At 44.9% G+C, this 144,179-nt stretch overlaps 2 protein-coding genes across 5 annotated transcripts; both read right to left on the minus strand.

Annotated features, from left to right (window-relative positions):
* Nucleotides 1-31,555: 31,555 nt before the first annotated feature.
* PHYH (phytanoyl-CoA 2-hydroxylase) lies at nt 31,556-53,809 on the minus strand. Its single transcript, XM_045069121.1, has 9 exons — nt 53,495-53,809; nt 50,292-50,350; nt 48,223-48,333; nt 47,427-47,595; nt 43,866-43,947; nt 42,290-42,471; nt 39,569-39,718; nt 36,152-36,286; nt 31,556-31,867 (listed from the first exon to the last, which is right to left on the minus strand). Exons 1-9 carry the CDS (start codon nt 53,567-53,569, stop codon nt 31,814-31,816), a joined length of 1,017 nt encoding a protein of 338 aa, XP_044925056.1. The 5' UTR covers nt 53,570-53,809; the 3' UTR covers nt 31,556-31,813.
* Nucleotides 53,810-64,222: 10,413 nt separating this feature from the next.
* On the minus strand, nt 64,223-94,516 carry SEPHS1 (selenophosphate synthetase 1). 4 transcript variants are annotated; one of them, XM_045069109.1, is made up of 10 exons: nt 94,193-94,516; nt 91,016-91,285; nt 85,678-85,781; nt 82,969-83,076; nt 81,935-82,089; nt 78,182-78,272; nt 76,136-76,235; nt 67,776-67,988; nt 65,999-66,168; nt 64,223-64,650 (listed from the first exon to the last, which is right to left on the minus strand). In XM_045069109.1, exons 2-10 carry the CDS (start codon nt 91,206-91,208, stop codon nt 64,624-64,626), a joined length of 1,161 nt encoding a protein of 386 aa, XP_044925044.1. In that variant the 5' UTR covers nt 91,209-91,285; nt 94,193-94,516; the 3' UTR covers nt 64,223-64,623. The 4 variants fall into 4 exon arrangements, with proteins under 4 accessions (XP_044925044.1, XP_044925043.1, XP_004774936.1 ...); XM_045069108.1 differs by having other exon boundaries at nt 64,223-66,168; nt 94,193-94,515; XM_004774879.3 differs by lacking the exon at nt 94,193-94,516 and adding an exon at nt 93,337-93,755 and having other exon boundaries at nt 64,223-66,168.
* Nucleotides 94,517-144,179: the final 49,663 nt, after the last annotated feature.

The following is a 144,179-nucleotide window of genomic DNA, read 5'->3' on the forward strand; positions in this document are numbered from 1 at the left end:
CAGAGGGTTCTTGGGGCTTATAAGGAGGAGGAATAGCATCAGAGTCAGTGTCTTCCTTTTGGGGACTGTCTGGCAGTTCCTTCAACATTCCGGGTTTGTTGAGAGGAATCGGCCTGTTTAGACAGTCATCGTCCCTGCGAAGGAAGGGGCCCGTGAACACATGCTGAGGGTTAAACACATTCTAAAGAGGCCCACAGCTTTGGATCCTGATTTAGGGCCATAAAGGCTTGGGCATACAGAACTTCAGTCCATTTGCCCTTTTCCCTGCAGAAGAGGTCTAACTGATAAATTGACCTAAAATTTAGAGTCCCATTTACGGGCCACATTTTCTCCATCTCCTCAGGAGTACTAAGGCCTTTTAGTACTACAGAAGAAGATCATCTTTTTCTTTCTTAAAACTTGCAGTCTAAATTGATTCCAGTGGGTTAAGAGGCATCCCAAGGGAGAGTCCTTGGACACAGAAGAGGAGAATCCCATGTTCCTAAAAAACAAATCCGCCCCAACTCCTTGGTGGTGTCCCACGCAGGATAAGTCAGAGGTTCCCATGTGTCAAAAGCGACCGGAGGCGTCCCTCAACAAAAATCATTATTGATCACCATCCTGCCTTCCCCGAGAAGGCATTCCTGCCATAAAAGGCCCCAGAGGGGTGCCAGCATCCCTCCCTTCCCCATCACATCCTAGGCTGCTGACGGGTGCCTGGTGAACGGACTAGGATCCTGTGCCATCCTTCACTCACTCTGCACTGCCCTGCCATTTTAACCTGCACAAATACTAGAAAAGTTTGGCAAGGGGAAATTACCCAATTTCCTAGCTTTAAGTAGTCTGTAAGAGACACTGACAAGAAACAGTAAAGACTGAAATCCATCATGGTCTAAGTGACATTCCAACACATGTGGTCTTTGCAGCCAATTTCCCTAGGAAATAGTCCCCGGGTGTGTTTTATTTCAATTGAGTACTGGTTTCGGCCGGCTCCCAGGGGAGGTCCCTCTGCCGGAAGTGGCTAGACCCGGGATGTGAAGGGGATCACATTAGATCAATCAGGAGGAAACCTCACACGGGAGTCTTAAGACTGGCAGCCATCCTTGTGACTTAGGTGGCTGTCCGGTGCCCAAGAGAGACAACTTCCTATAAGAACAGGAATAAAGAGAGGGTATCAAGTTTCTGGGTCTTATTTCCATTCCAGCCAGGGTACTAACTTACAGCTAAAAGGCAGGCACTCTCCTCCTCGTAGAGTAGCCACGGGCTAGAGGATTACAGCCTGAGCAACTGACATGCAAGTGTTCCAATAAGACCATACTCCTTGAAAAGCCCCTGAAATGAGAGTAAAGAAAGAAAAGAGAAAGTGCTCACCAATTTTGCACCAAAGCTTAGGGTCCAAATGTAAAGACTCACAGTCCCTTTGTGGTCGCCAAAATGATGAAGTTCATGACCTAGGTGAGGTTCAATGGGGAGAGGTTCGGAGCCGAAGGCTAAGAAAGAATTCTTAAGACGTCTTTGGTGCAAAAAGGTGGTTTATTAGAGAACGAGGACAGGACCTGTGGGCAGACCAGATGGAGATGCTGTCCTGGGGATGTGAGGAGTGACTGGTTATATACACAGGAGTTGGGTAGGTGAGGACAAAGGGGTGTTCAGAAGGGCCATTGGGGTAATGAAGACTGTCAGGATATTGAAGGCCAAGTTACTGTCAAGCCAAGGCCACTTTCCCTCTAATGAGGCACTAACATAAAGACAATGGGGAGGCTCCTGGTGGAATGTTACATTCCTGCTATCAAGCGTCCTTGTTAGTGAGATTTAGGTTTAGAAGAAATGTAACTTTATTTACTTTTCCTTCTGCCTCAGCCTTCTCAGTTTTTATGGAGGGAAGGGTGACATTAGGGCTTGAGGAACAGAGTTATGTGCCTTTGGAAATTGGGCTATTGATAAGGTAACTTCCTTGTTGTAAATCTCAAGGACATTTGCAAACCAAGGGAGAATCCTGTGTTGCAGGATTGTGACTTCTGCAAGTTAACCGTTTGTTTTTCTTTTAGGGCAGCCAGAGGTGCCTGAGGAATGTCATATGCATTACGGAGGCGAGTGGGTGGAGAGGAGGTGCAAGGTGCCAGCTTTTGCTTTGTCCTCAGCCAGCCTCCTGCTCCCTCATCACTCTGGCCTTCATCTTTGGGTTCTCTATCCTTTATCCATGATTCCTCCCCACCCAGACTCTCAGATTTTTTTAGGTTGACAGAAATATCCTGGGCCTTCCCCCTTAGTTCTTCACCTCATCGCCCACAAATTGATCATCCCAGGGCTGGAGCCTGATCCTGAACTCGGTGACTGGGTTGCCCGGGGTCTTCAGAAGAGGCGCTTATGTTTATCATAGTTTAAAGTGAAGTATCTGGCCTTTGGTAGGTAAAGCAAGAGATTCTCCATCTTTCTGCTCCTGAGAAAAAGGGCTCCTTGACCGGGCATGGGTGATTTCATGGGTCCTTACCGCCCTCGCCTGGTGGATAGTGGGCACTGCAAATGTAAATTCAATTCAGGCCAACCCAGATTATTTCAAGGTCAAGGCATTTACCCACACAGGCCCTGAAAGTTTTTGACTTCCCTGACCAATGGGAAAGACAGTGAGATGAGACTACCTACACCTGTAGTTTTAATGTTCCCCCCAAATACCTCGTTTTACAAGTGTGTGAAAATCCCAGCCACTCTACTGTGAGCTGGTTTAAGTGGATGGTTGTTCAGAGAGATGAAGGAAATCTTTGAACGCTTCCAATTATTGTCTGCCTCTTTTAAATTAAAGGATGATGGGTTTAAAATGTCTCATTGAAGATCCCATGGGGGAATTAGAACAATAATTTCTCCGTAGGTAATTTGATGAATGTTCCCAGTTTTAAAAACAGTGATTTGGATTATTTGGAAATTCCTTAAGTACACGTCTTTAATAATTGTGCTATTAAAATAGAAATATCTGAGAACATTTGAAATGGAACAGTAAAGGAAACCAACATTATCACAAGAATGATCATTTCTTTCTCCTTCAGCATTTGGTATTTATTCTTATTGCAGTTGGACTTTTGAAGATCACTTCAAAATCACCTTCAAGCAAAATCCTCTTCAAGCAATGTGCTTGGTTTCCCCAAACACTGAAAGTAACCTTGAAGACAAATACTGAAACACAACGATTTTCAAAACCATCTGAGGGATACTTCTCCCCAGATGTGTAAGAAGTTAAAGAAAATGATTTTTTAACAATAGCCATATTTGAGCAGCTAAAAACAAATGAGCGTGACCAAAGAAACTTGAATTAAATTGTTTAAGAGTGTGCACACCTATGACCATTTTTAAAAGATTTTATTTTTAAGTAACCTCTACACCCAGCTCAGGCCGAGCTCACATCCTGGAGACCATGCGTTTCATGCTCCACCAACTGAGCCAGCCAGGTGCCCCAAAACTCTTTCATTATATGAAGGAAAAATTGCAATCAATCCCAGATTCAAACGTGCCATTCTTTCCTGAGAAGAAGAGATGATCGTATCCCAGTAATTAGCAGCAAGGTTTAAAGCTGGTCAGATTCATTCGTGCATCAAACAGATAGCCATTACCTTGGCCATTCCCTGCAGCTCTCCTCATACTGGACTGTCTCAGCTACGGGGGCAGTTCAGCGCTCCCAGCGAAGGCCAGCCCACCCCTTGGGCAGTGACCCCTATCTCCTGTCTTGACTATTCCAGAACTTGTTCAAGCGATTCTCCTTTCTTTTCAACCCTATTGGATCCCCTCTTCCACCATTAGCATAGAAGCCTACTGCTAGCACTGCATCTCTTGGAGGCTCCCTGGTGATACCATTGTAGAAAAATTGAAACTAGAGAAAGAATTTTTCAAAATTAAAATTCACTCATGCTCCTGCTCTCCAGGAGGAAACTTGTTTTAAAATCCCATGTATTTTTCTCCATTCATATATAGTTGGAACAAGAAGCCTGATGAGGGACTGGATCCCAAGACACTGGGATCAAGCGCTGGGCTGAAGGTAGATGTTTAACTGCCTGAGCCACCCATGCATCCTAAATAGCTACTTTTAAAACCCTCAGATCTTGGGGCACTGGCCTGGCTCAGTCTAAGCAGCATGTGACTCTTTTTCTCAGGGTCATGAGTTCAAGCCCCACATAGAGATTACTTACATAAACTTCAAAAAAAAAAAAATCCTCAAATCTTACTAGCTAGGGTATGGATGTACAATATCGAGGTTTTCAACATTCCAAGGATTAGCACTGAACACAACTTAAGGTGAAGGGACTGGAGACATTTGGGAATATCTTCAGTATTTATCTATATTTTAGCAACTGAGTATCCTGCAGCCATACAATGGAAAACTAGAGGGGTGCCAGGGTGGCTGAGTGGGTTAAAGCCTCTGCCTTGGCTCAGGATGTGATCCTAGGGTGCTGGATCGAGCCCCGCATGGGGTTCTCTGCTCAGCGTGGAGCCTGCTTTCCTTCCTCTTGTAAGGGACTAATTGGCCAGAGGGAGCCATTTTGTTGCAGTAAACTTAGATTGACCCTATGCAGTGAACTTAGATTGACCCTGCCTCTCCCACAGGAACTTACTTGCAAAGCCTAGATACAAGGACGGGTCACACCAGATGAAGACATCCAATCAGTGGGGCGTGCATATATTTACTGAGGTGAGTTTAAATTCCATTGGCCGCCTGTGTGTGGGCCAGGCTCAACCACCCCTATAAAAGTTAGTTTGCGAGGCTGAGGAGTAGGAGGAGTAGGAGAGTCGTCAGAGTTGTTAGAGTCGTCAGAGCTGTCAGAGACATCAGAGCTGTCAGAGCTGTCAGAGCTGTCAGAGTCGTGGGAGCCGTCAGAGCCAAGGCCCTCGGCAGCGGCGCCCCGGGGGAACGGCCTAGCTGCCAGCAGCCTCGCCACCACCGAGCTGCAGCCCCGCCATGTATGGCCTCACCACCCCCAGTGGCCTTGCCACCCCAAGCCGCGAGCGGCCTCGCCACTCTGAGCCACAGGCAGCCTTGTCGCCCCGAGCTGCAGCCCCGCCCCGAGGGGCCTTGCCACCCAGCGCCTCAGCCCCGCGGTGAGCAGCCTCGCCGCCCGGAACCCCAGCCCTGCCATGAGGGGCCTCGCCAGAGTGGTGTCTTTCCAGGGAGCGGCCTTGTTGGCCAGCGGCCTCATTGTCGAGTGGCCTCGTCTGGAGCAGCCTCATCCGGAGTGGCCTCATCTGGGGAGTGGCCTTGTTGGCGAGCGGCCACGTCCAGAGTGGTGGCCTCCTCTGGGGAGCAGCCTTGTCAGAGTGGCATCATGGGGAGCAGAGTCATCGGGGTTGTTGTCCTCCTTGTCATAGTCGTTGTCATCGTCACCTCTTCATGGTTGGGAGCAGCCTCGTCCAGGGAGCAGCCTCGTCCAGAGTGGCCTCTTCTTGGGAGGCCCTCCGACCGGGGAGTGGCCTCATCTGCAGAGTGGCCTCGTCCAGAGCACCCCATCCGGAGTGGCCTTCTTGGGAGTGACCTTGCCGGGGTAATTGTCGTCGTCTCTTCATAAGAGATGGCCCCTTTTTGATGCTTGGGGCAAATAAAGCTTTGTTTGATTTTTGCTTTGTGTTAGTCTCGTTCTTTTGATCACGGACCCTAACATTGGGGGCTTGTCCGGGATCAAACAACGAGAATTGAGCCAGCATCGGAATTTTGGGGGAAAGCCTCCGGAGGTATTGGGATCTTGGGTATTTGGATCCTATCTGTCTGTCTGGTTGGAGCTCTAGGGTATGGCCCACTGGGGAGAAGCTGAATGCAGCCATGCTCCCCAGGGCTAGAGTGGATGAGGGGACACCCCTTCCCTTCACTGGTAGATTGCCAGGGGGTTCGAGTCCTCCTAGGCGGTCGCTGGGGGGTTCGAGTCCCCCTGGGCAGTTAGGGGCCTGCCGGGGGGTTCAAGTCCCCCTGGGTGGTGGCCGGAGGGTTCGAGTTTCCCTGGGTGGTGGCCGGCGGACTTGAGTCCCTCTGGGCGCCTGAGGGGTTAGAGTCCCCTAGGTGGTCACTGGGGACCGAGAAAATCCCCACCAGCAGCAGGACAGCTGGGTCTGCGGTTGTCTTTGTGTTGCCTTTTTGTTGTCTGTTGTGTTGTTTGTTGTGATTGAAGGAATGGGGCAAGCAGAGAGTAAGGGGATGCTGACTTTCGTCTCTCCGTTCCTCATAGTAGATGTGGGGCCTCTCCCTCATTTATTTCGTGTGTTAAGGGCTATAACTAGAGCCAACTGGGGTTAGTCTAATGCCAGGTTAAAGTGCCCAATGCTGATGCTCATTGGAGCTGGGTGTGGAATATGAGTGCCTAGTGGGCCACTTTTGGTAAGCAGAACTGGTGCTGTGGGATGAATCGACCTCGAGACAGAGACTTTAAGGAATATTCCCAAGCAGCTGCCAAAACTCCCTTTGTTTCAGGGGAATTTCTTGCCTTCTCTGGCCTGACGTGGACTGCCTAGCCCCTCCCCCTTGCTGGTGGGAAAAGCATGGCATCTGAAGTGGAATGGGCCCAGATGGAGCATGAGGTCTGTTGGCAGAGGGATGGCTGGGCTGATGGTTAACTGTCTGTCTCAGGGTTTTAATGGGTAATTGTTAAAGTAGCTTTCTGAGTCTTCGGTAACTTGAAGCTTTTAAGTTATGCTTGGATGACAAATGGGATGAAGTGCTAGGGCGCTGGTTGCTGGAACTAGGTTTGTGCTTTTGAAATCTATTGGTAAACATGTCTTGTGCTTAACTTCTATTGCAACAGTTCACAACTGGTTAATATTTAGTCTTCACTAGAGATTGAGATGTTTCTAAGAAAATGTAAATGGTTTTCTTTGTCAACCCAGAACTGTAAATGAGATCTCTTTGACTCATAAGGCATTTTCCTGATATGCAAAGTTACTCAGGAAGTACTGCTAAATCAATTATAAACCTTGGGTAAATGCTGTAACTACTCCAGAGGTTCTATACATTTCCTAAAGTTTTAATGTTTAGATAAGGGTCATTGTTTGATATTTAACCATATCTATTCTGAGTTTTTTGTCATTTGTAATTGTTTTAATTCTCTCGTAAGATGAATTCCACCTTAAAGGAAATTCATATGGGAGACTTTCAGAACAAATACAGGTCTTTGATATGTTGAAATCCTGGAACTGAATTTCCAGAGGTAAAAGTTGCACTCGTACTAAACCAGAATTAGTACAGTGACTCAAGGTAAGAATGAGTCTCCAAGCGCTTTCCTAGAAAGGCTAATTGAAGCCTATAAAATGTATAGCCCGATCGATCCTGAGGCACCCGAAAATCAGAGGGCAATGAATCTTGCTTTGCCAGTCAGTCAGCGCCAGAAATAAGGAGGAAACTTCAGAAAATCGAAGGATTTAAAGGGAAGAATCTGACTGAGTTAGTGGGAATAGCAGAAAAAGTGTTTAACAACAGGGATGCACAAGAGGATGAAAAACAGACCAAAAAACTGGTTAAGGTTTTGGCATTACATGAGGCGGGGAGGAGACGGGAGGGGATAGCAAATGGAAGGAAAAGCCTAAGCACAGAGAAGGCAGGCGGGAAGACTTAAATTCAGATCAGTGTGCTTACTGTAAGGAAAAAGGACATTGGGCCAGGGAGTGCCCCAAAAGGAAGACAGCAATGCTTGACACCAGAGACTGAAGGGGCCATGGTTCGGAGCCCCTCCCCGAACCTTGGGTAAAAATTGAAGTGGAGGGGAAATCAGTTGATTTTTTTGGTGGACACAGGAGCCCAATTTTCATCATTACTTAAACCTATGGGAAAACTATCTGGAGAGGAAGTTTGGGTACAAGGAGCAAATGGCACAGAGAGACATAAATGGGCAACAGAAAGGACTTTAAATTTGGCCTTGGGAATAATTAAAGATTGATTTTTGGTCCTCCCTAATGCTCCTAATAACTTGATGGGAGGAGATCGCCTCCACAAGTTAAGAGCGGGTATTCAGTTCCCGGAAAGAGGCATGACTGTAACCTTGAGACTGTAACCTTATGGCGGCAGTAGATGAATACCTCCTTTACAAGCCGGTCTCAAAACCAGAGGAGACAAAGAGGGGGAGCCTTCTCCAAATCCTACAGGATGAGTTTCCTGAGGTCTGGGCAGAAGGAAAGTCCCCTGGCTTGGCCAAGGAACAACCCGCAGTGGTGGTACAATTAAAGGCGACAGCTACGGCTGTTCATGTTCGGCAGTACCCCCTTCTCTGGGAAGCAAAGGAAGGGATCAGAAAACACATTAACCGCCTCCGAGGAGACAGGATCCTAATTCCTTGAAAATCTCCATGGAACACACCTTTGCTGCCCGTCAAAAAGGCCGAGACTGGGGAGTACCGACCCGTCCAGGACTTGTGGGAAGTTAATAAACGGGTTGAAGATATCCACCCGACGGTGCCTAACCCCTATACCCTACTCTTCCTCCTGGGCCCCAAAAGAACTGTGTATACCGTCTTAGATCTCAAGGATGCATTTTTTCTGCATGTCTTTAGCAAAGGAATTCTCAGTACCTTTTTGCTTTTGAGTGGTCTGACCCATAGGAAGGATTCCAAGGCCAGCTCAACTGGACAAGACTTCCCCAAGGGTTCAAGAATTTGACCACTATCTTCAATGAGGCCTTACATGAGGATTTGCGTGAGTACAGAACCTCCAACCCAGGAGTCACTCTGTTACAGTACGTTGATGACTTGCTAGTAGCCACTGAGGACTATGAGTCATGTTTGCGGAAGAAGAGAGCTCTCTTACAGACTCGGCAGGAAAAAGGGTATTGGGTGTCAGCAAGGAAAGCACAGCTCTGTCAGAGCATGCCACTTATCTAGGCTTTGATCTCCACGAGGGAGTGCATTCACTGTCTGAGTCCAGGAAACAGGTGATCACCCAATACCCCCGCCCCACCACGTCCCAACAAGTGAAGGAGTTTCTTGGGACGGTGGGCTACTGTAGGCTGTGGATACCGTGGATTTTGGAAATTGCCCGACCTCTCTATGAACTGGCAAAAGGAGGGCTCACTATGATAGAGTGGACAGCTGAGGCAGGAGGAGGATTTCGGGAATTACAAACAGCCTTACTGAGTGCCCCAGCATTGGCCATCCCAGATATTACCAAGCCCTTCCACTTGTATATGGATGAAAAGGCAGTTTTAACTCAGACTCTGGGGCCTTGGCAAAGGCCAGTAGCCTATCTTAGCAAGAAACTAGATCTAATAGCAGCTGGATTCCCCCTGTGCCTTTGCATAATTGCTGCCACGGCCCTCCTGGTCAAGGATGCAAGTAAATTGACTTTGGATCAAAATCTCATCTTGACCACCACCCATGCTATTGAGGGCCTTCTCTGGACTTCACCCAACTGATGGATGATGAATACCTGAGTGACAGGGTCTCAGGCCCTCCTCCTCAACAAATCAAGAGTGACCTTCCAGCCCTCCAGTGGTGCTAAATCCAGCCACACTACTGCCAGAGGAGCTGGCTGACCATCCACACGACTACGGGGAGGTTCTAACCCAAGTCACAGGAATAAGGCCGAATCTCAGAGACATTCCCCTCCTGGATGTCGAGATGACTCTGTTCACAGATGGGAGTAGCTACATGTTCGATGGAAAGAGGTATGTGGGGGCTGCAGTGATTTCTCCTGAGCAGGAACTCTGGACAGCAGCCCTGCCACGTGGAACTTCGGCACAAAAAGCCGAACTGATTGCATTCACTAAGGCACTGCTGATGGCCAAAGGTAAAACCACCAACATCTATACGGACAGCAGGTATGCCTTTGCTACTCTCCATATACATGAGGCTTTTTATAAAGAAAGGGGCCTATTAACAGCAGAAGGAAAAGGAATTAAAAACAGAGGAGAAATATTGGTTCTCCTCCAGGCTATTTGGGACCCAAAAGAGGTGACTGTTATGCATTGCTTGGGACACCAAAAGGGGACTGATCTGATTTCAAAAGAAAGCCAATTAGCAGATCGAGCTGCAAAGCAAGTAGCCCAAGAAACAGTGCAAGAGCTGGTTACACTCCTGGCTCTAGCCCTACCAGAAAAACCGGACTATTCAGAGGAAGATTTAAAGTATTTACAAAAATGGGCTAAATTAGACTACGAAGGGGACTGGGCTAAGACTAAAGCAGGAAAAATAATTCTTCTTCATCGAAGACTAGGTAAGAAGTTAGTAGACCAGACACATCAGGGTACTCATTTGGGGATACGCAAACTCAAGGACCTTATAGGCAAGTGATTCCAGGTTTCTAAATTAGGGTGTGTGGTTCAGGATGTAGTTGATAGATGTGCTCAATGCCAGGCAGTTATTGTTGGAGGAACTAGAATGGGAAGAGGGAAAAGAGAAAGAGATAAAGAACCAGGAATTTATTGGGAAATAGATTTTACAGAAATGAAACCCAGAAAATATGGGCACAAGTATATGTTGGTTTTTGTAGATACCTTTTCAGGCTGGGTGGAGGCTTTTTCCACCAAACATGAGATGGCAGGAGTGGTGGCCAAAAAGCTACTAGAAATAATTCCTAGGTTTGGGCTGCCTCTTGCAATCGGGTCAGACAATGGCCCTGCATTTGTGAGTTCAGTCTCACAGCATTGGCCAAGGCTGTGGGCACTAATTGGAAACTACATTGTGCCTATCGGCCCCAGAGTTCTGGGCAAGTAGAGAGAATGAACCAGACTTTTAAAGAGACCTTGACAAAACTAATTCTGGAGACTAGCGGTGGATGAGTGGATCTCCTTCCTTTCGCCCTCCTCAGGGTATGATGTACACCCTATTTAAACAAGGTGACCCCATTTGAAATAATGTTTGGGAAACCCCCCACGCTCTGTCCTCGGCTACAGGAGGTTGCCCTAGCAAAAATGACTGATCAGTCTGGACTCCAGTCACTGCAGGCATTACAGTCTGTCTTTAAAAAAGCCCACGCAGGAATCCGAACTGCCCACACTGAGACAGAGACAGAGGTGGAACCACATCCTTACCAACCCAGGGATTTGGTTTGGATACGTCACTGTCAATTGGGGAACTGGGAGCCTCGCTGGAAGGAAAAACCGGACTATTCTGTTATCTTGACCACCCCCCACGGCAGTAAAAGTAGAAGGCATTAGGGCCTGGGTTCATGCGGGTCACGTCAACCGAGCGGAGAGTAAGGACGCCGCCCAGAGATGGAAGCTGCAGCCGACAGGCCCTGCTGACCATGGACTAAAGCTAAGACTAAAAAAACTGTGAGTTTATTGTTGCTCCTATCTTTACCTGTTTATGTAAAGTACAGGTGGGAAATTAGATGAACGGAATTAGGAAAAATGAGCTGACTGTGCACTAATGTCATTTGTATAAGAGAAAATTAGAGCGATAAAATGTTAGTCTTACATGCTCAATATAACATAGAACTGGCTGAAAAGTCAAGGGTTTGACTAATCTCTAAAGAAAAGGGGGGAATGTAAGGGCCCAATTGGCCAGAGGGAGCCATTTTGTTGCAGTAAACTTAGATTGACACTATGCAGTGAACTTAGATTGACCCTGCCCCTCCCACAGGAACTTACTTGCAAAACCTAGATACAAGGGCGGGTCACGCCAGGTGAAGACATCCAATCAGTGGGGCGTGCATATATTTACTGAGGTGAGTTTAAATCCCATTGGTCACCTGTGTGTGCGCCAGGGTCAACCACCCCTATAAAGGTTAGTTTGCAAGGCTGAGGAGTAGGAGAGTCATCAGAGCTGTTAGAGCCATCAGAGCTGTCAGAGCCATCAGAGCTGTCAGAGCCGTGAGAGCCTCGGCCCTGGGCAGCAGCGCCAGGAGAAATGGCCTAGCTGCCAGCAGCCTTGCCACCGCGGAGCCGCAGCCCTGCTGTGAACGGCCTCGCTGCCCCCAGCAGCCTTACCACCCCGAGCCATGAGCGGCCTTGTCGCCCCAAGCCTCAGCCCCGCTGCAAGGGACCTCGCCGGAGCGGCATCATTCCAGGGAGCGGCCTCGTTGGCGTGCGACCTTGTTGTTGAGCGGCCTAGTCCGGAGCGACCTCATCTGGGAAGCGGCCTCATTGGCGAGCAGCCACATCCGGAGCGGTGGCCTCCCCAGAGGGGAGCAGCCTTGTCAGAGTGGAGTCATGGGGAGCAGAGTCTGTGTCGTTGGGGTTGTTGTCCTCCTTGTCATCGTCACTGTCATCGTCGCCTCTTCATCGTTGGGAGCGGCCTGGTCTGGGGAGCAGCCCTATACAGCCCTATACAGAGTAGCCTTTTCTTGGGAGCGGCCCTGACTGGGGAGTGGCCTCGCTGGAGCAGCCCCTGTCTGGGGAGCGACCTCATCAGCAGCGGCCTCGTCCTGGGAGCGGCCTCATCCAAAGTGGCTACATCTTGGGAGCGGCTCCGACCAGGGAGTGGCCTAATGTGCAGAGCGGCCTCATCCGGAGTGGCATGTCTGCAGAGCAGCCTCGCCCAGAGCGGCCTCGTCCAGAGCAGCCTCATCTGGAGCGGCCTTCTTGGGAGTGACCTTGTTGGGGTCATCATCGTCGTTTCTTTGTAAGAGATGGCCCCTACCAGTTAGTTTGATTTTTGATGCTTGGCACAAAACAAAGCTTTGTTTGATTTTCGCTTTGTGTCATTCCCGTTCCGTTGATCACAGACCCTAACACCTCTCACTCTGCCTGCCTCTCTGACTACCTGTGATCTCTGTCTGTCAAATAAATAAATAAATAAAATCTTTAAAAAAAAAAACAACACTACATTAGGGTTAACATGAATGGGGATATTTCTGTGATCTATGATTGGGAATTATGATAGAAAATGATAGGATGTTATGCCTAGGATATAGTAACTGAGAAGAGACACTTTGCACAACTATATACATGTATATATTATGTAAAACTAACTATATATGTGACTATATATATATGTATATGCCAATTTTTTAGAAAGATTATTTTAGAAAGACAACACGAGTCAGGAGTGGAAGAGGGAGAGAGAGGAGAAAAGCAGACTTCCTGCTGAGCGCAGACCAGACTCATGGCTCCATCTTATGACCCTGAGATCAGGAGGTTAGCCGAAATCTTAGATGCCCAACTGACTGAGCCACCCAGGTGTCCCTATGCCAATTTTTTGAAAGCTGCACCTCTCATTTGGTATTTCTCTTAGTTTTGCTCACCTCAGTGATTTTTTCCAAAGTTTTTATTTATTTATTTCACAGACAGAGATCACAAGTAGGCAGAGAAGCAGGCAGAGAAGAGGAAGCAGGCGCCCCACCGAGCAGAGAGCCTGACATGTGGCTCAATCCCAGGACCCTGGTATCATGACCTGAGCTGAAGGCAGAGGCTTTAACCCACTGAGCCACCTAGGCGCTCCTTACTTCAGTGATTTTATATCCGGAAGTTCTCACATACTATAAAATCTGCCATGGAAATGGTGTGGCTAGATTCATAGCACTCTGATCACCTGAAATCATCTGATCGTCTGGGGATGTCCCTCACCCGCCACTTGACAGTGTCACAATGTCTGCAGTTTATTTATGACAGTGACTCTACCAAAACAACAAAGGAATGTTTATGTGTATGTCTATATGTGTGCATGTCTGTGTGCATATGTTCTACATAGGTAGGATGTCAGCACCTTAACATTTCTAGAGGTGTCTGTTGTACTATTTTGTTAGTTTTTGCTTAAATTTGCTCAAAATAAAAAGTTGGGAAACAGAAATAAATGTCATCTGGATTTTAAGCACCCCACAAACTTACTGTAAGTGATTTACTAGACTGATTTGACTGGCTAAGGTGGATGATGGCTATTTAATTTTACTTTTAATTTTTTTAAGATTTATTCATTTATTAAAGAGAGACTCTCATCACCTGTGCAGGGAAGTAGGGGAGGGGGAGAAGGAGAGAATCCAAATAGACTTCCCGCTAAGTGCTGAGCCCAATGTAGGACTTGATCCCATGACCGTGAGGTCACAACCTAAATGGAAACAAAGAGTCAGATGCCCAACCAACAGAGCCACCAGGGTGCCCGTTTATTGGTAATTTTTTAAAGTCCTGGTTAACAGTCTCATATTAATACGTGAGAAATCCTTTATAGATGTATCTGATTCCTTTGTGTTATTTTTTTTTTTAGATTTTATTTATGTATTTGACAGACAGAGGTCACAAGAAGGCAGAGAGGTAGGCAGAGAGAGAGAAGGAAGCAGGCTCCCCGCTGAGCAGAGAGCCTGATGTGGGGCTGGATCCCAGGACCTTGGGATCATGACCTGAGTCGAATGCAGAGGCTTAACCCACTGAGCCACCCAGGCACCCCTTCTTTGTGTTATTTCTTAATGTTCTAGAAACAGAATCTAGCTTTTTACTTAAAACTTAAAAACAGGGGTTCATGGTGTAAGGGCCTGGTTGGCCAGAGGGAGTTATTTTGTGTTTAGGTAGTGAACCTAGATTGACCCTGCCCCTCCCAGAGGAACTTACTTGCAAAGCCTAGATACAAGGGCTGGTCAGGCCAGATAAAGACATCCAATCAGTGGGGCGCTCATATATCTACTAGGGTAAATTGAGATTCAATTGGCCACCCATGTGTTACCTAGCAGTTTTTTTCTGTGTGTGGCAGACCTAGCATGACTGCAGTTTTCTCTGTGTATTGCAATCTCATTGGCCACCTGTGTATAGCCCGGCTAAACTAATCTATAAAAGTACATCTGTGAGGCTGGGAGGGGTCGCCTCTTTGCAAGAGACGGCGCTGACTGGTCAGTTTGATTCCTGATGCTTGGCATGAAATAGAGCCATGCTTGACCTTCACTTTGTATCAGTCTCGCTCCTTTGATTACGGACCCTAACACATGGATGGACCTAGAGGACATTCTGCTAAGTCAGAGAAAGCTCTACCATATGATTTCACTTATATGTATAATCTATTTTTTTTAATATGTGGTATCTTAAAAATAAACAAAAAGCAGAAATAGACCCATAAAGACAGCAACATGAGTAACATGATGAGGTCAGAATAGGAAACAGGTGAGAATAACCTGGGCCTTGATGACACTGAGCATATCGTGCCCTTACTCTGGGCTTCCAGTTATATGAGTTAATCCGTTTTGTTACTGGTTGCCTCCAGAATCAACTTTTCTTGTTCCTTGCCACCGAAAGCACCCTTTGTGACTCACCACTGAACACTGAGTAAATTCCAGGTTCCTTTGCAAACCAAAAAAGTATTTTCATCATCTGCCCTGTTTTACCTCCCAGTCCCCCCGCCCCCACCCTGTCTTCCCCTCTTTGCTCTGGCATATCACACCCTGGCCGTGCCATGCGGATTCTCCCATTTTTCACAACCTCTCTGGTGAGCAACTTCTCCTTCCCCACCTGGCAAAATCTTTTTAACTTTTCAAGATTATTCTCAAGCACTCCTGTCTCACCAACACCTGCCTTTCCTGACCTCTCCAGGTTAAAGACACTTTCTCTTCCTTGTGGCCTCACTTCCCCCCTGCCCTTCGCCGTCCTTTTTCCTTATCCTTACCTCAGTTTCAGGACCAGCCTCACCCCAAATATTTCGATTTTTACACTGTTCCCCCTTGCCCGCCCCCCACCGCCATCCCCCTTCTCCAGTAGACTCTGAATTCCCTGAGAGCAAAGATCACCTCTTCCTCAGTTCTGTTGCTCCCAGGGGTCATGACAGTGCCCAACAGGGCATGGTCATCAGGTACATACTTGCTGCAGGGGATTTATGTGGAGACCTTGGCAGAAAGCCGAAGAAGCAGCAACAGCGTTCAGACTAACCTGAGGGAAGGAGGCCTGAACGCCAGGATGTGGCTTAAGCATGCAGGTAACACAGGCGCCCGTGCTGGTGGGCATCTGGGTTTCTGTGTTGGAGTAGCATGAAAAGGTGTCTGTGTGGACAGTACCAGAGTCAACAAGTGGGTGAATGCGGGCTTGTGTGAGGGAAGTCTTCTGTGTACGGGCATGTGAAAGGGAGTTTGTTCGTGTGACTGGGAGAGACTGTGAGACTGTTTGGAGTGCAGTTCTGAACGCTGAGTCAGAAGTGTGGCAGGAACATATGTAAATTTTTCACATCACTCAAAAGTGTGGTCAGCCTAAGATCTTCTAAAGCTGTCTTTGCCACGTTGTAAGCCCTAGTGTCCAATTCTCTAATTATTGCATTTCCACACACCCTGCCCAAATTTCCCACATCCCTTCCAAGTTACCTGAATTTAATGAGGCAAAATGTCTTAATAAAAGCAGATCATCACCTGTTTTATATATATGTGTAGGACCCCAGTGTATAAAGAAAATAATGAGGAATGAATGGAGACAATCTGAGGGTCTACCAAGCCCTGGATGATGCAGGTGTTTTTGCTTTTGTGGTTTTTGTTCTGAGGAAGATTTCTGGTCCCATCAGAGCAAAGAGGAACCAACAAATAATAGAGGCCTATGGGTCACCCTAACTTAAGCTGGCCTGGGGCATCCCTCTTCCCTGCCCAGTTCTAACAACATCCTAGTCACAGTTGTTCTGATCTGAGGGTGGTTTTCTTTGTTTTTAGTGGTAAAATGGACCTCATTTTTTTTTTTTTTTTAGATTTTACTTATTTATTTGACGCAGAGAGAAATCACAATAAGGCAGAGAGGCAGGCAGAGAGATAGGATGAAGCAGGCTCCCTGCAAAGCAGAGAGCCCCATGCGGGACTCAATCCCAGGACCCCGAGATCATGACCTGAGCTGAAGGCAGAGGCTTAACCCACTGCGCTATCCAGACGCCCCTGGACCTCATTTTTTAAGATCTTTGCTAAAGTGAAGTCTGAGTAGATGTCTCAACAAACAATAAGAACAGAAAAAATGTAGCCAATGCGCTTATTTCATTCCCTAACTACCCCCATAAAGCTCCATCTTGTAAATGAAGAAACTGAAGTCTAAGATGTGGAGGGACAAGCACAGCGAGTAAGTAACGGAGCCGGGATATCACCTCTGGCCTGTCTGAGGAGGATTCCTAAGGGAACCTCCAAGGAAAGCTGAGGACTGTTCTGGTTTTGTTGTGGCTTTTCTGGCGCTGTTGTTGGTCTGGGACACGGCCAGGAAATGCAGGTTTTAGACCATGAGGAGAGACTCCAAGGCACCTGGTGAGGAGAAAAGTGTTTCTTCAGAGGGTGAGTCACCCCTGCAGGACTGAATCACAAAGCTCCCGGAATCTGTGGTGGATGGTGTGCAGAATGGATTGGATTGCCTCTGCTCGGGCCGGACTGGCACCATTATGGCCCTGAAGGCAGGCGCACCCATCTGTGGTTGGACTTCATGGGTGGCCCCTTTTGAAATCTTCCCAAGTGGGGAGAAGCTTTTGGCATCAGATTATTAGGGCGGGGAGTTTCAACTGCCCCTCAGAACAGTGTATTACTTAAAATATAACCCACGGGAAATTTAACTAGTTACCAAGCATGTTTAGATATCGCCTTAAGAAAAACACATACTGGCAACAGGCCTTTGGGGCAGATGATGGTATATGGCCTTGAAGCTGAGCAGCGGGGGACGCTTCTTTTTTCCGTTATCTCCCCTTTCTCCCCCGGAGAGCACCTGTGGCTAGTTAGACAAGTCCTTTGAATGTGCTTGTTCAACTATAAACTTTATAGTGCTTGACCAGACATATTTTGCCTTCCCTCTTGTTTATCTACAAGGCATATGACTAACGTTTGGCCTTCTTCAGCTCTGCTGTGGGTTAGTGTTTCTATCTAATTAAAGCGGGACTGAGGAGTTGTTCGGGGCAACAGTCTTTTCTACTGCTGTCCCCTGCTCCCTTTCTCTTGCGGCTGACTTGTTCCTGCCTCATTCTTCTCCCTTGCACCGCCAGGAAGCGGCAGGGTGTATACTCCTTTCTAGTATCTTAGGAAATTTGAGTGCGTTTTCTTTTTTCTGTATTGTATTTTTTTATTTTGTTTTTTAGGATTTTGGTAAAAGATACACATAACGGAGGAGTTACCATTACATTACCATTAAGGTTGTGAGCGCCTCAACCATTAGACTTAGCCCTTTCTACACCCATCACCCCATTCATGTAGGCCTCTCTCCAGTTTCCCAAACTGAAACTCTGCCCCTATGAAACACTAACGCCCCATCCTCTCTGCCTCCAGCCCCTGGCCATTCTGCTGTCTCTATGAATGTGACTGCTCTAGCTACCTCATAGAGTTGGATCATGCAGTGTTTTTCCTTGTGAATGGCATTTTTTCTTTGGCAGAACGTCCTCATGGTGCATCCATGCAGTCGCATGACTCAGAATTTCCTCCCCCCCCCTTTTTTATAAATCTTTTTTTTAAAGATTTTATTTATTTATTTGTCAGTGTGAGCACAGGCAGACAGAGTGGCAGGCAGAGGCAGATGGAGAAGCAGGCTTCCGCTGAGCAAGAAGCCCAATGCGGGACTCGATTCCAGAACGCTGGCATCATGACCTGAGCCAAAGGCAGCAGCTTAACCAACTGAGCCACCCAGGCATCCCGAATTTTCTCCCTTTTTAAGGCTGAATAATATTCCACTCTGTGTGTACCCATTGGGATTATCTGCTCATCTCTTGATGTACAGTTGCTTCTGGCTTTTAGTTACTTTAAGTAATGCTGCTGTGACACAGGTATACAGACATCTCTTGGAGACTTTGTTTTCAATTCTTTTAGGTATCCACCCAGAAATGGAGCTGCTAGATCAATTCAGTGCTCTTTTTTTTTTTTTTTTAAGATTCTATTTATTGATTTGAACATGAGAGAGAGAACACAAATGCAAGCATGAGCGGAGCGAGGGGCAGAGGCAGAGGGAGAAGCAGGCTCCCCGCTGACCAGGGAGTGTGTTGTGGGACTCGATCCCAGGACCCCAGGATCATGACCTTAGCCAAAGGCAGAAACTTAACTGACTAAGCCACCCAGGTACACCCAGTGCATTTTTGTTTTATGATTTTTTTTTAACATGTTATTTACTTGAGAGAGATCACAAGTAGTCAGAGACGCAGGCAGAGAGGGGGGGAAAGCAAGCTCCCCGCTGAGCTCCAGAGCTTCTCTGGAGCTCAACTCCAGGACCCTGAGACCTGGGCCAAAGACAAAGGCTTAACCCACAGAGACACCCAGGCATCCCGAATTTTTTAATGCAAGTATCTTTCTTTCTTTCCTTTTTTTTTTTGTTTTTGTTTTTGTTTTTTTTTTTTAGTTAGTTTGCTTGTTTTTAGTAGTCTCTAAACCCAATATCCCAACCCCAATGAATGCTCTTCCGACTGAGCAAGCCAGGTACACCTGGATCAGTGCATTTTTAATAGAGATGTGTTTCCTAGTAAACAGACTGTCCTGGCCACAGCTACATCATCTGGTCAGCTTTTTCCCCTGTCTTTGCTTCACCTAATCCATACCTCTTGTTCCTCAACCTTCATCCCCCACACCTTGACACGCTTCATTGGGACTACTAGCTACTGCTAACATTATTTAAGGGAGAAGCTGATAATGCTAAGAAATCATTGGATCAGGGCAGGGCACCTGATCTAAAATGAGCCAGTGAGCTTCTTTCCTAGGAATCTGGAATTTATTTTATCTTATTTTAGTTTATGTTCTTTTTAGTTTATTTTACTTTATTTTCATTCCAGTAGAATTAATATACAGTGTGTTAGTTTCAGGTGCACAATATAGGGATTCAGCTATTCTGTACATCACTGGTGATGATCACAACAAGCACATTACTCAATCCCCTTCACCTATTTTACCCACCCCACCCCACCCCCCAGCAAGCAGCAGTTTGTTTTCTATAGTTAAGAATCTGTTTCTTGGTTTGTCTCTCTTTCTTTTCCTTTGAGCATTTGTTTCACTTCTTAAATTCCACATTTGAGTGAGAACATAGGGTATTTGTCTTTCCCTGACTGACTTATTTTGCTTCGCATTATACTCTCTAGCTCCACGCATATCATTGCAAATGGCAAGATTTCATTCTTTTTTATGGTTGGTTAATATTCCATTGTGTATATATATCGCCTCTTCTTTATCCCTTAATCAAGTGATGGACACTTGGGCTCTTTCCATCATTTGGCTGCTATAAATAATGCTGCTATAAACAGAGGTGCATGTAACCCTTTTGAATTCGTGGCTTTGTATTTGGGGGGTAATTGCCCCAGTAGTGTGATTGCAGGATCATAGGGTAGTTCTATTTTTAAATTTTTGAGAAACTTTCATACTGTTTTCCAGAGTGGCTGTACCAGTTTTCATTCTCGCCAATACTTATTTTTCCATGCATATTTTTATGTTAGTCATTATGAAAGGTGTGAGGTGATGTCTCATTGTAGTTTTGTTTTGCATATCCCTGATGATTAGTGATGTCAAGCATATTTTTTAAAACGATTTTATTTTTATTTATTTGACAGGCAGAGATAACAAATAGGCAGAGATGTAGGCGGGGGGGGCAGGCTCCCTGGTGAGCAGAGAGCCCGATGTGGGGCTCGATCCCAGGAACCTGGGCAAGGAACCTGCTTGATTCTCTTTCCTTGTTGCTCCCCTCCCTATGCTTTCTTTCCCTCTCAAAGGAAAGAAAAACAAACAAACAAAAAAACCAGGGGTGTGACCTACTGAAGTATTGGCAGTGACCCCATAATGATTCATCACCCCAGCCCTAAGAATGCTGCACCAGGCCAGAGTTCCCAGGGACCATGGTGTGCTTCCCAGATGATCAAGAATGAGCCTGTATCACTCGAGGACTGAGACAGGCACCTAGGACAGGCCTGAGAGAGCAAGCAGAGACACAGCCCTTCCCTTCATCAAGTTCACAGGGAGTTTTACCGTTCCCCGGCAGGCAGACTATGAAATCCAGATGTGTGGCTATTGTAGCAGATGAAAACATTTTGTCCATCTTCTTTCTTGTTGCTACCTGATCTTGCTTTGAGGCAATCCCACCCCACCATGAAGTGTGGTCTTAGGGCAGGTGGCAAACAGAACCAGGAAGGCCCCTCCTCTGTTTCTACCTCTGTGGCAGCCAGGCATGGCATGTGGCTCACACTCTGTGCCCAAGGGCTTTGACTCCAAAGCACGGGCCCTGAGGACAGGGCGGTGGGTGGGGGTGGTGGGGGACATCCATCACCATGGCCACTGTGCTGTGCTCCTGTCAAAGGCACACCTGGACACATAGCATTTCCCTAAGTCCTGGAGAGCCTGCTAACACGGTCTGATTTCTGTTTCCCATGCTTAGGGTCAGTTTCTGTCCTTTGCAACCAAGATTTCTGGTGGATACCAATGTGCATATTTAAGCAGTGTCCTTGAGTGCTGTGTATCACCCACTCCATCTCAGAGCATCCTCCTTCTGGGTTACATTTACACCAGAGGACTTGGGATAAGTCTTCACAGGCTGTCCCAAAGTTAATCTACATTAACACTTGGCCACATCAAGGAAGAAAAAACAAACAGTTGCACATCACATAAGGAAGCAAGCTGTGCCTGGCATGGGGCAGGGCCAGGCTCACAACATCTTCCTCTTCATCTCAAAGAAACAGGGAAGTGCTCTGAAGCATTGTTCCCACACTGCCAGGCAGAGCTTTTTGTCAAGGTGCACAGCAATAGTTTGCTTTCCTAAATACAGAGAGTCATCCAGTGCAGGGTTGGCAAAGAAGAACCCCAGGGTCAAGTCTGGCAGATGTCCTGTTTTTTGTGAGTAGAGTTTTATTGGATCATAGCCACACCTCTTTACTTAGCTGTTGCCCCTGACTGCCCTCCTGCTGTAACAGCAGAGCTGAGTCCTTGGGAGTATAGCTTGTGAAGCAGAAAATATTTACTATCTGGCTCTTGATAGTAAAGAGCCAGATCCTTCACAGAAAAGGATCACCAGCTCCCAACCAAGGGCAGAAATCCCTAAAATAACCAAGAGAAAGGTTGTATTTCTGAGTGTCCAGTTTCTAGGTTGTTCACAATTTCTTCCTGTTCATTTTTTTTTAAGATTTTATTTATTTATTGAGAGAGAGAGAGACAGAGAGAGAGAGAACAAGCTGTAGGAGGGGCAGAGAGAGAGGGAGAAGCAGACTCCCCACTGAGCAGGGAGTACGAGGTAGGGACTTGATCCCAGGACCTGAGATCATGACCTGAGCTGAAGGGTGGATGCTTCGTGGAATATTACTCAGCCACAGAAAAGAATGAAATCTTACCATTTGCGACAACATGGGTGGAATATGAGTATTATGTTAAGTAAAATATGCTGGAGAAAGACAAATACTATATTTCACTCCTATCTGAAGTCTAAATAAATAAATAAATAAATAAAACCAAATAAAAACCCAAGAAACCCAAACCAACAAAATTAATCTCAAAGATACAGAGAATCGATTAGTGGTTACCAGAGGAGAAGGGGGCATGGTGTGAAGGAAGCCAACTGTATGTTGATGTTTGGTAACTAGACTTGTAAAGGTGATCACACTGTAGTGTATACAGATGTTGAATTATAGAGATGCATGTCTGGACCTTACACACACACAGATATCTATATACATAGATTATATGTATATATGTATATAAGTGAACAGGTGGACGTCTTAGGGATGTCAAACATTGTTTCTAGTCCCTTTGGCCATCTGTCTCCTTTGGAGAAATGTCACATTACCTACACATTTAAAAAAAAATTTTTATTTAATTGCAGGTATTTATTTAAAATATCTGAGCTAGAAGATTCTATACTTTTCAGAATGTTCTCCATCTGCTCATAAATTTTAGTCTGTTCATCCAAGTGAAAAAGAATTCTAGAATATAACAAAAAAGATTTTCCTAAGAAGATATTCAAACAAAAACTTACAGTTTGGCCTTGGTTCCTTGACCAATAATAAATTGCATTGTTGTTTTTTTTAATTTTTAAAAAAACGTATAATATATTTTTATCCCCAAGGGTACAGGTCTGCGAATCACCAGGTTTACACACTTCACAGCACTCACCATAGCACATATCCTCCCCAATGTCCATAACACCACCCTCCTTCTTCCAACGCCTCTCCCCCCAGCAACCCTCAGTTTGTTTTGGAAGAGTCACTTATGGTTTGTCTCCCTCCGAATCCCAACTTGTTTCGTTTATTCTTTGCCTACCCCCTTAACTCTCCATGTTGCATCTCCACTTCCTCATATCAGGGAGATCATATGATAATTGTCTTTCTCCGAATGACTTATTTCGCTAAGCATAATACCCTCTAGTTCCATCCACATTGTCACAAATGGCAAGATTTCATTTCTTTTGATGGCTGCATAGTATTCCATTGTAGATATACACCACATCTTCTTTATCCATTCATCTGTTGATGCACATCTAGGTTCTTTCCATAGTTTGGCTATTGTGGACATTGCTACTATAAACATTCGGCTGCACGTGCCCCTCCGGATCACTACATTTGTATTTTTAGGGTAAATACCCAGTAGTGCAATTGCTGGGTTATAGGGTAGTTCTATTTTCAACTTTTTGAGGAACCTCCATGCTGTTTTCCAGAGTGGTTACACCAGCTTGCATTCCCACCAACAGTGTAGGAGGGTTCCCCTCTCTCCGCATCCTCACCAGCATCTGTCATTTCCTGACTTGTTACTTTTAGCCATTCTGACTGGTGTGAGGTGACATCTCTTTGTGGTTTTGATTTGTATTTCCCTGATGCCCAGTGATGTGGAGCACTTTTTCATGTGTCTGTTGGCCATCTAGATGTCTTCTTTGCAGAAATGTCTGTTCATGTCTTCTTCCCATTTCTTATTGGATTATTTGTTCTTTGGGTGTTGAGTTTGCTAAGTTCTTTATAAATTTTGGACACTAGACCTTCATCTGATATGTTGTTTGCGAATATCTTCTCCCATTCTGTCTGTTGTCTTTTGGTTTTGTTAACTGTTTCCTTTGCTGTGCAAAAGCTTTTGATCTTGATGAAATCCCAATAGTTCATTTTTGCCCTTGCCCTTGCTTCCCTTGCCCTTGGCGATGTTCCTAGGAAGATGTAGCTGGGGCTGAGGCCGAAGAGGTTGCCGCCTGTGTTCTCCTCAAGGATTTTGATGGATTCCTTTCTCACATTGAGGTCCTTCATCCATTTTGAGTCTATTTTCGTGTGTGGTGTAAGAAAATGGTCCAATTTCATTTTTCTGCATGTGGCTGTCCAATTTTCCCAACACCAGTTATTAAAGAGGCTGTCTTTTTATCCATTGGACATTCTTTCCTGCTTTGTCAAAGATTAGTTGACCATAGAGTTGAGGGCTTTTTTATTTCTGGGCTCTCTATTCTATTCCATTGATCTATGTGTCTGTTTTTGTGCCAGTACCATGCTGTCTTGATGATGACAGCTTTGTAATAGAGCTTGAAGTCCGGAATAGTGATGCCACCAACTTTGGCTTTCTTTTTCAACATTCCTCTGTCTATTCAAGGTATTTTCTGGTTCCATATAAATGTTAGGATTATTTGTTCCATTTCTTGGAAAAAATGAGTGGGATTTTGATAGGAATTGCATTAAATGTGTAGATTGCTTTAGGTAGCATAGACATTTTCACAATATTTGTTCTTCCAATCCAGGAGCATGGAACATGTTTCCATTCCTTTGTGTCTTCCTCAAGTTCTTTCATGAGTACTTTATAGTTTTCTGAGTATAGATTCTTAGCCTCTTTGGTTAGGTTTATTCCTAGGTATCTTATAGTTTGGGGTGCAATTGTAAATGGGATTGACTCTTTAATTTCTTTTTTCTGTCTTGCTGGTGTAGAGAAAGGCAACTGATTTTTGTGCAATGATTTTATATCCTGACACTTTACTGAATTCCTGTACAAGTTCTAGCAGTTTTGGAGTGAGTCTTTTGGGTTTTCCACATATAGTATCATATCATCTGCGAAGAGTGATAGTTTGACTTCTTCTTTGCCAATTTGGATGCCTTTAATTTCCTTTTGTTGTCTGATTTCTGAGGCTAGGACTTCTAGTACTATGTTGAATAGCAGTGTTGATAATGGACATCCCTGCTGTGCTCCTGACCTTAGCGGAAAGGCTTTCAGATTTTCTCCACTGAGAATGATATTTGCGGTGGGGTTTTCATAAATGGCTTTGATAATATTGAGGTATGTGCCCTCTATCCCTACACTTTGAAGAGTTTTGATCAGGGAGGGATGCTGTACTTTGTCGAATGCTTTTTCAGCATCTATTGAGAGTATCATATGGTTCTTGTTCTTTCTTTTTTTTTTTAAGATTTTATTTATTTATTTGACAGAGAGAGAGATCACAAGTAGGCAGAGAAGCAGACAGAGAGAGAGGGGGAAGCAGGCTCCCCGCCGAGCAGAGAGCCTGATGCGGGCCTCGATCGCAGGACCCTGAGATCATGGCCTGAGCCGAAGGCAGAGGCCTAACCCACTGAGCCACCCAGGCACCCTGTTCTTTCTTTTATTAATGTGTTGTATCACATTGATTAATGTACTGTTGAATCCTAGTTGAATTCGCTAGTATTTTGGTGAGAATTTTTGCATCTGTGTTCATCAAGGATATTGGTCTATAGTTCTCTTTTGGTGGGATCCTTGTCTGGTTTTAAGATCAAGGTGATGCTGGCCTCATAAAATGAGTTTGGAAGTTTTCCTTCCATTTCTATTTTTTGGAACAGTTTCAGGAGAATAGGAATTAGTTCTTCTTTAAATATTTAGTAGAATTCCCCCGGGAAGCCGTCTGGCCCTGGGCTTTTGTTTGTTTGGAGATTTTTGATGACTGTTTCAATCTCCTTACTGGTTATGGGTCTGTTTAGGTTTTCTATTTCTTCCTGGTTCAGTTGTGGTAGTTTATATGTCTCTAGGAATGCATCTATTTCTTCCAGATTGTCAAATTTGTTTGCGTAGACTTGCTCATAGTATGTTCTTATCATTGTTTGTATTTCTTTGGTGTTAGTTGTGATCTCTCCTCTCTCATTCATGATTTTATTTATTTGGGTCCTTTCTCCTTTCTTTTTGCTATGTCTGGCCAGGGGTTTATCAATCTTATTAATTCTTTCAAGGAACGAGCTCTTAGTTTCACTGATTTGCTCTATTGATTTTTTGGTTTCTCTTTCATTGATTTCTGCTCTGATCTTTATGATTTCTCTTCTCCTGCTGGGTTTAGGGTTTCTTTCTTGTTCTTTCTCCAGCTCCTTTAGGTTTAGGGTTAGGTTGTGTACTTGAGATCTTCCTTGTTTCTTGAGAAAGGCTTGTACCGCTATATATTTTCCTCTCAGGACTGCCTTTGCTGTGTCCCACAGATTTTGAACATTGTGTTTTCATTATAATTTGTTTCCATGAATTTTTTCAATTCTTCTTTAATTTCCTGGTTGACCCATTCATTCTTTAAAAGGATGCTGTTTAGTCTCCATGTGTTTGGGTTCTCTCCAAATTTCCTCTTGTGATTGAGTTCTAGCTTCAGAGCATTGTGGTCTGAAAATATGCAGTGAATGATCCCAATCTTTTGATACCAGTTGAGACCTGATTTAGGACCCAGGATGTGATCTATTCTGGAGAATGTGCCATGTGCAGTAGAGAAAAATGTGTATTCTGTTGCTTTGGGATGAAATGTTGTGAATATATCTGTGATGTCCATCTGGTCCAGTGTGTCATATAAGGCCTTTATTTCCTTGTTGATCTGTCCATTTCAGGGAAGGGAGTATTAAAGTCTCCTACTATTATTATATTATTATTGATGTGTTTCTTTGATTTTGTTATTAATTGGTTTATATAGTTGGTTGCTCCCACGTTAGGGGCATAGATATTTTAAATTGTTAGATCTTCTTGTTGGACAGATCCTTTGAGTATGATATAGTGTCCTTCCTCATCTCTTATTATAGACTTTGGCTTAAAATCTAATTGATCTGATATAACAATTGCTACTCCAGCTTTCTTCTGATGTCCATTAGCATGGTACATTGTTTTTCACCCCCTCACTTTAAATCTGGAGGTGTCTTCGGGTCTAAAATGAGTTTCCTGTAGGCAACATATAAATGGGTTTTGTTTTTTATCCATTCTGATACCCTGTGTCTTTTGATGGAGGCATTTAGCCCATTAATATTCAGGGTAACTATTGAGAGATACGAATTTAGTGCCATTGTATTGCCTGTAAGGTGACTGTTACTGTACATTGTCTCTGTTCCTTTCTGATCTACTACTTTTAGGCTCTCTCTTTGCTTAGAAGACCCCTTTCAATATTTCCTGTAGAGCTGGTTTGGTGTTTGCAAATTCTTTCAGTTTTTGTTTGTCACGGAAGCTTTTTATCTCTCCTATTTTCAATGATAGCCTAGCTGGATATTCTTGGCTGCATGTTTTCCTCATTTAGTGCTCTGAATATATCATGCCAGCTCTTTCTGGCCTGCCAGGTCTCTGTGGATAAGTCTGCTGCCAATTTAATATTTTTGCCACTGTATGTTGCAGACTCCTTTTCCCAGGCTGCTTTCAGAATTTTCTCTTTGTCACTAAGACTTGTAAATTTTACTATTAGGTGATGGGGTGTGGACCTATTCTTGTTGATTTTGAGGGGGGTTCTCTGTACCTCCTGGATTTTGATGCTTGTTCCCTTTGCCATTTTAGGGAAATTCTCTCCAATAATTCTCTCCAATATACCTTCTGCTCCCCTCTCTCTTTCTTCTTCTTCTGGAATCCCAATTATTCTAATGTTGTTTCGTCTTATGGTGTCACTTATCTCTCAAATTCTCCCCTCGTGGTCCAGTAGCTTTTTGTCCCTCTTTTGCTCAGCTTCTTTATTCTATGTCATTTGGTCTTCTATATCGCTAATTCTTTCTTCTGCCTCACTTATCCTAGCAGTGAGAGCCTCCATTTTTTTATTGCACCTCATTAATAGCTTTTTGATTTCAACTTGGTTAGATTTTAGTTCTTTAATTTCTCCAGAAAGGGCTTTATATCTCCAAGAGGGTTTCTCCAATATCTTCCATGCCTTTTTTGAGCCCCGCTAGAACCTTGAGAATCGTCATTCTGAACTTAGATCTGACATATTACCAATGTCTGTATTGATCAGGTCCCTAACCTTCGGTATTGCCTCTTGTTTTTTTGTTGTTGTTGTTGTGAATTTTTCCGCCTTGTCATTTTGTCCAGATAAGAGTATATGATATGAAGGAGCAAGTAAAATACTAAAAGGGTGGCAAAGACCCCAGGAAAATACTCTTTAACGAAATCAGAAGAGATCCCAAATCATGAGGGGGGGTGATAAAGGGGATAAAAAGAGGTTCAGAAAAAAAAAAAGAAACAATTAAAAAAAGAAAACTAATAAAGAGAAATATAAAAAATAAAAAAATATATATGTTAGATAAACTAGTTTTAAAATGTTAAAAAAGAAAAGGGTAAAAGTTAAAAAAAATTAGCAGAAGAAGAAAAAAGAAATTGAAAAAAAATTAAATTAACTGCAAGACTAAAGAACCATGGGGAGAAAGCCATGAGTTCTGTGCTTTGCTTTCACCTCTGGAATTCTGCTGCTCTCCTTGGTATTGAACCTGCACTCCTTGGTAGGTGAACTTGGTCATGGCTGGATTTCTTGTTAATCTTCTGGGAGAGGGGCCTGTTGTAATGATTCTCAAGTATCTTTGCCCCAGGCGGAATTGCATTGCCCTTACCAGGGGCTGGGCTGAGTAATCTGCTCAGGTTTGCTTTCAAGAGCTTTTGTTCCCTGAATGCTTTCCATAGAGTTCTGGAGGACGGGAATGAAAATGGCGGCCTTCCAGTCTCCGGCCCAGAGGAGCCAAGAGCTTGAGGCCCCACTCCTCAGTGTGCCCTCAGAGAATAACGCCCAATTACTCCCTTCTCCCTGGCCTCTGGCCGCGCTCCGAGATCACCAAGCCTGCGACCGGTTCAAGGTAACCCCAAGCTGAGAGCTCACTCCTCGGCTCTGTCTCTGTAGCCTGCTTCCCTGTTCTAATACCTGCAAGCTCTGCGACACTCAGACACCCCCAATCATTCTGTGACCTTGCGGGACCTGAGGCCACACTGACCCCACGTGGGCTTCACCCCAGTTTAGCCTCTGGAGTGATGTCCCTCAGCAGAACAGACTTTTGAAAGTCCTGATTTAGTGCTCCATTGCCCCGCAGCTTGCCGGAGCCGGCCCCTCCTTCCGCGGTGTATCTTCCTGTCGCTTTGGATTCACTTCTCCGCCAGTCCGACCTTTCAGAAAGTGGTTAATTTTCTGTTTCTAGAATTGCTGTTCTTCTCTTGAATCTCCTGTCGGATTTGTAGGTGTTTGCAATCTTTATATGAGCTATCTAGCTGATCTCCTGCTACCTGATATGGTCCCAGCCTGCTACTTCTCCACCATCTTGACTCCTCCCCCTCCCTACACATTTTTTAATCAGGTTGTTTGTCTTTTTGTTGTTGAGTTGTATGAGTTCCTTACGTATTTTGGATATTAACCCATTATCAGATATACAGTTTGCAAATGTTGCCTCCCATTTGGTAGGTTGCCTTTTCTTTTTGATGGCTGATGGTTTTCTTTGATGGGCAGAAGGCTTTTGGTTTGATGGAGTCCCATTTGTTTACTTTTGCTTTTGTTTCCCTTGCCTTTAGAGTCATACCCACAAAGATGTCAGTAAAGCACATGTCAAGGAGTTTACTGCCTGGGTTTTCTCCTGGGAATTTTATGGTTTCAGGTCTTACATTCAAGTCTTGATTCATTTTGAGTTCATTTGTGTGTGTGGTGTAAGACAGTGTTCCAGTTTCATTCTTTTGCATGCGGCTCTCCAGTTTTCCCAGCACCAGTTGTTGAAGAAACTATCTTTTTTCCATTCTACGTTCTTGGTTCTTTCGTCATCGTAGATGAATTGTTTATACATGTGTGGGTTTTTTCTGGGCTCTCAATCTGTTCCATTCATCTGTGTGTTTGTGTTAGTACCAATAACATACTCTTTGACTATAGCTTTGTGATGTAGTTTGAAATCAGGGAGGGTGATACCTTCCCTTTTTATCCTTAAGATTGCTCTGGCGGTTTGGGGGATCTTTTGTGATTCCATACAAATTTTAGAATTATTTCTTCAACTCTGTGAAATATGCCATTGGAATTTTGATAAGCATTGCACTGAATCAGTAGATTACTTTGGGTAGTGTGGACATTTTAACAATATTCATTATTCTCATCCATGAGCACAAAGTATCTATCCCTTTATTTGTGTGTTCACAAATAGAAGAGGATCCTTTCTATTCGCTTGGTGTGCACTTTGAGTACCTCCTATAGTCCTTTGAGGTTAGTCTCCAGGCAAATAAAACACTCTCCCAGGGTAAATCCCCGTTCCACCCACTGTGAAACCAGCTGTTCCTCATTCTGCCCAGATGCCCCATAGTCCCCTTCCAGCTCTTCATTTTGCTGCTGACCTTCACTCCCTCCTTTTCCAGGTGGGTCCACACAGACAAAACGATCCATCCTAACTCATCCCAGTGCTGTCTTTGTTCCACATCTAGTCCTATGACACGGAACGGATGGTTAGGTGTTTGTCAAATGAATGAATGGACCAGAGAGACACAGATAAAATGGGCGATGAATTGTTTCCTGATTGATACATTGGCATGAGCTCAAAAATGCATTAAGGGAAGGAACAAATTGTGCTATCTGGTTTTCCTATTGAAGTTTATTTTTTCTAATTTATTTTATATTTGAAATTAATTTGAAAAGGCTTTTTGGTGGAACTGGGCTCCATACATGCTATTTTCACAGGCTTTCCTCATGTACATTTTATGTCCAATTATTCTGTAATGCAGTTTCCTTAAGCCCTGTCAGGGATAGTCTTGCCTTCTTCCATTTCTAGCTGGACCTGAGCTTAAATAGGCTGCCCTTACAAAGAAACTGACAAAAATAGTGAAACTCGATTTAGGAAAACCTGTGCTTAGCAGATTAACAAGAAAGGGACTCTTGTTATTTCTTAGCAAATTGTTGTTTTTAAAAATCAAGACTATGTCTCTTTGCTGCCCCAACTTGTGTACAAATCTGGCACTGAATAAAATAAAACTCCCCTCCATGAGACTCCAAGGTGGCTCAGTGGATTAAGCCTGTGCCTTAGACTCAGGTCTTGATCACAGGGTCCTGGGATTGAGCCCTTTGTCGGGATCCCTGCTCATGGAGCTGTCTGCCTCTCCCTCCACCCCTCCCTACTGCTTATGCATGTGTGTGTGTGTCTGTGTGCGTGTGTAGGTCTCTCTCTCAAAAAAAAAATCAAATCTTCAGAATAAAATAAATTCTCCCAGTTCATGCCCATTAGAAACCTTAACTATCTAAAATTGTCCCTGTAGTTTGAAAGAGTTTAGGTTTTGTTCATAACTGTGGAGGATTTTCAGCTGCCTTACCCAATAAAAAATAGCAGATGAAGCCACCTTAGTCTTCCTTCTTCAGGAACAGAGAAAAACAACTTGGAAAGATCTGGTCTTTTTTTTTTTTTTTTAAGGAGGCTGCCTGGGTTGGAGAAGTCATGCAAGGAATCCTGTGTCAGAGCACAAGCATCTCCCTTATTTCTACTCCACAATGCCCTTCATTACATGTGCCTGTGTTAGATGGTGTTCTAGATCTGAGAAATCTCTCGTGCCATGAAGTCAGGGGATGGTGGGTTTTCCAGAAGAGGGATGCAAGAGTCCACGTACCCGGAGTTTTAAAGGATACCTTTCTGCTTGGGTAAAGAGCTAACTGAATCAAAGAAACTGATTGAACACACTTAAATTAGATAGGAAACACATTTATTAGCTGAAACCCTCAGTTTTCCTGAAACCAGTAATCAGCCACTGTTACATATCTTCCTCCATGAAAGCAACAGGTCTGCATGCAGAACTAACCACATACCAGCAAGTACCTTATCCTCGTGTCATGATTTGGAGAACAAGCGATAGAAAAGATTAGGATAGCTTGTTAAGAAAACATTTTCCCCAGGCACCTTGATTTGTTCTGTTTTCTCTCAAAGAGCTCAAGCCGACGGCTACTTCATAGGTTGATCCTCTTTCCTTTCACCAGCCGCACTCGAAATCTAAGCACATCCTGGAAATAAAACCAAGCACAGTCAGTTGATGGAACACAGGGATCTGTTCAACATGAGACGAAGTAGATTTCTAGCATCTACCAACAGTTGAATGGAAAAACTCTGCACAGTAGTCCTATCAACTGGTAAATAAACCATATTCTAAGACTTTAAATAATGTACTTGCCCACATCTAGAATAGTGTTGACCAAACTAAGAGAGCAAGTCCCCAGAAGGTCAGCCTGTGTTATTTGGCACTGCTGTTGACCACAGGTGTCTTCAACTGGCTGACCACAGTGTTTGGTCACAACAGTCCACACTGCCCCTTCTCCTGCGTTCCTTTAGACACTGCTCCATTTACAGTGATCTGATCCTACTTGCAAATGATGTCATGAGTTACGGCTTGATTTTTCTTTTTCCTTTGTCTTTTTTTCTTATAATTTTTTTATTTTTTTAATAAACATATAATGTGGGGCACCTGGGTGGCTCAGTGGGTTAAGCCGCTGCCTTCAGCTCAGGTCATGATCTCAGGGTCCTGGGATCAAGCCCAGCATCGGGCTCTCTGCTCAGCAGGGAGCCTGCTTCCTCCTCTCTCTCTGCCTGCCTCTCTGCCTGCTTGTCATCTCTCTCTGCAAATAAATAAATAAAAACTTAAAAAATAATAATAAATAAACAAACATATAATGTATTTTTATCCCCAGGGGTACAATTCTGTGAATCGCCAGGTTTACACACTTCACAGCACTCACCATAGCACATATCCTCCCCAATGTCCGTAACCCCACCCCCCTCTCCTTCCCCCATTCCCCCCAGCAACCCTCTGTTTCTTTTGTGAGATTAAGAGTCACTTATAGGGGCGCCTAGGTGGCTCAGTGGGTTAAGCCTCTGCCTTCAGCACAGGTCATGATCTCAGGTCATGGGATCGAGCCCAGCATTGGGCTCTCTGCTCAGTGGGGAGCCTGCCTCTCCCTCTCTCTCTGCCTGCCTCTCTGCCTACTTGTGATCTCTCTCTGTCAAATAAATAAATAAAATCTTTAAAAAAAAAAAAAAAGAGTCACGTATAGTTTGTCTCCCTCCCGATCCCTTTTTTTTTTTCATTTCTTCTTTTCCTACCCCACCAAACCCCCCACGTTGCATCTCCACTTCCTCATATCAGGGAGATCATATGATAATTGTCTTTCTCCGAATGACTTATTTCGCTAAGCATAATACCCTCTAGTTCCATCCACATTGTCACAAATGGCAAGATTTCATTTCTTTTGATGGCTGCATAGTATTCCATTGTAGATATACACCACATCTTCTTTATCCATTCATCTGTTGATGCACATCTAGGTTCTTTCCATAGTTTGGCTATTGTGGACATTGCTACTATAAACATTCGGCTGCACGTGCCCCTCCGGATCACTACATTTGTATTTTTAGGGTAAATACCCAGTAGTGCAATTGCTGGGTTATAGGGTAGTTCTATTTTCAACTTTTTGAGGAACCTCCATGCTGTTTTCCAGAGTGGTTACACCAGCTTGCATTCCCACCAACAGTGTAGGAGGGTTCCCCTCTCTCCGCATCCTCACCAGCATCTGTCATTTCCTGACTTGTTACTTTTAGCCATTCTGACTGGTGTGAGGTGACATCTCTTTGTGGTTTTGATTTGTATTTCCCTGATGCCCAGTGATGTGGAGCACTTTTTCATGTGTCTGTTGGCCATCTGGATGTCTTCTTTGCAGAAATGTCTGTTCATGTCTTCTTCCCATTTCTTATTGGATTATTTGTTCTTTGGGTGTTGAGTTTGCTAAGTTCTTTATAAATTTTGGACACTAGACCTTCATCTGATATGTTGTTTGCGAATATCTTCTCCCATTCTGTCTGTTGTCTTTTGGTTTTGTTAACTGTTTCCTTTGCTGTGCAAAAGCTTTTGATCTTGATGAAATCCCAATAGTTCATTTTTGCCCTTGCCCTTGCTTCCCTTGCCCTTGGCGATGTTCCTAGGAAGATGTAGCTGGGGCTGAGGCCGAAGAGGTTGCCGCCTGTGTTCTCCTCAAGGATTTTGATGGATTCCTTTATCACATTGAGATCCTTCATCCATTTTGAGTCTATTTTCGTGTGTGGTGTAAGAAAATGGTCCAATTTCATTTTTCTGCATGTGGCTGTCCAATTTTCCCAACACCAGTTATTAAAGAGGCTGTCTTTTTATCCATTGGACATTCTTTCCTGCTTTGTCAAAGATTAGTTGACCATAGAGTTGAGGGCTTTTTTATTTCTGGGCTCTCTATTCTATTCCATTGATCTATGTGTCTGTTTTTGTGCCAGTACCATGCTGTCTTGATGATGACAGCTTTGTAAAAGAGCTTGAAGTCCGGAATAGTGATGCCACCAACTTTGGCTTTCTTTTTCAACATTCCTCTGTCTATTCAAGGTCTTCTCTGGTTCCATATAAATGTTAGGATTATTTGTTCCATTTCTCGGAAAAAAATGGGTGGGATTTTGACATTCCTTTGTTCTTAATAAAACAATTCAGACTTTTTTGTTTCTTGTTTATTTTTGAGCCAACAACTAGGTCAGGTGGAAAAAATGGTTTTGGAATTGGACCTTATCCAAAATGTACCTCTGTCACTTACATCACTCAGGCCAACCTCTTGGACTTTTCACTTTCTCCCTAAGAGCGCGTAGTGAGGGATTTCTGGGTGGCTCAGTCAGTTAAGTGTCTGATGCAGGTCATGATCTCAAGGCGCTGGGCTCGCTGAGGGAGGAGTCTGCTGGAGATTCCCTGCCTTTCCCTCCTCTCTCCCCCTGCTTGTATGCACTCTCTCTCACTCAAATAAATAAAGAGATCTTTTTTAAAAAAAAGTGAGAATGACTTATCCACAGGGATTTGGTGAAGAAAGGAAGACTAGAGATATGAAAGAGCTCTTATAACTCACAAAGAACTATGTAGCAGAAATTAATATCATTATTCTAAGTAAAGCTAGGAACTATATCTGCAAGACTAACATTTTCAAATAAATACAGGTGGGTCACTTGGGTGGCTTAGTCCGTTAAGCATCGGTCTTTGGCTCAGGTCATGATCTCAAGGTTCTGGGATCCAGCCCCTCAGTAAGCTCCCCACTCAGCAGGGAGTCTGCTTCTCCCTCTCCCTTTGCCTGCCTGCCGCCCTTCCTGCTCTCTCTCTCTCTCTCTCTCAGATAAATGAAATAAATACACAAGGCAATGACTCACCACAACCTGACAGACCACAAACACAATATATGCATTTTTTTCTGCTTTAAAATTCAGAGTGTTGCATGGAAGCCCCACTTGACAAAAAGTGATGCATTTTAAGCACTGGCCCAAGGGAGGAGCACAGAGGGTCTACCATCTACGGTGTGAAATGAGAGCCTTTGCAGATGTGGGATAGAGTCATAGATGCTATGGGAAGGGGCAAGGGAGAAGTCAGATTCTTAAGCTGAGAAGGAGTTTCAGAAGATGACTCCTAATGGCATGGTAGCTTAGTGCTGGTGTATGGTACTCTTCAGAGTACTGGAAGACCCAGAGTTATCATGACGCTCGGTCTCCTTGGGGTTCTCCCCCATAGGAAATGCATGCATTTATAATGAATGCAAATAAAAACATAGGATCAGCCTTTTGGTTCAGTGGCTAAAATGGACTTCATTTACAAAGTAAATATGTTTATTTTAGCTTTGACTACAGTTTGTCTGGTGACCATCATCATCAGCTTTGAATGTTCTAGTTACAAAGAATTTACAAGTGATATGTATTAAGTAGAAAGGCTACGAAATAATGTCTCTATCCCCCACAGATAAGCATCAGTGGTTTCTGAAGTCTGCTCCATGAAACTCCAGATGCCAACTGACCCAAACAAAACCTGCTTAGGAATGGCTTTCTGGGAGTCTCCCTGGATTTGTAGATACGTCAATACTCTGCCCTATACAAATAAAGGAGGCCTATGGGTGAGAGCCCAAGCCTCTAACTTTCCTTCTGTGCGTTCAAGAAGGTAGCCTTCGTCCTTCACTTGCTCTCCTCCAGATCTGTTTTCTGTTTCCACCTGTCCATCCTGGAACAGAATAGCCTGCGTACCACAGGGTGGCCAAAGACATAAAAAAGCACAGCGTGCTCAGATGCCCCAGCCGGGGACGCGTGTACAAGCTGAAATTCCACTATAATTCTTAGTGGGTCTCAGCAATGCTTGTGCAAGGCGCTCTAAACAAAGCATGTTATACTCAAATTACAAGAGGTATGAGAGTTGTTAAGCATCTGAAGAAAAGAAGACAAAAAAGTCTTAACCTGTCATCTCAAAAAAAATATACCTGCAGCCTGGTGTCATCTGGAATTCCATATAATTTTTTTCCTATCCGTGAAATATCCCTCTCAGCGACTTCTTGACTGGTGCCTTTCACATCAATGTAGTGGCAGTCCGCCCCGGCGAAATGGCAGGAAATTGCCTGTGTAGAGTGACATGGTTAATACTGGGAAAAAAAAAACCATTCCATTAACACCAGCAACCGAACAGGGAGACTTCTTTTAGGAAATCAGCAATTTCACTCAGCGTTTGATTTCTAGAATGTTCCATGCTGTCCTGTATTAGTCTCTTCGGGGTTCAGTATCTCTTTTCCCCCAGGTACAGTTTAAGTCTGACTGAGAAATACAAGAGGTTTTTAGCTTCCTGCGATCCTTGTTTTGAAAAAGGGTGGGGAACATAATGATATGAGTAAGAGGACTTTTAACTTTTCAACATGTCAATTTTCTAGTGTGTGGATGTCCTCAAGTCCTAAACAGGAATGTGTTCCAGGGTTCTTCACCATTTTCTTAGTCATGAAAGTTAGTTACTCAGTTGAGTTTGGGGTGATTTGTCATTTCAATGGCTACGGATCATGAAAACAAACAAACAACAACCCACAAAAATACCTTGCAAAGGACAATAATATACACACCACCCCTCTGAAATAAAATGGACACTTTGAGTCCAATAGCATCACATACGATCCCCATCTTCTTTCTGTCTGAAGGTAAGATGGAGGTTACTTGGTTCTCCCCATTCTTGAAAAACTTACAAGCTAATCTAAACTTAAAACTCACTTTCCTAGTTTCAGGTTAGTTCTCTTGAGGCAACTGCCTACTGAAGGGACTGCCTGCTTTGCCCAGAACACTGAATTTCTATGCAGTGGAGTCACAAACTCCATTTCCCACAGAAGCCCCCAGACCATGCCAAGGAGGAGCGACACCTGAGGCCAAAGAGGAAAAGGGCACACTCATATACACATGTGTTTTTGGTTTATTTTTAAGGGTTCATACTTTCCCAAACATTTTACTAGCTGAAACACTATTGAAAAATTGCAAAGTTGGGGAATTAGCTTTCATAATACTTAGGGTGTTTTACATTATATAACTTTTATTTTCATACAATAATCATGTCATATACAACTTGTTAACATGGAATCTTGCAATATGTAGTTATCCTATCTCAGTTTATGATCCTGATCATGTAGCACGTGTTATAACTTTCTGATTCATGTAAACTCTCAGATTATTGTCTTGGCTTCGCTTTTTTATATACACACATAGACATAAATTTCCATTTTTCATTCCAAGCTGAATTTGGGGCTTAGGATGCATGATAAAAGGCCCAAATTAGGAGCACCTGGGCGGCTCAGTTGGTTAAGTGTCTATGTTCAGCTCGGGTCATGATCCCAGGGTCCTGGGATTGAGCCCCATATCAGGCTCCCTGCTCAGTGGGGAGCATGCTTCTCCCTCTCCAGTTCCCCCTTTGCTGTGTCCCCTCTCTTGTTATCTCTCTCTGTCATAAATAAATAAAATCTTTTTTTAAAAAACGCCCAAATTAGTGAAACTCAGGAACACTCATATTATTTATGTCACTGTGCCTATACCCCCTGCTTGCACACTTCTGAGGGCCATGCTGGTGGAGAGTCCAATCTAGTCTTTATTTGAAATGCTGGCATTGTGCACATCATGGATATTTTTTTCTTTTCTTATTTTTTTTTTATTGTTATGTTAGTCACCATAGAGTACATCATTAGTTTTTGATGTAGTGTTCCATGATTCATTGTTTGCATATAATACCCAGTGCTCCAGGCAATCTGTGCCCTCCTTATTACCCATCACCAGGCTCACCCATCCCCCCACCACGCCCCCCTGCCCTTTTAAAACCTTCATTTGGTTTTCTGGAGTCCCTAGTCTCTCATGGTTCATCTCCCTCTCTGATTTCTCTCCCTTCATTTTTCCCTTCCTTCTCCTAATGTCTCCATGCTATCCCTTATGTTCCATAAATAAGTGAAACCATATGATAATTGACTTTCTCTGTTTGACTTATTTCACTCCACATAATCTCCTCCAGTCCCATCCATGTTGATGCAAATGGTGGGTATTCATCCTTTCTGATAGCTGAGTAATATTCCATTGTGTATATGGACCACATCTTCTTTTTCCATTCATCTGTTGGAGGCCATCTTGGCCCTTTCTACATTTTGTCAATTGTGGAAATTGCTGCTATGAACATTGGGGTGCATGTGGCCCTTCTTTTCACTGCATCTGTATCTTTGGGGTAAATATGGAGTAGTGCAATTGCTGAGTCATAGGGTAGCTCTATTTTTAATTTTTTGGGGAACCTCCACACTGTTTTCCAAAGAGGTTGCACACGTCTGCATTCCCACTAGCAGTGTAAGAGTGTTCCCCTTTCTCCACAACTTCTCCAACATTTGTTGCTTCTTGCTTTGTTGATTTTTGCCATTCTAACTGGTGTAAGGTTCTGGAGGATTCAGAGATACCGCCTTACATCATGGATATTTTTTCAATTAGTTTTGATTATCTAAATACTTCCCTAAAATTTCATTGAACTTGAATGCTGAGGGGTTAGGTTTTTTCCTTTCCTTTTTTTTTTTTTTACACCTTTCCCCCACCCCCATTAAATTTTGATCCAGAAGAGTGTCTTCTTGCCTCACCTTCATCATGGCCCTGTCAACCTGATAGAAATATTAATGAATAGAAGATGAAACCAGGAAACTAACCCTTGACCTCAGGGAGACAGTGGTAGTTGGTGTGAAAAACTGGAAGGTTTCACTCAGCCCCCCACAATCCCCAACATTTAGTATGGACAGCCATGTTATATGGAGAAATGGACGTCCACAGTATTATCAGATCTATTGAATTTTTGAGAAGTGAGAAATCTGGGACTATGAGAAATTTTGTCAGTTTTAAATCATTAGGTGTTTAAAACATTCTGAATCGAAAAACAAATTGTGGGACTCAGGGATGGAAAATACGGCTGCCTGTGAAATCTGAGGTCTGGGCAGCCAATTCAAAACGTTTGCATAGAGTAGATAATGATTTTCCAAATAACAAAGCTCTTATAAACCTTCCTCTTATGTGGCTACTATGAACTATATACATTCCAAATTTTATGATTTTTATATGCCAGCCATTGTTTCTGCCTCCAAAAGCACAGGCTATGGGCTCCCAAGTATGATGTTCTTCTGAAGCAATTCTATGAATGCTCATAATTCATTATCAGCAGGATTATGATCCTGAGCTCACCTGGCTTCTTACTGATATGAACCTAACAGCAAGAGGTAGCAAATAGATTTCCTGGTAAATAAACCAGACTAAACGCCAGTTTAGTTCAATGTCATAAATCTCATAGTTTCACATATCTTGACATTTTTGTTTCTAATGTATTCATCTTTGGAAAGTCCAGTGATGGGAATGCATACCTTCCGGTATCCTTGAGTTCTGTTCCAACCAGATCCATGGATAAGCAAAGGATGAAAGAAAACAGTGTCTCCCTTCTCCATCACAAGATGCACTCGGGGGCAGTTTTCATCATAGTCCTGAATCCCGTAGAACATTATGTTAACTCCGCCCTAGATCACATAAGAGAACCAAGACTATATTTGAGGAATCCAATGATTAAGAATTTTGTCAATGACTCATTAGAAAAAGCAAAGGTTTCCTAAGTTCTGCCAAGAAAAAGACATAAAAAGATTCTTCAAAGCAACTGTAAATATACAAAAACTTCTCAGACATCTGGTTGTAAAAATCATGGATTTGGGGGCCCAAATGAAGAATATGAAATTTCCACTTATCCTTCATTACCAAATTATAAATGAAGATCCAGACCAACTTTGCATTTTGCAGTTAACATGGGAGATCCCCTTTCCAGCATGAATCTGTAATCACACTTTCCCAACATGATATTCTTCTCCCCCATAACTTTGCCTAAATCATTCTTCTATTATTCAGGAGTACCTCTGGGAAGCAAACTGTATTCTCAGGCCAGAAGAGAGAAAATGTTCAAGTCTCCTCAGCTCAGAAAGCACTCATGTCACAACCAGAGTAAAGAAAGAATAGTAAATTACAACACTGTGCTTTTTTAGAACTACTTCCAATGTTAGCTATTGCTTTAAGTAATGGTTATGGGGGGAGCACAGTACCCCAGTCCCCTTCATAGGACTGTCCCACATTCTTCTGGGGGAAGGATTCTTTCCTGCTGGACTGTGTTGGGCCTTTCATCCAGTGCCCTTCTCTCCTGGCTAGGTGGACATGTAACCTATGCAAAGTCAATCTGAACTCCCACTGTCATCACTTTGTATCTGAACAGAGGATTGATCAAAGGCATTGGTTATGGTCAAGGTTCAACTGCCCCCACCAAGTGCCCCATCCTGACTTCCCACTGACACACTCCTACTTTCCTGCTTACCAGAGCCAGCCAGCCTTTCCATGGACTCAGCATGTGCCTGCAACCCTCCAAGACACACACTCTTTGGATTAAGTCAGCCACAGCCCACTTCTGTTGCCTGCAACAAACTTTGTTGCCTGCAACTGCAATAAACCTCAACTCAGTTTTTCCATAAACCTCAACAGTTTATGAATCTCACAATTTCAGATTTTGTATCAGAATCCAGACTCAAAAGTTTTCACTTGGCACTAATTCTCAGTGTAAGAATTCCAACTAATTGAGACAAGTCCTGAAAGCCATATTCTTTACTTGCTACAAAAAACCCACATGCATTCTTCCCACCTGAACAACATGTGCTCTTCTGGGGTTTTCAGACTTCATTGTCTGAGGCCTACAACACGCATAATCTCCTCTCTGGTTTCTCTGCCTCTGGACTCCACACCGCAGTATCTCCTGCTCTAGATTTCAAGATTATCACTCTTGAAGAGACGATTTGATCTTACCATTTGTGGGCTCAAAACCGTTCAATAGTTCAATCAATAAACCATACAACAGGCAGGCAGTGGAATACTACTCATCCTTCCCCAGAGCCTTCGCTGGTCTCTCTAACAGGAAGGAAATGATTCCTCCCTCGTCTTTATCCTGAGATCTAGCGATCAGTGGATAAGAATTACTTAGCAGCTGATACATGCATCTGGTGTTGTGGGTGTTTAATCTGACCTCTGCAATGAGCTTGATGATTTTAGATCCTATACAGTGCCTACCAGAGTTTCCCACACTGGACAGCTTTCCAAAACTTCTTGAAAGAAAAATTATTATTCTACCTGAAATCTTTGAATTTTCCCTGATCCTGGTTGTAAAATCTAAAACAATGTTTTGGTAAGAAAGGAAATTCCATCTCATTGTTAAAGTTCTGTATGGAATCTGATTTAAAATTAAAACGATAGGGCACGTGGGTGGCTCAGTGGTTTAAGCCTCTGACTTTGGCTCAGGTCATGGTCTCAGGGTCCTGGGATCAAGCCCCACATTGGGCTCTCTGCACAGTGGGTAGCCAGCTTCCCCCTCTCTCTCTGCATGCCTCTGCCTACTTGTGACCTCTTTCTCTTTCTGTCAAATAAATAAATAAAATCTTTAAAAATAAATAAAAATAAAATCAAAACAATAAATATTCTGGTTAAGATTTATCTTCTAGGGGCACGTTGGTGGCTCAGAGAGTCAGGTATCAGACTCTGGATTTTGGGATCAGGTTATGATCTCAGGGTCACAAAATCAAGCTGCATGTTGAGTTAGTGCTCACCAGAGTCTACATGTCTGTGTTCCTCCCCCTCTGCCTCTCTCGGCCCAAGCCACCTCTCACAAGTATCACGAGCAAATATCACGAGTTGTCTCCCTTTATCCCTGTCTCTCTCTGTGTTTGACTCAAATAAATAAATGAATAGGGACGCCTGGGTGGTTCAGTTAGTTAAGCAGATGCCTTCGACTCAGGTCATGATCCCAGGGTCCTGGGATCGAGTCCCACATCGGGCTCCTTGATCGGCAGAGAGCCTGCTTCTTCCTCTGCCTCTGCCTGCCTCTCTGTCTGCCTGTGCTCGCTCGCTCTCTCTCCCTCTTCTCTGACAAATAAATAAATAAAATATTTTTCTAAAAAATAAATAAATAAATAAATAAAATCCTAAGAAAGAAAAGGAGGGAGGAAGGAAGTGACGGAAGGAAGGAAGGAAGGAAAAAGAAAAGGAAGGAAGGAAGGGATTTTTACCTCCCACTTGGGATAAGCATGTGGCTTCAGGTCGCCTTTGTGACTGCCCGGGAGCACACACAGGCAGCCATTGTTCCGGTCGATGTGCTCCATGGCTGTCCAAGCACCAACTATGTTATTGCTGGGTCTGATGGGGAAATAGTGCAGATCCTGGTGCAAGGGGTGGCGGGATGTCTTCTTGCCTGAAACAGAACCTGCTGTTAAACCACACTTGAACCTCAGAATTCATCTCCTCTGCCTGAAAACCAGATCGGTGTCTATCCCTCCAAAACCCAAAGAAGTGAAACCACACTACAGACAATCAGCCTAGAGAGATAAGCACCAAATTGGAATATCAAATCGACAGGGTGACTCCAGATCCTACACTTTTTTCCTGGGTTTCTGACAGCCAGGGATTCCCACCATTCTCTGGCAACTCATAACATGCTATGATCTCTATTGTGTTTCATTCCACTGTAACTCTGGTTTGGGCACGGAGCCTAGTACTCAAAGAAAAGTTTGGTCAACTGAAGAGAGTAACCAAATTTGAAGTTCCCTATTAGTCCTCTAAGTGGCTGATACAAACACTATCGAGTAACTAAATTAATAAAAGGCTTCCAAGAAGTTCTTCACAGAACTAAGAGCACTTGGTGAACAGTCACTATGTAGAATCAGAGATCACAGAACCACATTTACATGGTTCCCTGTTTTGCACTCTGAACTTGGTACTGTTCCCCTATGCCCAACCCCAATGTCTCTAAGCAAGACATCCAGGGTAGGAGAGATTTCATGGTGCTACACTACAGGCTAGTCACATAAAACTCTCCTGGCCTCAAAAGTGGAAAACAATAAAGAATTCTGAAGGACCAATTTATTACTGCTAGTAGAGTAGAATTTCTCAGCACGGAGCAAGCACTATTGGCTAAAAAAAATGCAGATTCTTGGGGGTGTCTGGGTAGCTCAGTCAGTTAAGCATCTCTTAATTTCAACTCAGATCTTGATCTCAGGATTATGAGTTCAAGTCCCTGGTTGGGCTCCATGCTGGGCATGTAGCCTACTTACAAAAAAAAATTTTTTTTAGTGCAATTTCCTGGGTTTTCGCTTCAGAATCAGTTTCTCTGGGAGTGAGATATTAGGAGCTACATTTTAGGAATCACAAGACATTTTACGTCAAGTGATGTATGTGATTTATAAGAAAGCTTTAATTTTGATAATAATAATATCTTCAATCAGGAAAAAAGAATTTACACCATCATTGGTAACAATAGTTAACAAAGCTTAGGGATGAGAATTATAATAATAGGAGCCTATAGTATATGAACAGTCATGTTTATTAAACCAAACTTTTGAGCAGCAAGCCAGTCAGTCTTCCAGAAATCCGATAATAACCCTATAGTTAACATCTGAAATCGCTCTTCTACCTCACTATTGTTATGATGTATGCTATTTTAAGACAAATAAAAGAACATATATATTTAGTTATCCAAATTTAGCAGTTACACACAGAGCTAGAGTTAGAACACCTTAAACTCTCTCTTTTCCTTTTTTTTTTGGGGGGGGGGGGGCGGCTTCTCCGTAACAAATAAGAGCTCTTTACCAGAATCTGGAGGTTTGTTTATCAGCATTGTATGCAGGGCCATAATATCAGGTCCAGTGAAGCACTCCACATATTTCAGAATCTAAGGGAAAAGAACAAAGAATTTGGCGATAAATATTATGCACAAAAGTGGCACAAAAGTACAACTATCTGTACAAGAGCCAAGATGCCTTCATTCAACACTTGGTAGGAGCGCCTGGGTCGCTCAGTCAGTGAAGCTTCCAACTCTTCATTTCTGCTCAGGTCATGATTGCACAGTCACAGGATCAAGCCCTGCACTGGGCCCTCTGTTCAGTGGGGAGTCGACTTGAGATTCTCTCCCTCTGCCCCTCCCCTAAAAATAAACAAACAAACAAATATATATATCTTTTAAAACCGCTTAGTATTTCACAACATTGCAAACAAAGCTTGAAGGCAGGAAAAAGTTGTAACAGCAAGTCTGCAACACTCTGAATTAAATAGGCTTTTCCAAGCTAGTTGGAACCCTAACCACTTTTTCTACATGGGAGGCATGTGGGGGCGCCTGTGTGGCTCAGTGTGTTAAAGCCTCTGCCGTTGGTTCAGGTCATGATCCCAGGGTCGTGGGATCAAGCCCCGCATCGGGCTCTCTGCTCAGCGGAAAGCCTGCTTCTCTTCCTCTCTCTGCCTGCCTCTCTGCCTACTTGTCATCTCTGTCTGTTAAATAAATAAATAAATAAATAAATAAGATTCTAAAAAAAAAGAGAGAGGCATGTGTTTCTCTGAGGTAAACTCAGAGAAGGGCAGAGATAAACCTTCTTTCAACTGGAACTGTCCATAGTTGCCCAGCGAGCAGGCAGCTTCCTCTTCACCCCCACCAAGACTCTTCATAAGGAGGGACCATGAGGGGGGCCTGGCTGACTCAGTAGGTAGAGCATGCAACTCTTGAGCTGGGGTTTGTGAGTTCAAGCCCCACGGCGAGCATAGAGCCTACTTAAGAAAAAAACAAGGGACCATGAGAGGCCCCAACATGCGCAACGGCCATGCGTAGCCCAGAGGAAAAGAGAAGGGCAGCTGGGGTGCTACCTCTTTACCTCTAAGCCACCGAGGGAGGGGACATGCAGAAAGGAGTCGGCGGTGTGTGTCGACTACCTGCAGGGGGCTTTATGCATCAGCCCACCTAAACCACACAGCGATTCCTGAAAAGTAATGCCTCCATGGATGAATAATCCTTTAAAGTGAACACCCCATGCAGATAAGCCCAAAGCTAATAAACTGCCCTAGTTTGCAGAGCCAATTCAATGAAAAACATGGTATTGAATCTCCAATTCTGTCTGACTCGAAAAAAATGAAGCATGTTCTACTGCTTTCTCATTGTTTGATCCTGTGTAGAAGGAATACTGGCAACTTGAGCAGGAAATGCTTGAAATGAAACCAAAATCCTAGAAGTCAGGCCTCCGACTTGTTTGTTTATAAAGCGTGTCAACTTTTGCAATTTCCTTAGGCCAGTATTTTCTTTCTTTCCTTTTTAAATAATCCCTAATCCCACGATGGGGCTCAAACTCAGGACCTTGAGATCAAGGATCTCATGGTCCCACAACTAAGCCAGCCAGGTGCCTCTGACCAGTATTTTCCAAACCTCAGTGACCCTCAAGAGCCATTTTACCATTTCCATCATACTTTACAGAGGTGCCCAATATAGTTAGCCAACAATTTTTCCAAACTAACTTACGTCTTATCCTGATTAATAATATTCCTGAGGTCCTAGGTTGGATGTGCTGGGTATTTTTTCCAATACACATTAAAATAAATACCTAATTACTAAAAGCAGGACCCACCTCCTAAAAATCATTGCATGAACCAGCAATTGCGTGGTTCAGATTTTAGAGCAGTGGGAAACCTGGATGTCCCGGTCGTGCTAACTCTACCCTGTGCTGCCACTAACGTCAAGATTTTCCTCCTTGGTGGATGCACACAACTTCCATTTCCATAGCAGGACTTGAGGCTGGGAAGTCATATCCCCTCCTGTCCCCCACCCAAGGGGCTGGACTTCATAGCTGGCTTACCTGTACACAGAGTTTTTTATGCGGCAAATTTTCTTTATTTTTAAAATTATTTTAAATGTGGTTTTTTAAAGATTTTATTTCTTTGTCAGAGAGAGCAAGAAAGAAAGCAGTAGGTAGAGGGAGAAGAGGGCTCCCTACTGAGCAAGGAGCCTGATGTAGGACTCCATCCCAGGACACAGGGATCCTGACCTGAGTCCAAGGTAAATGCTTAACCAACTAAGCAACCCAGGTTCCCATTTAAAAAAAAAATTTTTTTAAGTTATAATTAACCTCCACAACCAGCCTGTTCAAACTCACAACCCAGAGATCAAGAGCCACATGCTTGGGCCACTTGGGTGGCTCAGTCGGTTAAGCAATTGAGCCTTGGTTTCAGCTCAGGCCATGAAGCCAGGGTCCAGAGATCCACCTTATGTCAGGTTCTGTGCTCAGCAGGAAGTATGCTTGAGATTTTCTCTCTCCCTCTCACCCTCCCCCTCTCTCTAAAGTAAACACATAAATCTTAAAGGAAAAAAAAGGTAGCATGCTCTACCAATGGAGCCAGCCAGGTGCCCCCATTGGGCAAATTCTCTAATAGCACTTGCGGTTATAATTTCTAGCATGTACTATATGCAATGTGTCCTTTAAAGCCATTCTAAATAAATTGTTCAATAACTGTGCTACATTTATGCAATGGGATGTTACACAATAATTTAAAAGCATGATATAGATTAATCTATAAGTCATATAAAGGATGTGTAAGATCTACTATAAGTGTAGAAACTACACTTGTAAAGTGGACAACCAGTATGTTCCCATGTGACACAAAAGGTGGGGGTAGACAGATGCACCTGCAGAGCCATGAGAGACTTCTACTTGAAGACACCAGAAAGCTCGGTGGTGAGTGGGGCTGGAGGATGGGAGACTTTCCTTTTCATCTTATGCCCTTCTGTACCATGAGGATGCCTTTGTAAATCTGAACTACTCAAAGAATATTGATTTTTTAAAAAATGAGTTTAAATCTGAACACAAACTTAAACCTCTACTGACCAGTTCATTAGACAAAAAGAAACAATAAATGGATGTCCAGTGAATAGGATCTGCAGTGTACCTCCTGTTGGTATGCCCATATCCACAGTGAGAGAGGCTCCTTCTCTAAGGCAGAATTCCTGCCCTTCGCAACCAAGAATGATGACCAGACTCCAGAAGAGGGTTCTCCATCTGCCCCCGACTAACATTTGGAGCTCGATAAGTCATCATTTGGGGAGGCGACTATTCTGCACTGGAACTATTCTGTAGTTCTGGGACTATTCTGTAGGATCTCTGGGCTCCATTAGCAGCTCACCCACCCACCATGCCCACCTCTACCCTGACAGAAGCACACAGTCCCCACCGTGTGCCAACCCAACACGCTCCAGGCACCGCCAAATGTCCGCCTCCATTTGAGAACCACTGATCACCAGCCACAAAACAGAGGGGCCAGATAAAGTGTAAGCAATTCTAGAGGCAAGCACGCAGGTGCGTTATTCACTTAAAAAGAAAACGCAGAAAGTTCTCGAACCTCAGGGAGAGTGCAGTATCTGAAGAGTTCCTCATCTTCTTGGAAATCTTGGATCTTTGAAATCATCTTTTCACCTGGAGTAAATTCTGATTTTGCAATGCTTACATCTCTCATTATCATCATTCCCTGTGGTTTCACCTCCCCTTTGCAGATTCTTTCAAACTCGTTCCTAGAAAATTAAATTGGCAGATGATGTCATGACTGCAGGCTCCAGGCACCTGTCTGGCCAGTTCTGTGGAAAGAGTCTCAGAGATAGAGCAGGGGGTGTCCCTGCACCAGACTGACCTCCAGGTCAGGCTGAGTAGTTCTGAGGATGGAGAGAGAAAATGACCAGCGCAGCAGCCCCTGTCTCCTCACTGTGAGGCCGGAGCTCACTGCGGGGACTCCCCTATTCCTTAGCCTAACAGAACAGTGAGGAACCGTCTGTGATGTGGTGTACCTGAGTAATAACGGCAAATAACTTCTCTCACGCTTACCATGGGCCAGGCCCCGTTCAAAGGCATCTGTGTGTACTTCACCTTATCCAGACCTCACAACAACACTGGGGCATAAATACGATTAACATCCCCATTGTACAGGTGTGAAAACAGGAGTAGAAAGTACGTTGCTCCAGAACACACAACAGGAAGTAGTCTGGCTAAGATGAAAGGCAGCCAGTCTGGCTCCAGAGCTCATGTCCCTAACCACTTCCCGATGAGCCAATCACCGAAAAATACCTGAACACACATGCTAATTGTACTCACATTCCCACTGTAAACACAACATAGTTTTGTACAACAACGAAGGGTTACTGTACCGAAAGCGTTCAATATCAGCATCAGACACCAAATTTCTAATGACGAGAAACCCATTTTCTTCATAAAACTTTCTCTGTTCTAGGCTTAGAACATTATTATCCCGAGTATACCTAAAGGAGAAAAAGGAATTACAAATAAGTATAAGTGAAAAATCACCATCCAACAACATGTATCAAGAGCCTGAGAAATGTTCATACTCTTCCACCAAGCATCTCTACTTTTTATTTACTCTAAGAAAATAATCTGAATTTTTTTAAACAAGTCTAGAGGGGATGGTTTATCTATTTTTTTTTTGAAGTAATCTCTATACCCAATGTGGGGCTCGAACCCACAAACCAGAGATCAAGAGTCACATGCTCTTCCCACTGAGCCAGGCAGGCCCCTAATCTGAACATTTTTAAAACGTTTAAATCTAAAATGTTAAGTACTACTGTTACCAAAAAATAGAAGAATAATGAATTATATCTGCTCAATGGGTTAGGACTCAGGCCTTAGAAATGAAGAGCTTGGGGCCCCTGGGGAGCTCAGTCAGTTAAGCGTGGACTGGTTATTTCAGCTCAGGTCATGATCTCATAGGTCTGAGATCGAGCCCCCAAATGGTCTATGAGCTCCGTGGGGAGACTGCTTGAGAGTCTCTCCCTCAGCCTCTCCCCCAACTTGCAACGTGTGCACTTTCTCTCTTAAATAAATAAATCTTCTAAGAAAATGAAAAACATAAAATGGCATGTACAGACTTACTATAATAAAATACACTGAGATTTGTGTAAAACCAAGACACAGGGTACCTGGGTGGCTCGAGCATATACCTTTGGCTCAGGTCATGATCCCAGGGTCTTGGGATCGAGTCCCACATCAGACTCCCCGCTCTTCAGTGAATCTGCTTTTCCCTCTGCCCCTCCCCCATGCTCCTGATCACTCATGCAGGCCCGGTCTCTCTCTCTCTCTCTCTCTCTCAAATAAATAAATAAGATCCTAAAAAGGGTACTTGAAAAAAATGCAAATAAAATTTTAAAACACAGTTTTTAAGTGATTGCTTCTATGTAATGGAATTGTGAATGATTTTTCTTAATTCCTTTTCTTCTCTTTCAAATTTGTTCAATAATGACTACGTATGGTTGTTCGGGTAGGAGACAAATTCAATACATTTTATACTTTAAATTGTCTAGATCATATCTTCTCAGAAGAAATCAAAGTGACAAAATCCAAGTAAGTGCATAGCATATGCGCAAACTCAGATCACCCAGTCCATTCTTCCAGATTAGAAATGTGGCTCTATGAGAATACTCCATGGAGATCGATGTCTTCCCCTACAAAGGTAATTTAAGATAAACCAAAGACGCTAGCTAATACAGCAACAGGACCACAAGCCATAGGCTAACTTAAATGAGGTATAACATGTCTGAATTTGAACAAAATCAGATTATACACCTCTGATATTTTTCCTCTTTCTGAACTTTAAAATACATATAAAATTACAGTCATCTTCAAATTTTCATAATTTGAGTTCTCATTAGAACTTGTCCTGGCAACAAATGATTTGTATAATGAATTTTTTTAAAGAATTTATTTATTCGGGACGCCTGGGTGGCTCAGTTATTAAGCGTCTCCCTCGGCTCAGGTCACGATACCAGAGTCCTGGGATCGATCCCCGCATCTGGTTCCCTGCTTGGTGGGAAGCCTGCTTCTCCCTCTCCCACTGCTTGTGTTCCCTATCTGGCTCTGTCTCTCTCTGTCAAATTAAAAAAAAAAATCTTTAAAAAAAAAGAATTTATTTATTCTCTGTAGAGATAGGAGAGAGAAGAGGGGGCAGGGGCAGGGGCAGAAGGAGAGGGTGAAGCAGATTTCCTGCTGAGCACAGAGCCTGACCCATGACTGATCGATCCCACAGCCCATGAGATCATGACCTAAGCCAAAATCAAGAGTTGGATGCTTAACCCAGTAGCCACCCAGGTGCCCCTGTGTAATGAATTTTCACCAGACAACATGAGATGTGTTTTATATCTTAATTACCACTAGGAAATGCTTTATGCACATTGTATAGTTACTAATGACAATTCGATCTACTTACTGGAATTGTGGAGGATGGAAACTGTTAGGAGAAACAGCTCCTGAAGTGGAGTGAGCTACCTAGGTAGGGAATTAAGGCAAATAAAATGAAATTGAGGAGTCAACTTTTTCTCGAAACAACAGTCTGCCCTGAATTAGCTCTCACCAGGGAAGACTGGGTTACACACATAGCTGCGGACAGGCACGCACGGTTGCTTACATCGTCTCATTTCACAGAGCCCAGAGGAGGGACTGGAAGTCCCAAGACCTTTATCACCATCCCTGCTGCCCAGAGCAGGAGAATGAGACTCACAGGGCTCAGTAACTGGGTCCCAGATCATCCAGCAGAAAATGCCTCAGGCCAGACTCGACCCATACTCTTGATTTCATAGCTTCCACTGATTTCTTCCACTTACTATTCCCTCCACTAAACTGCCAAACAAATAAAAATTGTAAGGTTCAAATCTAGCAGTAAGAAGAAATGTGCTCTTCCAAAGAGAAATTGAATTTAGTGGGAATCCATTCTGAAATTCAAGAAACCGTTTGGCTTGTTACTCTTCAAAAAAAAAAAAAAATCGATTAAATAACAGTGGCTAGGCTCTAGGGAACATATGATCCACATAGTTTAGTATAATTCTAACTATCTTAAAGAGCTAGAAATTCTTTCTAGTTTTCTATCCAGAGAACTACAGCAAATTTACTTAGCCACTTCTAATTTTTTCATTGTTTCTTTAGCTTAAAGAGTGAGTATAAGAATGTCATTACTCATAAACATGTTATTTTTGTCTTGTCCTTATGTAACTGGGGACAGTATAATCCTTTGTTTTCCTAGACAAAGACTTAATGTCCTTTGTCAGCTGCTAGCAAGATGTGGTGGCCAGAAGGCAATATTTCAGTCCACAATTCTTCTCCTTCCGTTGTGGGTTCTGGTGGTGGTGACTGCTTTCCTCGGAGAGTTTTTTCAATGATGTGGAAATGTTTCATGTCCTTACCATATAATGTTAGTAAACATGAAAAAATGGGTCCAAAAAGCTATTTATACAGGATGGCTGTAATTATGTAAATGCACAGGAAAGGAACACACCAAAACATTGACTGATAATGATCCGTGAGAGTTGGAATTATAGGTCATATTTCTTTTCTTCTCGATGCATCTCTGCATTTTAAAAATGCATTGTGTTTTATGTTTTAAAACCCCTGCCTTATGCCAGAACCCACATCTCTCTAGAACCAGTTAAGGCTGGGAAGAGATGGCCACGTGATTTGCAGGATTGTTTTTAAGCCCCAACCACACGCAGGTTCACTGACTGTTTCGGCAGAGTTGTCCAATACCAGAGCCCCTGACCTCGTCTGTCTATTTAAATTGAAGAGAATGAAGGGGCGCCTGGGTGGCTCAGTGGGTTAAAGTCTCTGCCTTCATCTCAGGTCGTGATCCCAGGGTCCTGGGATCGAGACCCGAGTTGGGGCTCTATGTTCAGCATGGAGCCTACTTTCCCCTCTCTCTCTCTCTCTCTCCCTGCTTGCCTACCTGCCTACTTGTGATTTCTGTCTGTCAAATAAATAAATGAAATCTTTAAAAAGAAAAAGGAGAATGAAAAGGAAAACTGCCCCTAGCCATATTTCAAATGCTCAATAGCCACATGGGATTCCTAGTGCTGGATAGTGCTGGTGTAGAACATCTCCACCATGGCAGAAGGTTGACAGGATAGTGCTCTTCTAGTCAACACAGATGAAAAAGAAGCTCTAACCTCAACACTATTAGAGAAGCACCAGCAGGATCTGAATATTTTTTTTTAATTATTGTTATTTTTAAAGTAGGCTCACTGCCCAGCATGGAGTCCAATGCTGGGCTTGAACTCACAACCCGAGATCAAGAGCTGAGCCAGAATCAAGAGAGGTCTCAGGGACTGAGCTACCCAGGCACCCCAGAATTTTCATAGTAGTCACAGACTGGACCTGGAAACCTTCATTCTGGTTCCAGTTATCTCCAGTTCCCACACGTTGGTGGTTCTCACCGGTGGGCATGTATCAGAAACAAGTGAGAACAGATTGCTGGGCCCCACTCCGAAGTATGGGGAGTCCACATGAGCCTGGGAATCCGCATGTCTAACAAGTTTCCAGGGAAGTTGTTGCTGGTCCTGGGAGCACACTTTGTCAACCCCTGGTTTCGGTAATTAAATGTCTTTGGTCAAAAGTTTTAATGTCTCCTGGCCTCGGTTTCTGTGTTTTCACTGGTCAAATGAGATTACATAATCGCCTTGATCTGCGACGGGATTTTAGGTGGGCAGTGGTTCTGCTACATCGTGGCTGGAAGTAAAAGTAAAATAAAAGTAAAAAGAGACATTCGTAGAAGCATTTTTAGGAAGGAGTTCAGGATCCTGCACACAGCAAAACACAGCCTAATCCCATCACTTACGGGGAAATCCCACGCAGTGTCCTCTTTGCCCCCAAAATACCCCCTGAAAGAGAACACTTAATCGGAGCAGGAGAAACAATTCCATAAAGCATCTGACGTCCGTGTCCCGTAGTGACATTTTCCGGGAACCGACACGGGTGGCGCACACATCGCGGCCGCGAGTAACTCCGAAAGAACAACCGGGAGACATTGTATCCACTCCTGCGGGGCTCAGGGACACCCTGGCGGAGCAGCTCGCACAGCTCTCCTCAAGGAAAGAAGAGCCCGAGGGTGCGGGCCGGTGCCTCCCTCCCTCCCCGCGCCCCAGTGCGCTGCTGCCTGAGTGTCCACCGGCCCGCCCACCCCGGTGCTCCAGGCAGCCCTGCGCTCCAGTTCAGGAGCGACTGGGACTGTGCGTCGCGCGCCTCGGACTCTGGGCGGTCGGGTGACGCGCGGCCAAGTGCAGAAAACGCCACACTAGCTGAGAGCAGGCCCTCAGGAAGAACTTCCATCTCCCGGGAAGGCAGGGAAACAGGCCCCAGGAGGGCCGCGAAGCCTGGGGCGGCGCCACAGCAAGCCCCTGAGGCCGGCACTGTCACGCGGCCGCCCAGCGAGCAGGCCGGGCCCCCGGCTGGGAGCTTGGGGCTATCCGCACTGGGAACCCTCCTGCCCCGGCTCCGCTGCCTCCCCGCCCTTGGGCGCCCGGAACAGCTGACACCAACGCCGGGACGCGGGCGCGCAGGAAGGGGCAGAGTCCGCTGGGCGGCTGTGCCAAGAGCCCTGGAGGCCACCACACTTGCAGCCCGAGCCGCGCGCACCGCAAAGGATACACCGACGCCTGCCAAGCGCTGGCTGAGGTGTCCCAGCACGACGCGCAGGCGGGTGCCTGCATGGGACTGGTTCATGGCTCCCTCGAGGAGACGAGTCAGCCGGGCCTCAGTCTTCACTCGGGGCGGCGGGCGGGGCGCCGAGCCGAAGGGCCTGGCCGAGCGCTCGGAACTCCGGGGATTCCGCCTTGTGCGGGGGTGCACGTGGCCTCAGAGTCCACGCACTGGGCCACCGAGCGGAGCGGACCTCCTCTCCGCGCGCCCAGCCCCTCCGGGATCACAGAGATCCTGCCGCACAAATCAGGGAAACTGGTATTGAAGGGTTTAGCAACCGGGTCACGGTCGGTCGCCCAATGAGAAATGAGCCAAATATGACCCACCTTCCCAAACTGTCAGTCTAATTTATCGCACGTGTCTGTCTCTGCTGCTGAAGTAGCAATTCAAATGTTCAGCCCTGGAAGTAACGTGCTGTTCAAAAAATGCGTTTAAATTGTTGGGAATGCAGTGTGAAATACTAGAAACATATTGGCATTCATAGAAAAGGAAAAAAAGGTACATGAAATAAATGACTTTGTGAAACACGTCTGATCCACATAGCCTAATATAATCATAAATTTTCTTAAAAATTACAAGTCTAGGGACGCCTGGGTGGCTCAGTGGGTTAAAGCCTCTGCCTTCGGCTCAGGTCATGATCTCAGGGTCCTGGGATAGAGCCCTGCTTCAGGCTCTCTGCTCAGCAGGGAGCCTGCTTCCTCCTCTCTCTGCCTGCCTCTCTGCCTACTTGTGAGCTCTGTCAAATAAAATCTTAAAAAAATATATTATTCGAATAATCTCTACACCCAGCATGGTGGTCAAATTCCTGACCCCAGCGTGAGGAGGTATGAGGTCTACCAACCAAGCCAGCCAGACGCTCCTCCCTTCTTCCCTTCCTTTCTCCTCCCTTCCCTTCCCCCCCCCTTCCTTCCTTCCTTTGCTCCATCTTCCCGCCCTTCCCTACCCCTTCTTCCTTCTTTCGCTCATTTTTTCTCTTTTCTCTCTTTCTTTTCTTTTCTCTTCTTCCCTTTCTTTCCTTCTCTGTCTCTGGCTCTTTTTCTTCTTTTTCCAACAGTGTAAATACTTCACGGACAAGTACACAGGATTCCGGCCACCATCATCAAGGTCATAAACGTCCATCACCTCTCTGAGTTCCTTCCCAGACTCTTGCCCTCATTATTTCGTGTGCATGTGGTAAGGACACAGCCATAAGATCTACTCCCTTAGCAAATTTTCAGTAGAGAATGCAGCTACGGACGCTCTACTGTATTGTAGATCTCCAGAACCATTTCCCTAGCACACCTGAAACTTGGTAGCCTTAAACCATCCCCTCTCCGCTCTCCCCTCCCTCCACCCCTGGTAACCACCATTTTCTCTGCTTCTGTGAGTTTCACTCTTAAATTGCTCCTGTAAGTGGTAGCGGGTAGTATTAATCCTGTGACTGGCTTATTTTGCTTAGCATTGTGCCCTCAAGCTCCTTCCATGTTGTCACAATGTCATTTGTTGTCACAAATGGCAGGATCTCTTTCCTAATCAGGGTTGAATCAGATTCCATCGTGTGTGTCTACCGTATTTTCTTTATCCTTTCACGTGATGACAGACGCTTGGGTTGTTGGCATATCTTGGCTCTTGTGAAAAGTGTTGCAATGAACGTAGGAGTGCAAATATCTCTTTGAAATCTAATTTCAGTTCCTTTGGAACTGGAATCCAGTGGGATTCCTGGATCATATGATAGTTCTATTTTTAATTTTTTGAGGACCTTCCATACTGTTGTCCATAATAGCTATAAGAACTAGAAATTCTTTCTGAAATATCTTTCCCATCTAGTCTCTGCAGGTGACTGACACAGCATCTCACTGTTTCTTTCCTCTCCCTCATTTTTCTCATAATTTCTTTGTCTTAAAGAGTAACTTCCAGAATGTCTCACTTTATAAACATCTTCTTTCTTTTTCTTTTTTTTTTTTTTTAGATTTTATTTATTTATTTATTTATTTGGGAGAGAGAGAGAAAGCAGGGGAGGAGCAGAGGGAGAGGAACTGGCAGACTCCATGCTGAGTGCTGAGCCAGAGGCCAGGCTGGATCTCAAGATCCTAAGATCACCAGCTGAGCTGAAATCAAGAGCCAGCCACTTCACGCATTGAGCCACCTGGATGCCCCTAAACATGGTATAGTTTCTGAAGGGATGTCTTTAGGTAATGTGGTGAAACTGCCATACTCACGGAGAAAAGCAGGCCAGGACTCAGAAATTAGTTTATTAGCTGCTATTTCGTCTGAGGCCGGGTAAACAGTCATCAGCATCCAGAGCAAGGCCAGCCCTTTGGCCTTCATCTTTGGGTTCTCTATCCTTTATCCATGATTCCTCCCCACCCAGACTCTCAGATTTTTTTAGGTTGACAGAAATATCCTGGGCCTTTGCCCTTAGTTCTTCACCTCATCGCCCACAAATTGATCATCCCAGGGCTGGAGCCTGATCCTGAACTCGGTGACTGGGCTGCCAGGGTTTTCAGGAGAGGAGCTTTTGTTTATCATAGTTTAAAGTGAAGTATCTGGACTTTGGTAGGTACAGCAAAGAGATTCTCCATCTTTCTGCTCCTGAGAAAAAGGGCTCCTGGAGCAGGCATGGGTGACTCTGTGGGTCCTTACCGCCCTCGCCTGGTGGAAAGTGGGCACTACAAATGTAAATTCAATTCAGGCCAACCCCGATTATTTCAAGGTCAAGGCATTTACCCACACAGGCCCTGAAAGTTTTTGACTTCCCTGACCAATGGGAAAGACAGTGAGATGAGACTACCTACACCTGTAGTTTTAATGTTCCCCCCAAATACCTCGTTTTACAAGTGTGTGAAAATCCCAGCCACTCTACTGTGAGCTGGTTTAAGTGGATGGTTGTTCAGAGAGATGAAGGAAATCTTTGAACGCTTCCAATTATTGTCTGCCTCTTTTAAATTAAAGGATGATGGGTTTAAAATGTCTCATTGAAGATTCCATGGGGGAATTAGAACAATAATTTCTCCGTAGGTAATTTGATGAATGTTCCCAGTTTTAAAAACAGTGATTTGGATTATTTGGAAATTCCTTAAGTACACGTCTTTAATAATTGTGCTATTAAAATAGAAATATCTGAGAACATTTGAAATGGAACAGTAAAGGAAACCAACATTATCACAAGAATGATCATTTCTTTCTCCTTCAGCATTTGGCATTTATTCTTATTGCAGTTGGACTTTTGAAGATCACTTCAAAATCACCTTCAAGCAAAATCCTCTTCAAGCAATGTGCTTGGTTTCCCCAAACACTGAAAGTAACCTTGAAGACAAATACTGAAACACAACGATTTTCAAAACCATCTGAGGGATACTTCTCCCCAGATGTGTAAGAAGTTAAAGAAAATGATTTTTTAACAATAGCCATATTTGAGCAGCTAAAAACAAATGAGCGTGACCAAAGAAACTTGAATTAAATTGTTTAAGAGTTGTGCACACCTATGACCATTTTTAAAAGATTTTATTTTTAAGTAATCTCTACACCCAGCTCAGGCCAGAGCTTACATCCTGGAGACCAAGCGTTTCATGCTCCACCAACTGAGCCAGCCAGGTGCCCCAAAACTCTTTCATTATATGAAGGAGAAATTGCAATCAATCCCAGATTCAAACATGCCATTCTTTCCTGAGAAGAAGAGATGATCGTATCCCAGTAATTAGCAGCAAGGTTTAAAGCTGGTCAGATTCATTCGTGCATCAAACAGAAGCCAGCATCTTGGCCATTCCCTGCAGTTCTCCCCATCCTGGACTGTCTCAGCTACGGGGGCAGTTCAGCGCTTCCAGCGAAGGCCAGCCCACCCCTTGGGCAGTGACCCCATCTCCTGTCTTGACTATTCCAGAACTTGTTCAAGCGATTCTCCTTTCTTTTCAACCCTATTGGATCCCCTCTTCCACCATTAGCATAGAAGCCTACTGCTAGCACTGCATCTCTTGGAGGTTCCCTGGTGATACCATTTCCTCCAGCTCTCACTCACACATTTCTCCATTCTTTTTGCAGCAAAGCTTGAAAAAATTGGATACATTCCCTGTCTCCACTTTTTCTCCTCTCCTTTTCTTTGGAAGCCAGTCAATCTTCCATTCCACCCAAAGTGCCGGTCAAAGTTGACCAGCGATTACCATGTGGTGTACCCAAAGGTGGATTCTCATTTTGAAGCTTAGTACACCCCAAGCATCACAGGACTCAGCAAAACACATGTGCAACTTCCCTCCCTGTTCCTTCTCAGCCTCCTTCACTGGGTCTCCCTCACCTCCAGGCTCCTTTGACAGCTCTTTGTATACACACGGTTTCCCCAGTAATCTCCATCTTGTGACTTTAATTTCCTCCTGTGAACTGATGATCCCCAAATTTATATCTTTGGCCTGAACTCTCCAGAGGATTCCAGACCCTGCTTCCACATCGTCTAACAGACATCTCAAAACAGAATTCCTGAACCTCGCCCCTCAAAACCCATGCCCACCCACAAAAAAATATAAAGTATGTTTATGGCCTAACCCCCAAAAAGGGTGAAAGTGACCTTGTTTGGAAAAAGTGTCCTTGTGGGTATGATTAAGGATCTCAAGATGAAATCATCCTGGATTATTTGGGTGAGCCCTCAAACCCCAAAAAAAAATCTCTCCAGGTGACGACATCTGACTACCCCCACTCCCTTTCTGCTGAGCACCACTGATCTCTGGTATTTTGTGATGAAACAGAGAGGGAGGAAAGAAACAAAAACATTGGAGGAAAGGAAGGGGAAAAAAACAACACACATGTACCCAGGCACACACTCTACTCATTTCCATTCCTTTAGACCCGAATTATAATTTCAGAATCTGTCCCATAAAGATCATTGTCTTCTCACATGAAAATAATTTAAGAATAACAGGATAAATCTAATTCTAGGAGCACAAATCTAATTAAGCTATGTGTTGTAGCTATGAGACAAGCTTTCTATAAATCATTTCCACACAAAGAGACACAAGTGTATTTTCTCTGAGCCTGTTTCCGGTATCAGCCATAATTAAAACTAATCTGAGGGACTGACAGGGTGTGCGCTGCCCAAATTCGTGATCTTTCAGCATGAACTTGAACCTCAAAGATACATATGTATGAATCCAGCAGAAGATGAAAAGATAAAATTACCACTTACAGAATTGTTCGGGTTGAGACATGTCAGGAGGCCTGCGGTAAATTACCTAGCATGAAGGGAGAAAAAATTAACCCACAAACCTTCGCACACTCCTTGAGCACCTCACTTGTGCAGGGCTGTCTGCAAAGTAGAGGAAAATAGTGGACAGCCACCCTTCCTGTGAGCAGAGCGTTCACGGCTTAGCTGGCGAGAAAGACAGTAAATTCTTGCAAGGGCAGGCAAGCTGCAGGCGGAACTTCTCCCCAAGGCGTGTGTGCGGCCAGAGGAGAGGGAGACAGGCACCAGGAGACTCTGCTGGGGGGAAGCAGGGTTAATGGTCCCGATTTCAAGTTGCCCAGGAATGAAGAGACCTGTCAGTCCTGCTGTATGTTCCGCCTTCCATGGCCCCTTGTGTGTATATTCCAGCTCGGCATTTATAATCTTCATATATGTACATATGTTTGGGGCATCTGGGTGGCTCAGTCAGTTAAGCATCTGCCTTTGGCTTAGGTCCTGATCCTGGGGTCCCAGTGGGGAGTCGGCTTCTCCCTCTGCCTCTTCCCCTCCACCCGCTTGTATTTTCTCTCACTTACTCTCAAATGAATAAATAAAACTTTAAAATATATATATATTTTTTAAAATATGTGTGTGTGTGTATTTAAGGTCTGATGTTTTGTGATCAAATGTAATACATAGGCATTGTAGAAAAATTGAAACTAGAGAAAGAATTTTTCAAAACTAAAATTCACTCATGCTCCTGCTCTCCAGGAGAAAACTTGTGTGAAAATCCCATGTATTTTTCTCCATTCATATACAGTTGGAACAAGGAGCCTGACAAGGGACTGGATCCCAAGACACTGGGATCAAGCCCTGGGCTGAAGGTAGATGCTTAACTGCCTGAGCCACCCAGGCATCCTAAATAGCTACTTCTAAAATCCTCAGATCTTGGGGCACCAGCCTGGCTCAGTCTAAGCAGCATGTGACTCTTTGTCTCAGGGTCATGAGTTCAAGCCCCATGGGGTGTAGAGTTTACTTACATAAACTTCAAAAATCCTCAAATCTTAGTAGCTAGGGTATGGATGTACAATAACAAGGTTTTCAACATTCCAAGGATTAGCACTGAACACAACTTAAGGTGAAGGGACTGGAGACATTTGGGAATATCTTCAGTATTTATCTATATTTCAGCAACTGAGTATCTTGCAGTCATACAATGGAAAACTAGAGGGGCGCCAGGGTGGCTGAGTGGGTTAAAGCCTCTGCCGTGGGCTCAGGACGTGATCCCAGGGTGCTGGGATTGAGCCCCGCATCAGGGGGCTGCTTCCCTTCCTGTCTCTCTGCCTGCTTCTCTGACTACCTGTGATCTCTCTCTGTCAAATAAATAAATAAATAGAATCTTAAAAAAAAAAAAAAAACTACATTAGGGTTAACATGAATGGGGATATTTCTGTGATCTATGATTGGGAATTATGATAGAAAATGATAGGAAGTTATGTCTAGGATATAGTAACTGAGAAGAAACACTCTGCACAACTATATATGTATATATTATGTAAAACTAACTATATATGTGACTATGTATATATATATATATATATATATATATATATATATAGAAATATATAAGTATATGCCAATTTTTTAAAAAGATTATTTTAGAGAGACAGAGAACATGAGTGGGAGAGGGGAAGAGGGAGAGGGAGGAGAAAAGCAGACTTCCTGCTGAGTGCAGACCAGACTCAGGGCTCCATCTCATGACCCTGAGATCAGGAGCCGAGCTGAACTCTTAGATGCCCAACCGACTGAGCCACCCAGGTGTCCCTATACCAATTGTTTTAAAGCTGCACCTCTCATTTGGTATTTCTCTTAGTTTAGCTTACCTCAGTGATTTTTTTTAAGATTTTATTTATTTATTTGACAGAGAGATCACAAGCAGGCAGAGAAGCAGGCAGAGAGAGAGGAGGAAGCAGGCACCCCACGGAGCAGAGAGCCGGACACGGGGCTCGATCCCAGGACCCTGGGATCATGACCTGAGCCGAAGGCAGAGGTTTTAACCCACTGAGCCATCCAGGCGCTCCTTACCTCCGTGATTTTATATCCAGAAGTTCTCACATACTATAAAATCTGCCATGGAAATGCTGTGGCTAGATTCACGGCACTCTGATCGCCTGAAATCATCTGATCGTCTGGGGATGTTCCCCCACCCGCCACTTGGCAGTGTCACAATGTCTGCAGTTTACTTATGACAGTGACTCTACCAAAACAAAGGAATGTTTATGTGTATGTCCATATGTGTGTGTGTCTGTGTGCATATGTTCTACATAGGCAGGTGTGGTAGGATATCAGCACCTTAACATTTCTAGAAGTGTCTGTTGTACTATTTTGTTAGTTTTTACTTAAACTTGCTCAAAATAAAAGTTGGGAAACAGAAATAAATGTCATCTGGATTTTAAGCACCCCACAAACTTACTATAAGTGGATTTACTAGACTGATTTGACTCACTAAGGTGGATAATGGCTATTTAATTTTACTTTTACATTTTCTTAAGATTTATACATTTATTAGAGAGAGACTCTCATGCACCCGTAGAGTGGAGTAGGGAAGGGGGAGAAGGAGAGAATCCAAAATAGACTTCCTGCTAAGTGCTGAGCCCAATGTGGGACTTGATCCCATGACCCTGAGGTCACGACCTAAATGGAAACCAAGAGTCAGATGCCCAACCAACAGAGCCACCAGGGTGCCCCTTTACTGATAACTTTTTAAAGTCCTGGTTAACAGTCTCATTCTAATACTTGAGAAATCCTTTATAGATGTATCTGATTCGTGTGTGTGTGTGTGTGTGTGTGTGTGTGTTTATTTATTTATTTGACAGACAGAGATCACAAGTACGCAGAGAGGCAGGCAGAGAGAGAGGAGGAAGCAGGTTCCCTAGTGAGCAGAAAGCCTGATGTGGGGCTCAATCCCAGGACCTTGGGATCATGACCCGAGGCGAACACAGAGGCTTTAACCACTGAGCCACCCAGGCACCCCTTCTTTGTGTTATTTCTTAATGTGCTAGAAACAGAATCTAGCTTTTTACTTAAAACTTAAAAATAGGAGTTCATGGACGGACCTAGAGGGTATTCTGCTAAGTCAGAGAAAGCTGTACCCTATTATTTCACTTATATGTATAATCTATTTTTTTAAATATGTGGAATCTTAAAAACAAACAAAAAGCAGAAATAGACCCATAAAGACAGAGAGCTGACAGTTGCCAGAGGGGAGACTAGTGCAGGGATGGGCAAAGTGGGTGAAGGACAATGGGGGGGAGGGGTACGAGCGTCCGGTGGTGGAAAAGTAAGATACCGGGAGGAATGGAACAGCAGAGGGAATAGAGTCATTATTTTAATAGTGGTGACAGATGGTAGCTGTACTCGTGGGGAGCACAGCATGAGCATGGTAGGGCTTGACTACTATAATTTTCTTAATTATTTAGATGGACCAAAGTGGGGCCATGCTCCAGGAACCACTATATATCATTCTTCTCTACTAACCAGGCAAAATAGAAGACATTATACTAACTCACTATTTCATAGGTCTCAATGAACCTCTAGACGCATTTGCTTTTGTTCTTGAAATACAGATTAAAAATATGTTGGCTATTCTGCAACCAGATCGCTAGTACGGGGAATTTTCTCTTTCCTTCCACAAAGTTTTGGCAGGCTTCATTATATGCCAGCCTCCCAAGCAGGAGCTTCCCTCCACAAGCAACAGGACTGGGAAGGACAATCAGAAACCACTAGAAACACCCACTGTGTACCAAGTCAGAGATCAAATATTGATGAACCTAAAAATAGGAAATACAAGAAACCCTACAGAGAACATACCTGGGAACTATCCCCCGCAATGTCCACGGACCTGCCCAAAGCAACCGGGAGGCTTGGATTCTGCGACTCTTGAGCAGATCTAGACATCCATGGGCACCCTGTCCCACCAATGATTTCACTTGAGGAAGACCAAGCGAGACTATGGTTCACGAGGTTGAGCCACATTTAGGTTCAAGACAGACTCAACCAGAGGCAAAATGCTATTCCCTACACTTCACTTTAAGGAATTGTTTTTGAATCTGTTGGCTTTCCCTGTGTACCTTGGCAGGTTCAAAAATTGCAATTGTTCATGTGTCAACTTCTCATGAGAAAAGGTACAACTTACGGTTGAAAATAAATTATATTATCTGTGCCACCAATACTTCATCTAGAGAAAGACGTTCATCTGAGCATGTGAAATGAGCAGCTCAGGGACGTAGGTAGAGAGAAATCCAGATCTATGTACACACACACATGCAAACACATGACAATTATCTGAAGCATCGTTATTTGTGCTTGCTTTACTACTTCTGAAAATATAGTAGTAGTAGAATAGTATAGCTATTCTGTCTCTCTTTATGCAGAACTGTAAAACTTAGAATTCAGATTTAACTCTTTTAAAGGCAATGCTAAATTCAGATTGAAACTGCTGGCTCATTCATCTAAAATCAGAACTTAAACACTCACATTTATTTATCATAAGGCATGCTTGGGAGACTAGAGTACTAATTCAAAAAATATTGCCCAAAAAGTACATATTGCTTACACAGTATTTTAGTCTCTTCCTGGAAAAAAAATTACCGGACAGTCCATGTTTCCACACAGCCTGTGCAAATAACAAGCTAAGCTTGGATATTCTTGGGAAGTCACTCCTGTGGCCCGAAGGATGATTGAGCTCACCAGGGCCCCACCTTTTCAGACTGTATGTAAAAAATTCGGTGCATTTTAACAAGTTGTATTTTTGGGTGCAGCTATGCCATAGGATTTAAAGAAAATAAATCACTATCCTGAGATCAATGTGAAGTTTGAAAGTACTAGCAGGAAGCCAAATAATTGTCTATTAACTACTCACCAAATTTTAAGATACCTTACACAGATATTGCTAGAAGTCAAAGATGCATCACTGGATTCAAGAAACTTCCAAAATAACATGGGGTTTTTTGTGTGTTTTGTTGGGCCCAGATGTCAACTGCCAGAGTGGTCAAAGTGGGCAAGAACGCTTCCAGGACAAGTGTACTGTGACAGCAGCTCCACTGTCCGTCCCTCCTTGGTACCTTGTCCTGGCCCTTGGTACCTAACTTCAGTACGCTCGGCCACGTGGGGTGTGTGTCCAAGTCAGACTCCCTAGACCACCCGAGCTCGGACTGCACATCTGTGGTGTGACTGGAAAATGTGCCTGGGACAAGCAGCCTCAGCTGATGCTAAGGGAGGTGATCTGGAATGCTCTCTGGGAAATCCCGCTTTAGAGACCTGTTCTTCCTCCTCAGGATCACTCGAATTATCCAGACCACCATGTACCCAGCATTTTCTAAATACTAATCTTCATGAAGATGGTTTCCTCGGGTGCATAATCTGCTTAGCTCCCTTCCTCTCAGCAGGCTTGCCACCGAGGAAATCAGCATTCAAGACACGATCAACATTAAAAAGAATTCAGTTAGTCATCACTAGTGAAAGAAAAAAAAAAAAAAAAGCCCAACAGTCTGTTCACCTTACTCAGAGGTTTCCAACACATTTTATTTTTGTCGACCACTGGTCTTTAGCTTTTGAGGACCAACATCTGTATAAATCCCTAGAAAACGTCCAACAAATGTCTGTTCCGAAGCAGCCTTTTGGGTGCCGCACACCGTACTTATGGCTTGAGTTCCAGCTACACTTGCAAAAAGGCTGCCCTCTGGCTCCTGACGGAGGGCGCATCCAAAGGGAAGCCTCTTCGGGGGCGTCCTCTCCGCAGGGGTGGCTTCCTTTGGCAAGAAGATCTGTCGTCACGGCTTTGGTGCCCGGGCGCAGGAGGCATCAGAGACTCTCAGGGCCGGCGGCTGCTTCCCTCAGGCGGACACTCGAGGAGTCAGCGCGCTGCTTACTAACTGCGATCCCTCCTTATGGTTTAGTGGGTTAAAATAGAAGGAAGCCTCTGTTTTTAAGTAACACAGATAAACACCTTTTTAGATCGTCTATTTGTTCTAGCACTACAAAATTTAATTCAAGAAAATATAGGTCCCATGAAAGACTTAAAAGTTTTATAAAACTAAAATCTAGTTTTCCCCAATAAATTGTACTTTTAGCCAAAACCCTCCCAACGCTTCTCAAATGATACTAAAGGGGGCATCTGATTATACAAGAGCAATAAAAAAAATTAAATATTTATTTGAATAACAAGTTTCAGTTCGAGCTGCGACGTTGGCAATGCAGATTTTTAACACAGATCACAAAAAGCGTGCACAAAAACGTACTGGCGCCAAGGACAAAATAATGCTAAGATTTCGGCTAAAGAACTGCTGAGTTTAGGAAAACAAAAGGCCTGAAATCACTATACAAAATATAAAATGTAGTAACCACTACCATCCACAGAACAGTCTTTATTATTGATTATATTTCAAAATTATTTGTGTAGTTAATTATAGACTGAATTGTAAAGGAGTATTATTATACATAAACCCCCTTCCGGAAGGCCGATTCCTTGTTGCACGAGCGAACATCTAATTACATTGCAGTAAAAGGATCCTTGCTTGCTGTCCATAAAGAAAACAGTTAATAGTATTACTGTAAATATTAGGAAGGCTACAAAAAAAGAAACTAGCTTTCTTTTTTTGTCTTCAAAGTGCTTTCCATGCAGAGTTAAGCACTTGCCTTGCTGAACTGAATACACTACTGGGGAAATGTCTTGGGTCAAAAGAGACACTCTTGAATGAGGAGACCGGGCTTTACAAAGCAAGGACTAGAAGGAACCATGCAACCCTCTCACTCATGGGATACCAATGTGTCACTTACCAGTTCCATCTTTTCAGAATACCATCCAAGACACTTACAAAAGACCAGACCGAGAATGATAAATACGCACAAAATGGAAAGACACCAACTGCTATCTGACACCACGACGGGCATGTCTGTGCTACGGGAAAGCACCTTTAAAAAGAGCCTATGCGGCAAGAGATAAGTGTCTAAAGATTCAAAATGAATCAACAGTATTGGATAACAATATAATTCTCAACTCAGAAGCTGCCTCAAGATTAGGTGCATCTTCAGTTAATGTAACAGGAAAAAAAGGCGATGGATTTTATTTTATTAATTGCATCCACTCACAAATCGACCTAAGGTCACCAGATGTGTAGACACAATGAGATTTTTTTTGTGGCCGTTTATAGTCTTTAATTGAAACGATGAAAAAGGAAATAGATCTATTTAAAAACAAAACCAAAGAGCTACTTGGGTTGAGATTAAGAGGTGGCCCCCGGGGTGGGGTTCACGTTCTGAGTGGCCACCTGCGGTGCGACTTCGATGATCCGGGGCTTGTCTATGATTCTGGCCGTGCGGTTGCCCTTCTCCACGATCCCAATAATCCATGCTTGGTGGCCTTCCCCGTATTTGGGAGACTTGATCTCTGCGCAGAACCGGGCGGCTTGCTCTCGCGGTAAACAGATGAGGAGGCCTCCTGGCAAAGGGAAAAAGAGAGAGAAAGGATCATCGTCTACTGGGATGCCCTGTTGGTGGTTTCTGGGCTGCTGGCTTTCCAGGGCACATCCACCCCCACCGCCGGCTGGCCACCAACCCGTTTCTGCCTCTAAGTGAGCCACCCTTTTCAGTCAACAGACTTTTCGCTGATGACACGGTAGAGCAATGTGCGGCTTCCTGGTGAACAGCTTACTCTATTAGAGGAACACATGCAGTGAACCTTAAACTCTGAAAATGACCTCGTGAATCCCTGAACATCGTGCACGAGTGAGGGGTCTGAGGGCTCAGTAACACACGTGGTAGCTACTTTCTTCTTCCCACACTAAAAGTACTTAAAACCGAAAACGAACTTTTCTTTTTTGACTTGATTTTCTACGTGGATTCCTCCTTTTATAAAAAAAGACTTTTCTGTATTTTTTTTTTAACTTAAAAGTTAAGATCATGAAGAGGTGTATGTCTCAAAGTACTAAAGGTCCTGTCACTGGCTCTGTTGCCTCCAAAAGAGCAAAAGCATAAAATATGTTACAAAAGCCTTCACCACAATGTCGCTAGCTAGGACAGAAAATTTTATGTATTCTTAAGTAGAAATAATACAATCAGGAAAAAATATAGATCTATACTTATCAAAAAGTAGAAACTTCTCATTTTTGAGTAAAGGAAACAAAAGGAATTTGATGGTACTATTTGTTTGTTCATTCAACACTTATTCCAGGCCCACTAGGTGGTGGACACTGTTCTAGCCAGATGCGGAACCAACAGTTCCCACTGCCTGCCTGGAACTTTCTTACTAGAAACTGGATTTTGGTTTGTTGTTGTTTTAAGGACAGGAAACTGCAGGCTCCTGGACAGAGGCCGTGGGAAGCCTATAGGCAAAGCGCAGGCCTGCCTAGCTGGCGGGTGGGCAGAGCTCTGTGGTCTCGCCTCTGGCTGTACCCCCAGAAGCCCACTGAGGCACGGATAGAATTCCTGCGCACCGGGCCCACCCTAGACTGCCAAAGTCAGGTTTCCTGGGGGTCAGGTGTAGGCACTGGTATTTTTAAATCCCCAGATGATTTCACTGCTTTGTTAGGGCAGGGAAACTATGAAGTTTGAAAGAAAAGAGAAATATGAAAAATCGAAAAGAGTGGGAGGATATCCAGAGCGAAATACAAGAGTCCAGGTAAAGGGCACTCTGGAGACATCACATACTACCTCATTCTTAAAATAGCAATTTTGGACATTTTCTTCAAGGAAAAAAATAGCATGTTCAATGTAACCTATAGGGAATCACAGTTCATTCAAATGCTAAGTTTCCTAGGAAAGCCGAGGAAGGACTCATTTCCCCATATTCTCCCTCCCTCCTGTCCTGTCACCAAAAAAGCCACGGAGTTTCATGCCGCCGGATCACACACAGACGGGCAGGAGTCGGGTGACCTACAGCCCCCAGGGAAGCTGAGGACATTCGTGTGAAGAAGGCCTAGGTTATCTGCCAGCACTGACCTCACACACAGTGGGGTCGTGCTCATGTACTTGGCTTCCTCCTTGTCAGGGGACTTTCCGTTAGCCTCGCTAGTTTAATCCTCAGGTCTGGGCCCAGGATCCTTGTACCTGATGTCTCCGGGCAAGTCCCGTGCATGAGGCCAAACATGTTTCCACAGGCCTTGCTCACAGCAGCCATCTTGGCCAGGACAGGAAGGTTGTGGATCACGAAGGACACCTCGTTCCTCTGCTGCTTGGCCAGGTTCTGCGCATGACCCAAAATTCCAAAGCCCGTGATATCAGTGGCAGCGTGGGCATTGAATGTGTGCATGAGCCCGGCAGCTAAGAGAAAACAGAGGAGCCATTTATTATCTGCTGACATAAATGAAGATGGACAAAAAAGCCGCCTTTCCTCAACTCAAAATTTTGCACACTTTGATCTCAAAATTGCAAATTTGTCAGGGTGGTGGCATACTGGAATAATGAAAATGTAATTTCTAAAACAAAACAAAAAAAAGATCAGAGTGAAGTTTTGAAAGCAGATTTTTTTTTTTTAAGATTTTACTTATTTGAGATAAAGCAAGAAAAAGAGAGAGAGCATGAGCCATGGGGAGAGGCAGAAGGAAAAGCAGGCTCTTCTGAGCAGAGGGCCCGACGTGGGGCTCAATCCCAGGACCCTGAGAACATGACCTGAGTTAAGGCAGATGCTTAACCAACTGACCTACCCAGGCGCCCTGAAAGCTTGTTTCTTATTCTACAAGAACCATTTAGAACTATCAGCAGCTTCAATCAACAGTAATTTTCCAGTAAACAAACAAACAAAAAATCTGTTCAGAAGAATCAGATCTAAGCCATTCTAAAATCAAAGAACAAGACTTTTTAAGACAGACGTAATTCAAAGCACTATTATAAGTGACTTGCCTAGAAGGTTAAATTTTCTAATTAAAAAAAATAGTTCTCCAGTTTTAGGTTTAAAGAAAATTGAGCAGGATTACCAGAGGTTCCCGTATAGTCCTGCCTTCTTCTCCCATTATTATTGTTATTATTATTTTTTAAAGATTTTATTTATTTATTTGACAGAAAGATCAGAGTAGGCAGAGAGGCAAGAGCTTGATCCCAAGACCCTGAGATCATGACCTGAGCCAAAGGCAGACGCTTAACGCACTGAGCCACCCAGGTGCCCTGCCCCTTCTCCCATGATTAACATCTACATCTGTTACAAGGGATCCAAGCCATTACTGATGCATTAAGTGAAGCTCATAGTTTACATAGACACCCACTCTTGATGCTGTACAATCTCCGGGTGCTGACGAGTGTACGATGTGTCCCCATGATTGCAGTATCATACAGACTAATTTCACTACCCTAAGAATCCTGTGCTCTGCCTACTCAACCCACCCCTCTCCCCAACTCTTGGCAACCACTCATCTTCCAACTGTCTCCATAGTAGTGTCTTTTCCAAAATACCAGAACTGGAATCAGAATATTTTTTCTTTTCAGATTGGCTTTTTTCACTCAGAATGATGTGTTTAAGTTTCCTCCACATCTTTTATGGCTTGATAGCTCATTTCTTTTTAGAACGGAGTACTATTCTATTGTCTGGATGGACCTGTTTACTTACCCATTCACCTGCTGAAGGACTTCTTGGTTGCTTCCAAGTCTTGGCAAATATGAATAAAGCTAGGACAAACATCCGTGTGCAGGTTTCCGGGCGGAGAGGTTTCAGTTCAGTTTGGTAAATACCAAGGAGAACGATGCTGGATCATATTAGTGTTTCTTGTAGGACTCTGTGGGGTATAAGGACTTTCTCCCAGTCTGTGGCTGGTCTCCTTTCTTAGCGTCTTTCACTGAGAAGTATTTTTATAAAGTCCAATTTCTCAATTTTTTCTTTAATGGATCGTGCTTTCGGTGCTATATCTAAAAAAGTCATCACTAAACCTAAGGTCACCTGCATCTTCTCCGAGGTTACCTTCTAGAAATTTAACAGTTTGGGTCTATGATCCATTTTGAGTTAATTTTTATGAGAAGTGTAAGGTCACTGACTTGAATTTCTGCCTGCAAATGTCCACTTGTTCTGAGCCATTCGTTGAAAGGATGATCCATTCTCCATTGAACCACCTTTCCTCTGTCAAAGATCAAACTACGATTTTTATGGGTCCATCTCTGGACTGTGTATTCTGTTCCACTGATACATCTATTATTCTCTGACCAGTATCACACTGTGGTGATGACTGTAGCTTACACCGTCTTGGAACTGCTCTTTGGTGTCTGTCCTCCAAATGCTCTTCAACACTGTGTTGGCTGTTCTGAGTCTTTCCCCTCTGTATATAAACTCAGAATCAGGGGCGCCTGGGTGGCTCAGTGGGTTAAGCCTTCAGCTCAGGTCATGATCCCAGGGTCCTGGGATCAAGGTTTGCATTGGGCTCCTTGTTCAGCAGGGAGCCTGCTTCTCCCTCTGCCCCTCCTCAATCTCTCTCAAATAAGTTCTTTAGAAAAAAAAAAAACCCTCAGAATCAGTAATAACTGGCTAGGATTCTGAAGGAGACCACACTGAAACCATACACCAAGTTGGGAAGAAGTGACATCTTGACAATAGTGAGTCTTTCTATCCCTGTGCCTCGAAAACTTCTCCATTATTTACATCCTCTTTGACTTCTGCCATCAGTTTTACAGACTTTCTTTACATGGAGCACATACTTTGTTAGATTCATATTGAATTATTTCATTTTGGGGGGGTAAATGAAAGTCTAATTTTTAAAAAATTAAATATCTCTTTCTCATGAAATAAAATACACCCTACGTTTACAGGAGTACCCTGGAGGAAATGTGGGTTTTTTTGGCAAATATTCTCTTTGTAGTCCAACATTCTCAACCACAGAGGTGGAGAGAAGAATTGACATTTTCTGGTCCATCGTGGTAGTTAGGCAACCAGACATCCCATTCTGTTAATGCATTTGCCCCAGGGCAGTGGGGTAAGAAGCCAAGACCTCCACTTCAGAAGCTCTTCCTGGTGTCATCTTGGGAGAGCTTAGAGGCCCAGAGGATACAAGAGGACACACGCGGACTCCTAGTCAGTAACAGGGATTCCATTTTTAAGGTACTCATCACCACCTTGTCCCTGCAAAGGGAACTCCTGCCGCTAATATTTCCTATGGACATTTTAATGAAACACAGAAGCAGAGAAGAACAGTACAACAAACTCCTGTGTACCCAACAAAACCCAGCTTCATCCACTACCACCTTTCCCCTAGGGTTCCTTCTCTTCTGGACTACTTGTTCTGGGACGGGAGTAGGGTGGGTGGATCACTTTATTTTATTTATTTTTTATTTGACACAGAGAGATCACAAGTAGGCAGAGAGTCAGGCAGAGAGAGGGGGAAGCAGGCTCCCCACTGAGCAGAGAGCCCAATATGGGGCTCGATCCCAGGACCCTGAGATCATGACCTGAGCCGAAGGCAGAGTTTTAACCCACTAAGCCACTCAAGCGCCCAAAGGGGTGGATCACTTTAAAGCAAACCCTAGTCCTACCACTTCTCCTGTAAATATTTTGATATGTAGCTCTTAAGGAGTTACGTATCAAATAGATCTTAACCATAATACCACTGTTATTCCAATGCAATTAATATTGTATGTAACAGATCTCTCTTAAACCTCTGAATTTTTAAGCTTCCCCTTTTCTCCCCTATGCCCTCTGTTTGTTATGGAAATGGAGTCCCTAGAAGTTCCTGCATTCTGGATTTGGCTGTCCTCCCTGATGAGATAGATTCAAGTTCTTTTTTTCTGGCAAGACTACTTCGTTGGCAGGGATAAGGAGCACTTGTCACCTCCACTCGAACCTTTCACCTAATGGTTTTAGCAGCTGTTAATGCTTGTTGAGATTCCTTAAATCAAAGCGGGCAGCAAAAGTGGCAAGTGTGTGATTCAATCATTTCTCCTGCATTTATGAGAAGTGACTATTCTAAAGAGTTTAAAAAACAATTGTTTGGATTTCCTGAAGTACATCCCATACAAGAAAGGTGAAATGTGTGACTGATTCCTTTAATTTATTTTCAGGATGCACTGGTGTTCTAGCAACTTCCAAAGGTGGTGGCCCAAAATGTTAATTATTGCTATGGTTTCACTGATGTTTAGGGATGTGCTTCCGCTGGCTTCAGTCACTCTCCTTGCTGATGTCCACACGGCCCTCCTCCCCATTTGATTGGCGGGAGCCTCTCGAGTTCTGGTGCAGTGACATGACCCCATCAGTTGACACCTCCATTACTTTCAGGCACAGGAGGTCCCAGGCTTATCTTCTGTACTTCCTTTCCCAGAGCTGGAATCAGCTGTTTCCCCAGGGAGTGCTGGCACTTTTTCGTGGGAAATGTTAATTTTCGGATTAGAATCTGGGCACTACAAGTTCATTACTACGGGCTTATTATCACTTCCAGGCTTGGAGATAAACATATTTGGGGGGGAAAAAATAGTCCTGAGTTCATACTGATGATTACAAAGTAAAGATTATAGTTTTTAACAACTTAGCTTCTTCAGTCTTCTTTTTATTCTTAAAATCTTTGCTGCAAATTGTATTAACTTATTTGCTTTCAGGGGCGCCTGAGTGGCTCAGTCAGTTGAGCATCTGCTTTTGACTCAGGTCACGATCCTGGGGTCCTAGGATCAAACCCTGTTGGGCTCCCTGCTCAGTGGGGGAGTTTGCTTCTCCCTCTCCCCCGCCCCTCTCACTGCTGATTCTCTCTCTCTCAAAATAAATCAATATTCTCACAAACGCAGGCCCGGTGAATACAATGAGATTTCTTTGTGGGATTTTGTCCCAAGGATACACATTGAAAATATCGGGCTCAAAGTGACTTGAAATAATTTTTCCCCGTGTGGTTTTGCCACTAATTTAATATGTTAGGCAGCTTTTAAAAAAATTTGGTTTAGAATTGTAAGCAATGTTATTTTTTACATAATTTTTAACCATAGAAAACATTCATTCTGAAGGCAAACTACAAAAAGTTCTACTTCCTCTTACATGGAACTATTTAAAAAAAAATTTTTTTTAATTTATTTATTTAACAGAGAGAGAGAGAGAGAAATCACAAGTACGCAGAGAGGCAGGCAGACAATGAGGGAAGCAGGCTCCCTGCTGAGCAGAGAGCCTGATGTGGGGCTTGATCCCAGGACCCTGAGATCATGACTTGAGCTGAAGGCAGACACTTAACCCACTGAGCCCCCCACGTGCCCCTATGTGGAACTACTTTTATTCGGGATTCATTTTCCCATTGTTCTTTGTGAAAGTATAAAATACATATTATTAACATAAGAATGCACAAAATGTAGCCTACCATATATGTTCTTCTGTCCCTTTCTTGTTTGATTATATCTTAGAGCATCCAGGAATAAAGAGCCTGCTTTCCTTTTAATGGCTGAATAGTATTCCACAGTGACCATGTAGACTAGACAACTCTGTAACCTACTGGTGGACATGTAGATTGTTCCCCTTTTTTGCAATTATAATTAGTGCTTCAATGCATAGTCTTATAGACCTGCCATTTCATATTTTGGCCACTGCAGCTTTGAGGCAGAGTTATATAAGTAGGACTGCTTAGGTCAAAATAAATGTACACATAATTTGCTACATATGATCAAATACTCCCTCATAAGCTTCTGCCATGTTGTCACTACCAGCTGTGCATAAAAATTAAGGACAGGGAATCTTAAATGCTCAAATACAAGGAAACTGAAAATTCCTACAAATAAAAATTAATCCATTACAAATCCCTTACTGTTAAATGACTTAACTTAAAGAATCAGAAAAGGGAAAAAGACTCCTTGTACAGTTTAAATTGCACAGGAATAGAAAGGAAAAGCCTTGGTGGTAAGTGAAGAGAGCATCGGGGGACAAAGAATTAAACAATTATGATGTTACTTTGGAACAGGGCCAAAGAAATAATCCTGGAATGCAGAAAACAAACTATGGAAAAATTTGATGCCCCAAAAAACTATTCAGGAGTGGGCAAAAGGTAAATTATGGTGTACCTCTCTGGTAGACCATCCAGGCATTAAAAATTGTGTTCTAGGATTATATAATGTGAAAAAAAGAACTCAAAAAGCAGACTCAAATGCAAATAAAATGTACGATAATCACTAGCTCAGAACATGAACAATAAAACATTAAGACAGTAAGCCCCAATCAACCACAGGAAAAAACCCTGGAAGGAAACACAAATATACAGTAAGAGAAGATGTTTTGGAGGGTGAAGACTATGGAAAAAGTTTCTTCTCTCCTTTTTTCATTTTCTAAGAACTTCTATAATCCGCGTGTCATATTATTACAGTAAAAAATATACATACAATAAATGGGAAGAGAAAACACATTACAGAAATTTTCTAAAAGCAGTGGACCACTGGATGCCATCGTGTGTAGGGCCCCCGGAAACAGTGAGCACCGGCCACAAAAGCCACAGCACCGCTGACCTCTTACACGTAGTATCCCAGAAGCCCTGTCCTAGAAAGTTCTCAGCGGGAACCTGAATGCCCACCAGCAGTAGACCACATAAGTCAGTCACAGAGTGGAAAAGTATACAGCGGAGAAAATGAATTAAATACAAGTACATATACCAGGAGTAACGCTCCAGAACGAAACAAGAAAAACACATAGGTAGGATTCAAATAAGCAAAAATTTTAAAACTAACTGCTTAAAGATACAAGTCTCTGTGATGAAAAGACTTTACAGTGTAGGGAATGAACATGAGATTCAGAGCAGTAGCTGGGTCTCCCCCGCCCCCGCCCCAGCAGCAGTCCTGGAGCTGAGTGTGGGAGGGGTAACTCCGGGCTTCCAAGGCCAGACTCTGTTTCTCACACCAGATGGTGCTGCATTGCTGATCCTGAAGCCCTGCACAGATTTTATAAAGTTCTTTTGTATAAACTTGGGATCTCATAAAAAAAAATTAACTTAAGAGGGGAAAGGCAAATATTGGGGGAAAAAAATGTTCTCACATTTTTAAGAACCTTTAAAACCAGAGTGTCAGTCATCAAGATCTTTTCAGATCTGCTGGTCAACCCTAACATTTCTTCTTCTTTAAAACAACCGAAGACTCCATGATTAAGTATTACATACAAAATGATTTGGAGAAAGGTGAAGAACAGAGGGAATAAGACAAATAAAATCCATTCAAATGCATTTCTTTCTTTTTTTTTAAGAGAAGCAGAGTCAAGCAGACTCCAAACCCAGCAAGGAGCCTACTCGGGGCTCGATCCATAACCCTGAGAGACTGTGATCTGAGCTGAAATCAACAGTCAGACTCTTAAGCCTCCGAATCATCCAGATGCCCCACATTCAAATCCATTTCTGGTTGGTGGCTTAGGGAACCCTGAAAAACTAAACGAAGAGTGGTTTTTTTTTGTTTTGTTTTGTTTTAGTAGGCTCCATGCCCGGCATGGAGCTCAGTGCAGGGCTTGAACTCACGACCCTGAGATCAAGACCTGAACTGAGATTGAGAGCCCAATGCTCAAACAACTTAGCCACCCAGGTACCCCAAAGAGTGACTTTTTTAAGGAAAAGATTTCTGAACTTCATTTTTCAAGTTACAAAATAAAATGTCACCCAACCCACATCCTTAAATACAACATGCCAATAATGATGAGAAAGAAAATTGGTTTTTCCAGAAAAAAAAAAATCATAAAAATTTCCATCACTGAGCTTATCAACATTGATGAAATGTGGTACTGGAGAAAAAGCAGTGTTTACAGTTATACAGTTTTGGGTCTGAGAACAGGATCTGCCCGTATTAATGCATCTCCTCTCGGGCAAAGGCAAAGGGGAGAAAGAAGGTCGAGTTCTCATGATTACAAAAGAAAGGTCTGTGAGGCACCGTAAAGAAATCTAGCACGTGGTATACAAAGTGAACTCATCCGGTCCACGTTTAACCAAGACCTACAGTGAGATCGAGTCCCTCCTTCTTCGAAGCACCGGGGCCACCACAGGGAACAAAACCAGTGGAAATCCCCGCCCTCTGGAAGCTGACATTCTACATGCTGGCTCGCTTCTAAAACATCTGCACAGAAGCTTTTCTAGAAACACTTCCTCTGGCATGTCAGAGGTCAGGCCTTCAAAGACCCAGGAGAAGAGCTTCCTTCTTAATTATACAATATGCCTGATATTTTCTACATCCATATGAAAGCCAAGAAAGGGGGGAGGGAGCATAAGATGCTTGAACTGTATCAAGTAATTCCCTTGGCAAGCCTTGCTGCTTTCTAGAAGATGAACTGTGGTTCTTGAACTTTCCTGTTTCATTTTAATCTGCTTTTGAAACCGTGTGGTACACCAAAGCACTCGCTCATTTACGGTGCATAAAGACTGTGGAACAGCCTCAATCTCTTACTTAACTGTTCAGAGACGATAGATAATAATACTTGAATGTGTCATAAGCAGTAGTCCCACTAAAGCACTGTGGGGCCCTGAGCAAGTTACCGCTCCGTAACCAGACGAGCCCTCCCACCCCAGTACCTGTTCTGTTGAGCCTCGCCATGTTCATCATTGCCTCCTGGTACGCCAACTCGACGTCTTCTTGGGTGACCACTAGTTTAATCTTATTCCATTTTTCAGGCTAGTAACAGGAATAGAGGTTAGGAGGAAAAGGGGGGAAAATGTGATTAATCTTCTAACCACTTGAAGAAAAAGAATACTTGGGGGGGGTCATTTTCTGGGGGTTTGTTTACCTAATTTTGTACATAAAGTTAGGTTTCCAACTTCTTGTGACCAGTGTTTTAGGTGCCCCCATTGGACGCTGAATCATGCAATCTTTTCTGTTTTCCACCCCCCTCCTGTGGTCCAGTCGTGCAGCTTCCTGGCCACATAAGCCCAGCAGGACACAGGGCTGCAGAGAGAGGCTGCGCGAGCGCCAGGGTGCCTTCTTCCCATGGTAGGGCGCAGATCACTCCGGGAATAGTTCCCAATGTCCTTTGCTGCTCTCCTCTAACAAGCTGATGACCTGCGTTTTCATACAATTATACTTTTACTGTCTTTACCTAAATTCTGCATTGAGCCATCCTGACGGACAGACGAGGGCGAAAACAGCTTTGACTACGTGTGCCCTGAGGACAGTCTTGGGTAACCACAAAGGAGGTCACAAAGGTCAGGAGAAAATTAGTTTCCTTTTTCCTCAGTCTGATTTCCAAAGACTCTAGCATCATGATACTATCATCCTGCTCCATGAGTGGCCATCATCCAGGCATCTGGTTTTTTTAATAACACCGAATAATCCACCACCCAATGCAGTCACTGAAGTCCAACCATGTGCTCCTCCCTTAACCCACAGGTCCCCGAATCTCCCCCAGAGCTAACAACTAATTAAATTTTAAATTCATCTTTCTCCTACCATACAAAATGAAGTATTCTCATACATATAGATGCCAAAACAATATATTCTTTGGTTGCTTCTGACCTTTATGAAAGGGCATTATGTGTTTATGTAATTTTTGGATCTTTCTCTTTTCAATTCTGAGCATTTAAAAAAACAAACAAACCAAAAAAGTAAAGGTGGTGTCAGGTCGGGGGTAGGGAGAAGGATCCCAAACCCCTCATCTTAGAGGCTCCTCTGCCTCACCTGCTTCCTTGCTAAGAGACTCTGATCTCAGCAGTCACATGGAGAGTTACTGTGGACTGCTGGCCGGTTATGGCCTCCCGATCTGACTTAGAGATCGAACTTGATGGGAGGTCTCCCCTCCTCACTGGATGGAAGGGAAAAGTAACTCAAGGAAGTGGCTCAGAGATTTTTCTCTACTCTGCCATAACTAGGAAGATATATCTGCTTGATCAATAACATAAAATTATTATTCGTTTTCAACTGTTTCTCAGAAATGGTAGGTTCAGATGACAGCGGCAGAAATTAAAAGCACCAAGCTATGTGAGGATAAGCTACAACTGTATTAATTTTTGAATTGTGGCAAGGAGAAGATCCCTAAATGAAGTGTGATCATAGCTCAGCAGAAAAGTGACTCAGGATAAACATCTTCATATTCTAGAGATTTTCTCTACAAGGTAATTATTTATCAAAATGTTTGAGTTACTTATTAGTTTAAAAAGACAACACAACCAAACACCTCATGAATAAAATTAAATTGTCAGCAACGCTACCTGTATTTATAACCCCAAACACTACACTTTCCATATATTCTCCTATGATTTCTTTTAGTGATGCTTAAGACATGGAGATAAAGCACTCGATATGTGGAACTCTGATTTAATAAAAGAAGACAGCCCCCAGAATCTGTGAAGGACATGGCTAACACTCTACTCCCTGGTGGTGGAGCTGAAGAAGCTCATTTCTGGAAGCCAGAGTGAAGACACGGGGACGATCTAGGTCTGAAACGTGCGAATGCATCTAAGGGGCAACGCTCGCTCCGGAGCAGACACGTCTCGATAAAACGTACTCCGGCACGAGCAGACCAAGGAGACACTCGTCCGATCTGAGGAGCAGAGTGAACGCCCTGCTCTCCACACCCATCAACATGCTGTCCACCCCGCCCCCACGGCAGGCGGTCCTCCACTCACAATGTCCAGCCACTGGTGCACGGCCACGGCCACCTGCGTCCCCAGGGGCTTCGTCAGCACTAGCACATCCCCTGGCACCGCATTATCTGGCCTGAAAAGAACAAGTCAGTTCAGTGTAATCAAAGAGGTAACTCACTAGCAATAGAACAGGAGGAAGCCTGGTAAAACGGCAGTAGAACCTTCATTGCGACTTGCCACTGAGGCCATTGCTAGAGCAGAAACACTGAAAGGACTGAAGGGTCTGCAAATTACCTACAGGATCGTCCACACCCCCAAGGAGTGGACGAAGAAGCAGACCACAGCCTTCGAAGGCAAAGGTCTCACTGGGTCACACCTGTGTGCTTCCTTAGTAGGGACCCACCATGGTTCTGGGGCAACAAGCCTTCTGACACCAAGCCCGTTTCTCACTATCACTTGTGAGGTAGAGACGCAGTGGGATGGGGCTCCAATCGGTAAGTCTAATGTTCTGGTGATTTCAGCAAAGTTTGCAAATTCAAACTGACCAACACTAGGTTCCCTAGTTGGCATCCAGACAGACAGGCCAACCTTAAAAACACAAAGTCCGACCCCCCAAGTGAAACCCCTGTCACACTGCATCCTCACTGAGGGTCTTCCTTATGTCAGTTCAAGCTGACCACCCAGCCACTCTGTCATCTGACGGGAGAGGACTCAGATACTCACCCATGTTGGGTCACCAAGCCAGGGGCACAGACTTAAAATCAACTGCTAGCTCCCCAGCTCACCCTGTGATCTCTCTATCCACTGTTAGCTTTGAAAAATGTTCACCTGGTAATGGTATCTAAGAAACTCCTCTTCCAAAAACTAGGCTTTAAGACATTAGTGTCTTTCAGGTGTGACTCAGCTGCACTTCAGCGCTGGTAGGTTCTTAGAAGACACAGGTCATGTGCCAGCCACAAACCTGACTATCCACAACTGCCGGGTGATTTTCAAGTTCACGGGCACTACTGGAGGCACATATACTCAGGTGGGCAGGCTCCTTCCTGTCTGACAAAACTAAACATAGCACTGTTGACCAAAAAAACCCACTGAAGCTTGTTTTGTTATGTTTTCCTCTCTCATTTTTGCAATGGCTTAAGTTCTTTTTCTACCGAAAAGCTGAAATGTGGGAGGCAGTGGACCCTGGGATCTTCTGTCCTCTCTGTGTGGAAGCTTGAGAACCAGCAACACATAACACAGGAAAACGAAACTCTGGTGTAAGTAAAATGCAAGACCCATCATGTGAAAGCTATCAGAAAATGTCTCTAAAATGAGCTCCCATCAATTAAAAAATGGGCAAAAGACATGAATATATGAAAAACATGCTCAACTTGCATCACGAAGGAGTAAGGTTTATGCCACCAAACAGAACAAGAGGGTTGCACGGAGTGTTGGTGGGGAGGTGGGGGCTGGGACACTCTTGTTCACTGCGGGCTGAGCCTCTACACAGGCCAGTCTGGAGAGACTGATGATGATCACTCTGCATGTATATCTGACCTAGCTATTCTTTTTGAAGAAGTTCTTACTAAGAGTCAGGCACATGCAAAGTGATGTACGTATCAGGTTACAATGAAATACCATTTGCAAAGTCAAAATAAACTGATTAATCTAAATGTCAATATTAAATTGGCTCAAACGGCTCCCTCGCCCAGTAAGGGAAACCCGGTGATGAGGAGGAGCAGAGGCCCTGGCACTGCAGATCTCTATCTTCTGAACACAAGTCATGTGAACACGGAGCCTGCTAGTACTTAAGTACTCATGCACAAAAAAAGGCGAACGGGTGCCCCGGTGGCTCAGGCGGCCCCATGTCAGGCGCCCTGCTCTGCTCGTGCTCACCTGCCCTCTCCCATAAATAAAATCTTAAAAAAAAAGGTAACAAACAAATGGAGTTTCTTCTTTCTTCATAAAATGGGACATTTTCCATTCTTAGTAAGACATCAAACATGTGAAGTTAACAACTTACGTCGAGAGAATCCTTCAAAAAAAAAAAAAGAGAGAGAGAGAGAGACTCTTCCCTGAAGATCTAGAAATGACCAGAAAGCACATGAACAGATCATACAATCAGCTACCAGGGAAATGCCAGTTTCACACAGGGACGCAGATGCCCTCGTGCCCGCGAGGATGGCTATTCTTAAACACATAGACCGGGGAATGAGGACTAGTGAGGATGTGGACACAGGCATTCTCCTATGCTGTGGTTTTGAATATAAAATGGTGCCACCGGGGCGCCTGGGTGGCTCAGTGGGTTAAGCCACTGCCTTCGGCTCAGGTCATGATCTCAGGGTCCTGGGATCAAGTCCCACATCGGGCTCTCTGCTCAGCGGGGAGCCTGCTTCCTCCTCTCTCTCTCTGCCTGCCTCTCTGCCTACTTGTGGTCTCTCTCTGTCAAATAAATAAATAAATAAAATCTTTAAAAAAAAAAAAAAAAAATGGTGCCACCGTTAGAAACCAGTGTGATGGTGGCTCAAGCTACACAGTTACCACGTGACCCGGTAATTCTCAGGTACATCACCGTGGGAAATGCAATGTTATGTCCACAAAAACTGGCACATAGAGGTTCACAGCAGCATCATCTGTAACAGGTAGAAACAACCCAAAGGTCCATCAACTGTGAACACATGAACACGCGCTGATCTACCATACCATGGAGTGTCATCCAGCCATAAAAAGGCACAAAGCAGTGACACACGCCATGACACGGAGTCTGGAAACGTCACGCTAACTGAAGGCAGCCAGACCCCAAATACTGAAAGGGCCTAGGATTCCATTTTTCTACTTATCAGAAATGGTAAAAATGGGCAACTTCACAAGGCAGAAAGTAGATCAGTGGTTTCCAGAACACAGGGGGAGCAGGGAGTTGGGAGTGACTGCTTATAGACAGAGGGTTTCTTTTTGGGGTGATCTAAATGTTCTGGAATTGGACAGTGGTGATGGGTACACAACCTTGTTAATACTAAAAACCAGAGAAGAATATATTTTAAAAAGCTGAATTTTGTGGGGTGCTTGGCAGTCAGTTAAGCATCTGACTCCGGTTTTGGCTCAGGTCCCGTGTCAGGCTCTGTGCTCTGAACGAGTCTGCTTGCCCGCCTCCCTCCCCCTCCGCCCCTCCCTCTACTTTCTTTAATAAATAAACAAATAAGCAAACAAAAAAATAAAGGATTTTTTAAAACGTTGAATTTTACGTGATGTGAATTTTGTTATATGAATTGTACTTCGGTTTAAAAAACCCCACAGGGGCACCTGGGTGGCTCAGTTGGTTAAGCGACTGCCTTCGGCTCAGGTCATGATCCTGGAGTCTCAGGATCTTGAGTCCCACATCGGGCTCCCAGCTTGGCAGGGAGTCTGCTTCTCCCGCTGACCTCTCTCCTCTCATGCTCTCTCTCTCATTCTCTCTCAAATAAATAAATAAAATCTTTAAATAAATAAAAATAAAAAAAATTAAAAACCCCACAAAATTAAAAAAAATAGGAATAAAGTACTGCTATGTGCCACAAAACGATGACCCTTAAAAATAGCATGCTAGTGTCACGGGACGTGAAAGAAGGCAGAATGGGAGTCGGAGAACGTGGAGTGACAGCGAAGGGGGATGGGCTCCCAGCTGGGGTGACAAAACGTTCTACAATCCTCGCTGGTGACAGGTATGTAACTGTGACACACCACTGATGGGATGTGAATTTATATTTCAATAAATCTTTACAAAAAAAGAAAAAGAAAGGCAAAACCAGGCCAGGTGATGGGAAAACAAAATATGCTTACATGATGAATTCGTTGGGCTGGCAGACAGTTGTGGCCACTCCTCCCAGCACGATCCAAGGGTTTAATACCGTCTGGCCACCAGTCACAGACGTTCCTGCCTCCTCTGCTGCATCTTTAAAACCCTGTATAATTAGGGGCATCACTTTATCCCTTTCCTAGGGTTTAAAAGAACACAAATTAAAAGTCACGTAACTCAGTTCAAAACCCAGAAAAGAGAATCTACGCTTATAGTTATAAAAAAAGGATCATAAAATCCTACAGGGGGTCCTGTGGTTTACAGCCAGGGTTGGGGATCAGAGGAAAAAGCAGGGAGCGCTTACACTGTAGCCATTTTTCATCAGAAGTTGGAAGGCGCTCTAGGTTACAACGTGGATAGAGCCCAGTCATCACGGAATTTAAAACTGGAATTTGATGGCTCCACAGGTCTGCCCACATCTGAGAGCCAACTCTTTCAGGGGTCCTGAAGAATGCCAGGACTAGCTTTGCATGCGTCCACACGCCCTCCTCCAAATGTGTGGAAGCGATGACCAGCTCTAATTTCTACGAGGTATGGCAAACCTCTATCTGGGGCACAAAAACAGGTACCTTTTAAAATCTATAGGGAAATCATTCCTGTGTCAAAGGACAAGGGCTGGCAGCAAGGCCTTGGACGCCACTGTGTGAGCAGGTGACTGCACGGGGCACCCCGCCATGTCACCGATCAGGACCCCATCAGCCAGCGGAGAGAGGCGCTTGCCCTACGTGGGGCACACCCTGGGTCTGTTAGGGTAGGCCTGGGCCACATCAACTTTAGTAAAGCAAACAAACATGCCTGTCTTGGCTTCAGTCTACCTGGAAGAGAGAAAGGGAAGCAGGTGGTGGAGATGAGAACAAGAATAGGCCAGAGTCTCTATTTTAATTCACCAGTAGCTGCCAAAAAATAAATGGGGAACCCGATGGAAGAGGACAGGCGTGCAGCTAGGCGCCGCCCATTACAGACGGGGGATGAAGGACTAACCAATCCAGTGACACCAGCAAGACAGCAGACCACTTACCCTGTCGGTCATTTTATTACTGATTCCAAGCAGCATCAGCATATTGTCACATTCCGTGACCCCCATGGCGTACAGGTCACTGAGGACGTTGGCACATGCTATCCTGCCCTGGAAGAGAGAGGAGGCGTGAGAGAGGACAACTAGGGGACTTTCCGTGCGTGCCTACAGAGCACCTCCCTGGACAACTCGGGGACTTTCCAGGGACAGGGTCCCCACTTTCTGTGTCCTTTATCACACAACCACGAGGCCATTCCTTCACTTTCTCAGACATTCCCGGGACCACCTCTTCTTTCTTGTGCAGAACATGTAATTTCCGTGTTCCTTCCCATTCGGAATATTGGGGGAAGCCTGCCATTTATTCAGATGCGGGAATGGGGGTGGAGGGCAGAAGCTGGGGCGCGCAAGGTGGGAGCCCATGGGTCTGAGAGAGAGCTTAGGGAATGAAAAAGTTGGAAAACAAATGTCCTAGCAAACTTGGAAACAGTCATGTATCCAGAACAGACTCTAAAAATATGTGGACTTTATTGGTTCTAGAGAAGACAGTTTTTATAACACAGGGAGGGAGACATTTTGGAAGTTTCTCTTCAAGGCTGTATAAGATAAACAGGAAAAACATCTTGCTTGAGAAATCAAAAAACAGAAGAGAGAAAAAAACATCTAGGCCTGAAGTCAGATTGTTTTCTAAAGCACATAAAAAGCATTTCCAAGAAACTATATTATTTAGTAAGGAGCTTCAATTCAAAAGAAATCTGAAAATAAACTTTTTTTCATCTCTACTGCAGAGTTTTAAAATATAAGTTGTCAGGGGCACCTGGCCGGCTCAGTGGGTGCAGCACATGACTCTTGATCTCGGGGTTGTAAGTTTGAGCCCCAGGTTGGGTGTAAAGATTACTTTAAAATAAAAATAAAAATAAAATAAAATAAAATAAAATCTTTTTAAAAAAGTAGGGGCCCCTGGGTGGTGCAGTCTGTAGAGCGTCTGAGTCTTGATTTCAGCTCAGGTCATGATCTTACGGTCGGGAGATTGAGCCCCATGTCGGGAATGGAGACTGCCCGAGATTCCCTCCCTCCCTCTGTCCTCCCCACCACCTCCTAAATAAATTAGTAATAAATGCAAGTTGTCATTTCTAGACAGTGAAGGAGAAAATGACAAATTATCCTTCTGACACAAGGATAATCAAATTCCCAAGTATGATCACTTCAGCAGCTGGCTTCATGCTCGTTGAGGTTTTCTTAGGACTTCCCGGCAGATCGGCAGTGAGCACGGAAGTGACAGGGGCAATGGAGGTTTGGCAGCTTGGAGGTGCCTGCCGCTGCTTGGGGAGGCAGCCATGTTGTCCCCTCTCTGATGCTTGTAAGAGACGCTGGCTAGTGGTGCCTGGGTGTCTCAGTCAGTTAAGTGTCTGCCTTCAGTTCAGGTCATGATCCCAGGGCCCTGGGATTGAGTCCCACTTTGGGCTCCTCGTTCAGCGGAGAGCCTACTCCCTCTCCCTCTGGCGTTCCCCCTGCTTATGATCTCTCCCTCTCTCTCTCTGTCAAATAAATAAGTAAAATCTAAAAAAACAACAAAAAAAAAAAAAAAAAAAGAAAGAAAGAAAAAGAAAGAGAGAAATGCTGGCTAAAGGCTGAATTCTGGTCCTAGCTGCCTCCACTGTCTGGTCAGGTAGGGCACCAGTCTCTCAGGAGTCCTGCTCCAGAGGAGAGAACAGATGGTCATGCAGAGGCCAGACAGGTTTCTAGCCAACCGTACGTCTGTCACTGGCACCTGAGAAGTGACTTTCCTCTTCCCCATACTTAGCTGTCTCGGGGTCCAAGTCCCTATGCATGTGTGGCTTGAGTCCAATGCCCCTGACACACAGGGAGGTCCTTTTCTTTCTTTCTTTTTTTTAATCTTATTTATTTATTTGACAGACAGAGATCACAAGTAGGTGGAGAGACAGGCAGAGAGAGAAGAAGCAGGCTCCCTGCTGAGTGGAGAGCCTGACGTGAGGCTTGATCCCAGGACCCTGGGATCATGACCTGAGCCGAAAGCAGAGGCTTTAACCCACTGAGCCGAGGCACCCCAGGGAGGACCATTTCTTAACAGCATGATGCTCCCCATCTCTTCATTGGCTCCTTGTCCAGGAGGGTAGAGGGTCAAAGTCAGGCAGACCAGGGGGTTGCTGGCGTAGCCAGGCACTGAGCCATCTGGAACTAGATCTAGGCAGGCCACTGTCAGTAGCCAGGAACTTAACGCCACAGTTCAGATATGCATTCTACACAGTGACCCATGACACCCTGAGGTGCGTAGTGACCAGAGTCAGAATCAATGTCCAATAGCTTAACTGTGGTGAGATGCTAAGCTATTTATTTCTGGAAGGAAACATGAATCCGGCTACTTAGTGTGATGAAGCCTGAAACACAGGAATGTGGAATTTACAAATGTCAGAAAGAGGAAAAAAGAAGAAAACGCTAAACACGTCCATCAGCAGACGTGCTGAGGACGCAACAGGTGTTGCGCAGGTCCAAGTGTGGCACAGCAGCTCCCCGCACCTGCCTCCACTGCCTTCTGCCAGGTACCGAGTGTGAGCAGGGCAAACCTGACGGCTGTGAGGGCGGCAGGATGATGACAGCTGGCATGCGTGTATGGAAAGCAAAGGCCCCGGGCCCAGCCCCAAACCCAACCAACAAGCAGTTCCAGATGCAAACACACACCCGGACCAAACTCACCATCATGTAAGGGTCATCGACGATAGGATAGATGTAATCCGTGGTTTGAACCAAAGAGAGACCACCATGCCTCAAAGGAATCACGCAAGTATCCATTCCAATGCCTGCAAAGATGAAAGTTGTCAGCATCCAGAAACCAAAAGGAAAAGCCATTTCATTTTATACCATCAGTGCTGAGACCTGGAGCAGTTTCACGCACGACGCTTACAGAGCACTGCGCCCTGCCAATAAGGCAATGTGTTTCCTATTGAGACCGGAACTGAAATAAACGTGAAACAGAACTAGCTTAAGATGGAAAGTGAGAATACGATTTGTTAGTCATAAGACTCAACTTCAATATGGTACAATTTTTAGACTTTAATGGTGCCTCCAATGGACATTTTTCCTTTGTATTACTGCATCATCTGGGCTGGCACCACAGAGAATTTCTTTAAAGACGAGAAAGGATCAGTGGAACTTGGGTTGTCTTAACTACATTGCTTTTTGAGCAGATCTTTAGGCATTATTCTGTTTTTCCCAATGGAAAATGTGTAAAATCTTTCATATATAAGAAATGTTATTATTACTTCTCCATTTTAGTCAAAAATGAAAATGACAAAGGTGGGGAGGGCACCTTGCCAGCTCAGTCTTGTGACTCCTCATCTCAGGGTCGTGAGTTCAAGCCCCATGTTGGGTGTAGATGTTACTTAAAAATAAATAAATAAGCTTAAGTGAGAGCAAGAGAGGGAGAGAGAGAAAGAGGAAGGAAAGAGAGAAGGACAAAGTCAGAACAGGTATTCATGGTTTCCAATCCAGCTTGGACAGACACTGGTACTTATGGGATCTGGTATGTAGGTTCCCAAAAGTGTTTTTTAAGAGGAAACTTTAAAATCCCATGTTATTTCTCTTGTGGAAAACTTGTAAATGTCATCTTTACTAATGCTATAAATAGGGAAAAATATTTTGCTAAACAAGCCTGCAGGAAATACTTTATTAAAAATTGTTACTAAACATTTAGAAAGACAATATGGACGGTGGATGATCTAATTAGAAATAATTCCCTTTTACTGAAATCAGTTTAGAAATAGACAAAACTAAGATACAATAGGTAACATTACTTTGGAAATCACCTGTAAGGGGGACATTTTCAAATTAAGACTGGCCTTCTTACCAAGTAAGCAGAATACAGAGTGCTTTCCCTCCCCTCTCTCAAAAGGACACCAACTTGGATATCAACTTGGCAGCACGACAGCCGAAGGTGGAGAAAAATATCTGGTTAAAATGCCAAAGGAAGTAAGTGGATGGCACCCTCTAAATTCAGAATTCCAAATGGAACAAGAATGAATTGTATCTTCACGTTGAAACGAACACGAGCACCCCTCATAGGGAGTAAAACTGCCGTGGCACGACCATCTCCGCACTGCCATGGCAAAGAACCCACGAGAGACCGCGTCACAGCGGCGCCTCTTATTCTCAGGCCTTGATCCATTATTATTAATGCACAAATAGAAATTGAGTTTAATAAAAAGTCACGCTCTGTGAAGGCAGACTGATTTCCAGCACACAAGATAGCAAGGTGGTATCCAGGTGGCGAGTCTCAGGGAATGTGGAACCACGAGCACGCTGCCCCGGTCAGGAGTGTCCATGTGCATCAGATGGGACACGTGTGATAATTCATCCAAATGACACGCATGTGCACACCTCCCAGAATCTTCACCAGATGACTGCTTTTGAACAGTAAGTGGAAAGAGGGCGAGAACCACAATTTTACTCCTACGGAGTCTCCCTAAATTGACCCAACAGGTCATTCTGAGGATATTAGTGTTCGCTTTAGGAAAGAGGGAAATACAGTTTTCTTTGGGGTTTCCATGTATAAACTACAGGACTCCCGAAAGAGATTAGACATAGCTACTGAATGTTAGCTTTAAATGTTTCCCAGCAGGGTGCCTGGGTGACTCAGTGGGTTAAGTGTTTGCCTCTGGCTCTGGTCATGATCCCGGGGTCCTGGATCTAGCCCCTCATCCAGCTCCCTGCTCAACGGGAAGTCTGCTTCCTTCTCTTCCGTGGCCCCCACCCCACCCCCCCGTTTGTGCTCAGTCTCTCTCTCAACTAAATAAATAAAATCTTTTAAAAAAAGTAAATGTTTCTAATCTGGTTTATCCAAATTTGAATTAAATAAATTTGATTTGTGAAGGATTTAATTTCTATTTATATGTATCATCAGAGCATTTAAACTGATGACTCTTAAGCATGTTTACCAAAAAAACCCCAACATTTCATTAATAATATTTTATATCAATTGTGCGTTTATTTTCTTTTACAGATTTTCTTTATTTATTTGACAGAGAGTGAGCAACAGCAGGAACGTAAGAATAGGAAGTGGGAGAGAGAGAAGCAGATCACCCCGCCAAGCAGGGAGTCCAATGAGGGGCTAGATCCCAGGATCCTGGGATCATGACCTGAGCCGAAGGTAGACGCTTAACAACTAGGCAACAACTTAGCCAACCTAGGCACCCCTCAATTACGTGTTTAAATGACGTTTTTCATGTATAGGGTTAAGTAAAATACGTTAGAACTAATTTCACCCAATGCTCTAAAATTACACGTGGCACACATAGTATTTTTTTTTAAGATTTTATTTATTCATTTGACAGACAGAGATCACAAGTAGGCAAAGAGGCAGGCAGAGAGAGAGGAGGAAGCAGACTCTCTGCTGAGCAGAGAGCCCGATGCGGGGCTTGATCCCAGGACCCTGAGATCATGACCTGAGCTGAAGGTCAGGCTTAACCCACTGAGCCACCCAGGCGCCCCCACATGGTATTTTTTTCATACAGCACCCGACCACAGTGTCTGGGGGCGAGAGGGCATCTGAGATGAGCCCTTGGCCTAAAAAAACCAGGATGAAGTTGAAAGGGAGGGACAGTCCAGGGAAAGGGCAGGTGGAAACAGATGCAAATACCACAGCGGGGAGAGGAATTTGGGGTTTTCAGCAAGACTGAAACCATCCATCAAGAAGAAGAACCTTGTGGGGCGCCTGGGTGGCTCAGTGGGTTAAAGTCTCTGCATTCCCTTCAGGTCATGGTCTCAGGGTCCTGGGATGGAGCTCAGCATCAGGGCTCTCTGCTCAGTGGGGAGCCTGCTTCCCCCCCTCTCTGCCTGCCTCTCTGCCTATTTGTGATCTCTGTCTGTCAAATAAATAAATAAAATCTTTAAAAAAAAAAAGAAAAAGAACCCCAAAGACCATACTAGCACCAATGTCGGCAGTGATCAGTATTTGACAGCTCTTAAGTCCCAGGCAAGAAACACCGACTTCAACATTTCTTTAGTGAGAAAACATCTAAATCAACACATACACATTTAACAACTGTCATCATCTTAGGATCCAGGAAATCTGACACTCCTTTAGAGAAATAGTTTAAAAACAGATAAACACATTGACTGCTGTGTACATAGATTATATGTCTGTCTGGGTGAAGATACACATGGTACATACACACATAATTTCTTGTACTTCCAACACTTAGAAACCATAAGTATGGTTAGCTCATTCTAAAGATCGGGACACTGTCACTCAGATTAACATTAGTGACTCGGTAGTGACTGTGTCCAGACAAGAATCTAGATCTGATTTCAAAGCAAAGCTTTGGCTCTCTAGAAGTTACCACTTCTGGACGAGGTTTTAAATACTACGCTTCCTTCAGCACCCATCTGCTGGTAACCTGGGGTCCTTCTACCCCTGGAGAATGCCATGAATGCTCAATTTTGTGAGTGTGCATTTTTCTGGGAAAAGGTCATGGCTTCCAAATGCTTCTCAAAAGCCCTAGGAGACTAGACTCCTTCATGCTAGTCTTCTAACAGCTTTTCTCTGCCTCTCCTCTTGCTGTTCCCATCTGTCCCCTCTGCCACAGTTAGTATGTAGCCTGCAGTTCCTCTTCTCATTGCAAACATGCTGGACTTAGAGAAACTGGGCGACAAAACAGTATGGTGAGCGGAGGAATCAGAAAACATGGATTCCAGGTCCCCACCCTCGCTTGCCAAGTGACACGGAATGGGTTACCCGGCTTTCCTGAGCGTCATGGGGCTGAGGCAAGGAGCCTGCCTAACCCATTTTCAAAGTGCTTAACAGTCCATGGCATGCTCATCAGTCAACCGGGGACGTCATCAAGAGGAACTCCTACTGTATCCATAAGGCTTCTATTGCATTTGGCAGCTTATTTCTCTCGACAGAGTTAACTGACAGCGTTCTCAGTACATTCTTATTTTTTGACAAGTAAGCCAACATCTAATCCAACTCATTCACGTGGTATTTCTCCATGCTTAGGCATCAGCTAGACGAGGCTGGTTTTCTAACTGAGCTCGTGGGAGCCAGCCCTGCAGCCCCTAGAGCGTGGGGTGTGAAGTTTCCCCTCCTCCAACCAAAGCAGCTCTGCTTTTGTATCTGCTTTACATATCAGGGAAGAAAGGAGCATCCTGGGTTGTGAGACAGAATGCTGTACGCCAGAACTGCACAATAAAACAATGGGTGAAAAAGAACAGAATGAAGACCTTACGTAAGTGAAGACCTTACGTAAGAAAGCTGATCGGGTCACACACCACGATCACCAAACACTCAAACTTCTAGAGTCCGTGCCTGACACTCCAAAGGCCAAGTGATCATGGGCTTATGCCACGTCCTTAACACACCAGACAATAAAAGCTTAACAAATATCCCAAGAGCCTAGAATTTCCTTCTGAACTCTGTGTTTGGGAAGAAGCAAACCACTAAAAACATCAGGAATTTAGTCCAAAACAAAACAAAACACCACACTCTCCAGGTCAGACGACATCCTAGGGTCAGGCACAGACCGGGCCTCGTCTTCTCCTTCTTCCCTATCGGAGCTCATCAAACAGCGCACGGCGCAGAGGAACACCAGAGCCCGCCCCAGCCCAGTTACCACCCTCCAAGTACCGCACAATGACACATACGGACTACCTTTCCTAAGGCAAAGGAGAGAATGCAAGAGCTTTAAGGAAAATTTTAGGACAGGGGTAATAAGGAGTTTCTGCTTAATCCTCAGCTAAGTATAAAATTCCATTTAGTAAAAAATACTCTTACTGTAACAGAACTGTCTCAACTGCACACTTAATGGTTTAAAAATGGTTAGAGTACATTTCTTGATGCTTTTCAATACTTCCTCCAAATAAGTTAGGATAATAGAATAGTTATCGTTGCTTTGCTCTTTGAATCCTTATATAGAAATTAAACTTGTTGAATAAGGCACCACGGGATGACAGAAATTTGGCTTTTGACTCATTGACTACAGTTGCAGCCAAGATGCTCTCCTTTTGGGAAGCGTAAAAGAGATAATGGTTCACATACCAAGCCTTGGCATAACTGCTCCCAGAAACTGCTCATCTTCTTGGAAGTGGTTCTCTTGTAAAGATTCCAGCAATTTCTGCAGGACATCTTGGGGCACTTTGCAGCCGGTGCCCTTCAGTTCAGTGAATCTGGTTAGCCGGAAGCTCTTGTCCAATTCATAACTTTCCGGGTTAAAGGACTCCCGCGTAGACATGGTTCTGGGGCGCGCACTCCTCACAACCCGGCTCCTCCCCTCCCTCTCCTAGCTGGCTGGTTTCTTCAGAGATCCACCTAGGTCAAGCCAAAAAACAAAGACACCATTAAAAGAATTCTCACCGGTACTTGCTAAGAATCAAGTGAATACAGGACAGTGACAAGTAAGTGTGAAAAGAGCTGGTCATCAGACCACAGGCACAGGGCGACCAAAGGCCCCAACAGTTCATCACAGGGATGCATAAGCCAGAACAAATCATTTTAAAAAGTGACTGTACCATCACAGACATCTTCTAAGGGAGAAGACCTGACGTCTGTGTTGCTGTAACTGGGGCTCTGAGGGGCAGCCAGGACACCTCCCCTGAAGAAGGCACTCTGTGCCAGCTGGCACATAACACAAGGCCATCTTGAGCAGTAAGTCCCAAAGGTTCCTCTGGCGGCCAGCATCATGAGAAAACTTCTAGTCACTGCATCTGTCAACCTAGGAGCTCTATGGTTTAGAAATTATAAGGCCTGGCTAACGGCACTTTTCTGGAAAACCTTTTAATATCTTCTGTTATCTCACATAGAAAAATAAAATGCCCATGAGACAGACACCCTGCAGGAAAAGGATGCTGATGGAAACGCATTTCATGAAATTCTTTGTGATGCTCAATTCAATTTTAGAAAAGCATGTTTTTACTCTCAGCCAAAAGTAGAAGATGATCTAAAACTAAGGAAGCCTCACTAAAGAACACAACTTGAAAAGTGGAATGCCTGTTTAACACAGCAAGATTAATTTTCTCCAAGAGAGCAGTGGAAAATTCTCTAATATTTTAATGCAGAGCGCTTTCCTAGAAAGCCAACATCCCGCCCAACCAACCAATACACACACATCATTGACAAAACAAATACGCTTGCTCCTGCTCAGTACGGTGTCACTGCAAAACAAAAATGAGAAATTAAACTGTACTAAACCACCGGCATTTATGGTACTAGGTACCAGTGAAAAGTTTCTAGGGCAAACCCTTCTAAATTTGAAGTCTCCGAGGTTAAACCAGAATCTTAAAAGTGCTCCCAGGTTTTACAAACCTCCAGATTGATATTTTATTGGGCATAAGATTACAAACACCCAAGTTTTTGAGTCAGTTTCCCCTATAAAATTTATGATTAAGAACACAATTCCCATTTATAGAGTTTCTGATCTCCTGGGAAGGACATCACTCATTTAAAATCTCTCTCTCTGGCACTCACGCGTACACACACACATACACAAAATAACTAAATAAAATAAATCTCACAAAGCCCGAGTATGGGCAGTAATCCAAACTGTCCTTACAAAAACATGTTTGGGGGTGAGCAATCATTTCGGTTTGAAACCTACAACTCTGCAGGAATAAACCTCCCAAGACTCCAAGAAAACCACCTGTGCAAAAGGAGGGTGGCAGGAGAGCAAAGCAAATTACCCAGAGGGGAATTGTGAAGCCATTTCAGAGTTAGGAAGTCCAATAGCACTTTGATTTGCAAGAGTTTGGAACAAAACAACAGTGCTTTGCTCACAAAACGCCTCGCACTTAACACAGCCTCACTCCTACCAGAGGGGAAAAAAATCCAACTCACGAGGCATCCAGTTATTTTCCTACCTCCAGCCCTACCGACTCCCCCTTCCCCGAAAGAGGCGGGGAATTTGAGCGACTAACTTCTTTTTAAACGTAATTTCTATTTTCCCAGATTTTTAAGAGAAAGAAAGTTTAAAACACCTTAAGTCCAGAAAGAACTCAGGCGCCTTAAAATTCGAAATGGAACGAGGGACACACATCCACACTCTCGTCCGAACCTTGAACACTTAGTTTTTGGAGGGTGGGTGTGCGAAAATGGGGGTAGGGGGGTGCTTGGGGAAATCGTAATAATTAATGGGGGGGAGTAAATGTGCATAGCATGAAGCAGTCCACTCCAACCCAGAAGCCGCCTGTTTACACCTTTAAAACAATGATATGAATATTTAAAGACAACGGTTAACCCTTTCCTTCTCGGCCACCTTTAATTTTTTTTTTTTTTTTTTTTAAACCGAGGGCGCCAAGCGGGCTGCACAGCTCGGGGTGCACGGTAAGCAGGGATGGGAGAGCGTGCTGCCACAGCCCCGTACCTACCTCCCAACCCCCAAGCCCCTGAGCCCAGGAAATAAACAAAGAGGTGGACTCCCGGCCCGGCGCGCGGAGACCGGGCGCTCTCCATGCAGCACGCGTCCAGGACGCAGCCCGAGCGCGGAGGCCGGCACGCGGGGACACCTTAAGTCCCAGGCTGCCGCCTTTAAAGGCAGACCGGGCCTCCGCTCTTTGTGCGGCGCGGCGCGACGGGCCGGCCGCGGCCGGGCGGAGGCAGCGCGGCACCGCAGGCTGGGCCATGCCCGCCAGCTCTCCCGGCGACCGCGACGGCAACCGCAGCGAGGGCGCGAGGCGCGCAAAGCTAACCGGCCGCGGAGGGGCGGGCGCGAGCGCAGCGGGACCCCGGCCCGCGAGGCCGGCCTGGCCCGGGCGCCAAGGGTCAGGCGGCGCCGGCGGGCCGGAGGGCGCGCGCGTGGGGGCGGGGAGGGCCCCGGAGGGGCCGCGCGCCGCGCCCGGGGACCGGGCTGGGTTCTCCCGCCGCGCGCGCGGGCCGCCGCCGCCGCCGCGCAAAAATGTCGGCGGGCGAAAAAATTAACCCCTGCGTTGCCGCCGCCGCCCTCCCCCTCCACTCCTCCCCCGCCCTTTCCTCCCTCCCTCCTTTCCCGGCTCCGCGCGGCGGCGGCGGCGGCGGCGGCGCGGGCGGTGCTTCTTTTTTAAAGCGGCCCCACCAAGCCCTGGCTCTGCCCCTCTCCAGGCAGCGCTGGAGAGCGCCGGCCGTGCACGGCTCCCGGCGGGCCCGGGCGGCCCGGAGGGGGATCTGCACGGCCGCCATGGGCCTGCGGACGAATATTCCCCTTTAAGCCTGGCGTCGCGCCCCCCCCTCCCCAAGCCAGGCGCTTACCGGTTCGCTTTGCGCCCTCCTCCTCCTCCCGAAAACGGGACTCCGGCGCTCCCACAATGCACCGGGCGCGGCCGGGCTCCCTTAAGCGTCGCCTGAATAAAAATGCCGCTCCCGGCGGCGGCGGCGCGGAGGGCGGGAGGGCCCGGGCCGCGCCTGGGCGCCGCGGGGGCTAGGCCTGGCTCGGCCGTCCCCTGCCGGGAACCGGGCCGCCGCGCTCCTCCGTGCGCCGCGCGCGAGGGGCCTTTAAGGGCCAGCTACCGCCCTTTAAGAGGCGGCGGGCCGCGGCCGGAGCGGCTCGGTGGCTGCGTGCGGCCCGGGAAGGGGGCGGGGGCGATGTGCAGGCCCGAGCGCGGCAATGATTGGTCTCGGGGGAGGGGTGGGGGGTTGCAAACCCGAGGAGCGGTGGCATCCGTTGCATGATGCAAAAAGGATTGATTTCAAAAGTTGCGAGTTGCATTGGCAGCAGCCTTTGGCGCCCGGGCCACCACCTACTTTTCCTCGACCCGCCGGAAGGGCCGGGAATGTTTTCCAAAACCTGGCCAGGCTCCACCGCGCTACACCCTGCGGGACTCTGTACCTGCTCCCCGAGCGCCGCCGTCGTTTCGGGCTGGGAGACAATGACCGTGGAAAACAATTTGAAAAAGAGTGGGAGCAGAGGGGAAGCCGCCTCTGCCACGGGAAAGATTTTTTTTTTTTTTTTTACAAAAAAAAACCATAAACGGCGCCTTTGATTAATGATGACCCCTGTCGTCTCTCCTTTCTATTGTTTAGCCTGGCTCGGGAGCCAACGTGAGCCTTAGTGGATATGCAGACGTCCCGCAAAGTTTCTTGACTGTTCAGCGTGCTTGGTGGGGAGTCCGAGCTCAGGGTTCCTCGGTTACATTGTTTGCTCTTCACATGTCCAAGTAAATATGGCAGCCTAATAACTGTCTGAATTAACACTGATAGAACAGCTTCCGCATGAGAGAAGGCTTCCTTCAGGCTTTCCACTCTCTAATGCATTGCTGATTCCAATAAAACAAAACGCTTTCCCAGAACTGCGTCTTTCAGGGCTGCCCTCAAAACCAAGCAGTGTGCAGGAATGCCAACCAAACTTTTCTAGGGTGGTTCAGCATTTTCTAAATGGATTTGGGGGCAGGAATTTTTCCGGTCACCGAAAGGTGCTTTTCGTTGTGCACCAGGTTCGCAGGCTATGCAGATGCCCTTTTCAATCTTTAAATTTCTGCTGAACGATTCCTCCGGGGTTTAATCTCAGTAAGGATGCAGAAGTGATGTAACCTAGCAGACCGGCTGATGCAGGCTTTTCCTCTCTGTGGGTCCCAGCTTCCCCCCCAGCCCCCTCCCCCAGGACCTCTACAGTAAGTTAGAAAAGAGCAGAGTAGCCAGGATTGTCTAATGTGAGTGGTTGGACTTGTGTAAGAATGGCATAACGTTGTGTTTGGCAAAGCTGCATCGCCTCTGAATCACCTGGGATCCCCAGGCAACCCTCCAGACCTCCGGAACCAGGGACAGGGGATGCAGTATCTTTATTCCTCCCATCCTCTCCTTTTTGAGATAAGTTTTGTGAGTTGTTTGGGGATTTTGGTTTTGTTTGTGAGGTGTTTTGTTTTGTTTTGTTTTTAAGCAAAGAAGTCACAACTAGGAAAAAAAAGATTTGGGGGATTAGGGGCAAGGTGAGTAGGGCCCTGCATGGAGATGGTGTGTCGCGCTGGGGAGTTTGGTATTTATGCCTTAGTCACCAGAATTTGTCAGATTTGGTTTTTACAACTTGAGCTCCTAAAAAGGCTGTACCACATCTGGGAGGATGCCCTCCCCCAGAGGGGAAAACAGGGCCACATCTCTAATTAGGAGGTAATTGTAATCATCCAGCACAGAATTGAGGGAATTTAATTTGGAGGAAGAAGCTGAAGATGACCCCCAGGTTTCTGGTTTTGGGGGACTGGGTGGGTAGTAATGCTAACAGAAATAGCAACTATGAGAAGGCAAACAGGTTTAAGGCTGAGTTGGGTTTTGGAAATAGTCAATTTCAGGCACCTGCCAGATATTCTAGGCAGAGTGCAGTTGGTCAAACTAGGGCTTGGCACTTGGGGGTAGGGGGGTGGGCTCTGAGTTTGAGATGTAGATGTGGGGTCTATCAGCATGTAAATAGGGTTTAAAGCCGCGGAAAGAGGTAGGATTAACCAGGAAGGGGAGTTCGGGATGAAAGTGAAGTGGAGACCTTGGACAGAGCCCGGCGGGGCTTCCAAATGGAATGGCTAGGCGAGCTGGAGGCTGTTCCCTGCGGAGTCAGTGGGAGGCCAGCATTCTCAAAACCTGCTCCTTCCTCTCCCAGCACCCCCCACCCCCCACTTTAGCAGTTCCACAACAACTGAAGGCAAATTCTTCTGGGCAGAGGCTGTAGACTCTTCTCTAAGCCACGGATGCCTTCATTCATATGGAGTCCGTCTCCAGCCTTGGGACCCCGTAATCTACTGGATCTCTCCACCCACCTTCTTTGCCCTAAAAGCATGCCTCTCTGTGCTTCCGCCAGTACGCTTTTCTTGCACCAACCTTTTTCCGAGTCCTCCCCAGTGGAACCATCGAGCCCCATTTCATTGGAAGCCTTCTTCCCTGGGTTTTTATGTCCTACAGACTCCAACTAAAAGATGGTTCTCCTGGATTCCTTTACCTTGTGGACCCTTGTTTAAAAAAAAAAAAATGCACATTTACCAGCCCTGCTCCAAAGATTGTATCTAGCTGGCGTAATGGGTTGAATCGCTAGAAAGATTCTTTGCTTGACCAAATTTTAGTCGGGCTCCTGAAACTTCTAGGCCCATCTAAGTGCTTCCTTGTAAAATCCCGTTTTAGCAAGATTTCCTCCCCCACCCTCAAAAATCTGATCGGTTCCTCACCCCTCACCATCCCCCCGGGTGATGTCTGATCACCCCAGCTGCCTGTTGCAAGAATCCTGTTAGGTCGGTTTAGCCAGAATCCCCCCACCCCTGTTATTTCCTCCTAGTAATTTTCCACACACGGGTCCTCACCCTGCTCCTTGACTGTAAATTCCCTCTTGCCCATGCTGTATTTGGAGTTGAGCCCAATCTCTCCCCCCCACTACAAAGTTTTCTTGCAATGGTCCTGAGTAAAGTCCGCCTAGCAGTGTCTAACCCCTGCCATAAACCATTTTTTTTTTTTCTTTACTAATTGTGTCCCCTACCAGAGATGGGTTTGAAGTCTTAACCCCTGGTACCTGCAAATGTGACCTTATTTGGAAGGGTCTTTGCAGGTGTCATCAAGTGAAGAGGAGGTCATAATAGATTCGTGTGGGCCTTAAATCCAAAGACTTAGGAGAACAGGGAGATTTGGGTACAGAGACACAGGGGAAAAGGCCTTGTGAAGACCAGGGCAGAGATGGAGTGAGGCGCCTTCAAGCCAAGGAACGCCAAGGATTGCTTCTGACCTCTAGAAGCAAGGAAGACCCTCACTAGAGCTATCTAGAGAGCACGGCCCTCCCAACACCTTAACTTTGGACGTCTGGTCTCCAGAGCTGTGAGAGAGTACATTTCTGTGTTCTGCATTAAGCTGTCCAGTGTTGTGGTATCTGTCACGGCAGCCCCAGGAAACGAATAGAGCCAGTTGGGGTATGTGTTTGGGAGCAAGGAGTATTAAGAATCATTGCTTTTAATGGGCTCCCCTGGTGATGGTGATGCTGATGCTGGGGAGTGGGTGGTGAGCACTATCTTATCCGGCACTCAGAGGGACAGGAGGCTGCCTGTTCCACCTCCCACATTCTGCAAGCTCCAAAGCAGCTTCAGTGTCATGGCTTACCTCCTGTCCTGACTTTCTCACTTAGGGTTTTTGCTATCCAGCATTACCACCATCTGTTGCCGGGGTAGTCACTCCCCTATGTTGCTTGCGTTGTTCATGTTCAAACGTGGTCCCTGATTTGTCATCATGGGAGGGGGGCGTGGGAGGACTCTCTGGTCATGACTAAGACCTGGTAGGTGATGGACACCTCAAATCTAATGACTTTTACCTTCACTCTACTCTAGCTACCCATTCTCATCTCTACACTATAACTGTCTCTTCTCTGGAATATTAAGCACCAGCATCCTATCTCCGGTCCTGTAATCCCCTCATTTCTTTATACCTGGCCTCCTGCACTTCCCCTGTGTGGGGGTCACTGGTCTCTCAAAATGGTTCCTTTTCCTTCTGTCCAGCCTGGAGCCTTCAGTATGCTCCACAGCTTTGTGTCCAGCCTGGAGTCCTCAGTATTCTCCATAGTCTTGTCTCCGGCCTGGAGCCTTCAGTACACTTCCACAGCCTTGTGTCCAGCCTTGAGTTCTCAGTTTTCTCCACAGCCTTGTCTTGGACCTGGAGCCTTCAGTAAGCTCCACAGCCTTGTCTCCTGCACTGCCCTTTGACCACATCCACCCTCAGACGTCCGGCCTTAAGTCCCTTCCCTCCACCCTCTTCCCTACCATTTTACCAGGAGAGAAAACTCAGAACTTAGAGATAGTGCTATGATGGATATACGCTATCCGGTGCCCACTGGGCTTTCCCAGCAGCTCAGAAATCCTTAAATATGCTCTTTCAAATGTTCTTTATTGTCCCCAAAGTCTGTACCACGCCTGTATTGCCCTCAGGAGCAGATGTAGCTCAAGAAGAAAATGGATGCCCTCAGAGGAAACCCTCAGCTTTCCCACCATGTCCTCACCCCTCGCTTCTGACCATCAGTGTCTCGGAGGGAGAACCATCTCTGTCTGTCTGAGGCTGGCCCCTCCCAGGGCACCAGCTGTCCCCTTCCAACAATAGCTAAATTAGGTTGAGGACTTACTATACACCCCACTGTATAGACTCTTTTATGTACGTTCACTCTTAGAATTCTCCCCAACAGTCTTGCAGTCCAAGTACTATGATATATTTTGCTTTCATGGTGGAGGAAACTGGGGCTCAGACTGATTGAGTCACTTGCCCAAGATTACTTGTCTTACTTAAGTTTCTTCTGCGGCAGATCTCGAGATGAGGATTTGGAGGAAGGGAGTTGATTTGGGAGGTGATCTCAGGAAGCACAAGGCAAGAAGTGGGCAACATGAGTCAGGGAAGGAAGAGAGTGCAGAAGAATACAAGTGAGTGGGTCGCCAGTGTAGGCTCAGCCCTGTTGGCGTCTGTCTGGGAAATTGGAACCCCCTCTGGGAGGTAGACTAATGTCCCTTCCCCAAAGACGTCTGTGTCCCAATCCCTGGGATGTGTGAACCTGTTATGTTATTGGATAAAGAGGAATTTGGGTTGCAGATGGGACTAAGTTTGACCTTAAGGAGGTTATCCTGGATTTCCTGGGTGGACAACACAGTGTAATTACGGGGTCCTTACACGTGGAAGAAAGAACCAACAGAGAGACTCCAGGACATGACAGCATGACAAGGATTCAGCCCAGTGTTGTCAGCTACGGTGGAGGAAGTAGCCACAAATCGAGGGAGATGGGAGCTTCTGGAAGCTGGAAAAGTCAAGGTAACAGAGTCTCCTCTATTTTGTCTAGGAAGGAATGCCCCCTACAAATACTTTGCTTTTTGCCCAGGGAGCTCCCTGTCCAGCTTCTGACCCACAGAACTGTCCGATCACAAATGCGCCTTTGTTCACAAAGTTAGAGGTAATGTGTGTCACCGCAACAGTAGAAAACAAGTACGCCCTCCTAGAATCATAGCGCTGGCAGACAGGGAGACTGAGACATTTCCCCGATGAACACTCTGGGTCTCCCTCCCCCTGGACAGCAGGGAGAAAAAAAAAAAATGCACTGGAGCTTGAAGACTTAAAAAGAGAAAAAGAAAGTAAACTATCTCCATAGTTTTTATATCGATCCATTTTGAAATAGAATAATATTCTATTTCGGATAGGCTGGATCCTGGAAAATAGAGTATTCGTTTCATATGTTGCATTTTACTTGTTTTGCTGTGGCCACTCGGCCGCCGAAAGGACACGGCGGGCTGACCACCTGTTTCTACTGGGCGTTGCTGCTCCGGACCCTGCCCCGGACACAGGCATCCACCAGCGTCCCTCAGAACCTCACAGTCAGCGCACGTGAGGACCGAAGGAATCGAAAGAATCATTTCCTTCCAACCCTGACCCCTCCACCCCACCCCTGCACCCCGGCATCTCTCCCCCTTACGGACTATCCTGGCGAATGGACAATTATCCGTAGCGTTGTACATGCCGTGGCCCCGTGGCTCGCCCCAGTCCCCCTTTTCCTTTCCCCTCCCGCTCCCCTGCGCTGCCCTCCCCTCCCCACTCCTGTCTTGATTCATTTTCTCATCCTTCACCTTGACAATTGTGAAAGTATGCTAACTTTTTGGTTTTGTTATAATGTTCACTTGTTTCCATTCATTCCGAAGGGACCGATGCTGCCGGATCCACGTAAACCTGACCATGTTCTTTTCCCTGACTACAACCTTCAGGTGGTCTGCACTGCCTCTGGCTCTGTTTCTCCAAGTCCGGGGCTCATTCATGGGTGTGTGGGGGTGATTTTAGGTGGTAGATGCAAGACCGTTTTCTTTTTGTAGTTGTGTATTTGTTTTAACACACATTGGGAAGATAGACCTATCCTATAAAACCTGTGATTTGGGGGACATTATTCTTTAGGACAAAAAAAGAGTCGAGAAAATTTTAAATGTTTTAAATTTGTATTTATTTACTTTACATTTTATTTATTTGTTGATCTGAGAGAGAGAGCAAGAAAATCTTAAGCGTGTTCCATGCTGAGCATGGATCCCCGTGTAGAGCTCGATCGCACAACCCTGAGATCATGACCTGAGCTGAAACCAAGGGTTGGACGCTCGAACTGACTGCGCCACCCAGGCGCCCCTTTATTTATTTATTTGAGAGAGAGCATGGAGAGAAGGGGCAGAGGGAGAGAGAGTCTCAAGCAGTCGCTGCTCAGAGCAAGGAGCCCCAGATGGGGCTCCATTCCCTGACGCTGAGATCTGGACCCCAGAAATCCCATTCAACCAACTGCGCCACCTAGCCACGCTGAGTCAAGAAAATTTTAAAGAAACAGTAGCCCACGTTCAAGTAATAGCATTGTTCCAGTGAATTTCAGATACATTGCAGACTCTTGACTAAGGTTTAAAAAAAACCAAGAGCAAAGAAACCTTCTGTAATCCAGCTTCTCCTTTTTCTCCCTAATCTGGTCTCAGGAGGAACTCCCTTCCAGTTCTTCAGCCTTGCAGCCAGACCGAGCGTTGGCTGATCTTCAGCCTCATCTTCTCTCTTTCTCCGCTTAGCTCAGCAAGCGCTGTTCCTCTGCTAGTACCTACCGTGTCCCCCCTTCAGGCAAATGAGAACTATACCCGTAAGATTCTGCTCCAAGAGTCTTCTGTCTCAACAGAATTTCAAGAGTTTTCTCTCTCTGGCAGCTCCAGGGGGAATGACTGTGCCATCTCCAGGAGGCAGCTTCTTAGCCCCTAGTATGATTTTGCAGATATAAGTTAATTAAGGACTTTTTTTTAATTAAGGATTTATTTATTTGACAGACAGAGATCACAAGTAGACAGAAGAGGCAGGCTGAGAGAGAGGGAGAAGCAGGCTCCCCGCTGAGCTGAGAGCCCGATGTGGGGCTGGACCCCAGGACCCTGAGATCATGACCTGAGCCAAAGGCAGAGGCTTTAACCCACTGAGCCACCTAGGCACCCCGAGTTAAGGATTTTTTTTTTATAAGATTAGCCTGGATTATCTGAATGGACCAAGGCAACCACCAGGATCAGAGTGATCAGGAGTCACAAGCCAAAGAATGTGGGCAGCTTCTAGAAGCTGCAAAAGGCAAGGATATTCTCTCCTTGAGCCCCTAGGAGGAACACAGCCCTGCCCGCCCCATTCTGCTCCTCATCTTGGAACCTATCCTGATGATCTACAGTTGTTCCTTATACTTAATCTCCCTTCTCTCCCCAAAAGCCCTGCATTCCTTCTAGAAACCATCTTCAGTGTCTTTGCCTCCCAGTGCCTAGCACATTCCCTGACATTGGTAAGAATGGCAAGAGAGTGGTATTCTGGAATTGGGGGGGACAAAGAATGTTAAGAAGGTAGGAGGAGCTGACATTGTCAAGTGCTAGAGAAAATCGAGGTAAGATCGTAACTGAAAAGAGATCATTGGGTTTAAGAGGTCCCTGGTGGCCTTGCGGGGAGATAGTTACATGCAGGGTCTAGGATAGAAGGTGAGACATGAGTGTAGACACCTCAGCATGCCATAGGGACGCCTCGGTGGCTTAGTCGTTAAGCGTCTGCCTTCTGCTCTGTCAGATCATGATCCCAGGGTCGGGTCCCACATGGGGCTCCCTGCTCTGTGGGGAGTCTGCTTCTCCCTCTCACTCTGCCCCTCCCCCAATCACATGCTTACATGCATGCACACACGCTCTCTCTCAAATAAATAAATAAAACCTTTAAAAACAAAACAAACAAGAAAACAAGATTGATTGCTATGTGCTGGCCCTCTTCTTGGAGCTCTACGTATATTAATTCATTCAGTCCTCCTAACAATCTACGAAGTAGGTACCATTATTATTTCCATTTTATAGATGAGGAAATCAAGGCACAGAGAGTGTAACTTGCCCAAGGTCACAAAGGCAGAAAGTAGAGGACTTGGATTTGAACTCAAGCCCTCTGTCCCTAAGTCCGCATTCACGGATGGAGGCACTCAGTAAGTAGTTGTCAAGGGAAGGAGGAATGGCGCTAGGCTTCTCCCGCTCCCCTACATAGCAGGATGGGTTTGTTCTCCTGCATCTCTCTTCTCCCTTCCCCACAAAAGGCCCCCTCAGCATTGTCCTCTCACAGATGAGGCTTCTGTGAAAGGTCTAGCTGTCTATTGGACCAGGGCTGAGGCCGCAAAGATGTCCAAGATCTTATCCTTTAACCTCCATCCTGGTAGCAGGACTCCAAACACTCGGTTCCTTTAGCATGACCCCTTTCCAGACACCCCCCTCTTCCTTCCTCCTACATCTTGGCTGAGGCCAGAATGAGGATTCACAAGGTTGGCCCTTGCTTCCCAGCAGGTTGCTGGAATATTCCTTCCACGTGGCCCTCTGTAGGCTTGGTTTCACTGCCCTAGAATTGTCTGACAGCAGGGCTTAGAGCCAGGGTGAGGGTCCAAACACTACTGTAGGTAGGTTTCTGTCGGGGGAGGCAGAAATTCAGACGCAGAACCAGGAGGGTGAGAGAACCTAGGAAGGCATGATGGGGACTGAACAGGTCAGGCAGGAAAGTGACATGGAATCACTCATTGTGGGTAAGCTTGCAGCCAGCGTTGTCCTGGCAGGTGAATTCTGGAAAGGAACAAGTCCCCTAAGACAAATGCTAGGCTGCATTTTGATCTTTGGGAGGGGCGGTCCCCTCTGTTTTCTCCTAGGCCCCTGTTGAGGCTTATTCTTATAACTACACATTTTTCCAGATCAATTCTCCCAAGAGCTTAGGCTCTAGATCCCTGTCTGGATAAGAGAGATTGACTCTGTTTCTTCATGCTATGAAATTTCCAAGGGATCCAAATCCTAATAAAAATGAAAGGCCAATAGAACATGTTTTCTTGCACACCATAAATATGTGTTCTCCCAACTTCCTAAATATCTTTTCTCTCATTCCACCACTCTGGCCTTAAAAAGGTTAACAGTGAGTCTTAGCTTTGAGGAACTACTGGTTTACGGGCACTGCGCTCAGTATGGGGACCCTAAGAACAGGTCAAAATCCCAATCAATGAAAGAATTGCTGTAATACCAAATGCTAGGTGGAGATCTCAGATTTTTTTTTTCTTTTGGAGGGGAGTCCATGAACATTCTGAAATGATGTGCAAAATTGTGTCTGCTTGTGCATTTCTGGGAAGAAGAGCATTCCTAGCTTTCACCAGCCCCTCCAGAGGGGTCTCTGACCGCCAAACTGAATAACGTGGTGGCAAGTGTTATGGGAGGGTAGAATTTGAATGTAGAGGAGAACGTTGAAATACGGGGAATACGTTGTTATTCCATTAATTCATTAATGCTACAGGGATTTCAGTAATCATCAGTCACTTTCACCAGTGGACTTTTACAATCTGCAGTAAAAACCGTAGGTTTTTTTGGTCAAGAAATAAAAGGTCACAAGAAATTTAACATGGTGTTGGCACTTCTGTGTTTGGTTTCAGAAGCAGTAACTTGATTATTTCTAAATGAAGGACACTTTTTTTTTTTTTAAGATTTTATTTATTTATTTGGCAGAGAGAGAGAGATCACAAGTAGGCAGGGAGGCAGGTAGAGACAGAGGGGGAAGCAGGCTCCCCGCTGAGCAGAGAGCCCTATGCAGGGTTCCATCCCAGGACCCTGAGATCATGACCTGAGCCGAAAGCAGAGGCTTAAGCCACTGAGCCACCCAGGCACCCCATGAAGGGCATTTTTAAATTTTTTAAAGTTTTTTCTTTTCAAAGATTTTATTTATCTATTTGACAGAGAGACACACAGCGAGAAAGGGAACACAACAGGGGGAGAGGGGGAGGGAGAAGCAGGCTTCCGCAGAGCCCGGAGCCCCATGTGGGGCTCAATCCCAGGACCCCAGTGGGTCAGGACCTGAGCCAAAGGCACAGGCTTAATGACTGAGCCACCTAGGCACCCTATGAAGGACACTTTAAATAGAGTCGGTCCCAGTTAAGAAGCCTCCTCCAGACCTCCCCAGGGTCTCCCGAGTGACACCCCTCTCCCCGCTGAGCTGGAGGCTCCCTCTGAGACCGCCCCATGACACCCTCCCCCGCACTGTGCTTGGCTCTGTGATTGGGCTCAGGAGGGCTCAGGGAACCATGTCGAGGTGAGGTGGCAGGTTGGTGGCAGGAGGAAGGATTCTGACTCAGTGTACACACTAATGAAAGAGGACACCCATCTGATGAAGATGGACAAAAAGACGATCCCCAGTGTGGTCGGTCACGGGGGTGTGGCCACTGAAATGCGATTAACGGTAAGGCAGTTTCCGAAATTCTGGCCCTGAACCTCCCAAAATGTGGCCACTTTCCATAAGATCCCACCATGTCGTGGTATTTTCCCCGAAAATCCTGTTTCTTTCAAGCACAAAGGTGATTAATTTGGTGCTGTGAAATGAAGATGTCATTGTTTGCACCCAGAAAGCATCTAAGGCTACAAAATTAGTAAGTTTTCCCTTTGTCTTTCTCATGCATCAAAGATAACACTGGGGGGGAAAGGATTTATTTTCTTTTATTGCATGCTCTGTCCTTCTCTCCCTGTCTCACCTGATTAAAATGCGTCTAGTTTTGCATCTCATTTCAAAAACCCGCAAATCCTGAGACCCCGATAGCCAACCCCTCTTGATTATTATTCTTTTTTTAAAAATTTTTATTTACTTATTTGACAGACAGAGATCACAAGCAGGCAGAGAAGCAAGCAGAGAGAGAGGAGGAAGCAGGCTCCCCGCTGAGCAGAGAGCCCGATGCGAGACTCGATCCCAGGACCCTGGGATCATGACCTGAGCCGAAGGCAGAGGCTTAACCCACTGAGCCACCCAGGCGCCCCCCCTCTTGATTATTTACCCAGTTTTTCACTCAAACATTCAATTCTCTTCTATTCTTTTTTTTTTTTAAGATTTTATTTATTTGACAGACAGAGATCACAAGTAGGCAGAGAGAGGGGGAAGCAGGCTTCCCGCTGAGCAGAGAACCCTATGCTGGACTCCATCCCAGGACCCTGGGATCAGGGGCTTTATTTAACCCACTGAGCCACCCAGGCGTCCTTCCAGTCTCTCTTTTAAGAAAAGCTGCTCTGGGGATGCCTGGCTGGCTCAGTCAGTAGAGCATGTGACTCTTGATTTCAGGGTTCTGAGTATGAGCCCCATGTTGGGTGTGGAGATTACTTAAGGAAGAAAAAAAATCCCTGCTCGTGCATTCTTATCAGGTAGCCTGTCCCGGCAATTTCCATCACCTCCAGCCTCCTGTCCTGCAGGGATTCTGCAGCGTAGAAAGAGTCTTGATGACCTGGGTTTGGGCACATCTCTTCCCACTTTTTTGCATCACAGGTAACTAACTGGCTCTCTTCTGTCCTCTGCTCATGGTCATATTGTAATGAATGGTGGTCGTTAGAAGCCAGGTTGTCCTGTGTATTTGGCGGAGACAGGAGAGGAAGGGAGGGGGGTGGAAGGGTTGGGTGGAGAAGGCACCTGTGTGTGAATGCGCGTCTCAGGCTTCCTGTCTCTCTCCTATTCTCAGAATTGGTTCAATTAAAACTGGCCCTAGAGGGGCGCCTGGGTGCCTTTGGCTCAGGTCATGATCTCAGGGTCCTGGGATAGAGCCCTGCATTGGGCTCTCTGCTCAGCAGGGAGCCTGCTTTCCTTCCTCTCTCTCTGCCTGCCTCTCTGCCTACTTGTGATCTCTGTCTGTCAAATAAATAAATAAAAAACATAAAAAAAAAAAAAACTGGCCCCAGAGCGACGTCAGTCCTAAGTTAGCTAGAAGTCACTGTTGTCCAAGCGGGGTGGGGGCGGGGGGGGGGACACGCTACTCATTCAGTCTTTGTTCCCAATGCTCAAGCCATGGCCGACTTTACCCTTTGCCCCCCACAGGCACCATCTTCCTTAATTATCTCCTCAGGCCGGAGGTCACTGGGGGAAGTACTTACAGATTGAGCTCCTCCTACCCCATGGTGACTGTCCTTGCCCCGCACTCTGTGTTGGAGCTCTGCTGGGCATATGCTCAGGAGTGGATGTGGCCTTGGGGTCTCTAGGCAGGATGCAAAATGAAGAAGAAAGTATAATGGTGGAGGCAAAAGTTGTTTTTATTTTTACTCCCTTCAGAGCACCCACATCTGGAACACAGGGACCACGTCTGCTTTTGGATGTTGTTCAGGTTTGGCGGTCCTCGGCTCGGTTTTCTCTGCGCAGAGCCAATCCTCTGTCCTTTGCAGCATTCCACTCTTCAAAGAGAGTGATCAGGAAATGTTTCCATTTTGATGTTTGGCAGGCGGAGGCAGCACATGGGCGGTTGTACTGGGTGTACACTGAGACCTTTTCTGGCTCGGAGAGTCTGTGATTCATTTGAAGGGGAGGCGCACCCCTGATGGTTTGCTGGTATTGATTTCCTCTGCTCAGTCTGGCTTCCAGGGGATCCTACAAAGGCTGAGACCCCACTCAGCTGTTACAGGAAGCCCTGCCTTGTGCAGTGACTGCCTACCTCTCTGAAATTCCTGGAATGTCCACGGTGCTTAGATGTCCCACCCAGCAAGCCCAGTTCGAATGGCTCATCATCACCCAGTGCCAGATAGTCTTGTCCTCACTCTTGAAATGAGGAAGGTGGATACCAGAGGCTCTTAGAAGTCCAGACAGTAGAGGCCCCTGTGTCTTCCATCACGTGAGCATGAAAAATGCCAAAATTTTAAGCAGGAGTGGTATCATTAAAATATATATATTTAACGAATTAATGGTTTTCATACCCATACACAAAAATCAATGCAATATAATTGTACAAGTTGCAGGGTAATTACAAGGTTTATTGAGGAAAAGCAAATCTTTACACTTAGAAAAGGAAGTATCAGAGTTTATGTCCGATGAGCAAGAAAGATTTTCTTTCTTTCTTTTTTTAAGATTTTATTTTTAAGCAATTGCTATACCCAGTGTGGGACTCGAACTCACAACTCAGAGACTGTGTCAGAGACAACTCAGAGACTGAGCCAGCCAGGCACCCCAAGAAGGATTTCTTAAACAAGACAAAAAGCACATATCAGAAAGAAAAATATCAGTAAGTTCGGCTATATTAATACTTGAAAATGTTCTGTATATTTTAAAAATATGCTTAAACCAAGTTAAAGGACTAGGAGTAGAGACGTGTAATTTGTAATCAACGAAGGAACACTTTCCAGAATATGTAAAAAATTCATAGAAATAAATAAGGAAAAAAATCCAGTGGAAAAGAAATGGTAGAGATCTGAACGGGGAATTCACATAAGAGGACATCCGAGTTGCTAATTCATGAGAAGATGTTCAACTTCCCCAGTAATCAGCAGAATGTAAATTAAAACAAGATAGCATTTTATGGCCACTAGATTAGCAAAAATTAGCAAGACCACATGTGGTCAGGAATGTGGGGGAATTAGGGCTCTCTGATGCTGATGGCAGGAACAGAAGAAATTAGTAAAGCCATTTGGGAGAGAATTGGACGCTCTGTAGTAAAGCTGAAAGGTGCATGAACCTCCTGACTCATTAATTCCTCTAGCAGGTGGATGAATGCACAAAGAGACCTATGTAAGAGCCAAAAATTGGAAACAATTTACATTTCCATCAAAAAGAGGGGGGTGCCTGGTGGCCCAATCAGTTGAGCTTTGGACTCTTGGTTTCAACCCTACACTTACCATTTGCCTCCTAGAGATGTTCTCCGACATCGGTTTGCAAAGGCTGGTCTCACCTGGGAAGTTACTGGACATGCAAATTTGGGGCCCGGCCCCCCACCACCACAGGTGAACTCCGGTCCTTCTGGGATGGGGCCCAGCAGTCTGCTTTAATGAGCCCCTGGGAGTGATTGTGGTACTGGGGCAAACTTGGGGAACCATTGCTTTTCTATAATGAAGAGATCTGAGGCAGGGAGAAATTTCCCAGAAGTGCTACAGCTCCCATGGAACAGTGGGATATTGTCACATACCTGCATATGTTCTTCACAGTCCACAGACACTCTCCCCTCACCCCCTAACCCCCACCCCTAGCCTCTGTCTCGTCAAAATATCGTTCTATCCTCCTTAGCTTGGCTTTTAAGACCTTCAGGAACCTGACCTCATCTGCTCTTGTCTCTCCCCTGAAAGCACCTTAGGCTCTAGAAAACAGCAGTACTTGCTCATAGAAGATCCTCGCGCTTTCCTGTGTCTGAGGCTTGCATTTTGTTGTATTGATATTTCTTCAGTCTGGTGAAGGGTTTCCGTATATGACAACTCCATCCCATCCCCCAACCCATCCCCAGAGATGTAGCTTATCATTTCAGATCAGTCTCAAATGCCATTTCCTCCTTCTCTAGCTAGAGGCAATTGCTTCTTCCTTTGTGTTCGCCTCATAGAGGGTTTTATCAGCCTCTGTAACCTGCCATTTATCTCCTACATCCCATCTGGTATTCTAGTTTATGTATATGTCTCACCAGGCCATAAATCCTTTTATTCGAACCTCTTAGTCAAGTTGAAGCTTCTAATAATGCTGAGCATATTTTCAAATTCAAGTGATATAAATAAGTGTATTATTCAAAAATACCTAAGACATGCTCTAAGGTATGTCTATGTCTAAAATACCTAAGACATACCCTAAGACCTCCAGTTTCTGGAGGTCTAGAGGGTGACGGGGACACCTATAAAAAAGGTGACAGAATTAAGGACATGGTGATGTGGTTGCTGGGAGGACAGAGTCAGCTTGGGAAGAGGTGTGGGATGGAGGTGGGCATAGTTTGGACAGAAGGTGATACTGGATGCTGTCGATGAGGAGATACTTAGACCAGGCACAGACCTCCTCTGCTTTTTTGGGGTTTGGCCGGGGGCGGTCAGAAAGGTATATGGGGCAAAGAAGAGAAGTAAGTTCAGTTTCACAGGAGCCAGGGCCAAAGTATGGAGCTATAAACAGCACCAAAATTTACGTACAGAGATGCCACAACAAAAGGTCATCATTCCTGCAAGACTTATTGTGGAAAGTATTCAAGGTGCATAACCCCCAGTACAAAGACAAAGTCTGCGCTTTGCACAGAGCTGGAAACTGAAGGCACCTCTTAGAATTTAAGGCTTGATTGCTGTTTGAACTTCTTCATTTTCATGATTTAGAATGGTGTTTTTCAATCTGGGGACTGCAGATATATTTAAAAGAGATCCCCCCTTCCCTTTAGAAAGTCTATTATGAAGCACTGAACGACAGTTTTCCTACCTGTGGGCTTTGTGCAGTGTCTCAATGTGGCCAGAAGGGGGCAGCACGACCTAATGTTCTGCGTCAGGAGCCCCAGTTCCGTGCTTGGGTTCTTTTCTCTATATCCTGGAAAAGGTAGGAATTAACAAATAGCCAGACATCTTCAAACGTTCAACGAAGTGGGGGTTCTGTGCCTTGGCCCTGAAATCTTGAAAAGCTCAAAGCTTTTTACAAGCTCGTCTTTCTCGTTATTGCAAGTGGAAAGTGGCATATAATTCACAGTAGACAAAAAGTAAGAAGACTGGCGGTGGACCTCTGGTGTGCAGACATACCTGAACTAAAATAAACACCCGAACACACTTGCACCTACAGGTGTGAAAAAGTGGAAAAACATGGAAGAGAATAAATATACATCTAGAACAGGAAGTTAGGACAAAATGGTGGTTGGCTCGCGTATGTGTTTGGATTCCCTGGCTGCTACAGTCTCTTACGGATTCACGACGTGCTTTAGTGTAGGGGAAGCTCAGAGTACCTCTGTCCCACAGAAACAGAATACAAGCCCCAGGTGCAGTTCTGAATTTTCTAGCAAGCCACATCAAAAAAGTTAAAAGGTGGGGCATCTGGATGGCTCAGTCGGTTGAACGTCCAACTCTTGACTTAGGCTCAGGTCATGATCTTGGGGTTGTGGGATCAAGCCCTGCATGGGGCTCCACGCTCAGCACGGAGCCTGCTTGAGATTCTCCCTCTCCCTCCCTCTGCCCCTCGCCCAATACCCCCATTCCTGCACATGCATGCCAGGACTTGCTCTCAAAATATGTAAATCTTTAAAAAGTAAAAAGGAACGGATTAAATTAATTTTAACAATATATTCTACTGAACCCAGTATACTCAAAATAGTATCATTTCAATGTGTTACTTATTATTTTAAAAACTAGTGTCTTGGAGTGTCTGGGTGTCTCCATCGTTAAGCATCAGCCTTTGGCTCAGGTCATGATCCTGGGGTCCTAGGATCGAGCCCTGGTTTGTGCTCCCTGCTCAGCAAGAAGCCTGCTTCTCCCTCTCCCACTCCCCCCTGCTTGTGTTCCCACTCTTGCTGTCTCTCTCTGTCAAATAAAGAAATAAAATATTAAAACAACAACAACAAGGAACACAAGCCTCTTAGTCTTTGACATGAGGTATGTGTTCTACATCTCAGCACATCTCACTTTGGATGAGTCACGTCTCAGTCTCCAGGGCTCAAGGGCCACACGTGGTCGCTGGCTACCGTATTGCACAACCCAGTCTCAGAGAACCCGTGCCTAGAGGGAATCTTAAGGAAAACCTGAAACATCAAGAAGGTACCGGGAAAATAAGGGAAAAGAATCAAAGGCACCTTTAGGTTAATTTGTTAATTTCAAGATCAACATCTTAGGAGAGTGTTAAATGATGATGACTTACATTAAGATGAAAAACTTCCTTGTAACTGTGTTTCTGCTTGCACTTCTGGCAGAGATCAAGCGAGGTGCTTGCGGTCAAGGCCAGGAGGCAGGGGGGCCTCGTGTTTGCTGCTTTGGCTTCTCGCTTAATCTTAGGTTTAGCTGCTTCTGAGTGTCTGCAGGTTGAGGCTGTGATTTGGTTGGGCGATTTTGGGTTGGGCGATTTTGTTTTATTTTAATCGGCAAATCGTGTATAGTAACAGCAATATTTCTCAAACTCTTTGGTAACACGTAAGTTTAGCTCCCCGTGTTATCCCAATTTTCTGGCTCCCTTACTTTTCACTATGTCTGTGTGCTGACATACTCTTCACTCCCCCGACCCCCGACTCTCCCTTCCCTTTGTCTCATCCTCAGACCAGGTTCCCCCAGACTGAAAAGGTGACAAACCTGAAGTATTCGGTCTCCTTTTGACCTGCTCTGATACCTCCCCGCACCCGCGCCTCCGTAAAAATGTTGTATGATTCACCACATTAATGAGAGTGGTTCTTTTTCTTCTTCCTTCCTTCCTTCCTTTCTTCTTTCTTTCTTAAGGTTTGTTTGTTTATTTATTTGAGAGTGAGACAGAGAGCATGAGCAGGGGGGGAAGGACAGAGGGAGAGGGAGAAGACGACTCCCGCCAAGCAAGGAGCCAGATGTGGGGCTTGATCCTAAGACCCTGAGATCATGACCCCAGCTGAAGGCCGAGGCATTATCGACTAAGCCCCCCAGGCGCCCTAATCGGGGTGATTTTTTATCAGTGCTGGCTGTATAGTTGCGTCATGAACTGTGACCACAAGTCGGAAGACCTTCTCTAGGGGCGCCTTGGTAGCTCAGTTAGTTGGGCAACTGCCTTCGGCTCAGCCCCCTCATTGGGTACCTTGCTTGGCGGAGAGCCTGTTTCTCCCTCTCCCTCTGCTTGCTACTCTGCCTGCTTGTGCTCTCTCTTTCTGTCAAATAAATAAATAAAATTTAAAAAGAGGAAGAAGAAGATGAAGACCTTCTCTAAACCTTTCTGTGAGGGCTCTGGATACTGGTCAGGAAGATGGCAGTGAAACTAGACCCCGACTCTTTGCAGAGAATGTTCAACCTACCTCAAAATTCATCCAAAGGCTATCTGCTTTTCCTTCTCAAGTAATTCGCTTGTTCCACCGTCTGTTAACAATTTAAGAGTCAAATCCTCCTCTAGGGTTACTGAGTGGGTATCTCCTTTTGTTATGAAAGAAGGTGTGTAATTATTCCGCCCAGGTTCGGACACCCGATCCAAGCCAGCAGATCTCCCAGGGACGCTCCTTAAGTGCTCACTTCCCCAGTGACTTTCTCCAGCGGGCAGTGCCACGAAACGGAGCCTGCTATCGGGTTGCCCCTCTTGGAAAGCAGCAAACCTCCGCCAGGCTCAGAGGAGCCTGTTTTATGTAAATGTGCACAGCTTAGCTCTGTCATCTCGTGACTTGCGCATAGATCCAGGCAACTGAGTTGGGACCACATGCTTTCGATAATTTTTTTTGGCAAGTAAGCACTTCCTGAAGCCAGGATTTCTCATTATCCTTTCCCTTCCTTAGCTGTTGAGAAAAATACATACATATTTTGTTGATTGCATTTTTTGAAAGTCGCTTGTCTGTTTTTTGGTGTCTGAAATAACTTTTATAGCCAAGAGTGTTGGTTTGGGTTACTTCCCTCCTGTGGGTGAAGTGATTTTCCTTCTACAGGGGGACCAGAAAAATGGGCAGGAAAAAATGACCCGCAGAGAAAGAGGGATGGTGGGTTAGGGCAAGGCGCCCCTATGCTTCTGTCTGAGATTCCTGTGACTCCCTGCTGTTCCAACCTTACTCCCTCTTTCCAGTTCAAGTTTGCTCTCCGGAGCTGATAAAGTCATTTGTAACTTAGGTGGTTTTTGGTTTTGTTTTGTGCGCGCGCGCATGTGTGTTTTAGATATAATACGTGTATCTAACATTCAATTATTTAAAGTGCTTTTTTTATTTTAAATTTATTTTTAAAAATATTTCTTTTAAAGATTTTCTTATTTATTTATTTATTTATTTGAGAGAGAGAGAGAGAGAGAGATCGATCAGGGGCGGGGGGGGGAGGGTAGAGGGAGAAGCAGACACCCTCCCCCCCCTGCCCGACCCGAGTGGGGAGCCTGACACAAGTTCAATCCCAGGACCCTGGGATCATGACCTGACCGGAAGGCAGACGCCCAACCTATTGAGCTGCTCAGGCACCCTAACGTGCTTTTTTAGTATAGTCCAAGATCTTACCACCATCACCCCTATGTAATTCCAGAACATTATCATCACCCCAGAAAGAAACTCTGTACCCATTAGCTGTCACGCTCCTTGCTTTTTTTCTTTCTGTGCAGGGTGCTGTGTGGGCATATATTTTCATTTCTCTTAGTTATAGACTTCAGGGTGGAATTTCTGGGTCATATGGTAACACCATGTGGAACTTCTTGAGGGACCGTTCTCCAAAGAAAGGGGCTGTTCCATTTTACATTTCCGCCAAGAACGCAGGAGAGCCCCGGTTTCTCCACATGCTCGCAGACAGCGGTTGTGGGTGTCCTCATGGGTGGGAAGTCGTATCTCCTGGTTGTCATTTGCATTTCCATAGTAACTGATGACGTTGAATGTCTTTTTGTGTGTTTATTTCATTGCCTATCTTCTTGGGAGAAACGTCTCTTCAAATCCGTTGCTCGTTTCTCAGTTGGGTTATTTGCCTGCTCATTGTTGAGTTGTTAAGAGTTACTTGTGTATTCTGGGTACTAGACCCTCATCAGATAGAAGATTTGCAAATACTTTCTCCCATTCCGTGAATTATCTTTTTCCTTTCCCGACAGCATCCTTTGAAGCACAAATGTTTTTAACGTTGAGGAAGCCTGAATTATCTATATTTTATATGGTTGCCCAAGTTTAGGATATATTTAAGCTACGTTACCTCCTTTAGTGTACTGACTTTTAGATCTTAGCTTTAATTATAGAATGATGGGCTGTTCCTTCGGTCAAAGTAATGTAGGCAGTAAGATCAAGTTGGCAAAGATCTTGAGGGGCAGGGGACACCCAAATGATCTGTATGTTGGAAAACACTAGGTAAGGGGCACTTGGGCAACTCAATCGGTGAAGTGTCTGCCTTCAGCTCAGGTTCTGATCCCGGAGTCCTGGGATTGAGCCCCACATCAGGCTCCCTGCTCAGCAGAGAACCTGCTTCTCCTTCTCCCTCTGCCACTCCTCCTGCTTGTGCTCTCTCTCTCTCTCTGTGTCAAATAAATAAGTAAAATCTTAAAAAAAAAAAAGAAAGAAAGAAAGAAAAGAAAAAGGAAAGAAAACACTAGGTCACAGGCCAGTGGTGTGATAGGCACCTTAGTGCAGGGAACCTTGGAACAATCTGGGGGTGCCCTCCCCAGTCAAAAATCTGCATGTCACTTTTCACGCACTCAAAACTTAACTACGAACAGCCTGCTGTTAGTAGGGGGCCTTACCAGTATCATAAACAGTCGATCAACACGTATTTTGTGTCTTGTATGCATTATAGACTATATTCTTAATAATGTAAGCTAGAGGAAGGATGGTGTGAAGAAAATCACAAGGCAGAGAAAATTTATAGTACTGCACCACATTTATTTATTTATTTGGAAAGGTTTTATTTATTTATTTATTTGAGAGAGAGCGCACAAATGCCGGGTAGGGCAGAGGGAGAGGCCGGCTCCCCGAGGAGCCCAGGCCCCATCCCAGGCACCAAAGGCAGATGCTTAACAGACTGAGCCATCCAGGTGTCCACTCTTAATGGTCTCCCAATTATTTTAAACATACTCAGATGCTGACAACTCTTTTAAAACATACGGCAACAGTCTCAAATTTTAAGCCTCTTGGCTCTGTTAAAGAACTAACACAAAAATTACAGATCAAGATGAGAACCCGTGGTTCCCAGGGGACCAATGTGATAAGTGTGTTCCTGGGAGACAAGGGCTGGTTAAGCTAACCGTGATCTCAGGCGAGCGAAGTGGCAGCATCTGGCAGGTAGCAGGCACTCAGGAAGTGATTAGCAAAGCCGTGACCTCCAGGACCAAAACAATTATTCCCTTGGTTGAAATAGTGGAAAGGCGACCAGCCTTGCAAGAGGGAATCCAGGGTTCTAAACTCAACTGTACGACCCTGGCTGGGATATTCGCTCTCCAGCCCTCACCCCGTCATCAATAAGGGCGTACGGGTATGGGTGTTGACGCCTGACTTCAGGCACGTGGCTTGCCGGTCAAATGTGATGCATGGAACTTGGAGACTGGCTCTTTCTCCCTCTCTCTGGGTCTGCCTGTCTCTGTCTATGTATTTTTTTTTTAAAGATTTTATTTTGAAGTAATCTCTATACCCAATGTGGGGCTCACACGACTGAGATCAAGGGTTGCATACTCCACCAACTGAACCAGCCAGGTGCCCCTCTCCCTGTGTATTTTTTTTAATTTTTTATTAACATATAATGTATTATTAGCCCGAGGGGTACAGGTCTGTGAATTGCCAGGTTTATATACTTCACAGCACTCACCATAGCACATACCCTCCCCAATGTCCATAACCCAACCACCCTCTCCCTACCCCCCTCCCCCTGGCAATCCTTGGTTTGTTTTGTGAGTTTAAGAGTCTCTTATGGTTTGTCTCCCTCCTAATCCCATATTGTTTCATTTATTCTTTTCCTAACCCCCAAACCCCCCATGTTGCATCTCCACTTCCTCAAATCAGGGAGATCATATGAGAGTTGTCTTGCTCCGATTATTTCGCTAAGCATAATACCCTCTAGTTCTATCCACGTCATTGCAAATGACAAGATTTCATTTCTTTTGATGGCTGCATAGTATTCCATTGTGTATATACACCACATCTTCTTTATCCATTCATCTGTTGATGGACATCTAGGTTCTTTCCACAGTTTGGCTATTGTGGACATTGTTGCTATAAACATTTGGGTGTACATGCCCCTTTGGATCACTACATTTGTATCTTTAGGGTAAATACCCAGTAGTGCAATTGCTGGGTCATAGGGTAGTTCTATTTTCAAGTTTTTGAGGAACCTCCATGCCGTTTTCCAGAGTGGTTGCACCAGCTTGCATTCCCACCAACAGTGTAGGAGGGTTCCCCTTTCTCCGCATCCTCACCAGCATCTGTCATTTCCTGACTGGCTAATTTTAGCCATTCTGACTGGTGTGAGGTGATATCTCATTGTGGTTTTGATTTGTATTTCCCTGATGCTGAGTGATATTCTCCCTGTGTATTTTTTAAAAAAAATTTTTTAAAGATTTTATTTATTTATTTGACAGACAGAGATTACAAGTAGGCAGAGAGGCAGGCAGAGAGAGAGGAGGAAGCAGGCTCTCAGAGGAGCTGAGAACCCGATTTGGGGCTTGATCCCAGGCCCCTGGGATCGTGACCTGAGCTGAAGGCAGAGGCTTTAACCCACTGAGCCACCCAGGCACCCTGCCTGTGTATTTTAATTGAACTAAAATCCATGTAACATGAAGCTAACCATTTAAACGTGAACACTTCAGTGGCAAGCAGTACATTCTCGGTGTTGTACAAACACCACCTCTATCTAATTGAGAACATTTTCATCACCTCAAAAAGAATCTCCACACTAAGTAGTCAGTCCCCATGTCCCCCTCCCCCAGCCTCTGGCAATCACCCATCTTCTGGCCCTCTCTGCGGGTCCCCTGTTCTGAACATTTCCTATAAACGGAGCCATACAGTATGGGACTTTTTGTATCTGACTTCTTTCCACTTAGTGTGATGTGGGCTGGTTCTTTATTCCTTCTCATGGCTGAATAATATTCTGTTGAGTTGCCCCGCTATATTTTTTAAGGAAAATTAATTCCTTACTATCCAGAAATGGATAGACCAACGGTCTCTACCGGTCCTTTGCTGTGTTATGTAACGACAGCCTGCCGGGCAGAATGTTGCACTAACGGGATTGGACCTATTAGTCACTGTAGTCAAAGCCGACTCTAATTAATCAGATAATGTGAGCCGTTCCAATTTAATTCCACTCAAATAACATCATGACATCTGGGCGCTATCAGGGATTATTGGTAGAAGAAAATAGATAAATATGCTTAAAGCCTCTGAACGGATTTGATTCCTGTTCGAATTGTGTCATGTACCACTGTTGTGAACGGTCAACCTACCTACCCCGTTCCCATCTGTAAAAACACCCCCGCAGCCTGCAGTCACAGTGGGAAAAAATACTCCACCCTGGGGCTATTCCAACTCTAAAAAATGTGATTCTGTGGGTCCTTAGTTTACTGTCCAAACGGGCTCACATTTCTTTATCTAGAGACATTTGGGGGAAACCTCCAGTATATATGAGGTTACCAGGGGCACCTCGCTCAGGGCAGTGAGGATGGGGTTTAGGTTTGGAGAGACACTTGAGATCTCACACAGGCGGTGGTCACAAAAGCTGGCTGACTCCCGGACATGGACATTTGGAGAGCCAACGGTATGGGTTCTAGATGCTGATTACAAGATTGAGTTACCTGTGGGTTTCTTCTTTGGTTTCTTTCTTTCTTCAGTTTTCTTTTTCTCTTTTCTTTTCTTTTCTTTTCTTTTCTTTTCCTTCCTTCCTTCCTTCCTAAATATTTTATTTATTTATTTATTTATTTATTTGAGACAGAGAGAGCGCAAACATGAGCAGTGGGGAGGGGCAAAGGCAGAGGGAGAAGCAGGCTCCCCGCTCAGCCGGGAATGTGACACTGAGCTCCATCCCAGGACCTAGAGATCATGACCTGAGCCAAAGGCAGACACTTAACCGACTGAGCCACCCAGGCGCCCCTCTTCTTCAGTGTCTTTTATTCTTTCTCAGGGATAGTGGGAGAAACCAAGGGACCCTCACTAAAAGGGAAGGAGCAGAGCCGATTTTTTTTTTTTTAAGTGGTGGCAGCCACACGTATGAAGTAGGCAGGGAAGAAAGCTGTGATTTAGAACTACAGGAGGTGGTCGAATTGAGTCTTTGGGAGGTGAGATCAGAGAAGGAAAAGGATGAATCTCTCAAAGCCACAGTTTACGCAACTGAAAAATGCAAATGATAATCAAAAAGCGCTTCCCACTTACAAGTGAAATCAAGTTTATTTGTCTTTCTTTGTCTTCTTTCATGTAGCATACTACCGTGTAGTTCTGTCCATGTTGTTGCAAATGGCAATATTTTCTTCTTTTTTATGCCTGAGTGATAGTCCATGATATATATACATATATATGAAGAAGGTGTGATATATTTTTATATCTCACATCTTCTTTATCTATCTTCGTCTATCTTCTATCTATTGTCTCTTGATGGATGCTTGGGTTGCTTCTATATCTTGGCCATTGTAAATAATGCTGCAGTAAACCATGCATATATCTTTCTGAATTAGTGTTTTCATTTTCTTGAGGTAGACGCCCAGCAGGGAAATTACTAGATAGGATGGTACTTCTATTTTTAGGATTTATTTTCCCTTAAAGCTCCATTTATTTATTCATTTATTTATTTAGCTCCACCCCCACTGTGGGGCTTGACCTCACAACTCCAAGATCAAGAGTCCCATGTGCTATCAACAGAGCCAGCGAGGCACACAAGCAATGTTTAGTTTTGTTTGTTTGTTTGCTTGTTTCTTTTAAAGATTTTACTTATTTATTTCACAGAGAGAGAGATAGGGAGAGAGGGAACACAAGCAGTAGGAGTGGAAGAGGGAGAAGCAGGCTTCCTGCGGATCAGGGAGCCGGATGTAGGGCTCCATCCCAGGAGCCCGGGGATCAGGACCTGAACTGATAGGCAGACACTTAATGACTGAGCCAACCAGGTGCCCCAAATTTAATTTTTTTGAGAAAACATCACACTGTCGATCATGGTGACCGCACCAGTTTACATTCCCAGCAACAGCGCACAAAGGTTCCCTTTTCTGGACATCCTCTCCAAAACTTGTCATTTGCTGTCTTTTTCATACTAACCACGCTGATGGCATGATACACTATTGTGCCAAGCATTTTATAATGTGTGCAATTGTTGAGCCACTATGTTGTACACTTGAGACCAATTTAATATTACATGTTAATTATTCTTCAATTTAAAACAAAAATAAAAACACTTCCCACTGTAAGGTGCCAGGAGAAAATGTCAGCTTTGGTTGCACACTCCAGTGGCAGGTGAGGCTGTTGGAGAAGATCAGGGCATGGCACTCCAAAATGTGCTACTTTGGCAGAAGGATTATTTTGAGCTGAAGGCAACTGAGGATCAACAGATGCAGGCAGAGTTCTCTGGCCTCCCCTTATCTGCCGAAAAGCAGGGCATCAATTTCCTTTTGTGACAGTGTCCTCTCTTATACCAGGAAAAGGAGAGCAACTTATCACTGGAGACAGAGTCAGCACAGAGATGAGTCTGCATAAACAGATGTTACTAAAATAACATTCATAGTCACTTCCTTACAATTTATTATCCCTTGAAGCCCCAAACTCCTTTCCTTTGTTAAAATGGTATATAATGGGGCACCTGGGTGGCTCAGTCTGTTAAGGGTCTGCCTTTGGCTCAGGTCATGATCCCAGGGTGTTGGGATCAAGCCCCACATCAGGCTCCCTGCTCAGCAGAGAGTCTGCTTCTCCCTCTCCCTCTGCTGGAACCCCTGCTTGTTCTCTCTCACGTTCTGTGTCAAATAAACAAATATAATCTTTATTATCTTTTTTTTTCCTTTTTTTTCCCCAAAGATTTGATTTATTTATTTGACAGACAGATCACAAGTAGGCAGAGAGGCAGGCAGAGAGAAGGGGAAGCAGGCTCCCCGCTGAGCAGAGAGCTTGATGTGGGGCTCCATCCCAGGACCCTGGGATCATGACCTGAGCCGAAGGCAGAGGCTTAACCCACTGAGCCACCCAGGAAATCCAATGAATATAATCTTTAAAAATATATAAATAAAAAAAGTATATATATATATATATATATATATATATATATATATATATATATATAATAAAATGGTGTATAAGCCTCCAAGTCTAACTATCTCTTTGAGTTTCACTTCTTTCTGTGAATATTAATAAATATTGTGTGCCTTTTCTTCTGTTAATATAGCTTTTGTTATTTAATTTGCAAGCCCTGGCTTTAAGAAGTTAAGAGGGTAGAGGAAAGGTTTTTCCTCCTACATACCATGCATCCTCCAACTTGGGTAGATGACCCTGAGGGGGGCTCTGACTTTTGCCAGTGGAGGTGAGGGTGCTTACTCACAGCTTGATTCAATGCCTCCGCATTGTAGGAATTTGCCAAAGCTATTTTTGTGAGGGCTGTCTCTTAGAATTGTTTAGTAAGTAGCTGTTGACTGATTGGCTGAAGACATTTTAACAGGAATTAGCAGAGAACAGCTTTCTTCTCTGGAGTTGTAGTCAGACTCAGAATAGAAAAGGGAGTAGAAACAGTCAGATGGTAAGGTGGGGTGTGGAAAAGAATGGAAAACCTGTTTGCTGAGAAGTTTGCTGAAAAGTGTCAAGAGGCACAAAGTGGTAATGTTGTTAGTTTCTTTCATTTTCCATAAGAAAAAAGGAAGCTCCCCAAAGGTAAAAGGGACTTAACCCAAACTGTTGACTGATATGAAAAGAATTGACGACCCAGTCATCTAGAAAGGATGCGTCTCATCAGAAAAATATTCCAACGCAGGAACTTTGTTTAGAGAATGTAGATTACAAAGTCTCTTGACTGTAATCCCCAAAGACATGTTGGTGAAATTTAGTTTCCCAGAATAATTATTAAGCCTCCGGAGAAAGACAATACCATGACACATCTTTAAAAAAAAAAAAAAAATAGTTGGGTATCCTAGAGAGAAGATGAATCACTATGTTGTTCACCCGAAATGAATGTAACATCGTGTGTCAACTCTACTCACATAAGAAAACTTGAAAGAAATATTTAGGGATCACACCGGGAGCCTCTGATTTAATTTTTCAATTTCACCACACCAGGCAGGACAAGAAACAAACTGCCTTTAATTCTTAAATGAGAAATAACTTGGTTATAAAAGGTTGCGGTGACTCACAAGCCGCTTTAATGCTAGCCAGGAAAAGCAGGAGCCAAACCCAGGTTATGGATCGAGGACCCGGCAGCCGGATCCGGCAGGCGGATGAGGGAACCATCCTTCCAAAGTTTGAGAGCAGAGCAAGGCGACGCGTTACTGGAGAGCCTGCCACTGACCAGGCTAGCTGTGCAGGCGGCGGGGGGTCCTCGGCCAGCTGCTGAGATAGCATCTTTGAGATGGATTCGTTGGCCCGGGGTCGCATTAGAAGAAGCCGTGGTAGGGGTCCCTCCGTCCCCCCCCCCCCCCCCCCCCCGGCCCAAACCCGCTACCCGCACGGGGCTCCCACCACGGAGATCTCCGTGCATAAAGGGAAAAAAGAACCCTGGATCAGGAGTATACACACACGAAGAGGAAAAGTTCGGCCAGCTAAAAAGGAAGGAGAAAAAGGGAGGGAAAGAAAAATGCAGCGTGGCTAGTCCTTGTGGTCAGAAGCGAGAATCCGTGAAAACTGGTCGTTCTTACTCTCTGTGGGCAGAAGTTTCAGCCGGGCCAAGGGCAGATAAAGGAATCCAAGGCCGATTGCCAAAGACCGGAGGGAAAAGACTCTGGAGGAGTTCAGAAGTTCAGGAAAATAAAAGAGGATTATCGCTGAAGGGTTCTGTGAACCAGAGAGGTGAAATGACAGGAAGCCCTGGGAGTGGCCGGGGGTGGGGCGGGCGGGCGGGGCGGGGCGGGGCAGTGGCGGCGGAGGAGGGGTGGAGGGGAGGGGCTGCCCCGCAGGAGGGGTGTGCAGGGTTCGGGAAGGCGAGCAACCTTAGGTAAGCAGGTTGCTTCTTCCAAAGCACTTTAAACACCCAATGAGCTCCTAGGGGGAGGAAAAAAAAAAAAAAAGTCGAGTCTGGAGAGGACGGTGGAGGACGGTTTGCAGGCAGGCTCCATGTTCCCACTCTTGGAGAGAAAATTCCTCTGCCACGGCCTTTCCATTTTTGGATGTGTTCGAAGTGTGTCAGCGCTGTATGTGCACGTGCATATATGTTTACACTGTACGTGTAATCATATGCACCTGTACAGAAATGCGTGCACACGCACACACTTCCGTTTTACATAAAACCATGCCCGATGAGAGAAGGCGTTCGGAGAGCTGCAGAAACAAAGGGAGACAGACAGGTCCAGGCGGTGGGAGATAATGAAAAAAAAGGAGAGGTAGTTAAGCGGGGTGTAGGCAGGGCAAATCAGAGAGCTGAGCTACTACACAGAACCGGAGTCCGATCAACAGGAAAATATTGACAGCAAGGAAGAAAGGGGAAATCTATGCAAATGATGGGTGTGAAAAATCAAATGGAGACAAACACAGGAAAGAATGAAATCTAAAGCAGAAGGCAAGGCAGGTCCTAATCAAAGTCTTAAGCAGGAAGGCCCATTGAGGGGAGGGCAGGGAGTCACAATGTGGATAAAAATTAAGATAAATAAGAACTGATGAAAAGAATTTTGTAAAGATATAATGTTTACTATGCTCAAGTTTCGAGGCTCTCTTAAGAGGAAGCAGATGGGACCGAATATTTAGATTTTAAAGGCTGAAATTAGAGCTTGAAAAGTAAGAAAGAAGATAAAGAATGTGGTTTGTCGTCATTGTTTAGCTAGACTTGTTGATTTAAAAAATAATAATTTTCAGTATTTGGTCATAGGGTTTTGATGCATTCTTGGAAATTTGAAATGATAGCCAAAAAGGAAGTCAGAGATAATTTTTTTAAAAGACTTTATTTATCTGAGAGAGAGAGAGAGAGAGCACGCACAAGAGCATGAGCAGGGGGAGGACCAGAGGGAGAAGGAGAAGCAGACAGACAGACAGACCTGGCTGGGGCTCGATCCCAGGACCCCAGGGTCATGACCTGAGCCAAAGGCAGATGCTTAACCGACTGAGCCACCCAAGCACCCCCAAAGATAATTTTTTAATTAGTTATTTTTAATTAACATATAATATATTATTTGCCCCAGGGGTACAGACAGGTCTGTGAATCGTCAGGCTTACACACTTCACAGCACTCACCATATCACATGTCCTCCCCAATGTCCATAACCCAGCCACCCTATCCCTACCCCCTCTCCCCACAGCAACCCTCAGTTTGTTTTGTGAGATTAAAAGTCTCTAACGGTTTGTCTCCCTCCGGATCCCATCTTGCCCAAAGATAATTTTTTTAAAAACACAATCTATTTGCTCTATTTCTTTCTCTCATTCTCTCTCTGTACACACCCCCACTCAAATATTCTTTTCCTGAAACATTTGCTGACATCATGATACTTCAGTACGCATTTCGCATGAGTAACAACATTCTCCTACGTGCCCACAAAACCACCGTCCTACCTAAGAAAACCAGTAGTAATTCCACAATGTCTCATGAGCTGTCTTATCAGCAATGACAAGAATCGTTTTAGCTGTTTGTTCAGTTGGTTCTTTTTTTTTTTTTTTTTAATAAACAAGAATCCACTAGTCCAGGTCACCCATCACATGTGCTTCTTTTGTCTCTTGGGAGTCTGTACACTTTCTAGCCCAACCTCATCATTTTGGGCATGAGAAAAATTCTGTCCGGACAAGGTGATTTTGACTCAAGGCCATTGCCGGGAGCACGTACTCCATTTTACTTAGGTGAGATTTTATGGTTAAGATAGATTTAAAGTTGTGTGTGTGTGTGTGTTTTAGAGGCAGGCAGAGAGAGGGGGAGGGGGAAGCAGACAGAACTGGGTGGGGCTCGATCTCAGGACCCACTGAGCCACCCAGGCGCCCCTAGCTTTAAAGTTTTGAAGTAACTTAAAAGTGATGGGCATCCAAACTGTCTTCATCGCACAGGAAGTGCTGCTGCGCCGGGCAGCACTGAGCCCTCTCAGCGTGTCAGAGGGCACACGGGACATTTGCACGTGAGAGCTCAGTTAAGGCTTCCGCAAACCCCGGGCTGCCAGCGTGGGGAGACCCACTAAGGTCCCCCTTGGTCCCCATGCCATAGGAGAGGCTCCAAGCTGTTCTCAGGCCTGCCTGAGGTCTGGCGGAGGGCGAAGGACCCTGATGGCCCTTTGTGGAGCCTTTTTACCACTTTCCTGCCCTGGCACCTCAAAGCGCTAACGCATGTTGCTGCTTCCAGATGTCGTCTGTAAATTGCACGCGACTCTCGAGAAAAATAACAACACGAGGTAAAGTCTTCAGCCTTGGCCACTTGGGCCGATGCAGGCTAATGGAAGCAGTAGGCCACGTTTTGGCAATAAAGAGAGACTGTAGCACACCTGTTAACACTAAGAGGAAGCACCGCTGATGCAAATGAGACACACTGTTTGTGTTGCCAAGTGAACATCCATTCAGAGTCAAGTTAATAGAAGCGGATCTTTCTCTCTCTGCCTCTTTTTTTTTTTTTTAAGTGAAATGAAGATGCCAGGAAGTCTAGGGTAGGTATTTTGCTTTATTTACCTTTCCATTCCCAGGATTTAGTGCATCATTTAGAATATATGTAGGTATTCAGATAATAACTTTGTTTCAGCAAATAGATCCTGAACGCAGGACTGTGTTGGTCCCTGCCCAGAGGTAAGAAGCAGACACACAGGCTACTTCCAGTCTGGTCCATGCACAGGACGGGCGATGGGACAAGTGGCTGGTGTCCTGAGCATGCAGGGGAACCTGATACAGGCTGGGGAGGGACAGGAAAGGCGTCCAGGAAGAAGTGTCATTTCAGTGGAGACTGAATGGAGAGCAGTGATGCAAGTTTGCAGAGCTGAACGGGTGGATTTTCTTTTCAGGAGCTCCAAGCCACAGGGCAAAGTAAACCATTTACCCAGACCTTTCTTGTTTGAATTGGCAAGTGATATCTACAGTCCATGAGCTGGAAGAAATGGGTGACAGGTAGCCTCTGTGTGTAGGAACCTGAGTCACCAGGACAGGAAAGTACACCCTTTTGCCCCTTTTGAATTGTTCACTAATTTTTTTTTTGAGTAATTAAAAATAAATGTATGTTCTCTCTCTCTATTTAAGATTGTATTTATTTATTTGTCAGAGAGAGTGAAAGCACAGGGACAAGCAGGGGGAGTGGTAGGCAGAGGGAGAAGCAGGCTCCCCGTTAGCAGGGAGTCTGATGCGGGACTCGATCCCAGGACACAGGGATCATGGTGTTCTCGATGTAAGGTCACTGCAGGGAACAGACAAGGAGGGACGTAAACATTTCTTCCTTCGGTTTCGTAAAATTTGAGGATGCCGTGGAACGGACAGTGGAAAGAAGCCATACTTTTCAGTCTGCGACCACTTCTTCAGGGCCCAAAGATGGAAGACCACGTCAGTGAAGCTGTTGGAGAGAAAGATTGAAGGTGAATGGATTCATTCAAAATCTTGGCAGTGTTCAAAAGAAAACCTCTAGAAACAGAAATGGAGAGAAAATCTGGAAGCAGAAGAGGAGAAAAGGAGACTCTTGGGAACATGCAGGCAAATGTACCCCTGAAGCAATTAACCAGTATTTTTCCATGCTTCATTTTTTGTTTTTTGTTGTTGTTGTTGTTGTTGTTTTTTAATATTTTATTTATTTACTTGAGACAGAGAGAGCACATGTAGGGGGAGAGACAGAGGGAGAGGGAGAAACAGACTCCACACTGAGCAGGGAGCCCGACACCGGGCTGGATCTCAGGATCCCGAGATCATGACCTGAGCCGAAGGCAGATGCCCAACTGACTGAGCCACCCAGGTGCCCCTGGTTTTTGTTTTTTTAAGATTTATTTATTCATTTGAGAGAGAGAAAGACCATGAGCGGGGGAGGAGGGAAAGGGGTAGGGGGGACAGAGCGGAGGGAGAGGGAGAGACTCCTGAAGCAGGCTCCCTGCTGAGCTTGGGCTCAGTCCCACAACCCTAAGATCATGACCTGGGCTGGAATCAAGAGTCAGACACTCAACTGACTGAGCCGCCCAGGTGCCCTTCTATCTTTAGGGGTGCTTCATAATAATATGAATCAGAGAAAGAGTGTTTGGGTTTTTTTTTTTTTTTTTAAGATTTTATTTATTTGTCAGAGAGAGAGAGAGAACACAAGCAGGAAGAGCGACAGGCAGAGGGAGAAGCAGGCTTCCCACTGAACAAAGAACCCGATGTGGGACTTGATCCCAGGACCCTGGGATCGTGCATAGCCTGAGCTGAAAGCAGACACTTAACCTACTGAGCTACCCAGGCATCCCAGAGAAAGAGTAGTTTTGATGAAGACGTTTTGTAAAGGCGATGTGTCTTGTATGTTAGCATTACTGTGTTAGAGTGTTCAAATGTGAGTTGTTTTTTTTTTTTTTTTAACGGACTGATTTATTTTTTAAAAAACTGCACAAAGGCAGCACTTTAAAGAAAACACGAGACTTCTGTTAGTCCCAGGGAAGAATGAGAAGATGCTTGGTAGTCTGCAGGGAGGGTGTATGCCCCAGAAGGGCTGGAGTTTGGATCACTGGCTCTGTACTCACTGGCTTTGGGACCTTGGGGATATTATTTAATTTCTGTACATGGTTATGACTTTTTCAGTGGAATGCAGGGTGTAGCCTTTGGGACAGGATCGTTCTGTAGGCAAAAGTGGAGAGGCAGCCTCCTGCATCTTCCTCAGGTTACTAACACAGGCAGGGTGGCCAGAGTGCTAGGACACCACGCATCTCATGGATGGGGAGCACGCTGCTGCTGGTTCTGGAAAAGAGCTGTGAAAAGTGTGATGGACCCCACAGATTGACAAGAAATTCCCAGTTGCTTTCTGGGTATGTCAGCTTTTACAGCAGGCATCCAACCCTGCATCAGGCTCCCTGCTCAACAGGGGAGTCTGCTTTCCTTCTTCCTCTGCCCCTCCCCCTGCTCATGCTCTCTCTCTCAAATAAATAAATAAAATATTAAAAAGAGAGAGAGAGGGAGAGAGAGAAACTGGGGTGCTTGGGTGACTCAGTTGGTTAAGCATCTGCCTTCGGCTCAGGTCATGATCCCAGAGTTCTGGGATCGAGCTCTGAATCAGGCTTCTCTGCCCTGCTTGTGTTGTCTCTCTGTGTCAAAAAAAATAAACAAAATCTTTAAAAAAAAATACTATTGGGGAGAATCATGTAAGGGAAGTCACTTTCCTAGTCAAGAATCCATAAGTGTACCTCTCTCTTTTTTTTTTTTTTAAAGATGTATTTATTTATTCCAGAGAGAGAGAGAGAGAGAGAGAGCGAGCGTGCCTGGTGGGGAAGAGGGGAGAGGGCAAGAGGGAAACCCAAGTAGACTCCATGCTGAGTGTGGAACCTGATGAGGGCTCCATCTCACAATCTAGGATAGCCCTGAGCCAAAACTACGAGTCAGATGCTTAACGGACTCCATCACCTCACCTAGGTGCCCCATAGCTGTACCTCTTGTCTGGGTGTTTGAGGCCTACTATACTTTGGCAGCACATGGCAAGAGGCACATAAAGTGTGGTTTTAGGGAGAGAGATGGTCAGAGAGGAAGGAAAGAACATACTAGAATGACTTTGTGGAGGAGGTAGCAAGAAAAGTATGGAGGTTGGGGAGTTGGTTCTAAGTGTTGGTTGAGTTTAGGATGTTTGGTGAGATGGGTGGGTTGCACCTCTGGGTTTGGAATGTTTGGTGAGACGGGTGGCCGTGGTAGTCTCTGGGTCACCAGCCTGAATTCTGTCTGCTGGACGTGCCACTGATTTCCACCCTGTGAAAGGGGCTTGGATCTATTCTGTTAGCAAGTTGATTTCAGCATTTCTGACGGCTTTTGTGTCCGTGCTTGGGATACTGCTTTGAGCCAGTTGTAATATTTTAACCCTTCCATCATTAATTAATGAATAATTCATGAACATATGTTTATTTTGTTTATATTTGTATAAGAATCCTGATTCTTTTTTTTTTTTAAGATTTTATTTATTTGAGAAAGAGAGTGCGAACATGCATGAGTAGGGGGAGGGAAGTTGGGGGGCAGAGGGAGAGGGAGAAGCAGGCTTCCCACTGAGCAGGGAGCCCCACATGGGGCTCAAACCCAGGACCCCGAGATCATGACCTGAGCCAAAGAGAGATGCTTAACTGACTGAGCCACCCAGGCACCCTGAGAACCCTGATTCTTAAAAACAATCTTTGACGCAGATTTTCTCATCCCAATTCACAGAATTGCAGAGGTACAAAGAGGGCAGACATGGAGGCTAAGCAAACACTAAAGACCCTGTTTTAGACTGACTTGGGCCTACCAACCCGTATCTCCAAGTAACGTTGTTCAACCAGTTACTAATCCACTTAATCCTACCAACATGCCTCTACTGAGAAACAAGTTGTCTGTAAGTCTGTGGTTCCTAAGTTCAAAGTCATTAAGGGAGGTGAAAATTCGCTGTCCCCAGATGCATTCCCAGCAATGATGAGCAGAGGTCAGATTTTATAACTTTAAAACCAGCCATAGATTTCTCCTGCTCGCTCATATACATTTTAATGGATGGATACCCTTTGCCAAGAGAAATTCGTTTTACCTATGCTGAACATGATTCATGATCCAGTGGGATAGCCCTGAGCAGGAGGAATGCGTTGCTCAGGAGAAGGGGAACTTGGGGGCTGGTTAGTAGAAACAGAAGGTGGTAAGTGAGTGAAGTTAAGGTTGTCACAGGTCAGCAGGATGGGGTGGAGACAGAGCTAGGGTCAGGAGGGGGTGGCTACAGAGAATGTGCTTGTGGCCACATGACATTGAGACCACTAATGACGCCATTGGACTGAATGGAGGAGGTACCACGGACCCTGCATGACGCAGGTACCCTCCTCCCTGGAAATGGGTCCCTCCCACATGCTGATGATGTTGCAATGATTACGTAAGCACCCCGATCTGGACGTAAGCGAGCCAGTGTCTATCCTCCCTGGCAGGACGGGGGAGGGGTTTGAGAGGGAGGTCCTTCTCAGCAGGGGGTGAGACACTGGACTGGAAAGATTGAATTAGGAGAACAGGAGCCGACCAGGCAGCCTGGGGCATTGGAGACCTTCGTGGGCATTGCAGAGCGGTGGCTTCTCCCAGGCTTGGTTCAAGGCTGAGTACATGCCTCACTGTGGCCCTCCCTGCACTAAAGGTACATTGGGAGGAACGGGAGAGGTGAGGCAACACATTGGGTAAGCTTGCAGTTCATTTCTGAGCATTCGCTGTGCTCAGATCCACGAAAAATACTGAGGGTGGCCGTGGCATGCCCACTTTCCCGCAGGTGCTGGGGCAGGGAATGAAGCCAGCCAGCACTCACTCCCGACCTGCCTTGTCTCATCCGTGAGGTCTTCTGCTGAAAAGCTTCTGCATTATGGTTCAGCTCCCACTTCTCAACCTTTTCTCCAAGGTTGAGGGACTTATTTAACATCATGCTAAAGTTCTGACCCGGTATGGTTAACACTTTTTTCTAATTTACCAAGGTCACCATCGAAAGGAATTAAATTAATCGTCCAGAACACAGCTGTACCTTAGAAAGGTTAAGTTGTCACTGGTGTGCAGGATGTCTGGGAGGTCAGGACAGAGAGGGGAGGGAGGAGTGTCAGGAAGACGGGTCTTGCTGGTAGCTGTACCCGGACAATGGCGGTTGGCCCTGGAGGAGGCTACAGAGATGGAGAGGTGGGGAAGAATGAGCTGAGTGAAGGCTTTCAGACTGAGCCACTGAAAGGTCTTTGGTGGTCTTGGGGTCGAGGTGAACTAGGTTACAAGAATTTAGGGAAGGAATGAGTGGGTAGGAAATGGAGAAAACAGGTGTAAACCACTCTTTCAATCAGGTTGGTGTGAAGAGAACACCAAAGTCGGGGTGGGTAGACCAACGGGAGTGGGACGGAGGGTCGTTCTTAGCATTGGGTAGTTTGGGAACAGTCATAAAAAGAGGGGAAGCAATTAATGTGTCTGGGAAGACTGACGATATGAGCAGAGAGGGGAGAACTACTGAACTGGCGGGGAGGAACCCCGGGGAGGGTAGTAGGTGGGCCATTAAGAGCTTAAGCACATGGATGAAGGATGTAGGAGAAGGAGGATGCTTGTTTCTGAGAAGGAAGGTGACAGTCTGGATGGACAGTCAGGAAAGTGTTGACGTAAAGTGAAGGCATGTTGGACTAGGTCACTTCAGAGGCTATGAAAAAAAAATTTTTTTTAAAGATTTATTTATGAGAGTGCACCCACAAGGAGGGGGAGGAGTGGAGGGGGAGGGAGAGGGACAAAAAAACTCCCTGCTGAGTATGATGAGCCCGACCTGAGGCTCGATCCCAGGACCCTGAGATCACGACCTGAGCCGAAGGCAGACACTTAACGCACTGAGCTACCCAGGCGCCCCGATGGCAAATTTTTAAAGGCAAGGCAAACCTGCGGGTGAGGAATGGGTGAGCTAGAGAGTCAATTAACCACCCACTCAGATGCCTGAATTCTGTACTTGACTCCATGGTGCCCTCATGCCCTTGACCTTCTGTTGTGTCCAGTCTGCCCAACCCTACTTCAGAGAGACAAATTCCCTGTCTTTCTGGACATTCTGTTCAACTGAGGTAGCCAGACAGTAAGTAGTGGTGTGGCAGTAGTAGTAGTAGTAGTAGTAGTAGTAGTAATAATAATTATATAACAGGACCGTGGACAAAGACAAGGCAGAGTAAGAATTTACAGGGCTCTGGGGAAGGGTTATCTTGAGATGGCTGGATTACAGATGATTTGTGTGTTTTTTTTTTCTTTGTATTTTTCTCTAGTTTCCAAAGCATTTACAGTAACACGTAAATGGATGGAATTAGAAAAAAAAAGAAAAGAAAGTGATCTGCAGACACACTGTAGTGTCCCACCCGGTTTCTACTTCTACTTGGTTATTATGTGTCTATCCCCACAATGAAAAAGAGCACCTCTGGGGTTGTCCGAATCCACACCCTCCACAACGGACCACTGTGGCCCCAGCCTCAAGGCTCGGTGTACATCATGGTTGACAGCCCCCACCAGCAGGGCCCTTGTCCGAGCCCAGTGCCACCTGGGGAAGGATGTCCGCAGCCCCTGGTTTGGAGCTCAGGGAACTGAACCTGTAGCACCTGTCTGTAACCTGCTTGGGGGTTATGGAGCTCCTAGAGCAGAGTCATGTAAAGATGGTAGATGGATAAGAGTCCGCTTTGGAATTCAGCATAGAGAATTTGAGGAATTGGAACCAGGTATAGGCCAGTGTTTTAAGAGAAACACCATAATACGTTGGAGAAAGATGCTGGGGCCAGATAGAAAAGTTCTGTAGGTTCTTGGAAGGTAGTGCTATTAGGTCTCTATGTGTCACTTATTGGGACGTAGATGTCCTCCAGACATCCTGGTTCCTTGGATCGTTCAAATGCTCCTCAACATGCTATCTCCCCACTGAGGAGATTCTCAAAATGAAAGACTTTCATTCCGTGATTGGATACAAGGTTGAAAATGGAAAATCTGCACTTTGGATGCCAAGCTTACTAAGACCTGGTTCCGGCCCCCAGGGAAACAGTGTGGTGTGAGGTGCCAGGTGCTGGAGAAGGGCAAGACAAGGAAGGCAGTGGCCACAGGAATGTGGGCCCTACGTGCAGGTATAATTTCCATAAATTATACAGTTCAAATGCGAATGAATTTTCAGGATTGTTTTTGTAGGGAGAATTGTTTTTCTTTGGGATTTCATTAGCTGAATCTATTCCACAACCTACCTTTTCCTAAGAGGACGCCACTGACCGATAACATGAGTAAGCACAGAGCAGCCCCACCTTTTGGCTGTTGGCACTGGACCCAACTCTAGTGGTCTTCTGAGGAGCTTTAAAAGTCACATGGACCTGGGCACCTGGATGGCTCAGTTGGTGAAGAGTCTGCCTTCAGCTTAGGTCATGATTCCCAGGGTCCTGGGATGGAGACCTGCATTGGGCTCTCCTGGGATGGAGACCTGCATTGGGCTCTCTGCTCAGTGGGGAGTCTGCTTCTCCTCCCCGCACCGCCCCCGTTGCTGTCTCTTTCTCTCAAATAAATAAATAAAATCTTTTTAAAAAAGTCATGTAGGTCAACTGCAAAGTGAATTAGTGTATTGTGGTTCGTGAACGATAATACAGGAATAAGGTTTTATGTCTGTGGGTTTTTCTTATTGCCACTGTAACAAATCATTTCAAACCTGAGAGCTTAAAACAACACAGATTTATTATCTGACAGTCCTGGAAGCCAGAAGTCTGAAAGGAGTCTCTGGGGGCTGAAATCCAGACGCGTAGGCAGGGCTGCTTTCCTTCTGGAAGCTGCAGAGGAGAATCTGTTTTCTCAGTTCTTTCTGCTTTTCGAGGCTGCCCACATACCTTGGCTCCTGGCCCCTTCCTCCATCACAAAGTTCATTGTTCCAGTCTCAACTTCTGTCCTCGTGTCTCTTTTTTCTGACCTTGACCCTCCTGCCTCCCTCCTTATCTCCATTGTCATGTAATACATATTTAACACAAAACTGGCCATTTAACCCATTTTTAAAGTGTGCAATTCAGTAGCATGAATTACATTCACAAGATAGGGCAGCCATCACAATTTGTAAAACCCTTCACTACCCAGGTAGAAACTCCGTACCTAGTAAGCAACAACCCCCACGCCCTCTTCCCCCAGCTGATGGTGACTGCAAATCCGCGTGCTGCCTCTATGAATTTGCCATTCCAAATATTCCATGTAGATGGAGTCCTGCAGTATTCGTCCTTTGTGTTTGATAATTTCACCAGCATAAGGCCTTCAAGGGTCATCCAACTTGTAGCATGTTCTAGAACTTCCTTCCTCTTATGGCTGAATGATATTCCATTACATATACATATATGTGAATACTGGAATGCAAGTATCTATTTAAGTTCCTGTTTTTTATTCTTTGTATTTATACCTAGGAGTGGAATTCTGGGATTACGTGAAAATTCCATGTTTACATTTTAAAAAGTTTTTTTTTTATTTTTTAAAGATTTTATTTATTTATTTGACAGAGATCACAAGTAGGCAGAGAGGCAAGCAGAGAGAAAGGAAGGGAAGCAGGCTCTCCACTCAGCAGAGAGCCTGATGCGGGGCTCGATCCCAGGACCCTGGGATCATGACCTGAGCTGAAGGCAGAGGCTTTAACCCACTGAGCCACCCAGGCACCCCCATTTTTTTTTTTTAAGTAGGCTCCACATCCAACATGGGGCTTGAATCCAGAGAGCTGAGATCAAGAGCTGCATGCTCTATGGACCGAACCAGTCAGGCAACCTTATGTTTACATTTTTGAGGTGCTCCCAAATTGTTTTCCCTAAGTAGCTACATCATTTTACATTCCCACCAGCAATGGACGGGGGTTCCCGTTGCTTCACATCCTTGCTAACACTTGGTATTGTCTGTCTTTTTGATTCCAGTTATCCTAGTGGGCATGAAATGGTATCTCCTTGTGGTCGTGTATTTTCCTAATGATGAGCAATTAGATGCACTCCTTCCGGTGCTTGTTAGACATCTGTGTATCTACTTTGGAGAGATGTCTAGTCAAGTCCTTTGCCTGTGCACTAATTAAGTGGTTTGTCTTCTTGTTGAGTTGTAAGAGTTCTTTATATATTCTGGATATCAGTCCCTTATCAGACATTTGATTTGCAGGTGTTTTCTCTCATTCTTGCGTTGTCTTTTCACTCTCTTGGTCATATCCTTTGCCTTCTTCTTCTAGGGATCCTTGTGATTATATCTAATAATCCATCTCAAGATCATAATGTAATCACATCTGCAGGGTCTATCCCTTTTGTGAGGTAATTTACTGAAAGATTTTGATGAAAGGATGTGAACATCTTTGGGGGAGCCGTTACTCTATCACAATTCCTTTCAAAAAATGTCTACAAGTCAGAAATTGTGAATGTATTTTTGGGAAAAGGTGAATGCAAGCCAATTCAGCCTGTCTGGTATGCAGCCCTAAGGTAGGGCTTCTGCCCTGAATTCCTACTTTATTGGGGTTCCTCCTGTCCTCCCATGAGTTTTAAGGGTGAGAGGTAAATAGACCGAGTTTGGGACTTTTTGTCCTCTGCACCCATCAGAAGTCCCAAATATAAAAAAAACATTTTTGGAAATATTAGGAAAGCAGGAGCACAACAAACACACAAATACACACCATCAAATACCGTTTCTGTTTGGGTCTGTATCAGAAAGAAAAATCACAGACCTGTGAAGATTAATGAGACCATATCTCTGAAAACCTTTGAGCCCTTTGGAGGAAAAGCACTTGGTAAATGCCAGCATTTCTGTGCCTCCTCCTCACCTTTTCCCTACTAGCAGCTGCTTTGCTTTTTGGTGCCCCGTGTCTACCGCAGCACCCTGTAATTATGGGGAGTCCTAATGGTGCTTGGGTGGAAAAGTGGGCAGAGGGTGAACATACCCCTGGTAAGAATGTAGGACCAGATGTTGGATTAGCATCAGGGGAGGGCCCAGCAAGTTCTTCCCCTGACCCACGAAGTCACAGGCTTGGAAAGACAGCTGTTTTCCTGTGCTCCAAAGGCCTTGAAGGCAAATGTGTGCATGTTGAACACAGTAATTTCACTTATAGGAATGTAGCCAAGAGAAATGATCAGAAATGCAGACAAGGGTGTATGCCAAAGATGTTTGTCAGCAGTATTTGTAATTGTTAAAAACCGGAAACAACCTAAATGTCCAATGACCGGAAATGGTTGGTCATCTGTGGCCTGAAACACCATGCAATATTATACAATCGTGCAACATGTCAACAGATCCTTTGTTGTTATTTTTCAAAAAATTTGTAAAGATTTATTTATTTATTTATTTGAGAGAGAGTGTGCCAGCATGAGCAGGAGGAGGGGCAGAGGGAAAGGAAGAAGCAGGCCCCCTGCTGAGCAGGGAACCCATGTGGGGCTGGAACCTAGGACTCTGGGATTGACCTGAGCCAAAGGCAGATGCTTAGCTAACCAAGCCTAAAAAAATTTTAAAGTAGACTCCACACCCAGCACAGAGCCCAGTGTGGGACTTGAACTCACGACCCTGAGATCAAGAGTCAGATGCCTCAGCCACTGAGCCACCCAGGTGGTCTATCAATGGATTCTTTTTAATGATGTGTGGAGAAGTGTATGATAAAATGTAACAGAAAAAAACAAGACTCTGATTTCAGTATAAAGGATGCTCTCAACAATGTGAAATACTGGTGGATGGAACAAGTAAGAACGGAATACAGCACATGTTACCATGTGGTGTGGTGGGATTCTGGATGATGGCAGTCAACAGTGCCCACGGTGGCACTTGCCCGCCATCTTGCTAATTACTATAGGTGATGGTAACATGCAGGGTTGTTTTTTGATACCTGCCTTGCTTTGGGGATGGGTCATAAAGTCAAAGTATTAAAAAAAAAATTAGGAGAAAACCATAGCTAACAAATACTGAGATTTGAACTACTATAGGTGTTGTTTTTTGAAATTTCATTAACAAGCGTAGAGTAGAAGAGTAGAGAGTAGAAATGAAAATAACGAAACACAGTTTCTCTACATCCTTTTCTAGAAACTGAGCTATTTCCAGTAAGTTAAAGCATTATTGATTGGACTTGTGCTTATGCCATGTGCCACAGAGCCTCCCGGGTCCTTACCTACTGGGCTGGATTGTGTCCCTCACCCCCAGATTCCTATGTTGAAGCCCTAACCCTCAGTCCCTCAGAACACGGTTGTCCTTGGAAACCCACCTTTAAAGAGGTGATTTAGGAGCACCTGGGTGGCTTAGTAGGTTAAGTGTCAGACTCTTGATTTTGACTCAGGTCATGATCTTATGGTTCTGAGATTGAGCTTTGCGTGGGGCTCTGTGCTCAGTGCGAAGTCTGCTTGAGGATACTCTCTCCCTCTCCTTCTGTTCTCCTCTACTCCTCCCATCCACCCCTATGCTCACACACATGCTCATGTGAATGCGTGTGTATGCTCTCTCTCTCTAAAGTAAATAAATAAATCTTTTATTTTTTAAAAAAGATATTATTTATTTATTTGACAGAGAGAATGAGCACAAGCAGGGGGAGGAGCAGAGGGAGAGGAAGAAGCAGGCTCCCTACTGAGCAGAGAGCCTGACTTGGGGCTTGATCTCAAGACCCTGAGATCATGATTTGAGCCCAAGGAAGATGCTTAACGAACTCAGCCTCCCAGTCATCCCAAAAAAATCAATCTTAAAAAAACTAAAGAGGTGATTTAGGTAAAATCAGGTCATATGGGTTGGACTGGTGTCCGTATAAGAAGAAGGGATTAGGGGCGCCTGGGTGGCTCAGTTGGTTGAGCGACTGCCTTCGTCTCAGGTCATGATCCTGGAGTCCTGGGATCGAGTCCCACATCAGACTCCCTGCTCAGCAGGGAGTCAGTCTGCTTCTCCCGCTGATCTCTCTCCTCTCATGCTCGCTCTCTATCTCCCTCAAATAAATAAATAAAATCATTAAAAAAAAAAAAAAGAAGAAGAGATTAGAACACAGATACTGCTATCGATTGAATGTTTGGGTCTCCCTAGAATACGTTAAATCTTAACCCCCAAGTTGGTGCTGTTAGGAGGTAGGGCCTTTGGGAAGTGATTAGGTCATGGAACCATCCTGAATGGGATTGGCGTCCTTATAAGAGAGACTCCAGAGAGCTCCCTCATCCCTTCTACCATGTGAGGACACACAGAACCAGGAGGTGGGCCCTCACGAGGTACCAAATCTGCTGGTGTCTTGATCCGGGACTTCTGGCCTCCAGCACTGTGAGCAATGCAGGTCTAGTATTTATAAGTCACCTGGTTTCTGATCTTATGTTAGAGCGACCCAAATGGCCTCCCCAGACACACACGGAGGGAAAAGCCCGTGAGGACACAATGAGAGGCAGCCGTTTGCAAGTTGAGGAGGGACAGCCCCACATGGCTGGCACTACGATCTTGGGCTTCCAGCTTCCAGAACAGTGAGAAAATATATTGCTGCTGTGTAGGCCACCCACTGTGCTATGTTGTAATGGCGGCTCTAACAAATTATGAAATACACACACACACACACACATTAAAATGTGTTTGTGTCCACTTTTGAGGAACCCAGACCCCTCAGGACAGGGATAGTTATGGTGGGCGGGGGGTGAAGCGAACGTGTCTAAGGCCCTGTGTTTAGGGACAGTGAAATAAGAAGATGCGCATTATTTTTTAAACTAGAACTTTAACTGTTTTCCTTGGATTTCTTCCTGCAGGGCTCTGCATTCCTGTTCCCATTCCCTCCTCTGAGCCTGGTTACTCACCTCACTCATGGCGAGGGGCCTCCCACTAGTCCATGCAGACCATCCCACCCAGCTCCTGTCCTGGGGCCAAAGGGCTTCCCACCACAAGAAGGGGCCCCAAAGATAAGGTCAATGGCGATGTCAAAGGCAGTGGTCAGTTAAATTCAGACTTGAGGACGAGGCAGGTGGGGTTCTTACTCAACAGGAGGTTGAGGAGGGGTCTACCTTCTCAGGGCTGTGGGGTCTGGCCCTGCCTGGGCCTCCCTACCACCCATCGGTCATTCAGATTGGGAGGTTCTGCTGCCTTCTGTCCTCTCAGCACATCTCAGGCTGTTCGACTCTCCTCTCTTTCTGTTCGACAAGGACCTGAACAAGGTTTGCTTTCTTGTCATCAGGGCCTGTTTCTCATCCATGTCTGTGACCTGGCCTGGCAGGAGCCACGAGAGGTCTATGGATTCCTGACAGCTTGGGATGTGCTTCTGAGCGAGGGAATTCTGGGCTCTAAATGGAATCCACGTGAGTGCTCTGCACCTTCCCTTTGGCCATCCAGCTCTAACTTGGCTTCGTCAGTAAGAACTTCTGACGTCCTTGGACCAGCCGTGGCGTCTCCCCAGCTGTAGGCCTAGAGTTTGTATGGCTTGTCATGGCTTTTGTCTGAGAAGTTTAATTGATAACACCACAGAACACCTAAAAATGCACAGTAACCCCCATCTCTTGAACACCGAGGAGTTATAGACCTACCCCAGGGTCCACCTGTCCTGGGATTGGGGCACTGCCCCTCCTGGCCTTGTGGGCTGGCTGAGGGTCCTCCTGACCTTGTCATACATGGCAGGACACCCTCCTGGCAGTAATTCCAGGGAACGTTTCTGGTCATAGAGTAATTTTTTCAAAGGTGATAGAATATTTGTCACCCATAATTGTAACTCCCCCTCCTTCGCTGGCTGACTTCTCATCCCTCTGCAGCCCAGCCCCGTGCTGGGAAGCCATGTCCAAATACGGTCAAGGGCTGGGATCCTGCTGCTTGTGAGCTATCCATTCAGCCATAAATTGGAAGTTTTTCTTTTGTTTTATTGTGAAATGTGTTCCGTTAGTACATGACGTCATAGGTAGTACAGTAGGTCTTAAGAAAAATGGGTGGCTCAGTCGGTTAAGTGGCTGACTCTTGATTTCGGCTCAGATCATTATCTTGGGGTCCAGGGATGAAGCCCTTCATCGGGCCCCTTGCTTAGCAGGAAGTCTGCTTGAGGATTCTCCCTCTCTCTTTCCCCCCACCATATTCACATGCACACGCTCAGACTCTCTCTAAAATACATAAATGAATTTTTAAAAAAAAAAAAAAAGAAAGAAAAGAAAAGTTTGGGCTCTGGTACCAGACTGCCTGAATCCAAATCTGAGCCTGGCCAGTTGGAAGCTGTGTGAACTTTTTCCGTGACTTAACAACTATGGTCATTGGTTTTCTCATTTGTAAAATGGGGGTGATGATATTGAACCTAATTTCTTTCTTTTTTTTTTTAATCATTCTCTGTCTTTATGAGTCTGCTTATGGTTTGTTGTTGTTATTTGTTTTGTTTCTAGATTCCACATATAAATCAAAATAGTGCCAAATAGTATTTGTTAATATTATAGTACAAATAGTGTTTGTTTTTCTCTGACATATTTCACTCAGTATAATACCTTCTAGGTCCATTCATGTTGTCAGAAAAGGCAAGATTCTTTTTTATGGCTGAGTAATATTCCACTGCAGATATATACCACATCTTCTTTATCCATTTTCCATTTATCTAAGGATGGACACTTGGAATGGTTCCATATCTTTTTTTTTTTTTAAGATTTTATTTATTTATTTATTTATTTGTGAGAGAACAAAAGCAAGAGAGCACAGAGGGAGAGGGAGAAGCAAACTCACTGCCAAGTGGAGAGTCCAATGTGGGGCTCAATCCCAGGACCCTGGGATCATGACCTGAACCAAAGGCAGATGCTTAACGACTGAACCACCCAGGCACCCAGGTTGCTTCCATATCTTGACTATTGTAAATAATATTGCAACACCCAATATTGCCTCACCCAAAGTGCATGAGGGTTCCCTTTTCTCCACATCCTCACCAACACATTATCTCTTGTCTTTTTGGTAGTACTCGTTCTGACAGGGGTGAGGTGATACCTCACTGTGGTTCTGATTTACATTTCCCTAATGATGAGTGATGTTGAGTATCATTTCATGTGTCAGTTGGCCATCTGGATACCTTCTTTGGAAGAATGTCTATTCAAATCCACTACTCATTTTAAATTTTATTTATTTATGTATTATTTATTTTTAAAGATGTATTTATTTATTTTAGGGAGAAAGAAAGCAGATATAGGGGGAGAGGGAGAGAATCTCAAGCAGACTCAAGCATGAAGCCCGACAGGGCTTGATCTCATGACCCCGAGATAATGACCTGACCTGAAACCAACAGTTGGATGCTTAACCAACAGAACCCCCTGGATGCCTCCACTGACATTTTAAAATCATTTATTTGTTTTTTGGCTTTAAGTTGTGTTTGAATGCTAACCCCTTAGAGGATATGTCATTTGCAAATATCTCACCCATTCACTAGGTTGCCTTTTTTTCCCCACTATTTTCTTATTAATTATTTTTATTAACATATAATGTAGTATTAGCCCCAGAGGTACAGGTCTGTGAATCGTCAGGCTTACATACTTCACAGCACTCACCACACCACATGCCCTCCCCAATGTCCATAACCCTACCACCCTCTCCACACCTCCATCCCCCCAGCAACCCTCAGTTTGTTTTGTGAGATTAAGAGTTCCTTATGGTTTGTTTCTCCCTCCCATCCCTATCTTGATTCATTTTTTCTTTCCCTACCCCCGAAACCCCCACTCTGCCTCTCAAATTCCTCATATCAGGGAGATCATATGATAATTATCTTTCTCTGATTGACGTATTTCGCTCAGCACAATACCCTCTAGTTCCATACAGCACAATACCCTCTAGTTCCATCCATGTCGTTGCAAATGGCAAGATTTCATTTCTTTTGAAGGCTGCATAGTATGACATTGTATATATATACACCACATCTTCTTTATCCATTCATCTGTTGATGAACATCTAGGTTCTTTCCACAGTTTGGCTATTGTGGACATTGCTGCTATAAACATTCAGGTGCACATGCCCCTCAGATCACTACATTTGTATCTTTAGGGTAAATACCCAGTAGTGCAATTTCTGGGTCATAGGGTAGCTCCATTTTCAACGTTTTGAGGAACCTCCATGCTGTTTTCCAGAGTGGTTGCCCCAGCTTGCATTCCCACCAATGGTATAGGAGGGTTCCCCTTTCTCCGCATCCTCTCCAACATCTATCGTTTCCTGACTTGTAAATTTCAGCCATTCTGAATGGTGTGAGGTGGTATCTCATTGTGGCTTTATGCTTGATCTTAGCCAAAAGGCCAAGAAGCAATCTCATTGTCGTTTTGATTTGTATTTCCTGAAGCCAAGTGATGTTGAGCACTTTTTCATGTGTTTGTTGGCCATCTGGATGTCTTCTTTGCAGAAAAGTCTTTTCATGTCCTCTGCCCATTTCTTTTTTTTTTTTTTAAGATTTTATTTTAAATCTTATTTGTGGAGCATTTTATCTTATTTGTGGAGCATAACAAATATCATGGAGGACAAGGGGTGTTAGGAGAAGGGAGTTGGGGTAAATTGGAAGGGGAGGTGAATCATGAGAGACTATGGACTCTGAAAAACAATCTGAGGGTTTGAAGTGGCAGGGGGGTGGGAGGTTGGGGTACCAGGTGGTGGGTATTATAGAGGGCACAGATTGCATGGAGCACTGGGTGTGGTGAAAAAATAATGAATACTGTTTTTCTGAAAATAAATTAATAAAAAAATAAATTAAAAAAAAGATTTTATTTATTTATTTATCTGACAGAGAGAGAGAGAGAGAGATCACAAGCAGGCAGAGAGGCAGGCAGAGGCAGAGAGAGGGAAGCAGGCTCCCCACTGAGCAAGGAGCCTGATGCGGGGCTTGATCCCAGGACCCTGAGATCATGACCTGAACTGAAGGCACCGGCTTAACCCACTGAGCCACCCAGGCACCCCTCCTCTGCCTATTTCTTGGCTGGATTATTTGTTCTTTGGGTGTTGTGTTTGATAAGTTCTTTACAGATTTTAGATACTAGCCCCTTATCTTATATGTTGTTTATGAATATCTTCTTGCATTCTGTCAATTGTCTTTTGGTTTTGTTAACTGTTTCCTTTGCTTTGCAAAAGCTTTTGATCTTGATGAAGTCCCAATAGTTCATTTTTGCCCTTGCTTCCCTTGCCTGTGGCGATGTTTCTAGGAAGAAGTTGCTGAGCCTGAGGTGAAAGAAATTATTGCCTCTGTTCTCCTCAAGGATTTTGATGGATTCCTATCTCACATTGAGGTCTTTCATCCATTTTGAGTCTATTTTTGTGTGTGGTGTAAGGAAATGGTCCAGTTTCATTCTTCTGCATGTGGCTGTCCAATTTCCCCAACACCATTTGTTGAAGAGACTTTTTTTCCATCGGATATTTTTTTCTGCTTTGCCGAAGATTAGTTGACCATAGAGTTGAGGGTCTATTTCCGGGCTTTCTTTTCTGTTCCATTGATCTGTGTGTCTGTTTTTGTGCCAGTACCATACTGTCTTGATGATTACAGCTTTATTTATTTTTTTTTAAAGATTTTATTTATTTATTTGACAGAGAGAAATCACAAGTAGATGGAGAGGCAGGCAGAGAGAGAGAGAGGGAAACAGGCTTCCTGCTGAGCAAAGAGCCCGATGTGGGACTCGATCTCAGGACCCCGAGATCATGACCTGAGCCGAAGGCAGGGGCTTAACCCACTGAGCCACCCAGGCGCCCTGATTACAGCTTTATAATAGGGCTTGAAGTTTGGAATTGTGATGCCACCAACTTTGGCTTTCTTTTTCAACATTCCTCTGGCTATTTGGGGCCTTTTCTGGTTCCATATAAATTTTGGAATTATTTGTTCCATTTCATTGACAAAAACATGATATTTTAATAGGGATTACATTAAATGTGCAGATCGTTTTAGGTAGCATAGACGTTTTCACAATATTTGTTCTTCCAATCCATGAGCTTGGAATGTTTTTCCATTTCTTTGTGTTTTCCTTAATTTCTTTCATGAGTACTTTATAGTTTTCTGAGTACAGATTCTTTGCCTCCTTGGTTAGGTTTATTCCTAGTTATCTTATGGTTTTGACTGCAATTGTAAATGGGATGGACTCCTTAATTATTCTTTCTTCTGTCTTGTGTTGGTATATAGAAATGCAACTGACTTCCGTGCATTGATTTTATATCCTGACACTTTACTGAATTCCTGTACGAGTTCTAGAAGTTTTGGAGTGGAGTCTTTTGGGTTTTCCACATAAAGTATCATATCATCTGCAAAGAGTGATAATTTGACTTCCTCTTTGCTGATTCGGATGCCTTTAACTTCTTTTCGTTGTCTGATTGTTGAGGCTAGGACTTCTAGTACTATACTGAATAGCAGTGGTGATAATGAACATCCCTACAGTCTTCCTGACCTTAGCGGAAAAGCTCTCTATTTTTCCCCATTAAGAATGATATTTGCTGTGGGTTTTTCATAGATGGCTTTGATGATATTGAGGTATATACCCTTTATATCTACACTTTGAAGAGTTTTGATCAAGGAAGGATGCTGTACTTTGTCAAATGCTTTTTCAGCGTCTATTGAGAGTATCATCTTGTTCTTTCTTTTATTAGTGTATTGTATCACATTGATTTATTTGCGGATGTTGAACCAACCTTGCAGTCCAGGAATAAATCCCACTTTGTGATGGTGAATAATCCTTTTCATGTACTATTGGATCCTATTGGCTAGTATTTTGGTGAGAATTTTCACATCTGTGTTCATCAAGGATATTGGTCTGTAATTCTCCTTTTTGATGGGGTCTTTGTCTGGTTTTGGGATCAAGTTAATGCTGGCCTCATAAAATGAGTTTGGAAGTTTTCCTTCCATTTCTATTTTTTGGAATATTTTCAGGAGAATAGGTATTAATTCTTCTTTAAATGTTTGGTAGAATTCTCCTGGGAAGCCATCTGGTTCTTATTTTTTGGGAGATTTTTGATGACTGCTGCAATCTCCTTACTGGTTATGGGTCTGTTCAGGTTTTCTATTTCTTCCTGGTTCAGTTTTGGTAGTTTATATGTCTCTAGGAATGCATCCATTTCTTCCAAATTGTCAAATTTGCTGGCATATAGTTGTTCATAGTATGTTCTTATAATTGTTTGTATTTCTTTGATGTTGGTTGTGATGTCTCCTCTTTCATTCATGATTTTATTAATTTGGGTCCTTTCCCTTTTCTTTTTGATATGTCTGGCGAGGGGTTTATCGATCTTATTTATTCTTTCAAAGAACCAATTCCTAGTTTCATGGATTTGTTCTACTGTTCCTTTGGTTTCTATTTCATTGATTTCTGCTCTGATCTTTATGATTTCTCTTCTCCTGTTGGGTTTAGGTTTTCTTTGCTGTTCTTTCTCCAG

This window comes from Mustela putorius, unplaced genomic scaffold (genome assembly GCF_011764305.1).
Source record: "Mustela putorius furo isolate JIRA1106 unplaced genomic scaffold, ASM1176430v1.1 tig00003913_pilon_pilon_pilon, whole genome shotgun sequence".
Taxonomy (NCBI): Eukaryota; Metazoa; Chordata; class Mammalia; order Carnivora; family Mustelidae; genus Mustela; species Mustela putorius.

Coding starts and splice junctions, on each gene's coding strand:
- PHYH (XM_045069121.1), bottom strand. CDS start 53,569: ATGAACCAGTCCCATGCAGGCACCCGCCTGCGCGTCGTGCTGGGACAC. Junction 43,948..47,426: donor GATACTGCACTCTCCCTGAG/GTTCGAGAACTT, acceptor CTTTTCCCTTAG/ATTCTGAAATATGTGGAGTG. Junction 42,472..43,865: donor AAACAAACCTCCAGATTCTG/GTAAAGAGCTCT, acceptor GTTCTGTTTCAG/GCAAGAAGACATCCCGCCAC.
- SEPHS1 (XM_045069108.1), bottom strand. CDS start 91,208: ATGTCTACGCGGGAGTCCTTTAACCCGGAAAGTTATGAATTGGACAAG. Junction 78,273..81,934: donor CAGCCCAACGAATTCATCAT/GTAAGCATATTT, acceptor TGTTCTTTTCAG/GCCAGATAATGCGGTGCCAG. Junction 67,989..76,135: donor GGCGAGGCTCAACAGAACAG/GTACTGGGGTGG, acceptor GTTTTCTCTTAG/CTGCCGGGCTCATGCACACA.